The 137,367-nt window shown below is 33.5% G+C and overlaps 19 protein-coding genes, 1 long non-coding RNA gene, 3 other non-coding genes and 1 pseudogene across 29 annotated transcripts; 11 read left to right on the top strand and 13 right to left on the bottom strand.

Moving 5' to 3' along the window:
• Nucleotides 1-6,937: 6,937 nt before the first annotated feature.
• Nucleotides 6,938-9,301, bottom strand: LOC108825419 (jacalin-related lectin 14-like). The gene is made up of 5 exons (XM_056993835.1): nt 9,103-9,301; nt 8,556-8,993; nt 8,048-8,479; nt 7,266-7,715; nt 6,938-7,189 (listed from the first exon to the last, which is right to left on the bottom strand). Exons 1-5 carry the CDS (start codon nt 9,298-9,300, stop codon nt 6,938-6,940), a joined length of 1,770 nt encoding a protein of 589 aa, XP_056849815.1. The 5' UTR covers nt 9,301.
• Nucleotides 9,302-10,824: 1,523 nt separating this feature from the next.
• LOC108825400 (probable disease resistance protein At1g61300) lies at nt 10,825-14,904 on the bottom strand. Its single transcript, XM_056993389.1, is given in 6 exon segments — nt 10,825-11,076; nt 11,419-11,480; nt 11,645-13,345; nt 13,729-13,785; nt 13,787-13,888; nt 13,890-14,904. Coding segments are annotated over 5 exon segments (2,637 nt in total). The 5' UTR covers nt 14,652-14,904; the 3' UTR covers nt 10,825-11,076; nt 11,419-11,465.
• Nucleotides 14,905-16,257: 1,353 nt separating this feature from the next.
• Nucleotides 16,258-21,936, bottom strand: LOC108825402 ((E,E)-geranyllinalool synthase). The gene is made up of 12 exons (XM_056994236.1): nt 21,485-21,936; nt 20,144-20,342; nt 19,829-20,058; nt 19,567-19,690; nt 19,365-19,477; nt 19,053-19,246; nt 18,850-18,965; nt 18,663-18,761; nt 18,345-18,560; nt 18,090-18,219; nt 17,246-17,491; nt 16,258-16,961 (listed from the first exon to the last, which is right to left on the bottom strand). Exons 1-12 carry the CDS (start codon nt 21,870-21,872, stop codon nt 16,404-16,406), a joined length of 2,613 nt encoding a protein of 870 aa, XP_056850216.1. The 5' UTR covers nt 21,873-21,936; the 3' UTR covers nt 16,258-16,403.
• Nucleotides 21,937-32,236: 10,300 nt separating this feature from the next.
• LOC108825865 (NAC transcription factor 25) lies at nt 32,237-34,628 on the bottom strand. Its single transcript, XM_018599221.2, has 3 exons — nt 34,328-34,628; nt 33,874-34,181; nt 32,237-32,907 (listed from the first exon to the last, which is right to left on the bottom strand). Exons 1-3 carry the CDS (start codon nt 34,512-34,514, stop codon nt 32,428-32,430), a joined length of 975 nt encoding a protein of 324 aa, XP_018454723.1. The 5' UTR covers nt 34,515-34,628; the 3' UTR covers nt 32,237-32,427.
• A 3,273-nt stretch (nt 34,629-37,901) lies between these two features.
• On the top strand, nt 37,902-40,705 carry LOC108825399 (probable 2' cyclic ADP-D-ribose synthase BdTIR). The gene is made up of 2 exons (XM_056995026.1): nt 37,902-38,383; nt 40,591-40,705. The coding sequence occupies exons 1-2, from the start codon at nt 37,902-37,904 to the stop codon at nt 40,703-40,705; spliced, it is 597 nt and encodes a 198-aa protein (XP_056851006.1).
• Nucleotides 40,706-44,061: 3,356 nt separating this feature from the next.
• LOC108838647 (uncharacterized) lies at nt 44,062-45,507 on the top strand. The gene is made up of 3 exons (XR_001947551.2): nt 44,062-44,656; nt 44,756-44,829; nt 44,970-45,507. It is a non-coding gene; the product is annotated as an uncharacterized LOC108838647 (long non-coding RNA).
• Nucleotides 45,508-50,480: 4,973 nt separating this feature from the next.
• Nucleotides 50,481-54,543, top strand: LOC108827434 (uncharacterized protein At4g04980). The gene is made up of 8 exons (XM_018600831.2): nt 50,481-50,768; nt 51,053-51,418; nt 51,503-51,598; nt 51,686-51,809; nt 51,895-53,456; nt 53,541-53,705; nt 53,782-53,934; nt 54,023-54,543. Exons 1-8 carry the CDS (start codon nt 50,700-50,702, stop codon nt 54,218-54,220), a joined length of 2,733 nt encoding a protein of 910 aa, XP_018456333.1. The 5' UTR covers nt 50,481-50,699; the 3' UTR covers nt 54,221-54,543.
• A 1,134-nt stretch (nt 54,544-55,677) lies between these two features.
• LOC108826946 (uncharacterized) lies at nt 55,678-57,000 on the bottom strand. Its single transcript, XM_018600291.2, has one exon. The coding sequence runs from the start codon at nt 56,998-57,000 to the stop codon at nt 55,678-55,680; it is 1,323 nt and encodes a 440-aa protein (XP_018455793.2).
• A 1,872-nt stretch (nt 57,001-58,872) lies between these two features.
• LOC108834891 (coatomer subunit zeta-1) lies at nt 58,873-60,767 on the top strand. Its single transcript, XM_018608206.2, has 6 exons — nt 58,873-59,025; nt 59,685-59,844; nt 59,914-60,061; nt 60,142-60,219; nt 60,330-60,414; nt 60,530-60,767. Exons 1-6 carry the CDS (start codon nt 59,023-59,025, stop codon nt 60,587-60,589), a joined length of 534 nt encoding a protein of 177 aa, XP_018463708.2. The 5' UTR covers nt 58,873-59,022; the 3' UTR covers nt 60,590-60,767.
• Nucleotides 60,768-61,761: 994 nt separating this feature from the next.
• On the top strand, nt 61,762-63,872 carry LOC108834889 (fe(2+) transport protein 3, chloroplastic). Its single transcript, XM_056993410.1, has 3 exons — nt 61,762-62,119; nt 62,523-63,220; nt 63,320-63,872. Exons 2-3 carry the CDS (start codon nt 62,558-62,560, stop codon nt 63,773-63,775), a joined length of 1,119 nt encoding a protein of 372 aa, XP_056849390.1. The 5' UTR covers nt 61,762-62,119; nt 62,523-62,557; the 3' UTR covers nt 63,776-63,872.
• Nucleotides 63,873-65,096: 1,224 nt separating this feature from the next.
• Nucleotides 65,097-65,792, bottom strand: LOC108823792 (ferredoxin, leaf L-A-like). The gene has a single exon (XM_018597074.2). The coding sequence runs from the start codon at nt 65,787-65,789 to the stop codon at nt 65,265-65,267; it is 525 nt and encodes a 174-aa protein (XP_018452576.1). The 5' UTR covers nt 65,790-65,792; the 3' UTR covers nt 65,097-65,264.
• A 2,269-nt stretch (nt 65,793-68,061) lies between these two features.
• LOC108828459 (transmembrane 9 superfamily member 1) lies at nt 68,062-71,696 on the bottom strand. The gene is made up of 12 exons (XM_018602165.2): nt 71,518-71,696; nt 71,052-71,244; nt 70,849-70,953; nt 70,574-70,591; nt 70,385-70,482; nt 70,142-70,294; nt 69,893-70,027; nt 69,587-69,753; nt 69,363-69,457; nt 68,881-69,254; nt 68,535-68,808; nt 68,062-68,441 (listed from the first exon to the last, which is right to left on the bottom strand). The coding sequence occupies exons 1-12, from the start codon at nt 71,623-71,625 to the stop codon at nt 68,374-68,376; spliced, it is 1,788 nt and encodes a 595-aa protein (XP_018457667.2). The 5' UTR covers nt 71,626-71,696; the 3' UTR covers nt 68,062-68,373.
• A 2,370-nt stretch (nt 71,697-74,066) lies between these two features.
• Nucleotides 74,067-82,742, top strand: LOC108823929 (ATP-dependent DNA helicase Q-like 4B). The gene is made up of 27 exons (XM_018597243.2): nt 74,067-74,258; nt 75,089-75,256; nt 75,835-75,924; nt 76,038-76,211; nt 76,557-76,617; nt 76,808-77,209; nt 77,283-77,426; nt 77,515-77,645; nt 77,790-78,156; nt 78,239-78,370; nt 78,581-78,667; nt 78,767-78,894; nt 79,231-79,351; nt 79,455-79,606; nt 79,674-79,809; nt 79,899-80,022; nt 80,095-80,165; nt 80,258-80,326; nt 80,421-80,543; nt 80,629-80,787; nt 80,877-80,957; nt 81,121-81,282; nt 81,428-81,483; nt 81,797-81,908; nt 81,999-82,093; nt 82,171-82,248; nt 82,321-82,742. Exons 3-27 carry the CDS (start codon nt 75,845-75,847, stop codon nt 82,559-82,561), a joined length of 3,486 nt encoding a protein of 1,161 aa, XP_018452745.2. The 5' UTR covers nt 74,067-74,258; nt 75,089-75,256; nt 75,835-75,844; the 3' UTR covers nt 82,562-82,742.
• Nucleotides 82,743-83,235: 493 nt separating this feature from the next.
• Nucleotides 83,236-83,973, top strand: LOC108835145 (agamous-like MADS-box protein AGL97). Its single transcript, XM_018608433.2, has one exon. It carries the CDS (start codon nt 83,251-83,253, stop codon nt 83,971-83,973), a length of 723 nt encoding a protein of 240 aa, XP_018463935.1. The 5' UTR covers nt 83,236-83,250.
• A 4,827-nt stretch (nt 83,974-88,800) lies between these two features.
• On the top strand, nt 88,801-89,888 carry LOC130500252 (cytosolic sulfotransferase 18-like; annotated as a pseudogene).
• Nucleotides 89,889-90,216: 328 nt separating this feature from the next.
• Nucleotides 90,217-91,592, bottom strand: LOC108825397 (cytosolic sulfotransferase 18-like). The gene has a single exon (XM_018598691.2). The coding sequence runs from the start codon at nt 91,492-91,494 to the stop codon at nt 90,331-90,333; it is 1,164 nt and encodes a 387-aa protein (XP_018454193.2). The 5' UTR covers nt 91,495-91,592; the 3' UTR covers nt 90,217-90,330.
• Nucleotides 91,593-91,983: 391 nt separating this feature from the next.
• LOC130500561 (small nucleolar RNA snoR114) lies at nt 91,984-92,071 on the bottom strand. Its single transcript, XR_008939181.1, has one exon. It is a non-coding gene; the product is annotated as a small nucleolar RNA snoR114 (small nucleolar RNA).
• Nucleotides 92,072-92,073: 2 nt separating this feature from the next.
• TRNAG-GCC (transfer RNA glycine (anticodon GCC)) lies at nt 92,074-92,144 on the bottom strand. The gene has a single exon. It is a non-coding gene; the product is annotated as a tRNA-Gly (tRNA).
• Nucleotides 92,145-93,226: 1,082 nt separating this feature from the next.
• Nucleotides 93,227-96,561, bottom strand: LOC108823445 (splicing factor U2af large subunit B). 6 transcript variants are annotated; one of them, XM_018596652.1, is made up of 13 exons: nt 96,180-96,239; nt 95,948-96,027; nt 95,833-95,872; nt 95,597-95,705; nt 95,287-95,366; nt 95,139-95,186; nt 94,996-95,055; nt 94,841-94,901; nt 94,647-94,759; nt 94,095-94,541; nt 93,859-93,994; nt 93,680-93,747; nt 93,227-93,581 (listed from the first exon to the last, which is right to left on the bottom strand). In XM_018596652.1, exons 4-13 carry the CDS (start codon nt 95,598-95,600, stop codon nt 93,441-93,443), a joined length of 1,158 nt encoding a protein of 385 aa, XP_018452154.1. In that variant the 5' UTR covers nt 95,601-95,705; nt 95,833-95,872; nt 95,948-96,027; nt 96,180-96,239; the 3' UTR covers nt 93,227-93,440. The 6 variants fall into 6 exon arrangements, with proteins under 6 accessions (XP_018452154.1, XP_018452155.1, XP_018452149.1 ...); XM_018596653.1 differs by having other exon boundaries at nt 95,287-95,363; XM_018596647.2 differs by lacking the exons at nt 95,597-95,705; nt 95,833-95,872 and adding an exon at nt 96,442-96,561 and having other exon boundaries at nt 96,180-96,355.
• An 8,847-nt stretch (nt 96,562-105,408) lies between these two features.
• Nucleotides 105,409-109,845, top strand: LOC108828451 (phosphatidylinositol 4-phosphate 5-kinase 8). 2 transcript variants are annotated; one of them, XM_018602154.2, is made up of 10 exons: nt 105,409-105,621; nt 105,900-106,078; nt 106,166-107,221; nt 107,294-107,461; nt 107,613-107,778; nt 107,973-108,083; nt 108,171-108,358; nt 108,897-109,057; nt 109,149-109,314; nt 109,395-109,845. In XM_018602154.2, the coding sequence occupies exons 2-10, from the start codon at nt 106,068-106,070 to the stop codon at nt 109,672-109,674; spliced, it is 2,307 nt and encodes a 768-aa protein (XP_018457656.1). In that variant the 5' UTR covers nt 105,409-105,621; nt 105,900-106,067; the 3' UTR covers nt 109,675-109,845. The 2 variants fall into 2 exon arrangements, with proteins under 2 accessions (XP_018457656.1, XP_018457657.1); XM_018602155.2 differs by having other exon boundaries at nt 105,413-105,568.
• A 3,394-nt stretch (nt 109,846-113,239) lies between these two features.
• Nucleotides 113,240-113,881, bottom strand: LOC108825396 (agamous-like MADS-box protein AGL97). Its single transcript, XM_018598690.2, has one exon. The coding sequence runs from the start codon at nt 113,849-113,851 to the stop codon at nt 113,240-113,242; it is 612 nt and encodes a 203-aa protein (XP_018454192.1). The 5' UTR covers nt 113,852-113,881.
• A 3,786-nt stretch (nt 113,882-117,667) lies between these two features.
• On the top strand, nt 117,668-118,303 carry LOC108826740 (defensin-like protein 206). Its single transcript, XM_018600108.2, has 2 exons — nt 117,668-117,770; nt 117,873-118,303. The coding sequence occupies exons 1-2, from the start codon at nt 117,704-117,706 to the stop codon at nt 118,088-118,090; spliced, it is 285 nt and encodes a 94-aa protein (XP_018455610.1). The 5' UTR covers nt 117,668-117,703; the 3' UTR covers nt 118,091-118,303.
• A 5,734-nt stretch (nt 118,304-124,037) lies between these two features.
• LOC108826520 (defensin-like protein 206) lies at nt 124,038-124,618 on the top strand. Its single transcript, XM_018599890.2, has 2 exons — nt 124,038-124,146; nt 124,241-124,618. The coding sequence occupies exons 1-2, from the start codon at nt 124,080-124,082 to the stop codon at nt 124,456-124,458; spliced, it is 285 nt and encodes a 94-aa protein (XP_018455392.1). The 5' UTR covers nt 124,038-124,079; the 3' UTR covers nt 124,459-124,618.
• Nucleotides 124,619-128,239: 3,621 nt separating this feature from the next.
• LOC130500442 (small nucleolar RNA R71) lies at nt 128,240-128,346 on the bottom strand. Its single transcript, XR_008939067.1, has one exon. It is a non-coding gene; the product is annotated as a small nucleolar RNA R71 (small nucleolar RNA).
• Between the last annotated feature and the right edge of the window lie 9,021 nt (nt 128,347-137,367).

The following is a 137,367-nucleotide window of genomic DNA, read 5'->3' as shown; positions in this document are numbered from 1 at the left end:
TCAACACCCCGGCTATGTACAGTTGGGAGAACTCAAAAGCATCTTGTCTCCTGTTTCCAATACCATTTTCTAACTTCTGCCTTATGAACTCCAGCAGGAACGGAATCGGAAATCCTCTTGCTCGCTTCAGTGCGGAATTAATAGAGATTCAGCGATGTTGCTTGTTTTTATGTTGAACCTGTTCCCCTTACAATAAACCCTTGACCATAGCTTGGCGTCGGCCTTCTCCAAATACGTTGCAAGTTCCGGGGTTTGCACTCCGTATCTCAGCCATGTACCCGGTTAAAATCGTGAACGTGTGCGCATAAGCAGCCCCTTTCACCAAGTACATGAGATGTTTCCCTTTAAACTTTTTGACAATGTTATCTTGAAGGTGATAATAACATATTCCTCGGGTTGCCCAAGGAAACACCTTCTCACACGCACTTTTAATGGCCGCGTGCCGGTCAGAGACTATCACCAGAGGCTTGTCATGAGATATACAACTAGCCAATTTTGTGAAAAACCATTCCCAAGAAGGTTCATCTTCAGCATCCACGATCCCAAAAGCCAATGGGAATATCTGAAAATTGCCATCTTGTGCGGCTGCAACTAACATAACACCTCCATACTTTCCACTTAGGTGAGTTCCATCCACCACAATGACCCTTCTCTGATACTTAAAACCTTTGATAGAAGCTCCAAAAGAGAGAAATAGATACTTAAATCTTTTCTCAGAATCAAGTTCTATAGCCGTGATAGAATCAGGATTTGCAATGGAGATTTGCTCGAGATATGAAGGCAGACGCGAATACCCTTCTTCTGCTGATCCTCTCACCAATTTCTGTGCATATAACAGTGCTCTGTATGAAGTGGTGTAATCAAGCGTCATGCCAAACATGTTCTTCATTGCATCAGTGATATGCTGTGGAGTTATCCCATCAATGATCCCAACACGATCAATGAAAAGACTACCAACATACTTTGGAGTACAGTGTCTCCGCTGAGCGATTCGGTCTCCAATTGAGCATAAATGTTTTTCCACATACTTTGTTACCCAAAACGTGTTTGACCCATGTTTCACACTCGCTCTGATCTTCCATCCACAACCGCTAACCCGACATATTGCCACAAGGAGAGTTTTTGTTGATTTGTATATTCTGAAAGAAAACCTACCCCTCACTGCTGTCAACCGCAGCTCTGAAAGCAGTGCATTCTTGCTAACAAAACTCTGGTTGACATAGATGCTGGTACAATCCGATTTTCCTCCTTCAATAGCATTTGTCTTAGCATATGTCTTTTCAATTTCTTCAAAACAAATATTATCATCATCTTCCTCGTCCTCATCTAGAACCTTTCCATAAAGACTGTAATCCCCACCATTCTGATCCGTTTCACCAACAATAGTGTTATCAGCATCCTCCCCCATTTTCCTCCTCCCCATTTTCCTCCTCCCCATCTTGATTTTCATCTTCAACAGACTCATTATCACCAACATCTTCAAAACATTCATCAGCCTCATCATTATCACCAACATCTTCTTCCCATTCACCAGCTTCATCATTATCACCAACATCTTCTTCCCATTCACCAGCTTCATCATTATCACCAGCTTCTTCTCTTTTCTCTGAAACCGTTTCCACCTTGCTGCGGCTTGATACACAAAGACATACTCTATGCGTTTTGAGTATCTCGAGCAAGTTTCGAACTTGTCTATCACTTGTAACATGAATGGGAGGACTGCTTGGAGTCATCATCATTTCTGCTGGTAATGAGTAGCTAATCTCCACAGTCACTGATCTCATGTCCAGGTTATAATCTTCTTGAGCCATTGCAACAAGTTCAGCATGTGTTGAATCTTCATTCAATAAAAACAATCTTGCTCCTTTGAGATCATCAACCACAAAATCCCAACGGAAATCTCTCAACAACCATTCTCCATACACTGCATGTAACTTAAAAATCATCTGCAAATATTCAAAATAAAACACATTAGTAAACATAGAGAAAATGAAGAAGTTCAACAAACATTATCGCAGACGACTTAGATTTAAGTCGTCCAGAAGACTTAAAGGTAAGTCGTCTAAAGAGGTCACTTTTGCAATTGAAAATTAAAAGGGACGACTTAATTCTAAGTCGTCCGGCTTTGTTTGTTAAAAAAAAAATTCAGACGACTTATATATAAGTCGTCTACGAAAAACGGGCTAGTTTTGCATTTGACCGAATCGTGTCAGATCTTTGACTATTTCTGGACGACTTATAAATCAGTCGTCTCTGGAAAGTAAAAATTTCAATATTTTATTCAAACTAGACGACTTACACGTAAGTCGTCCCAGGTTAGTTTTGTAATTGAAAAATAAAACTTGAAATTTAACTTTCTCCAGACGACTTAACTAAAAGTCGTCCAGCTAGACGACTTAATTTAAGGTCGTCCGGGATAAGCAAGGTTTGGACGACTTAATTGGGAAAAATTCTGGACGACTTTGCTTTCCCCGGACGACTTTAAATTAAGTCTTCTGACGGGACGACTTTATATTATGTCGTCTGGTAAAAATTAAATTATGAAGTTTTATTTTTCAACTACAAAACTAACCTAAGACGACTTACACGTAAGTCGTCTAGTTTAATAAAATATTGAAATTTTAACTTTCCGAGAGACGACTGAATTATAAGTCGTCCAGAAATAGTCAAAGATCTGACACGATTCGGTCAAATGCAAAACTAGCCTGTTTCTCGTAGACGACTTATATATAAGTCGTCTGGACTGTTTTTTTTCACCAAACAAAGCTGGACGACTTAGTTTAAGTCGTCCGTTTGACCAGAAGACTCATCAGTAAGTCTTCTACATACAGATGACTTACTTGTAAGTCTTCTACGCGAACAGATTTTGAAAAAAATTCAAATTCGTACCTTCAACTAGGTGAGATGACTTTGTTTGCACACAGGGTCTTCTCCAACCACCCAGAACCTCAAACGAAAGCAACCGTAAGTCAAAACGAAAGAAATATGGCTCCAAACAATTTTGAATCAAAAGCTTCAGTTTTTTGGATGAATATGGAGAGAAAGTGAAAGAAATGTTGTTTTTAGTTCATAACAATTGAAACAGAGAGAGTGTAAAGAGATTTACGTGCATTAAAGGGCATTAAAAGCTCCAAACAGTTCGTACAAGGTTGTTCCCACTATTCATGGCAGTGGCAATATTGTAAATACTTGAAGAAAATGAGGTTGAGACAGTAAAGAAGCCATTTTCGAAAAAAAAAAAAAAAAAAGGGTTAATGGCATTTTCGTAGATAAAATGCAGATGTGGGGTTAAAAACTCAAAAAAAAATGAGTCAAAAGAAAAGGTTAGTTTTCTGTTTGAATTCAAGTTTTGAGTCACTTTTGCAATAAGCCCAAATTTGTTTATACCTTAAACCGGAGTAAACAATATTTAGCTTCTTATATTGGATTTAAGCTGTCTGAGTATCCGAATTACATGTTTGGATAATTAAAACTTCAAACACTATCTAAGAACCTAAGATCATATAAAACAAGGAGATCGTGGATTGCTCCATCTTTTTGTTGTCAACTCTTTACATAATCGACCTTGATGCTTTGAATGCATTTACCATCACCTCGTACGTAAATCTTTACACCATTATTGTTGGTTCCATCCACCCACTCCTTGCCTCCTTTGCTACCTATTGCTTACTATCTTGTTAGAGGAACATATGTGAAATATATTGATCCAAGTATGACTGGCAGAACATCCAGAGATCTGAAAAGACTGAACCGAAACCAAAATACCAAACCAAATTTGGATCAGGCGTAACTATTTTAGATAAATTTGGATAGTTTGGATACAAATATACCATAAACCATACCATATGCTTCATTGCTTTCATATAGAAATATCCAATCAAAACAATATCCAACAAATATTTTGGGTAAACAATATCCAACACATTTGAGTACCAAATATCCGAACTGAAACCTATTTATGGTTGATTTTAGGGAAATTGCATTATATAACATTCAATAAAATTATAATTCACTCCATGAACAAAAACTTTACATTTTCACTATATCAATGCACTTTATATCCTCTTTCTATTATTTGAGGAGACCATTTTAAAAGAAACGTTTAGTTCATGTGTTTATTACAAGTGTGTCATTTCCTATGTGGCAACACCATAATCATTTTCACACCCTTTTATTAAAAACCATCTTCTTACTAGACTAATTACATATAATGCCATTGATCATTAAATTGTAGCTTCACATAATATAATATATGCTTTCTAATTATTAGATAACAAAACTAAATGCTCCCTAATTACATATACATCCCGTCAACATAATATGATAAAACATATATTATAAATGATTTTGTTATTGTAATAAAACAGCATATATCCCATATAGTTTTCTTATAATTGTGTTTACAATAGAAAACCATTTTTTTGTTTATCACATATGTTCCAAGCATATTAATTTGAGACTTCATGATTACTTAGGTTCTGTGATGAACAAAATAACAAAGAAGAATGTGTTTCGGGTTTTTTTTTATTTTACTGCAACATTATTAGAGAACAAACATAAACGTCTTTGATATAATATTTTTTTGGAGTCAACATTAATAGAGAACGAAAAAAAAAATTGATTGTTTTGTGGAGTCAAAATTTTTAGAATATGTTTTCGTCATTGAAATAAATGTTTGTATATTCAAACATGAAATATATTTGTTGTTTTCTAAAAACTTTGCCTTCAGAAATCCATATGACCATATCTATGCCTATGTATATATTTTCTATATTACATACAAAACTATATCATATGTTTACATTTGGCCGTAAACAACAAATGATTGTTACATGGAGTCACAAATTTTGATTGATTAGTGGTTGATTGATTTTCTGAATCAATTTGAAATCTTGGTAATAAATTCAGGTATTAAATTGTGGAATCAATTTAGGTGTCAATTTCTGAATCAATTCATAATCTTCATTTATTGATTTTTAAATGTATCAAGTAAATTTTGTCAATTAGGTTCATATAAAAAGAAAGGTAGGTACATTGGGAATTTATTTAATTTATTAGAATTCGGTAGTTTAGGCAAGTTTTAGCCAAAAATTAGAGCACAAGTTATGTAATATTAATTTTGAAAAAAAAATTATGGCGATTTCACGAAGCTGATTAACCCTAAACTATCTTCCATGACGTATATAATCACGGTGCCGAAAGAGCATCTCCACACCACACTTTACTTCTCAAATCATTATTGAAATGGTTCTCATTGATTCTAATGTGAGTTTCTACAATTTTAGGTATGTTTAATGTAATATGCTTAGATGCATATGTTATACTATGTGTTACAATGCAAATTAATTAGAGAGTAGATAATGTATTATACTAATTTTAAATTAAAAGGTGTTGAAGCTGGTATTTGTTTTTTTTTTAGAAGACCTTTTTGAAAGAAACATTTTTTTTATCAAATAAAAGAAACATTTATTTCATGTGTTTATAACCAAATTTTCATTATTTACTTGGACATTAAAACAAGATAATGATTATAGTATATGTAACATTTGATATATACGGGTTTATAATTAAGGGTATTTGTTACATTATAACAAATGGTATCATTTTCATTACGATATGCAATTAGAAAATTTTGTTTTTGTTTTTTTTAACATTGAATGACTTAGAAAATTTTGTTACTTGATGGTTATATATATATATATTTCATTTTTCTAAACACATATATAATCTTATTTATACATGTTCTTTTTGTTAGTTGTTTTTTTGTCAGTATAATATTATATTAACATATATCATTTGTCTAAACATATAAATATAATTTTATAATATATGATAAAGTTAATATTTGTTACTATATTTTTAGTTTTCTAATATCTATAGAATAAAAGTTATAATTTTTATTAGTACATTCGCACCGTGCAGGGCGCGGGTATCACCTAGTAATATTGTTATATTACCCTCGTTTGTAACCGGAAAAACCTGCAAAGTAAAACAAATTAAATTATGTGTCTATCTGAAGTTCCACGTCATCTCTATTTCAACCAAATGTTTTTAGTTCACAAATATATTATTCTTTCCATTTTAGATAGTATAGTTTAATCGTATAAAATTAAGCTATTGTTTGGTTAACATATCATTTTAAATAAGTGTGTTTTTAGGAAATTTATGATTGGTTGATTAGCAGATGCATCAACACTTTAATTATAAATCAACAATATAAATTTATTATAAATAATAATAACATTATGTTTAATTTTTAAAAAAATAGTTTAGATGAACATTATATATTCTAATGAAGAAATTATTTATTTTATAAAATTAATATTAGATTTTTATAAAACGTTTGGGTTGATTAACATATATATGTATATAAACATGTTAGTGGAAAACAAAAATTTATTGGGAATATTTTAGTTTAAAGTTCTTATTAATACAAAATTATGATATGTGTTTGTATTTATAATATCTATATTTTAATTTTAATTTTAAATGAATTTCTTTAGATTTTTTATTTACTCATCTACAAACCGCAAACATTAAAGAAAACTACCTTTTGATTTTGAAATGTTTGGAGCGGTGAAATAATTTACAGTGTTTTGTGATTGTTGTAAAACACCATCATTTATTAACATGTAACTACATTTATTTGAAATAATTGAGGATTCAATTATATAAACATTTAAGTTAAACGATTTTAAATATCTTAACATATATTTTGTGTAAAATATTCATAAAATATTTTGAACCAGTATGAAGCGGATTGAATTTATATAGTTTAACTTTTACAGTAATTGATTACCAAATTAAATTATCATAAACTATTTTTAAACAATCATATGAGTACAACACAGGTCCAAACATATTTCTTTATTGAAATAGTTACAGGAGAGATGTTGCATAATCAAGATAATAATAAACATATGAGATCAGAAGTTGATTAATAAGTGAAGGGCAGAACATGGACCCCAAGTTGATTAATCATGTTACTTGACTTTCCATGGAATCCAACAATTTTAAAGCCATCTTTGTAGAGTAAAAAGCTCGAGGTAGATACGAATCCTACGGGAGTAGATGTTCGTTTGTTCGTTGTAAACCTAAGCATAGTTATAACTTCAACTTCACTTCCAATTACTTTGTCATAACAACCATCCACGGCTGTAACGTATTCACTTGGATATTCGAGCTCAAACTGCCAGAAAAAAACATGTCAATGTAAACATTATAAACCCCAAACCTTAAAAAAAAAGAAAAGAAAAAAACCTGACCTCTTTGACGTCAAGTGGTGTTGTGTTTCCATGATCTTCACCAATAATAATACGAGTGTCCCTCCCGTACACAACCTTAAGGAATGCAACACCATTATCACCTTGTCCAACGTATAACTTTCTAACACCATCGAAAACACCATCGTCCCATGATTCTCCTCGAAGACCACCTTGTGCTCGTAGTTTCTCTGCAGTAGGAGGAGGCATTGGAGAAAAATATGCTCCAATAGAAACAAGATCACGATCATCATGCCGTCCATGGAACCCAACCACAGCACAACCTTTTTTCTCTAACACAAATTTGGTACCATACACTACTCCAAATGTCGAAGAGGTTCTCCCTTCAGATGACTTGAAAATTAATGACGTAACCCTCGTCTTGCCAGGCCCAAATCTTTTGAAAGTCCCCTCTACATATGTAATCACTTCATTTGGATAGTCGAGCTCAAACTGCATGCATTAACCACATATACATTTCATAAAAGAATAATAAAAAAATGTACACACACAGATATATATATATATATATATATATAATTTCCTTTAGACACCAATTTTTTTGACCAAAAACAGACTTGCACTTTAAAAATGCGAATCAAAATCTACTGATATGTAAAAGTATGTAAAATAAAATGCACCATTTTCATATTTAAAAAACAAGTTCTCCCCGGAATTTTGCCAATATATAACCAAATTATGATCCCATTATTTAATGGTATTGCTCATATATATATAAATAAATTATACAGTCATGATGAATGTATCCCAGTTTTGAACATAACCTCTTCTTCTTCTAAATCATCTTGTATTGTCTGCCACCCATGTTGACGCTCTATAACTGTGCGGTTGTGGTAGTGAAACGTGATACTCTTTACGTTAGCGGTATCATAACTAACATACACTGTTCTTATGCTTTCGAAAACACCATCATCCCAATATATGCCTTCAGAACCACCATGGCGTTCCGATTTGGTAAGAGAAACCGTTGTAAAGTATGCTCCAAGAGAATTGAGATTCTTGTCAGCATATCCATGGAAGCCAATGATCTTTTTACCTTTCTCTGCTAGTAAAAACTTCTTACCCTTTTCATATCCTAAAACATCTGAAGTCTTGAGGTTCGTTGTGAATTGAAGTGCTTGAATTACACCGGATGCATCGTCGTAGTAACCCTCAACGTAAGCCAAATGTTCATCGTTGAAATGGTTTATCTCAAACTGCCAAACAAAGAATTGGTCACCAAAAAAAATTACAAATTAAGTAAATAGTGGAATGGGTGATTTTATTGTATACCGTCTGTGTGAAACCGCTACCCGAGATACCATGGATTGGTCCATCTTGGGTTTCTCCATTCTTGAGTACATAATCAAATTTGATATATTGAATGCCTTCAAAACCACCTCGTACATGAATCTTTGTTACACCGTCATGGTTAGCTCCATCATCCCACTGATGGCCTCCCTTGCCGCCTTTCACGTCCAATCTACTAGGAAGAATCGTAGTAAAGTAGGCTCCAAGGGAGACGATGTTTCTCTTCCTCATATATCCATGAAAGCCACTGATCTTTCTTCCCTTAACTTCAAGTGTAAACTTATTACCCTTTTCATATCCAATCAGTTCTGAAACCCTGAAATTGGTTTTGAACTGAAGTCCTTGAATGTAACCGGATTCATGATCATAGTAACCCTCTACAGATTCGAGATGTTCATTTTTGACATGGTTAATCTCAAACTGAAAAAATGTGAAAGCAAATATCATAAGTACACCAATAGAAACTGTTTCCAGTTATATATTATTCTAAGTCTCATCTCTGTGTTTTATACGTTAGACTCCTACATACCGTCTCTATGAAACCTCTATGACGGCGACCAACGAGTGATCCAAATTTAAGCTGTTCGCTCTTTACATATTCAAATTCCATGTAAAGAATTCCTTGAAGACCACCTCCAACATAAATCTTGGAAACACCGTCATGGTCAGATCCATCATCGAATGTAAAGCCATTTGTGCTACCTATGGCTTCCAGTTTTTGTGCCATCGCAACTGATTTTAATCTTGATACATGTAGAAAGAGTACTGAATCAGTTCTTTGCTCAATATATACTGCATTCTTTCGCACATGCATGTGTTTCTTTAATTATTTTGGGATTTTGATAGAGAGAAATACCCTTTCACGATAAAGTTTAAAACGGAGGAAACTATAATCAGCAACATTTCATCTTGTAAATGGAAATGTTCTTAAAAAACGCCCATTGCATTTACATATAACATTTCGGACTAGATTTCAGATTTAGTAAGATTTGCAGGGATAAAACCATATAGAGTTCTAAAATATTGGAAAGGAGTGAGAGAGAAAGAGAAGTAACCTTGGTGGCTGAGGAGAGAAGAAGACGTGATGATCAGAGATTATTGTGGTAAAGAATTGAACATGGTTAATCTATAGAGGGAGGCATGATCATGTCTTTATAAATGATATATACAAGTATTGATAAGGTCAGACGTCTATATTTCTGCGAAAGACCAGTGTATAATTTTTATTGTTTATGACTAATTCTAGTTGACAAAACAATAAGACTAGTTCACACGGGAAATTATTATACAGCATATTAAGACCATTATTATTGGCAGATTTGTAACCTACATTTTCTCAATTTGTTTTACTTTGAGCTAATACGTGTTAGAGAAGATATGTCATGAAGATAACAGAGGAACGGAAATTACCTCTCTTCTGCATGAAGATCAAACACAAACACTTCGTCGTGCCGAAACAGTTGATTGTGCAACTGTATCAAACACTGCTACAAGCTTCAAGCTCTGCATTTCCAAGGAGACGCTTACAGGCCCATACAACAAGATTTAAATGAAATGTGACTTTGCTGAAAGACATTGTTGCTTTCCTCTGTTGAATGAAACATGATCCTAAACTCAAAGCAAATCATAGTCTAAGGACTAATAGAATAAGATCATTTACCTTCCAGTCATGCTTCCCAATAGCCTGGGATGACAGGTACTAATTGTGAAAACATATCTAATGTTGAAATCTCATTTTTGTCTGTTAGAATATTGATCACATCTGCTTGAACCTGTTCCAGTTTAAGCGAGTCATATTTTTCTAGACATCTAAGCATTAAAAGGACAGAAAAAAATAATTTTCTTGGATACTTACAGAGTGATATGACAGCTTTTTAAAGTAGCTTATGAGCGGAGATGTTGAGTTCATACCTGAACTGCAATGATAGCAGTGTTCGTTTCATGATCGCTAAGTTTAGCGGCAGCAATAAAAAATTAAGCCTCTCATCACGATAACGCACAACACCGGTGAAACCACCTCTAACTTGTAATACTGATTGTTTCAATTTGGAGACAGCAACCACTGAGACAGGTTGTTTCAATTTGGGACAGATCTTGATTTGGTTCTTCAATTGCTCATGCATGGGAGATTGGTGAATAATAGAGGTGTTGAGTTGTGTTTAGATATTGAAGCGTGGATTTTTAGTAATACAAAATAAAAATCCTATTTAAAAGTTTCTTTTCCTAGAAGCCTAAACTATTGTTTGAAAAAGATACAATCCATCTTACGTAGAACAATAGGAAAATAGATAACATAATCCAAGTCAACAACACAACAAACTCCACAGAGATAAGTATGTAAAGAAAAAAAACAATGATAGAATACACTCCACATGTACGTAAGATGGAGTGAGGAATCCCAGTCCAGAGTAACAAATTGACAGCCAAACATCAGAAGAAGAAGAAGCGTGGATTCTCAATCTGACAGTAAGGAATCCCAGTTCAGAGTAATGGATGTTTAGTCCTAAGAGCATAATTATCCCTGATACCCATCTGGGGTTCTTTCTTTTTTTTTGTTATTTTGTTTTGTTTTTTTTTCCGTTTTTTAAAAAAAAGAAAAAAAATTTAAAACAAGCAAATCGCGGACCGCCACGTGTCGTGGGGCCCGCGAAACTGCCCAGAAAACGTATCCTCGCGAGACCACTTCTTCTCCTTTCTTCTTCTTGGTTCCCACCCTTTTTGTGGTCCCCCACCAAGATACCCCTCTAATATACCCCAATAAATATGCTCTAAAGAATACCAAAAAAATGTAAGCTTTAACAAGTCAGAGAAGAAGAGATGAACAAAAGGGTTTCTATAACTTAACCCGTTGCCTCGTTTATCTGTTCTGTGGGCTTCGAATGCTGTTGGGCCTCAAACCCATAGTCGCTAATAAAAAAAAACAGAAACATAAACAAAGTTAGTGACATTAATTAGAAAGGATTGAAATTTAAGGTACAACATATTCTGAAAGAAGATGGATCATATTAGTCTACTGATGATGCCTACATCATGCTAACCTAGAGCGGAAAGAGAATAAGAGAAACGGTTACCTTAAGGATTAGAGGCAAGAAACGATTTTTGGTATCTTCGTCCTCCCATTCAAGCTCAGTTTGCTGTTCTCGAGGATGAATTGATATTGAAAGCTTCTCAATTCGTGAAACACTTGTAGCCTTTAAGGGAAGCTTTCTCAGCTTTGGACAGTTTTCTATCTTTATTCGCTTCAAAAGTTGAAAGGGAAGAGGACTCCAGTAGATACTCTCCAGTCTAGGCAACTTGTCCAAGTATAACTCTTCTAGTTTCTCAAAGGGCTCAAAGGGTGAAAGACCTGTAAGCTTTGTTGCTTTCTCTTTGTTTATAACTTCTTCTACTTCAAATGAACTTTCAATGTTTAGTCTGATAAGTTTTGGAGCAAACAATAGCCAAGTCAGATCCTTAATTCTTCTGCAGCGAACTATATATACTTCGGAGAGGTTGGTAAAGCATGGACGTCTTGGATTGAGTAAATCAGACGAGTCTATCTCACTACCTTCCCACTTCGTATCAGAGCGAATACTCGTTAACCAGAACCCTCGAAGATTCTTCATGCTCACCAGCAACGACAGATTGAATGGCTTTTCTTGAAAATTGCGAGTACTCAGACGATAGATGCAGTTCACCAACCTTCGATCTCCTGATATTTGCTCCAAACCCAACTCTGTAGATACATTTATGGTTAGAACTTGTAGATGCTCCAAAAGCTGCAGCTCCTTCACTAAGTTAACATCCCCTTCAACGTTAGAACCAAATAGTTTCAAACTTCTTAAACTCGACAACTTTGATATCCCACTGATACTACAAAGTTCGTATGTACTAGTCAAATTCAGGTGAGTTAGCTTTTTCAACTCTTGAAAACCAACGGGAAGTTGCTCTAAAGGTGTATGGGACAAGTCAAGATACTGCAAGGAGGTCAGCTCCGATATCTGCTCTGGAAGTTCCTTGATGCTGTCATTATATGATAGATCCAAAACAAGTAGCTTCCGCATATATTGTATCACTTCACCTGAGAGGTTCTTCAAATCATTTTTCTGGAGGAGCAGAGTTGTAAGTTCAGAACACTTGGAACTGCAAGTCATCTCTTCAATCTCATTGCCCATTAATGACATCCTTCTCACAGCTCCCCAGTTTTTGACTCTTGGCACTTGACGTAATCCGACTCTTGCTTGCACAACAAAATTCTCTTTGTTTTTCCCCAAATCGGAAGCAATCCATAGAGCCATCTCACGAACTACGTCATGCATCACAACAGTTTCTGTGTCAACTTCCATCAGTAAATTTGCACAGGTAAGGGTGCCGAGTACCCCATAACCCTTATTAATTGCTATTCTTAAATCTTGGTACTCCCCCATGAATCCTTCGCATATCCAATACTCTATCAACCTTTCTTTTTTTATTAGATAATCTTCTGGAAACAGAGCACAATAGACGAAACATGACTTGATATGTTCATGTTTCAAGTTATCGTAGCTGAACTTCAGAATTGGAAGAATATCATTTTCCATGTCAGAAAACTCTCTAGCGGATCTAGTCAAAGTATCGATTGCATCCTCCCATTCTTGTACCGTAGTTTTAGATGCCATTGTCCCGCCAATAACACTGAGCGCTAGCGGCAGACCATGACATTTATCAGCTACCTTTCTAGCGAGCTCAACAGGGACTCTTCTTAATGTATTGTCTCCGATCTTGCCTTTAAACAATTCCCATGCTTGATCTTTATTAGAGTCCCACATCGGACAAGTCAAGTGTCCTTGGGCAATATATATATGTGTATGGGCAATCTTCCACTCTTGAGCTAGCTTTTGGGTGTGAGTTAGGCCCATCACTAATATGGTATCAGAGCCAGGTTAAAAGCCCAGCAGATGATTTCCCATATAAATAGTTGTCTACCTATGTAGCCTATAAAATGGCCCATCTTGCTGTGGTATGTCCGGTTTGGGCTGTTTCCGTTGGACCGTTTCCCACCCACATCTCGAGAGGGGCTATTAGAGTCCCACATCGGACAAGTCAAGTGTCCTTGGGCAATATATATGTGTATGGGCAATCCTCCACTTTTGAGCTAGTTTTTGGATGTGAGTTAGGCCCATCACTAATAATCTTCTTTCAAACACTTGACTTGCATCGGTTCATGATCCCCCATGCTCTTACCATACTCCCTCAGAACGGGTGGTGAATGCTACTTTGCATCCATTTTCTCTGGTCGGTTCCGGAACTCCGAGGGCTTCTAAATCCACTTTCTCCCATATATCATCTAGCATCAGCCACAAATCTCTTCTTTTTCAAACCACTGTATATCTCTGCGGCTCTATCACTTTGATTTTGCTTTGTCCATTCGTCGCCACAAAGGTGTAGCTTCTGTGCAATATCTTCTTGAACCTTTGTAATAGTTGCGCCTTGAGACACCACGACCCATATCACAGTGTCAAACTCTCCAGCTATTCCAGCGAACTTATTGTGGATTTTCTTGAAGAGGGTAGTTTTCCCTACGCCACCCATACCGTGAAGACCCATGATTCCGACATTTTCATCCATAAGTCGTGTCCATGCTCTCTCGAGCATTTCCTCCTGGCCAACCGTATGCCATGTAGGCCTCTCCATGACTTCAGGTGTCGGAGTCAACTCAGTAACCGTTTCAAATTTGCCATCATCTATGAGTTTCGTAACCTCTTCCAACAACAATAATACGCTTTCCATATAATTGTAGCTAGAACGTACATTTGTTGAGCATAAACCACAAAGATACAGATTTTGAAGCTGAGCGGTACTAGTACTAACCAGATTAGTAGACCGTGTATCGACCTCCTCCACACGTGCAAGCCATTCCCTGACAGTTGGACGCCTTTGTGTATGTGGTAGCCTTTCCTCCCTCGTAACTTTGTTCATCACCTCATCTTTAATTGCTGTGAGATATTTCATTTCCCTATCCAGATCATTGAGATTCTTCTTAAGGTTTCTGAATCTAAAGATACGATCCAGCGATTGACCAATATCACCAGAAAATTGGATAGACAAACAAGTCCCCATGGTGATAATAGATCGAGTGAAAATATTCAGTAAGCAACAGCAAAGCTAGAGATTGAAGTGTTTTAGAAGCAACAAAGTTTCATCACAAGAGAATTTGAAAAGACCCACAATTCCTCATGGTGATTGAAAGAGAGAAAAATATCAGTAAAAGCTGAGGCTGAGCTAGTGTTTTAGGCTAAAATATTGGAGATAACATAATGCTCCAATAAGACGAAAAAACATTAGCTGTTCTAGTTTCGGACCACTCAGTTACGATATGAAAGACTTGGATCATTCTTATTTCAGGTCCATACGACCATTACTGACAACAACTCTTTTGGACTTTAGTGTTATTGAAATAAGAAAAATCAACAGCCATCTGCAATAGTGAGGATAGATATTCAGTTCATTACATGTGGCTGCAAATGATAACTAAAATTGGAGATAAGAACTTAATGAAACAAAATATTACAAGTGGAAACCCAATTCTAAGGTTACACAAACTTTATTAGATCAGCCAGTTAAGTTCATAAACCGAGTAACATAATATAAGAGAAGAGATGGGACTGACTGAAAGGGCCAACAAGAACTGAATCTGAGCTGTATCATTTTCTCCTCGTGCTTGGCTTTGAGATTCAAAAATTTTGAAATATATGATGACCTGCAAAAGATGCAACTTTATCAGCCTGTGTGTTACTTAAAACCTGCTCAGTGATAAAAATCCAAAGAAAACCGTACCTGCCTATGCATATTGTTGAGTTCTACAACATCATGATCAATAAGTCTGAAACCATACCAACACGACAAGCTTCGAGATACAACAATGCAGGTGAACCAAAGCCCTCCACCTCAGATCACTAATACAGAAGACTTTCAAGAGATTCGATTGCCTTTAAAATAATACACACATAGAACAGAACGGGTCAAAATTTTTTGAGAAAGACAATAAATAGCAGAAGAAACAAGCAACCCAAATATCAAACAAAATGTAGATATTCACAGTCAACATACACTACATATTTTGTCTCGAAACTAAGCTCTAGGGTCGATATTGTAACAAATACAGTTAAACTACTCAAACCATTAATTCTATATATATGTCTCAGTGATACAAAAGTTACAAATTAATCAAACCAATCATAGGGGAAACAGAGGAAACCCAATACAAAGTTTCGATTTTTCAGCTCCATCACCACTAGCTAGAGAGGCACCGTACCCCCAGAAGCATGCACCATTGGAGTTAAGTTTCTCCGCAGTGCTATATCATATCGTCAACAGATCGGAGAGCTGAACCGTCCATCATTCTTTCACCAAAAAAAACCACCAGCCGTTCACATTTCACTGCTCCGTTTGAGCCGAGTTGGGATTCCACCGGCAAAGACAATTCGATACATCAAGTGGGCTTGGCTGGGTTTACATAGTTTGGGTGTGGGCCTAACCCGATTCGGAATTCGTTGTCATCATGTTTCAATGTCTTAGCTGTGTTTTATGTTGTAATGTTTTCTGATTGTAGAGTTGTAAACTCTCTTTCCTATTGTAGCTAGAAAAGTTTAAGTTATGAAATGAAAGTTGTGTTCAAAAAAAAAGAAAAAAAGCTAGCACAAATTAATTTGAAAACAGCTAGTTTCTTAATCTTTCACTATCACACACTTACAACTTCTTTAAAATTTAGACAAGTAGAGAACACTTTTACCTTTTAGACACGTGAAGATCATTTCACTAATCTATATAATATAACATAACATAACATACAGAGCTAATTAGAGATATTAATCAGTAGAAGCAAGGTGCGGATTTTGCTGGCATCACTGGTGCCACAATACGCTGCAAGGCAACGATCTTGAGAGGCTGTAAGGCAATAGCGCGTTTATGAGCACCAAAACTTCTTCTCAAGCACATGGATGTTTTCACCGCCCCGTATTCGTCCTTCCTCTTAAATTCAAGAATCTTTGGTGAAAGGTTCATCAGCAGAGGAAGTATCAGAAATTCATCACCATGTACCATCGGTGGCTTAGGCTCGATCTCTGAAAGTTCATTTACGTTCACGGGATCGTAGAAAGCCTTCTTAATGTCTTGAAGCATCTCTGTGTCGGAATCATAACGATTTTTCTTGTTGAAAAACATCTCAAAGACTTGGCAACAAGACATGTGAATCTCTTTGCACGGTTTCGGTAAATCACTTAGTCCATCCATTAGTACATGCTCCAGAAACTCTTTCCTGTTTGAATCGATTATCTTTTCGATATGAGCGATTGAGTTTTCGATCTTGAGACCTGAAGTATTCCTCATGTGGAGTAGCACGGAATTGATCTTCCCTTGTTCTTGTTCCCTCTGTGAATTTACGTTGCATGAACATGTTTGATCGTGTAAGTACAAGAGTATCATATCATATGTGAACAAGTTTTGATATAAATTTATTCTTTTCACGTTACATTTTGCCAAATTGCCGGATTAATATTCCTTGTTTATTTTTTAAAATTAATTTTTATACCCATAAATGGAAGCCGGCATGTAAATCGATCCTTGATCAGTTGATCTTGACCAATACGAAAATGATCATTAAAAGGGCTCTCTATATACGTAAATTCATTGAAAAAAAATCTAAAACGAATTACCTGATAACTTTGAAGATCATTCAAAAGTCGAGGTATGATCATGAGCAATGTGGTTAACGTATCGTATTTTCCTGGGCTGAGTTTCTGTTGGGGAAAACAAGGTTCCATGAGACACGAAACTGAAAGAGCCATGGTGTGTGCTGCGATTGAGATCATTCCACTATGAAGATATTCTTCCATCGACGGCATATGCCCCTTTTTACTCCATACGGCTTCACGTAGCCATGCCTCAAAAGTTTCAGCCCACTGCATATTACATTTTAAGAAAATGATGCAGAATTATTTAGGGCCCAATAATTTATATAATATTCGCAGAATAAATTGCTTAAAATTTGTTTCTTTTTTTTTGTAAACTAGACTTTATATTTTAAGATTTTGATAAAAAAATTTACTAAAAAAGATTGGCTATTTTTTTATGTTAGTAAGTCAGGCATAAAAATATGCAAGTAAATGTAAGTTTTTTAGAACGAAAGTAAATATAAGTTGATGAATGTAGAAATAACGAAAGGAAACAAATATACAATGTTGATAAATCATTTAAATTGGCGGTCAAATTTATGAAGAAGTTGTTGTTTTTTTGTTACATTTCTAAAATAAAACTCAGTGACCTTTAGTGTTATTAATTCATAAATAAGTATGTAGAGTGAAGGAAGCATAATCAAAATATATATAAGTCACCTCATAGTATATGATCAATAGCTAATTAGTTATTTTTCCAGTCCTAATTAGTTTTTTTGGTCTATATGTTAATCCTAATTAGTTCACTCTTATAATTTTATTTAAAAATCAATACTAAAACGGTGAATAAGTTAAATTGTTGAAAATATGCCAATTCGTTACATACGATGTCGCGAAGCTGATCTGTAATGTCGACTCCGTGTTGCTTACTGCAAGCCTCTGTAGTCTCTCTTACTATATCATCAAGTGCCCTAAATATGATCTTGCCGTAACCTTTAAGCTCGTCTCCATCCCATCTATATGAACAAATAATATTGGAATCATAATAGAGTCTATAAGCTTATGTCTATTTATATTATTTAATTATTATGCTTGTCTCTAATTACACCAGCATAACCAATATTTTAATAAATATATGTACCTTATAACGGCTTGAGTAAGAGCTTCCAAATCCTCCAAAGAACCTTCTTCATCAAACAAATCATCGGCAACTGTGACGAGGATGGCAGTCTTGGCTGTAAGCTTTCCAACTTTAATGGCAGATTCAAAGGGCAATGAAGTCGCGGTTGCAAAGTAACAATATGTTGTCTTCTCTCTACCAAAACCAATATCATTAAGACCCCATTTCTTTACCCACCTGTCACAAACCGCTATTATTAGACCAGAGACGTAATTTTGCCATAGCGAAATGCTTTTGTTTTCAAAATTACCACGTAGCGTAAACTAAAATCTAACTTACATTGTTAACTCGTCTAGCTCGCTTCTATATATGGCTTGTCGAAACAAGAAGTTTCTTGATGCAAGATGAGTCAGCTTGCTGATGTATGTACTGTGTAGTCTGATTCATAAATCATTAAAAAAAACAGAATTAGCTTGTGACTAAATTATTGGAAAGGTAATAGATGATTTGCATATATAGTATTTACCTTAAAAAGGAGGCTTTACCGACTGAGAGAACATTCGAGTCCTTGTCCTCAATCCACATCCTATGATCTAGGTGTTTAAGTCGAGCTATCCATGGAGTACTTAACTCATGCTTAATCTAAAACAGTCATTATTTATTTGAATCATTAAGCCACGCATTTGTAGTCACTTAAAAATAGTTCAACTTTTTAACTTTTTTTAATACCATTCGTTCATCGATGGACCGACTTTGCTCAAGTAGGTTCCGAGTATACTCTCTTGCTTCTTCAAGCTCTTGCTCTCCTGGAAACATGAGATCTGTGGCTCTGTAAACACTAAGGATGACCAGGAAGAAAGAGTCTGTGTTTCTTTCTAAGTGATCTCGAGTTTGCTGATCATTCAAAAACCAGCAAAAGCTTCCTGGAAAGTATTTATTCAAACAACTTTAAACTCGGCAAAGAAAGAACATATAATTTCTCTTTAGTTTGATTCAAAAATATAATAAATACTTCTAATCGAAATAAAAGGTAGTACTTACTAGGCGAAATGGTTTGACCTCGCATTCTTAACATCCGAAATGCAAGAGAGTCTTTGTGTAGTTTATCTGCTAAGTAACTGATGGGGACTCTGTCGACGTTTTCTTCCTCATTACTGCTTAGTTATACACAATAAAAAAACATTTCTTGGTAAATTATATATGGATAGGGATATGTAAAAATGGATTATGAATTTAGCCTCACGTATAAACTTGTTGAAGAACATGCTCAATCTCTCTACAAAAGAATTCTCCTAAACCAATATTCTCGATTACATTAACCATGGAGAGTTTTATGAGTTCTTCATTGAGAGGGTACTTTTGTGGCACTGGGACAAGAATTCATATATATCTTGTTAACAAATATTATAATGCAATAATATATTTCTTGGTAAATTATACACAATAATATATTATTATATTTAATTTTTCCGTAGCTATGGGATAACTAGAATGTTAAATTTAACCTCCATTGGGGCATCTTTGAACGACATTCTGAAGATATGCAAGACACTTTGAATTGCGAGTGATCATAAATGCTGATGCAGTTGCTGAAGGCGACTGAAATAAAGAGCCATCAATACTGTCGAGGCTCGTAACTATGATATCTTCACGGTTTTCGATATATATTGTCGATGGCAAGACCTCTAGATATGCCAGTAGCGGTATATGGTTACAATCATGCAACAACTCTTCTCTGGGAAACAAAGAAATCTCGTTATGTTTTATATAATTTAATGAGGAAAATACTTTGACCAAGATTTCTACTCATGTAACGTTACCTTTTTAGAATCTCTTGGCGTTGATAAAATACCTCATTGATCATTTCAATACAGCGACTAGAGAAAACAAAGTGCAAACCAAGTTGTTGAGCATGCTCAAGGATTCCTGTGAATTTGATAATGAACCAACGAGGATAAAATCCTTCTTCGTTATGTTTCTCAATTATTATCTCCGTTCTTCTTTCGATATATCTCTTCCCTAGTTAAAATTATTTAAAGCATATCATACGTTAGAATAGTAGGTTTATCTTTTCAATATAATAATTTTGTATTTTCAAAAAATAAATTGTAATTAACTGTTCTAATATCGATTGGCAGAAATATTTAATATCAACCAAAATAATATTAATGTATGATTGAATATATAATTTTACTTTATGCATAATGTTTCATATTAGAGAGATAACTTTTATTTTAAAATTATAGAAACTATTACCAATACACAAACTATTTGATTTTTTATTTTTATTCTGGTGTATTTGATTTACTAAAGAATATATATAAGAAAACATATGTTCTTAAGAAGTTTTTATTACGTTAACAAAGTATTTTTAATTTAAAATCTAGACAAACATGTTTAAAATAGTTTCAGTTTTATATTATTTTATTATTTTAGCTATTTAGTTAGATGCTACCAATAGCTGTATTTTTTATATTTTTCAAATCAGAAATATATCTTTATCTTTTCTATGTTTTTTATTTTACGAAAACTCGCAGTAATAATATTATAAAGAAAATAAAGAAATGTGCAATGGAACTATCTATTAAAATAAAATTAGAATATAAAAAATTAGAATATAAATTAAGCCTCAAAATTTGTTTTAGAATCTAGAGCGAAAAATTATTATTTTATGTTAATAGATTAAAGAAAAAGAATTCCCAAATAGTTTGATCTATGTTGACCTGGGCCTCTCTTTATGGATTTCAAGTAAACAATCATTCGTTATAGTTGTATAATTTTTTTTAGAAATGTTTTGTGTTCATTTCCAGGTACAACAATTGTTTATTATAAAAAATATGTTTAATACTTTCGCATGTTCATTATAAGTTATAACTCTAATCTAATTAGCAAAGACATGCCAAAAAGTCTACTTATTTTTCCGGAAACAGAAACATGCCAAAAATGCGACCAACAGTTATATGTTTTTTTTTGAGAACTGGCTTGCAAAACAGTTATATGTTTTATATTATTATATAGAACAAAACATATTTAATTGTATCGCACGTGAATAACGCAGTAGGCCATGCATGATGAATGTGATATGTATGTAGTAAGTCGAGTTTTACATTTACAGATAATTTTCTTAAAGGGCAACAGTAATGCGAAGTCAGTCAACGCACCTTTGTGAAGATGAAAACACCCAATGTTCCATTTGTGAAGAGCAAGAACACAGGCAAGAGTGGAAGTTAGAGTGTTCATTTCGTCTCTGTCTTCGTCTTCGGCGTCAGACATCGAAGTAACTAGACAGCCGGAGTTTCCCCAGTAACCTTCTCCGGCATTTTGATTACACAAAATCCAATCTAGAGAATCTTGGAACATAGGTTTAAGCTCACCATCATCATCTACGTTGTGGTCTTCTTCCACCATAGCTAACCAAGCCATATCGTAAGCAGAAGGAGAGACAAATGAGTAAGGATCAAAATTAATGGTGGACAACTGAATGTCACTCTTGATCTGATTGACCAAAGCTTGGAGATCATCATAAGAAGAACCGTAAGGGAACTTCATTGTCTCTTTCTCCTTTTTTTTCTTCTCAAGATGGTCTTTAGATTATGTGTGTTAATAAATGGCTCACTAATTCGGGTGTGTTTATATAGAGAAGAGAGTACGAATATCGATATTAAATAAAAAAATGTGAAAAATGTGAAAGATGTGGTTTGAGATGAGTAGTTTGAATGACATCGAATAGTCTACTCATATCTTAGTCGCCCAATAATAACAGAGAGAGATCCAACTAGTTATCGCTCAGAGCATTTCCAAAAGTATTTTCTATTTTAGAGTTTGCAAAACTCTAAATTTGAAGTTTCAATGAATTCTTCTCCAAAAGAAAAACTTTAAACTTAACTTCAAAATTATTTGTATTTTACACTATGATCCCTATATTTGTTATAATTAATATAAATCTATAAAACTTATAAATAACTAACACATATATAAAAATATCACATTAATATTAATTAATAAAATCTTATAGTAAATATATAAATTATAAATATAAATACATAAGTAAATATTAAACTACAAAAAAACACACTATATTTTGAAGCTTGCAAAACTTCATATTGAAGTTTAAAGATGTTTTTAAACTTCATATTTGAAGTCTAAAGATGTTTTTTAAACCTTAAAACTTTTTATGTTAAACTTTATATTTAGTTTTATGTGTAAAACTAAAATTTATGAAAACAAATATGAAATATTATAACATATGATTTTTTTAAAGATTAAAATGATAAACAACAAAGTATCTGAGAATCATAAAATGTATAATATGTAATTGTAAAGATCAAAATGCAAATAAAAATATGAAACTTCAAATTTGAAGTTTTGAGTAGTGACACTATATATTTGAAGTTTTACTAGTAAAAGTTTCAAATTTAAAATTTTGAAGTTTCTTTTTGGAAAATAAAAAATTTCAAATATGAAATTATAGAATGTCCTTTTGTAGGTGTTTTTATATTGTTAAATATTCCCATGTTATCATAATGAGTCAGTTTTCTTGAAGAAATAAATAATAATGACTCATTTTCTTAAGCACTGTGAGTCACTAGCTACAAAATAAAATTATGTTATAGTCCCAACGTCTTTTGTTCTCTAAACAAAATTATCATAATTATGAATTTCTCCAAAAGAAATCATGAAAATAATATTTCTATACTTGTATCTCCACATATCTGAAACTGTTAACTTTTTACCTTTAAAAGTTTTCAACATCAGTTTCAAAAAAAAAAAAAAAAAGGTTTTCAACACGAGTTCATGTATCCGTTTCTTTTAATAATGTATCTGAACACAGAAACATCTCTATAAAAAAAATATTATGCCAAGTTAAGAAACAAGAAAAAAAAACTATCTTTGTTACTGAAAAGTCATAATGGCTGAAACATCATAGAAAACGGCAATTCTTGTATGCGTGAGACACACAATACAAGTTTAAAAGAATCTCCGTAACCTTAAATGGATACACGCAAATTTCTATTGACTTTTTTCATAACCTTAAAAGAACTAAATTTTTTTGAAAAAAAAAAGAACTAAATTTTAACAAAAGTTTGGGGATTATTCTCTCTTTGAATTTTCAATACCGCGTCGTACATGAATTAGCGTATTCAATAAAAACAGATTTTAACAAAAGTTGAGGGACTATTTTTATTAAGGTGTTCTCAAATACAGGCTAATGCAGTTCTATATTACATGAAAACTAAAGTGGGTATTAAAAACAGAAACATATAGAAATACATAAGTGAATTGTTTTAAATAATTAGGAAACAGATAAGTGTTGGAATCATATGTCCATATAATTTTTTTTATAAAGTTTAATAAAATTTAAGACTAAAATTATATGATTTTAATTTAAAATAAAGCAATTATTCATTTATAATAATTTTGAAATGATTTTATATTAGAACTATGAAAATACACATAAATTAAGTTTAAAATAAATTATGATATTAATTATTTTTAGTACTGCATAAATTTATTGACACAATATATTTGAATATATGCTGAATCTTTAATAAAAACCTCAATGCATAAAGATAAAGATAATTTGTAGTATTAGTTTTAATATTTGTATATTTTGTTTTCTCTATTTCATTACTATTAAAATTTGGAATTCGTATAAATTAAAAACTATGTTTTTATATTTTTATTGATTTATGAAATTGTATTAAAAAAAAGGAAAACGAGAATCCAAAATGGAATCATAAGTTTCCAACATGTTTTTAAAAATAATATTTTAGAAGCATTTTGAAAACGAGATTTTGTAAGTTTCCAGAAGGTTTTGATTTTGATTTCTGTTCCGAAATGGGAAACGGACGTCCGTTGAAGCTTCCATGTAATCTAGATACGGCCATATACAAGTACGTAGTAGAAACAAAATTAAGTAAAATTTTTTGGTGCAAGTTTGAGTATTAGAATTGTTAGTGAGAAATGTTGAATGTTTGAATTGCCTGTATCTCAATATTAAAAATGCGATCACTTTCAATATTAAAAAATGTGATTTTTCCGTAGTTGAAATGATTAATACTAAAAATAGGAAAATAATAGGTATATAATAGAAAAATACAATCAGTTGCGCAAGAGAAGAAGAGAAATACTATCATATAATTCTATTCAGTTATTATAATTATAATTTGGGAAAATTCCATAAAAATACCCGAACTAAATTTTGTTAAGCTTTTTAATACCCAAACTTTTTCACTACCCAGTTTAATACCCCAACTAATTATTTTGCTCATTTTAATATCCAAACTTTTTAAAATGTGCCCATTTTAATACCCGAACTTTATTTATTTTAATAAAAATACTAATAAGTTTCAAATAAAATTTTTAAAAATCTCTAAAATTTACAAAATAAACTCAGAAAATTCTAAATTTTTTTGGTGTTTGAGAAACAAAAATAACTAAATAGTGTAAAATATTAAATTTTGTAATAAAATTTCTAAGTTTTAAATATTCTATTTAGTTTGTTTTCTGAAATAAAAAACGAAATTTATTTTTATCATTCAAATTCATTTATTTTTTGAAAAAATAAATTTTCCATGGTTTATCTACCTTCTTTTCTAAATCTTAAAATAAAATTAGAATTTTTAATATTTTTATTAGATTTTTGAGATTTTATTAAGTTTTGTTTGAAACTTATTAGTATTTTTATTTGAATAAATAAAATTTGGGTATTAAAGTGGGTACAGTGTTAAAAGTTTGGGTATTAAAATGAGCAAAATAATTAGTTGGGGTATTAAACTGGGTAGTGAAAAAGTTTGGGTATTAAAAAGCTTAACAAAATTTAGTTCGGGTATTTTAATGGAATTTTCCCATATACAAGTACGTAGTAGAAACAAAATTAAGTAAAATTTTTTGGTGCAAGTTTGAGTATTAGAATTGTTAGTGAGAAATGTTGAATGTTTGAATTGCCTGTATCTCAATATTAAAAATGCGATCACTTTCAATATTAAAAAATGTGATTTTTCCGTAGTTGAAATGATTAATACTAAAAATAGGAAAATAATAGGTATATAATAGAAAAATACAATCAGTTGCGCAAGAGAAGAAGAGAAATACTATCATATAATTCTATTCAGTTATTATAATTATAATTTTCTATCAATATATGTGATAGATTCTCTAGTTTTTGTTATCTGTGAAAAAGACTGATCGAGTACACGCGGAATCTCTCTGGTTTAAAAATTACGGAAATGAAGATGCAATATTCATTTTAGAAAATAGAAGTACGACTGGAAAATTATTTTTGTCTTTGCCTTTGATTTCTGTGGTGTGGAGTAGAACAAGGGTGGCCATATACACGACATAGCCAAGTGATTCAAAGGCCACAGGGACTTCAAATTGGGATAATTAAAATTTAAAAACTCTTTAGAAACGTATAATTATTATTTTGACAGCACCATTATCTCATTAATCAGTCATCTGATATAGTTCCGATAAACATCCAGTTAAAATTCTGGGATGAACTTGTAAATTTGTATGAAAAGAAAACCTTCGAAGTCTTTTACTTTGAGCAACGTACGTAAAAAATAGATGTTAGTGAAAATAATATGTAAAGCATGTAAGTAGCATAGTTTTATCAAAATATATTTTAAACTTGGTAGAATTGTGGAAATTTCTTTGCCATTAGTCAATTTAAAGGATTTACTAGATTCTGACCCGCCCTTAAAAGGGCGGGTATATTTTTGTTTTAATTTTTTTGAGAAATTTAATTTTTAATTTTATGCTTTTATAATTATATTTGTAATTAATATTAATTTAATTTAATATAATTTTGGTGACTATATTAAATATGTCAAATGCATAACTATACACTTATGACATATGCATTTCAAAAATTATTTTAAACTTTATTTCTAAAGTTTACAAAATATTATATTTTTTAGTAGTTACCAAAAATAATTTGTCAAGACTATTCATTAAAAAACCTGACCCGGAATCGATCCGAAAATTAAATTCTAATATTCAGTATTTTGAAACCCGACTCGGATCCAAGATTGAACCGATAAACTCGGTGATTCAAGATAAATCCGGTTTGAGTTTTGTAAAAAATAATATTTTAAAAGTCAAAAATCACTAAGATTTGGAACACAGTTACGTGAACTACTGGTTGAACAAATAGATAACTTCTACTTTTTATTTTAGTTTTTAATTATGTTTTTAAAATCTGTGTATAACTTTTAGTAAAGAAATTAGGTTTTTAAATTTTGTCATCAACCATTTATTAATAATATTTTAATTTTGTTAGAAATAGAATATATTTTGTATAATGTATTGTTGGTATATTTTGAGGTTTTTCTATTTTGTGGGTGCATTGGCATTTATAAATTATATATGCACGTTCTTTCATTTGGTTGATGCCTAATCTAATCGTGGATGGGGTAAATTATATATTTAGTTGTTGTATTTTTAATGTAGGTTCCGACTAATATTAGTTGAATTAGTTAGTATATAATTAGGGGAGATAAATATAACTATAGGCATGTTATTAGGTAGCTATGGTTTTTTTTTTTATCCTTGATTTTTAGTTTTTAAAGCAAACTGATGGCACAAAAAATAGTATGCCAAAAAAAATTAAGGGCAAATCCATAAAAGAGATCCTGATTTGATTATATTGATTAGTATACCTATTGTCATTGTTTTAATATAAAAAACCAAGTTAGTAGTATAAAAATATATTTTGTGATTTAAAGTTAGAAAAGTACGTTTATTTAAGCTCATATGCTTCTTTAATTTCAGAATTGAAAATGTAAAGGAGCAATATGAGAGATCAAAACTTTGTCCTTTATAAAAGGTAAATTACTAATCGTAAACACATTAATTATTAGAATTAAGGTATACTTTAGAAAATCATACCTCTCTATCGGCCAATTCTTACAATTTAGAAATCGTAGAAGACATACTACTATGCCCTCTTCTGTTTCTTGGCAAGATATGTGAAAATTATCTGCAAACTTTCCCCATATGCAGCAAGCTAGCTTTCCTTTGATCACTTTATATATAAAGACATTTAAAATATCAGTATATGATTAAAAATATACGTATATGTACTCACAAATGAAAAAAAAAATATCAGTCGAACATAATTAACTTATAAACTGACGAAATGTCCCTACGTGTAATCTCAAGCTTCTTTTCGTTTTTGCCTCCGGTACATTGAATCGTTTCAAGGTCAGCCAAATCTATGACTTGGCTTATTACATCTGAAAACAAATGGATTATGATTAGTGTCTATACTATTGAAAATACTAAAGCAAAATATATCTATACTATTAAAAACAGATACCAATCAGAAAGAAAGATTTAAGTGTTCCACTTTGTATGGTTTAAATCCACCAGATTAAGAAACATATCTTCATTGCGGAAATAGAATCTGTGATGGTAATGTTTTAGACAAAAGACATTTTTGTAGGTATGATTTGTTGATCTGAACAAACCAGAGGCTGGATTTAGAGAAAAATTATCAATGTTTCGCCAAACTCCAACTGAACCTTCATGATCAACTCAACCATGTAAGTCTTCTTACATGAAGCATTGATTTTTGTTCCCTTCAAAAATAAATTTAATTGTGAAATTGTTTAGTAAATAATCGACAGCATATCAAAAAAGTTTAGAATTATAAAAAAATCGAAACTAAAACTTACATGAGCATCAGCTAGGATTAATTCCAATGATTAATTCCAATGATTCTCCAAAAATAGCAGTGAACTGTCTTTCAAAACTGCTTGTTGCATGTTGTTTGAGACATTTTTCACGATTTTGCTTGATTCAAGATTTGTGTGACTGAAGTTAATAACAGGAGGATAGAAGAGCATAATAGGTTACAGAAAATTTATGGAAGGTATTTTGTTTAAAAAATTTTGTTACAAAAGGACAATTCAAAAAAATATGCCATATTATCTTTTATAAATTTGATATAAATATGTAAAGAAAATCAATTTGGAATTAAACGAATCAGTTTAAAATTTTGATGCTAAATTCTCGCCTCAAATATATATAGTTTAGTAAATATATAATTTAATATCTCCGGTGTTTTTAAAATTAGATTAGTTTATGTTAAGTTTATTGCTTGAAATAAATTTGTAGACCACGAAACTAAAACAGTTTCTGTTATTGATTTACAAAATCATTTTATATAATATCTTCTTAACAAAATACAATATATCCCAAGAATATATTTCGACTATTCTTTTTAACACGAAATCTATACTATTAAATATAATTAAAGTAATTTAATCAAAGTAATTTAATCAAAGAAAAAGCTTTTTATTGTTTGTTGAATACGCACAAACCTTTTTTTAGGTATATACTGTTGAATTATCATCTTTCTGGAGTTGGGATCCTTTGCTTCATCATTTGTGACTGAAATTTTCTCCTTTGGTAAACAAAAACAAAACAATTTCACCATCAAATCATGTACAGGGATTAACTAAACTCTAAAAAAGAAAGGTCGTTAACAAAATTAGAATCATTAAATTTTACAAAAACAAAGGATACTGAGACTTGCAGAGTAGCCATCATGATATTTGATTGGATTTTGGCTTAAAGACATCGTCTATGATCTGAAGCAGCATGTTTATTTGACTCACTATTTTGACTCTTTTCAGTCAATTAAAACAAACGCTGGTTCACATCTTTTTCGTTGCTTGAATACTGGAAAGACACTGAGTAAGCATCGTTGCCGCAGGAACTCCATTTCACGATCTGCCCAATTAACTTACAACTGTTCTCGTCAAAAATAATTCTCTCGTGTAGTTGTCTAGATTGAGGGAGAGTGGGAGAGATTTAAGATAACCAAAATACGCTAAATATTTTTCTAACAAATTAAAGCAGAAATTCTTTAAGAAAACAAAAGCATTAAATAAAAAAGCATATGATTAAATTAAATCAGTGGCAAAAAATGGTAAATATTGTTGAAACAGGAGGGCACCTAAAAAAAGGGCCTTCTGTTTTAATAGTATTGATATAAGATGTAGTTTTGATTCCCATGATATTCAGTTTTATATTAAATAACGCAAAACATTCTCCGAGGTTCAAGAGTATTGGCTCAAATAGGCCTTTGGGGTATGATCTTGTAGCAATATAATAGGTTTTGGTCTTCCTTCGGTTTGCCAGTACAGTGGGCAGGGATAATTGCTGCACTAAGCTTATTTCTAATTATGTTGCGTCTTGGGCTCGACTATCATGCAGTGTGAGCTCCGAGTTGAAGATTTGGCTTTGAAATTAGCGATAGTTGTCTGGTGTTTAGTGTTTATTTTTCTATTGATTAAAATATAATTAAATATATAATTAATAATATTTTTATTTTAGAAATATATAAAATTAAATATTTTAATAATTTATGTGCACAAATCTAAAGCAATGTTAAAATGAGACGGGTATAATATATAACAGAAAATTATTTTCTACATAAAATTTGTGATTTCTACATAATATAATAAAATAATATAAAAATTATATTAGTTTAGCGTTTCAATATATGTTTTTTTGTAACACCTCAATATATGTTGTTTTATTTTCCAGAATGTCAATAATACTTGAAACTGAATCGGGGGTTATATATCAGCTGCCTTCAAAAATTTGAGTATATTCTTTCCGTTTTAACATATCATGTTTTAGAAAAAAGAAAATTGTTTCAGATTATATGTCATTTTTGCTTTTTAATGTAAATTTATTAATTTTAGTGCAATATAAATAAAACTCATTAATTTCTTCTGGATATAGAAAATTAGACAAAAAACCAAAGTTCATTATTTCTTTCTCAATTCTATCTACAATACATACTATTCCACATATATACAATTTAATTCCTAATTACAAATAGACATGTCAATTAGGATCGAAATCCACAGTTTAAACTTATCAACCTTAAAAATTATCGGGTTTTGGTTCAATTTCATAATCCCAAAAAGGGCATTTCGAGTTAATCCTATTTGAACTTTAGATATTTTTGGTCTAATTCTATTTAGGCTAAGATCGGTCTGAAAATACAAAACTTTATATTTTAGTTTAAATATTATGATTCTTGCAATTAGAACTTTTATTAATATTAACATATTCTTTTAATATTTTGATCCAAACTCTAATAAAACAAATATGAAAGTTGTTAATGCATTTTCTTATTTGATCATTACATGTGTCACATTTTAAATTTTGCAAATGCACCTTCTTCTTTTTATGTACAGCATTTCTTTTTTTTCAAAATACAAAGTATGATTGATCCTATTTATGTTCAATTTTTTATCTTATATATTTAGTTTTAATTTAGATTTGATTATTTAAATTTTATTAAATTTGGTTTTCTTATAATACATTTTTAAAACTTACGGAAAATTAATACACATTTGATAACAAAAAGTTGGAACTGATATTTTACGAAAATTCATATGTATTAAAACGATAGAAGTGACAGTGAAAAATTACTTTTCTAAAATCCTAAAAAATCCAAAAATCCTTAAAACTCTATAAAGACGAGCCGGGCTTTGAAATCTAAGCCAAAATATTTCTGGATTGGTTGGCCGGACTCAAATATTTACGGATTTAGCGGGTTTAGACCAGTCGGACCACACTCCTAACTATATGAAGCTATAAAAATAAAATTATATACTAAACACCAAAAAACTTTAAAATGCACATTTTCATAACTTATTTTATATTCAAATGTTGTTTTACAGGACGCAGATCAAAACTCTAGTACTAGTTAATTCTGCTTTTGCAAGGCGAAAAATAAACAGTCATGCCAAAAATTAAGTTTTGTCTGTCGTTCACAATTATTTGTTTGGTAGGCCCAAAATCAAGTTTTGTCTGTCGTTCACAATTATTTGTCTGGTACGCCCATTAGCGTTAAACACATCTTTGAAAACATCAAACACGCTACTACAATTTCATGTCAAACCATTCAAAGCGGGCTGGTTTTGATTCTTTGATCATTGTGACGAGTACTATGACCAGCATCAACATGATGTTATGCATAGTGTATATATATATATATATTTTTTTGGTAAACTGTTATTTGCATAGAATTTTTTTTAACACGGTGATGGTTGATTATACGAATACCGCTGAAGATGACAAACTACACCATTGATAGGGTCATTATGTTTCCAGGATCAATCAAAGCATCAACATAAAAGAAGTACAGTAAACAGTATTTACATATGATGTAGCAATTAAATACTTTGGTAAATAAACATTCATGTATATGTAGCAGTGTTCTAAAATACGGCTGATACGTCTGTATATACGCTGTTTAGTAGTATACTTCACTGTTTTTAGAGTACGGCAGAGTAATACAGTCATGGTTTGGGTGGGTGCATATGGCGTTCATACCGTATTTATAGGGACGTTTAGACGACCATAGTTTATACGCTACATTTTAAGGAAATTTTAGTATATGAAAATTAAATAAAAAAACCCTAACTTAAAAATTTTCTCATATAAATAACACGAGTGTTATATGTGAAAAGCAAAAAAGGAGCTAACATATACTTTAGCATGGATCTGGAGCCGAATCTGTATCTTCGGGTCGGTTTTGGTTTGGGTCTTTGGAATCCGGATAAAATATTGAGACTTAATATTTAGTGTTATGGTTGGAGATGAGAAAAAAAAAGTTTGACATCAAAACGCCAAATTCGGTGTAATATCAAAATCAAATTTGATGTCATGGTTAGAAATACCTTTACTATCACTGAGGGTATAACCGAATGAAAAAGTGTTGGATGTTAGTTTTATTATTACGTCAAAATGAATGTTAGTTTGGTAGTTTTACTTCTAAATTTTGTTAGACAGCAAATAAGCCCTTTAATTTATCTAAATTATTTTTCTAAGCAAAAAAGAATTATCTAACTGATTCTAGGAAGAAAATTACACTTTCGTAGTTGTAATTAATCTGCTTCTGTTATTAGTAAACATCTTGCAACCATGGAGTAGAAAGAGACGTATGACCTTTCTTGACGTAAACAGATACGTATACATATGTGAGATCACGTGTGTATATATGAATTTATCTATATATACTGTATAAACTATAATGTGTGTGCATAAATACATACATACATAGCTATGTAGATTATGGGTGCCAATTCATGTTAGGAAGCTGAAACGCCTGTCTTAAAACCCCATGATCAGCTAGAGTCGACGTCGTATCGATGACTCCATTTCCATGAAACCCCGAACTCTGAGGAATTTCACTAAGCATCGAGACAAATGAGACATTGTAGTTATCATTATTGAGATCACTCGTATGATGGAACCTCTTGCTCGATAAGAATGACCCGAAAGAAGATGATCCAGTGGCCTCATGACCTATACGATACTGACCACACAAGGAACGTTTGTCCGATGAAACGGCCATACCATCGAAAAAGTGTTCTTCATTGTTATTATTGTTGTTGTTGTTGTTGTTGTCTAAGACCGATGTGGAAGATGAATTAGCAGATGATTTTGAGAGCATTCCTTCCATGAGATCCTCTCTTAGTAATACTCTCTCCATTGTTGGTCTCTGTGAACTATTCTTCTTATAGATCCTACAAAGAACCCAATCGTCTAGCTGCAATTTTTGGATTCGCATTACATTAATAAATACACCAACTATATTACATATATGGTATATAATAATTAATATATGGTATATAATTTCTATTTTGAAGTTTTTAAAACTTCATATTTGAAGTTTTAAGTTAGTTTTCTCCAAAACCAAAACTTCAAAATTAACTTCAAAATATTTGTATTTATATTATGGTCTTTATATTTATGATATTTGATTTAAATTCATAATATTTTATAAATAAATAGCGCATATATAGAAATTAAATTAACAAAACGATACAGTAAAATATATAATTTTACATAAAATACATAATTAAATATAAAATTACAAGTTAAATACTGCATTATTCTATAAAACTATTTTCGTAATAGTTCCATATATGATCAATTAGTGCATTTTTAAGTTTCTTTTCTAATATTGTTTATCTAAATCTAGTTTTGAAAAAAACTTATTTTAAATTTTTTATTTAATTTTGTTTGTAAAAACTAAAGTTATAAAAGAAAATTTGAAATATTTATGAGTTATAAAGTTTTGAAGAATTGAAAAGATTAAATGACAAAATATTTAAGACTCATAAAGATAATATATAAATGTAAAGACTAAAATGCAATGAAAAATAAGAAATTCAAAATTTGAAGTTTTGAATAGTGACACTCTATATTTATTTAAAGTTTTACTATTAAAAACTTCAAATTTGAAGTGTAAAAAAAAATTGAGAGAAAAAAATTCAAATTTGAAATTATAGAGTGTTTTTTGGAAATGTTCTTAGTTGAGACTATCGTGAATTATACCCAAAAAAATATTTTTGCTCGAGTTTCCCACGTGAAACAATGTTGTAGACTAACAAGATATAATAGATAGATAATTTTCCACGTGGTGACGGTATGAGGACCTTATTATATATCTTAGAATCTATATAAGGCGATGACCAAAATTTGTTAGTAGATGTTAGACCATTTCGCATACCCGTAGTGAGTTTTTCCTTGACGTGGTTGAGTCAGGTGGCTTAGCAGCGGTGTTAAGATTACCATCAGTGAGGCGATATTCATGCATGATCCAATCAGTTTTAATCCCTTTAGGAGGTTTTCCACCATAGAATACAAGCGCTTTCTTGACCCCAACCTTGTGACTATTGCACGTAAATATTGGTTTATCGGTTCCCGTGGCTTTCCAGTAACCAGAAGTTGCTGCCCGATTCGGCCTAACGCCATTGGGATACTTCCGATCTCTAGGACTAAAGAAGTACCACTCTTGTTCTCCAAAACTTGCCTTGCCTAAATTATTCAAAATACCGTACGTTAACCAAGTGATCATCATCCATCACTAGAAGAAAATACGTCAGTGTCATAATCTAACTAACTATACACTTTAATCGAAACAACAACAACGAATTAGGAAATATATAGGAAAGTATATATACTTGGAAGCTCCCAAGGATCAAACTTGTAAAGATCAATCTCGGCGATGATTGAGACCGGAAGTGGAATAGAAGCAGCTTTCTTCTTGAGGTAATGAACTACAAGTTCTTCGTCGGTCGGATGAAACCGAAACCCGGGAGGGAGATGCGGATGACCCGGCCCTATGGTCGAATCCCCCATGTTTTCCATCAACTAGCTATCTTCAAATGAGTTATTCTACGAAGACAGTCTCATGATACTCAAGGGAGAATATGTAGGAAGAGGATTTGATATTTTGGAGAGTGAAGGTGTATGATATAAGATGGAAGAAGAAATAGGTGTTAGGTTTGTGTGTGCATACGAGTACCGAACTGGGTCCCTTGATAAGAAAATGACACGTGGCTAATCGTGGGGCCCAGAATAAGCGGCCAATGTGCATTAAATGTTGGAGAAAAGGCAGGTTTTTTCGAACTGCCTTATGTCATGCCTTTCTTATGCTACACATCACGCACATACCTCATTTTGGGTTTTTGGCAAAACATTTATATATAAGAATATAAATGTCGAATATTTCATGAGCATTGTGTTTTTTTTTGTTTGCAAAACTTTAACTAATTACGATAATAGAAAAAAAAATCAAAAACTGGGCCATAACTGATACATTTAACAAATGGTTTTGATTGACCTTTTTCTGTAAATTTTAAAGCCTTTGTGTGGTTTCAATTTAAATTATTATTTTTTTGTCCGCAGAATTTAAATTATTTATTACCTTATCATTTCTAACATTAAAAAAAAATATATATATATATATATAAGAAAATTGTAATGAAAAAAAATGAGGACATTAAATCTTTTATAGGACATAACTAAGAGCGTTAGCAGTGAGGATACCTCACCCAATCTCTCATCACTTAAAAATATTAAAAGCGTAATAAATGAAGAAAGATGAAGTAAGATAGAAGAGAAAAGAAGAATGACATCTCTCCTGAGAGAGACTTTCAACCAAAGGAGAGAAATTAATTCCACATGTGTCATGTATTTAGTGGTGAAATATTTTTAAAAGGTACTCCCTCCGTTCCCGAAAGTAAGATTTTCTAGATTTTATTCTTGTTCCATAAAGATAGATTTTCTATATTTTTAAGGTACTTTTGTATACTTTTGAGAAACATTAATTGTGAATATTTCAATTGATTAAATTTGATTGGTGAATAGTTATTGGAAATTGTATAGAAAAATAAATAGTAAACTAAAATTTAAATATTTATTAGATTCTTAATAAACGTGAAAACTCTAGAAAATCTTACTTTCGGGAACGGAGGGAGTACGTAAAACTTAATTTATTTTGCTAAAATATTAATATAATAAAGCAAGAGATGATGGTCGAGAAACTTCTCCAATGCTGGTGCTCTAATGTATCTGGTTCATAAGTTTTGATGTAAATTGTAAAGGTCGGATGCTTGGTCCAAAATAATTGTGGGCCATAATAACAAATCCTGCTAAATGTAAAGCCCAACTTGACCGTTTATTCTCTATTTAGTGAAATGTCATTGTTAATATCTGCGTTTTAATTCGGATCGACGTTTTTAGGTAGGATTTTTGGGTTCAGCATTTCCATTCAGATTTTATACATGTTTAGGTTTGGTTCGATTAAAAATACTTAGGATTTCAATTCATTTTCTAATATTGTTTAAGATCTGTTTTGTATTCAAACTCATTTCGGGTCAGTTCAAGTATCTATAGATATTATTATATCAAATTAAATATGAAATTGAATATTTGAGTTTGAATATTTATTCTAATATTTATATCTGTTTTTATGGTTTTCAGATTTTGAATGTTTCATGTTATCCGTTTAGATTTGGTTAATAAAAAAAGACAAGTACACTATACAATATACCATTTTACATGATCTATTATGATATTTTACAGTTTGGATCAAATACAAATTAAAAAACTATTATCAATATTGGTGAAAATCAAATTTGTTCTATATTACTTTAGAACAAAATGAATGAAAAAGAAAACTATTTCTTATAAGTAGTAAACAAATTAGGAAAATCAGAGAATGCATTATTCTCTTTCATTTTTGATCACTAGTCAAACTGTTGAAACTATTAAAATCTTTAAAAAAATTATAAATAATTAAGATAAATATTAAAATATTTAGAATATATTCAAATATCTCTCTTCATCAGTAATGCAATATTTCACGTCTGAGTCTGAGTCGTACGCCAATCAATTGAGTTAGAGCAAATTTTGGATATAGTTATGTCATTTACATTTTGCTGATTTTACGTAAGTAACCAGTAAACAAATATAATTTTATACTTATATAGATGCTCTTTTAAACCAACTTTTAATTATCCATTTGTTAATTTAGGGTCCGGCATAAGTAACATTCATCTAGCCATAGGATGGGAACAAAATTTGACTGGTTCAGTTACAAAAAAAAAAAAAAAAATTTGACTGGTCTACGAGACAAGCCTTCCAAAATAACAATCCTTCAATAAAAATAATTAAAATTTTGAACAGGCAAGCCAATTTTTCCTTCTGATTTACCCCATCATAATTTTAACGTCAAATAATGTAAACATTTGTCCCCAAAAAAGTAATGTAAACATTTTTATTAACCATTTGATATATATCTTATTAATAAGTTTTGTACTCATAGATATTTTGGATTTTCTAAAACAGGACATAACAAAGTTGTTGTCAATGTTATAATAAGAATTTCGTTGCACCAATAGGAAAAATAAAGTTAAATGTCCAACCATTAATCCGATCATGCTGTTTTTCTTACAAAATAATGATTTTGCTGTTTATATATATGAATTTATTTATCTTACAAAAATAAAACATTTGTCCCCAAAAAAACTAATGTACTATCAACGGTAAACGGTAAATCTGAGTTACAGAAATTAGATTTTTTATAATGTTGTGTTTGCTTAAGCAACCATATATATATTCATATATCATGTTATTGATTTGTTAGTATGAACTTTTTTAATTAATATGAACTTATTACTTTTATATGCTGATACAGCTTTTTAATTTAGTGCATTAACGTAGCATTCAGGAAGTACTATTTAAGTATTTTGCTTTTGGGATGGTGACCGTTTCAAAGAATGTTTTACTTCTTTTTCTTGATGGTTTAAAACAACGGAGAAGTAATTAGAATACTTTTGATATATAAGTAAATACGTCTTTGAAGGTTTTTTGTTTGTTCTCTCTTCAAACTACATGAAAGAAGACGCAAATGCTTGCAAGTCAAAGAGAGAGAAAAAGAAAACGTTTCAAAAATATTTGTTTCCCGAGCTTGGAAATCACACCAAGTGTTTTCTTGAAGTCCAAATGTTAGAAAATGAAAGGTTGAATTCTTCCTTGAATACCAGCGAGAGAAGAAGCACTATCAGCAAACCATAGCTAAAACCATTATAAATAAAGACACATATATCTATTTCTTCCCAATCTAAAACCAGTTCTTCTTACGATCCATCACTATTTCTTTTTCAAACAAGGTTAAATAAACTAGTTCTCTTAATCTTTAAATAATTCTTTTGATTTATTTCATTTTTCTCTTCAGTTCAAATTTGATCGATGCAACGTTTGTCAGCACCTTGTTCAAAACTCGCATACACACGATACTTAGCAAACCCAATCCTACGCAACCCAAACCCATGTGATATTTTCATCAACCATCGCGGGATCGATACCAAGAAGACTATTTCAGGCCTATTATATGATCGACTCACTAGACTTGGTTTGAATTCTTTTTTGGATAGCAAGAATTTAAAGCCTGGGGATAAACTTTTCGTGGAGATCAACGCAGCAATCGAAGAATGCAGTGCTGGTATTGCGGTTTTCTCTCCTCGTTACTGCGACTCTTACTTCTGTCTCCATGAACTCACAATGCTCATGGAGAGCAAGAAAAGAGTTATCCCAATCTTTTGCGATGTCAAGCCATCGGAACTATGCGTTAAGGACGACAGGACACGTCCAGCTGCCGAGATTAGGAGGTTCCGGTTGGCTCTCGAGGAAGCAAAATACACCGTAGGACTCACGTTTGATACATCTAATGGGTATGATCTTAGGGTTCATTTTTATATGCAATGCATAGTCTCATTGTTTTTATGCCAAAAAAAATTTCATTGTTTAAATTATGTTAATATAATTTTCGGTAACCTTAAGAGAATAAACATAATTAACACTTTAAATGGCTTTATAAAACATTTTCGTATATGTATTTATATATATCCAGAATTATAAATATAAATCAAATAATGATTGTGTTGACGTTTTTGAATATATAGGGTACACAAAGAAAGTTCATTCAAACACTGGAAATATGCACTCATGTAGTACTGAGTATTGTTTTTGTCTAGCAAACACAACTTTTGAAACAGTCAAACATTTATTATTTAGTTCATAACTAATTAACGAATACGTATGCGCTTATCTACTTATAGAAGCTTTAAATAGTAAGAAAACCTCCATGTCAGCTTAGAATGATCTTTGGTTATAAGAAAAAACTTATTCTCTCTCATTGATTATTTCTCTTTTTTTTTATCATTGATTATTAATTATTTACTAGATTTTGACCCGCGCTTCGAAAGCGCGGGTATTATTTTTTACTTTTATGAAATATATTATTTGTTTGTAATTATTGAACATATTTATTTTAGTAAAATTTTCTTTATAATAAATTTGACACACATAGTGTCTCTGGTAAACTATGTGTTTCTCTGACTTTGTTTTATTCCCTCTCCAATCAACATATCGAAGCGCGGATATTATTTTTTACTTTTATGAAATATATTATTTGTTTGTAATTATTGAATGTATTTATCTTAGTAAAAATTTTTTTATAATAAATTTGACATATAGAGTGTCTCTGGTAAACTATGTATTTATCTGGCTTTATTTTATTCTTTCTCCAATCAACATATTTATTTGGCTTGTTGTTAAAATAAATGATTTTAGAACGCAACTGTTTACTTTGATATTTTGTTTAAACAATGTGACATATTTCTGTATTAATTGTGTTCAATTAAATATTTACATTGTAATTTAAATTTGTATACAAATCAACATATTTGTGTAGTTTGTTATTAAAAAATGATTTGAATCCAAATGTAAGTACTATTATAGTGATTTTTTCAGTTCATATAATTTTTTAAAATATATTTATTTCAACTGAACCAATTAATATTTTGTTAAATTGGCCCGTGAAATATATTTTTATACATCGATATTCAAAAGATCTGGTAACTAACGATACTCAAAAGATCTGGACCGAATCAGGTTATATGGTTATTTTTGTTACAAATATCCGAACCCGTTTTAGATACATTGGTTATTTAAATATTTTTAGGTTCCTATACATCAGAACCGAATTCATCCAGATCTAGAATGATCCAACTCAAAATCCACACATAAGGTTATAATATTCAAGCGGGACTTGGTTACCAAAAAAAAAAGGATACCCGAAAAGAACAACATGTACCTAAATAGACAGATAATGTTCATGTCTAAATGATTATATAAATTAATAAAAAACTGTTTTATGTGTTTTGCTAAATTAAGTGAAATAGAAAGAGTTTTTTTATCAAGTAAAATAATTATATGGAGTGGAAAATTAAGTGACAATAAATGTAGGACATTTTAAGTATTTTGATTTAAGTTATTATTTTATTCACAAAACATATTTTTGAACTATGTTTTTGGGTACGTAATTTTCCACCGATTGTAACTAAAATAAAAATATTTTAGTAAAATAAAATAAACCAAATGTTTAATCATATGTAAAACCTAATTATTTAGCATTTTTGATTTTATAATTGGCACAAAGTTAATATTGATTAACTAATAAATAAAAATATGCACTATTATTATTATGGTAATATAATTAATGATGTAATTTATTATTAAGGTAATATAATTAATTAAATTGTTAAACTAAGTGAAATATGGAAACACAATTAATAGATACTACTATTCAAGTTTCCAAACACCCCATTTTTTATAGCTATAACCAAACAAACCAACTTTTTTTAATACTCTTATCCAAGTATCCAAACACACCGAATTTGTACTTCAGCTTTAATAAGATAGATGTAGTAGAAAAATCGGTATATGATCAGGAAGGAATTTTACTGTAACTTCTGATGCTTGTAGTAAACGCTATACAAATATAAGCTTGATAAAACATAACAAGCTTGTATAAGTTCTTAATCGGTGTTTTGAATGAGACTTCTAAAATTAATTTATGCGTTAAACTATTGTATAGAGACTGGTCAGAGTTCTTGGCCAAGGCATCGGATGCAGTCACGACGAACTTGTTAGACGTTGAAGAGGGGAGACTACAGAGCATCAACCCTACGTACAAGCACATATCTGCGTAGGTCAATCAATAACAATAATAAATGAGACATAACAAAGCGTGTTTTTTTCTGTTTATTTAACTTAATTTGACAGTAGAAAATTCTTTTGATATTTTAATTTCTGAACTTCAATCATGTAAGAAGTTGATTAGTTGTATTTATCGTTATTAATTTTGTAAACTGACGATCACATTAAATATGACAGATTGAATCAATATATTATTCTGTTAAAAATGTAACTTTTTACAATACATGTGTCATATGTTATGGTAGGACATGCTTGTTGTATGGCATATTAAATCAATACTAACCAAGTACCCCTAAGCTCTTATGGTACGAGACGACATGTTTGTGGTATGACATATTGAATCAATGTTAATCAAGGGTCCTATATGACATGTTTGTCTCAACACAAGCTTTTTATTTTGTAACTCTGAAGCTCAATGCTTATATTAGTTGAATGTTATACAAAAGAGTGCGTATTTTATATGGTACATCCCGATTTATAGAAAACATAAAAAATATTTTATTGCAACCAAGGTAGTATTTTATTGCAATTTCGGTGATATTATATAAATTTGATGTTAGGTACTTGGGATTAAGCAGCAACTGGGCAAATTAAAAAGAAAGAAGAAAAAATGCAATAAGAATCGACGAAACCATAATCCAAAAATCATGTATACATTCAGGTACATTTAAGAAAAAACATGCAAACTCTGGAACGGATGAAATAGCAGGTACACAAGGGAGACGAGAATGAAGAAATACATGTGGATTCAAATAATGATGTTTCAGATTTAGATAATCATGCCGATGAGTTTGTTGACAAAGAGCAAGATGAAGTTGTCGTTGAGAAGATCAGAAGTGTACAGAATGAAAAACTTCCCACAAATGCTTCTGATCCAAGTAATCGGAAAAATTGATATGACACTAAAGGCCTGACTGGTTCAGACGCAGCGGTTATAGATACGGACGTTTGCGAATGCGGGTGATTTCGGTTCCAAATGTTATTTAGCGTTTTGAATGACTGTATAACGTTTGAAAATTATTGCGTTTGCAAGATATTTGTGAATGATTAACTATGAGATATTACAACGGTTTAATAATAAATTACAAATATAAATATATTATAACATTATAAAATTATTAAAACATACTATTGCGATAAAAAATAATTATTATTCTATAATATTATTAATAATAATAATATGTTTATTTATTTAGTTTTTAGTTAGTTGAAAGTTATAGTTTTAATATTCTTTTTCTGAAGATTTATATTAAAATTTTTAAAAAGAAAATTTTGTTTCATTTTATATATGTGCATATATTTATACATGTATGTATATTAATTTTTTCAAAATCTAATGAATAACTAGTTTAAAGTTTTTATAAAACAAACTATGATATTGCTTGTGAATTTAAACTAATATATATAATGTGTATATATTTTTATTTATAATATTTTCATTTTTAATGTTTAATTTTAAATTTTAAAATAATTTTAAAAAATAATTTTATATTTTTTTTATCCACCTGCAACCGTCCGCAACTGCAAATACTAGTTGAAATCAGCTTTTGATTTTAAGAGGTCTTCAGCGGTTTGAAGCGATTTGTAGGAGATTGTATAATTGTTTTGAAACTACCAACCAATAGTCTTTCTCAAAGAAAATATATCAACCAATAGCTTGGTGATAAGATATTTTTTAAACAAGTTGTTGTTCTATGTTCGAGTCTAGCATAAAGTAAATACTATTGTTTGACCAAACAAATATAGAGTCATAACTTACGTATAAAATATTGGACCGGATTAGTCATCAGTATGGTCTCGTTGGAGATTAGTTGAATATTGGTCCATATACCACGGTCAATTCCAAGAAACCATCAGTAAAATATTTCTTCTTTTTCAAAAAAATGTGCTTTTAACATTTTTTCTTTTAACATAAAAAGTTATTTTAGAATTCTAATATAATATATACTTACTCTAAATTCGAAATTGATTAAAATACATTATTTTATAAATTATTTTATGTATTTCAAATATTATTAATTGAATATTTATAATTAATAAAACATAAATGTATTTTAATCATTTTTTAGTTTGCGTGAAAAGTGTCAAATAACAATTTCGTAGAAGGAATATAAAATTTGCTAAACATATAATCATAAGACTAGATGTACTTTATATCCAAAAAAGGACTAGATGTACTTTATCAGTCGGCAACATTTGACAAGCTTAAATTCATCTTTTCCTGTCACCGTAAGCTTTGAATCCAAATCAACACAACATATAAAAACTCAAGTTAACATGTCTCCTTCACCGTCTTCTCCTTTATCATAAGCAGACGAAGGAGACTTTACTGTTTGACTCTCTCCTCTGAAACCGTAGATTCAAGAACTATCCTCGATGCTAGGTTCCTCAGGGATCACCCTCAACAATGAAGGTGCTGCTCTTTCACTAAATTGGACAGATTTATCTGAAACCAAAGCTAGCTTGTAGTATTGATTTCAGACACTCATGTAAATGACAGTTTCTGAAGTGAAAATGTTTTTTGTCAGGATGAAAAGTCAGTTACTTTGGATCAGCACGCGCCTCTTGTTCCAAACTTTCAACCACCAACGGGATGGCCAAACCATATACCTCAGTATTACTACCCGCCTGCAGCCAATGCCAAGTCAAAACAAGGAAATATGTCATGGCCTTCGAAAGCCAAAGCTTCCAAGAAGAAAGGGAAAGAGGAGGCGTCTAGTGAATCTGACTCTGAAAGCAATGATGTTTCTGTTTCCTCTTTTGGAAGATCAAGGTAAAGGCATTCTCTTCGGTCGTCATAAGTTATGTTTGAATTTTATACTCTATGTTTCAAAGAAAAAATCTATGTTTTAGAATTTTTACACAAATTAAAATATATTAAATTTTGATTATCGATATATTACTTCTTGTAATTAACTATATCCAACCACCTTAAACTAATAGTATTTCATTGAATATAATTATTTTTATTATTCACGATTTAACATTAAATAATACAACTAGATTAGGACCCGCCCTAAAGGGCGGAAATTGATTTGTCAAATTTCAATTAATAATATATGGTATATATAATATGTGTATATAATATTATATATATTTTGTGTAACATTTATATATATATATATATATATATATACATATTAGACATATATAATATTTTATTAAATATATATAGAATTTAATAGTGTTATAATTTGTGTTGTACTTGTTATTAGTTTGTATTTAATCTTCTTTCATTTTTAGTATAATAATTTGCCTTATCACACTTTTTACCTTTTAACTTATACACATAGTTATGTTTTTTTCAAAAAAAAAAAAAACTTATACACATAGTCTCGTAAAATCTATTTATATAAAGAAGGGTTTTAATCCCTCCTAGACTATCCACATAGGATGCCATGTCACAAACTCATTTATTCAGAAGCCGCCACGTGTCTGTTCATCTAAAACGCAGCGCCTTTATTCCTTTCTTCGTGAGTTATGCGATGAGTCGGCGTCGTCCTGTATTCCTCCCTTTTGAATCCTCATCTTCCGATCGAAAAAAATCTGGAAACGTTACGGAGTTAGGCTGAGTTAAAGCGTCGTCTTTAACGCACTCATTAGCCATCCCTTTATTTTTTTTCTCAGATTTTTCCACTATAAAAAGGTGTGCTTTACCCCCAAAAAAATTCATCATTCTAATCTGAGCTTCCTAAAATAATAGTCAGGTGTATCCTTCATTCTAATCTGAGCTTCCTATAAAAAGGTTGGTCTTTGATTTCAACCTCAAAGAACAAAGATTTATCATCTTCCTTTGATTTTCTTTTTTCTACTATCAGTGATTTCCATTCCTCCTCATTTGTTAGCAAATTTATGATTTTCCGTAGTCCATTATTGGCTTTTTATATTGGCTTTTTCGTAGCCCCTCATACCTTCTATAGTGTGAATCTGCAATCTATAAATATGTGAGTTTCTTTTGTTCAAATTCATCAGTTATTTCCTTTTTTTTTTTCTTAAAACTTCTCGAAAAAGGAAAACTGATAGATTTCTGGTTCAATTTGCAGTCCAACTTACGGTGGGTTTGTGGCGAATGTAAAAAGTTCTTAGGAGTCTGATGTCGCAAGATAAATTAATGCAGGTAAGCATACAAATCTCTCTCTTTTCAATTAGAGTTACTTGATTGTCTATAAAATTTGTGTGGATTTGAATGCATGATTGTTTTGTGTGCGTGGTTTCATATCTATTTTGGGAAATTTTGTTCTGGTGTTGATGTCACAGATCTTAATATGTGTGTATGCGGATGTGATGGAATTTGTTGTTGTACGCGGAATGGTGAGAATTGCGGAGAGTCTGATATGGCGGAGCATTGGAGTCGTATCGAGGAGACGAGCAAGAAGCAGAGAGAGGGGAAGAGTATTGGCGGAGTTATAGTGGATGAGTGAAGAAACAGCGTGTACGTGGATGATCCGTACCAGAGTGCATGGGGGAAGGAGTAGATGAGAAGGAAGGCGTTTGAGCTGGTGGATAGGAAGGTTGGGTACGAGTTGGAGTCGGAATAGATGAAGGTCGTTGGATCTTAAAATATTTTATAAATCTAGCATTCCCAATGATTCTGTTGATAATTGATGTAAGTGGAAATATACATCTGAGATGAATTATGAAACGTGATTAGCAGCAAAGTTAGGAACAGAGACAGTTCATGATTAGGCATGCAATGGCACCTCAATTTTGGATAGTTTGAAGTTATCGAAGATGGATTTGGATGTAAGAATGTGTAATGGTAATGGGCTCAAAGAAGTTTCAGTTGGGTTGGCAAGTAGTATGATTTATGCTCCTACACACAAGAAGGATTATGTTGGGATGAGTAGGTATGAGAAACAATGGAAGTCAGGAAATTTCTAATCTTTTACATATTGGTTTATGTTGCTGTACTTTCTTAAAATTTACACCGTTTCAGATATTTTAAAGTGAAAGAATTATAAATTCCTGCTACAGCATCCTTATCTTTTCCCTAACTAAGCATCATAACATATTAAGAAATAAGCAAAATATGGTTTCATAACATCTGTATATTAATGAAATTGACATGGTACTCAGAATTAAAACTTTACGAGAACTAAATAGACACGAAGCATTGTGGTTAGTCAATTGTTAATACTTTATAGTTATGCAGATAAAGTTTCTTTTTGCTTAAAATATGCAGAGAAAAGTTTATATGCTCAAATCAATATGAAACAAATATATAACTAAGAGAAAATAACTCTATTCTACTTACTGTAATTGTAAATAACTTTATTCTACTTACTGTAATTGTAAGTTTAAAAATCTATGTGCCTTAAACATTGATAGAAAGTTAATAATTATATTTTAAATTTTTTACTATAACTAGACAAAGTTTATAATTTATAGAATGAAGAATAAAATACATAAATAAAACTGCTGTAAAAGAATTATGAACTTTAATTCTATTTAAGTTAAAATTAAAATAAATTTTAAAGTAAATTTGTCATATTAATTTTATTCGTCTGTCCGCCCGTAGGGCGGGTTTACCCTAGTGTAATATATAAAAAACATATTTAAAAAATCTACTGACCATATGCCACCATTATTTGGTTGTTTGAACAAAAAAAAATTATGTTCTTGCAGAACTGTGTATGTTGTGATATGATGTAGGTAAAGAGTAAATATATGGAAGTAAAGTTAGTGATACGAACATGAGCCTATGTTGATCTATGCCACAATTATTTGGTTTTTGGAAGATCAATGAGCATAAGCATATACGGTCTTTGTATACTTACGTTGTAAATGAGTCGGATATTTTTTCTCTTATGTCTGGAATGATATGGAACTCGTTGATTTAAAAGTGGTTCAGTTTTATATGATCTGATTATATTAAAAGATTAACCAAAAATATTATAAAAGTGTTACTGGTTAGGTTTAACTAATCTATATTGGTTAAGATTTGGTTTAATTTAAGTTAGTAGGTTGCATTGTATAGGAAGCATGATATATTCTAGCAACAACTATGAAAGAGTCCAAAATTTAAATGAGAACTTCAAATAGTAGATAATCCCTAAATTAATAGATTAGATGAACACATTAAAAATGTATTTTGTGGGAAAAGAATTTTAAAACATGAATCTTTTCAAAAGGAAAGAGATTTTTTTTTTTCATTCGGGTTGGTTCGAAACGTATCGGATTTAGCTCTGTTCTGGTAATCTGTTTAGGATCGGATATATATCTCAATATCATTGAGTTTGGTTCCGATCCAAAGTATTCATTAACCCAAATTTCAAAAAAAAAATTGGGATTGTAAATAGAAAAGACGTGGAAGAGAATAGAAAATCTTGTTTTGTAAAGGCAGAGAAGAATTGCTGAAAGATCAGCTGCAAGTGCATCACGAAAAGCCTCAAACCGAACTGAGCAACACAAGAAGGTGAAGTAAAAAAATACGGAAGAATACCAACGCTGAGTTGGTTTAATGGTAATTGGGTTGCGGTATAACTTCCGCCACCTGGATTCAATTCACATTGGAAAGAACTATTTACAATGTTTGAGTTTCCAACAAAGAGGTGAAACTATTTTTTTTTTACCAAAAAAGAAATACGGAAGAAAGAGCAACACAACACAAGAAGGTGAAGTAAAAAAAAATAATGTTGGGTTTTAAACCGTTGGAGACAAAACCCGTCGTTTTACTGCGTCAAATAACAGACTCGGAAACGCTTTGTTTGGTTGTCACGTCAAAATGTTTTTGATACTTGTTGGTTTTGCTTGTGTAACTATTATTTATTTGTTAATTTGTTTTTTCTCAGAATGTTTTTGTAATTTTATTGAGTTATCTGTGAGATTTAAATTTTTATAATACTGGATTATAGTCTCCAGTAGCAAACTAAAATAATAAATATGTTCTCAATGTCACCGTCCATTTGAAAAAAAATTAAAATTATCAAGTTCACAACTCTAAATTATTTAGTTATTCATCGTGTTTTACCGACTAGCCACAACGCGCATAACGATTTGAATGGTCCACCTGAGGAAGTTTAAATACTTTTCTTATGAATAAAAGTTGGATGCATAAATTATATCTTGGGCCATTTCTTCTATTTGTAAACTTTGACTAGAATTAAGCATGAACGCTTCTATTTTTTTATAAAAAAAATTAGATATTATCAAATTACTGGTTGACAAATGTTATGCTTTTTCGCAAATATATATAATCAAAGATTTATAGCTAAACAAACATGTCATTAAGATGGAATCAACATACAAAACATAGGCTATGTCTTAGCATGCTTTTCAAAAAAAAAATCATGAGGTGGAGAAAATTTAAAAATATATAATTTTAGAAATGATAATGTGTATAACCGTAGAAGGATACGAATAACAAATTCTTTTAAGCATTTTTGTTTTCTTTAAAGTTTGCATTTTGATGGGTTTAAAATTTTGTACTAGATTTTTACCCGCACGTTCGAACGTGCTGATATTTTTTCATTTCATAAATGTATTTTTATTGTTACAAATATTTTAAATATATAATTTCTATTTTAGTACTATATATTGTGTAACTCTATAGTATATATATTTTTTATTCGGTATTATTAATATATAGTGGTTTTAATACATTTTACTTTGTATTGATTTTTATTACTTACGAATATATTTTTAAGTTAGATACAATAAAATAACAATATAAAATAATCAAATAAATAACCTTCTTCAAAATATGTTATTTAGTTTATACATTTTGCTATAATACATTTTTAAAATTTATTTATTTATATTATAGAAAATAAATATGTTTAAGATAATTTATATTTACATGTTGTGTGTTAAAAATATACTTAAACATATATCATTTTAGTATTATATGAGTTTTATAATTAACAACAATGTTTTGTTTAAAATAATATAGCATTATTATTTTACATAGTAGCATCTATCATATTAATTTAAAAAAAATTATTCATGTAGGATATTTTGGATGTTATGATATTAAGTTTTTTTTATTTAAGATTTCAAAATATTCTTTATTATCTATGATTTTATCTTTTATAAATTGAAATTTTTTTAATTTTGATTTTGAATAATAAAAATATTTTGAGTTTGAATATTTATGATAATAAAAAAATAAAATTCAAATTTATAGTTGGTTTATTATTAATTTAAATAATCAAATATGTCATATTAACAATATTTTAAGTTGTACTACTATGATTTGTTAGTGGTAGATAAAAATAAGACTCTAAATTAATAGATTAGAAATAACGAAGACACTAGTACAATTTACAAAGCACTTATCATATGTTATAATCGATGATATATTATGTTTTCAGAATTTAAGCTACTATTTAGATCTCACTTTGTATATCTTATATTTTATGTCAAAAAATTTGGAAATTATTATAGGTTAATTGCAGTATTTAATTTTTAAAACCGGATTGGACCGGCCGGTCGAACCGATCTGACTATGACTTGTTGAAGAAACTGAGTCCGGTTTGGTTTAAAATCCAGATTTGATAAAACCAGGTCCCTGTTCAACTTTAAAACTTGATTCTAAAAAATTATCATATAATTAGTATAGTTAATGTGTTTTCAACGGTTATTAAAATTTTAAATTTTATAATCAATCTTTAGCTATCACTATTTAATTAGTTTTCCTTTTAATTATTTTTAAAGAAATAATGCAAAAATTTATTTTGACTTTCATATTTTATTCTTATTTTGCCATATTCATAAAATTTTAAAAAATTTAGTTCTAAGAATAAATAAATACGTAACTTAAACAGTCAATCATTTCGTTTTTATAAGTTTCAGTTTACATAGGAGTATTCACTTGTGAACTGTATATATAACTAAATTTATAGTTATTGTTTATTTTTCTCATTAATAAAATAGAACATAGCACGTATCATATGTAGAACTACATTTTAGGTACATATAGTGTAAATATATAATTATATATTTATTTATTTTTTAAATAGAAAATCCGATTTGACTGATTCAATCGATCTAATCAGTCAACCATTAGCTGTACTGAATCAGTATCTGATCCGGTTTTCAAAACATTGGTTAATTGTTTCAGTCCACAAACTTCATGACTCAGATAGTTTTTACATTTTATAGCATCTAAACCAAAAGGAAACAATTTCATACGTTACATTTACAACTGGATGTACAATGTATGGTGATGTATTTGATTTATAGTTAGATTTTTTACCTCTTGTACATTCATACTATATATGTTTTGTGAGCGGAAATGAGTTTGATATATTAGCATTTTTGATAGAAAAAAATAATATATATCTTAGGGATAGTGATTATAGTTTGTAATCAAGAAGCTCACCGTCACTATAGCTGCAATTGCAAATCGTGTTGAGAGGTATGTGATATTGTTTAATGTCCTACCTGTACAATAAATAATATGTCTGCTAACAAAATCTTTTTATTTTTTTTATTTATTGAAGCACCAATTGTGCAGATCATTCATTGGTTTGTTTTCTTTTTGTGTTACTTGAAACAAGATAAATTTTGTTTTCTGTTACAATTTCATCAGAATAGAAAAAGATTTAGTCTCGTTTCTCCAGAAAAACAGAATGGCAACAGGAATTCAATCGTTTTTAACTACCTTTTCGATAAATTATATAATTAGTAAACACACAGATAAGAAAAAAAACAGAACAAAACAAATTTAAAAAAGGACATAGGTTTAGGAAGGGGTTAGAGAACATTTTGCCCTTAAATAAGACAGATTCAACATATGTTTTCCTTTGGCTCTCTCTTTGAGAAAGTTCCATAAGTCCCACAACCAACAAGTCTCTCTCTTGAATTGAATCTCAAACCCTAATTAAACCTGCCCTGCACGATTCTGATCTTATTCTATATTAATTTCTTCAGCTGTAAGGCTTTGAATAAGTCTGTAAATAATCATATTTTATTTTGAAAGTTTCAACAGAAAGCCCAAAAATATATTTTTTTGTTACATTATAAAGTTGGAGTAGCCGGCAAGTTATGACAGCCGGAGGCTGTTTGGACATCCAAACAATGTTGTTCGGTCGCAAATCATCGAGCAAGTTACAGGTAAAATTGCTCTTGTTTTCTTGATTGATTTTATGCTAATGCTCTCTTTATTGATTTTGATTATTCATATGCACAAAATCCTTTCATGTATTCAGGAAATATAAATGATTCATAGAAAAGTCTTGGATTAATAAGTTTCTCGTCTCTTGACTTATTATGTATACCAGATTTTACAAACATTCGTCTTGTCCATGTTATATCATCAGATTGTATCTTTTTTTTTGTAACATGATGATGAATATTAAAGGAACTAATTAAAAGTTTTTCATAATAACAATTTTCAGCCAGTAAAAAGCCAAGCATCACCTAAAGTTAGCAAGGTTAAGAAGCAGGATGATAAATCTTCTTCTTCTTCTTCTTCACCTAAACCTTCTTCTTCTCCTAAACCTTCTTCACCTATACCGATTAGATCATCTAAGACAATATTATCCGGGAGCCAACTATCATCATCATCATCATCAAGACGTGTTTCTTCGCCTATGGGCATCCTAAAGAATGTTTCTATTAGAGAAGCGAAGAGCCCAAAGACAACCAGCTCACCTAAATGGACAGGAAACTTTATTCTTATGGTCGAGCTTCGCAGGAAGATCGTTACCTTTAGAGACATCATTGACCTTTCTCCTCTCGAGGGTTCTCCTTCAGTAACCGATGTGAGTACACCACAAAGTTAGTCATCCTTCTTGATTAATCGTTAATATGTTTTTTTTACTCACTTGTTTTTTTTTGTTGACTAGATGGTTATGCATACAATGAAAGATCTCCAAAATCTTTGTCCTGAGATTATCCACAGCTCACATATATCTGAAATTAGACGCGCAAATGTCGACAAGGTATTCAAAACATGATCTCAATATATATGTCTTTCTCTGTCCTGAGTTCAGATAACTTGAATATGATCAAATGTTTATCCCCCATAGGTTCTTGACCATTTCTTCAATGCTTTGAAATCTATTGGGGATTCATGGATCGATAACCCGGAATGGATAGCTAAGTCTAAGTATTGGAGTAGCAGCGTCGGCAAGAATCAGTCTGATCGACTAGGTAACTAGAAATGTTACCTACACATGAAAATCATTTCACCATCTTGAAAGTTCGAACTCTTTAAAATATTATGTTTCATATGCAGTGGAAAAGGTGTTAGCAGCATTAGATGGACTGATCAAGATGTCGAAAGAGAGGTTTGATATGATGGAGATTGATGAAGTGGAAGAGAAGAAAGAGTTGATTAGTCCAAGGACTGCCAAAACATCGAGCAGTCGAGTTCTATCTCCATCTGATTCATTCTCCGACAGCAGAAGCTCGTTTTGCGGCTCACCAATCACTCCAAGATCGGTCCTTCCAGAACCGATGATGATGGGTTCGCCTGGTAAACTTGGAGACTTTGCAAACTCTGCATCACATCTTCTGTGGAATATGAGAGTTCAAGCACTTGAGAAGCTTAGTCCTATCGATGTTAAGCGACTCGCTATTCACATTTTGTCACAGAAAGAAGCTCAGGAACCAAACCAAAGCAATGGAGAAGAAGTGGTTAATGTTGTTGAAGAGAACATTCAGAAGACGAGTGACATTGATGTGAAGATGGAGATAGAAGAATCTGTTGTTCTTGATGAGCAAGAAGATACAATCATGAAAGTCTCTCCACTGGATTCATCATCTGAATCAAAACTCAATGTTACAGTGAAAACTGAACTTGCACCAGCATCTTTGCCACTACCACCACCACCACCACCTCCTCCTCCTCTATCCCCTACAAAATCTGTATCTGTAGCTTCTCAACCGCCGCCGCCACCACCTCCTCCTCCGTCACCACCGCTGATTGCAAAGGCTAATGTAGTGTCCATATCATCAATCCCACCTCCTCCTCCACTGCCACCATCTCCAACTTCCATTGTGCCTTTACAAGGATCTATTCCACCACCACCACCACCTCCTCCTCCAGGAGCTGTGGCGGCCCCACAACCGCCGCCTTCACCTCCAAGAACTGCAGTGGCTCCACCACCGCCTCCCCCACCTCCAGGGACTGCAGCAGCGCCACCACCACCACCTCCTCCACCGATGCAAAACAGAGCACCGCCACCTCCACCAATGCCTATGTCAAATAGACCAGGCGGTGGACCACCGCCTCCACCACCACCACCTCCTATGCCTCAAGCTAATGGATCAGCACCTCCTCCACCACCTCCTCCTATGGCAAAGGGAGCAGCACCTCCTCCGCCACCACCTCCTATGGCAAACGGAGCAGCACCGCCTCCTCCACCACCTCGAATGGGTATGGCAAACGGAGCAGCTGGTCCACCGCCACCTCCAGGAGCAGCAAGAAGCTTGCGACCCAAGAAAGCAGCTACTAAACTGAAAAGATCCTCCCAGCTAGGGAACCTATACAGAATCCTTAAAGGGAAAGTAGAAGGTCGTGATCCCGAAGCGAAGAAAGGTGGCGGAAGCGGAAGAAAAGGCGGAGCCGGAAGCGCACCGGCCGGTGGGAAGCAAGGAATGGCTGATGCTCTTGCTGAGATCACAAAGAAGTCTGCATATTTCCAACAGATACAAGAAGATGTTGCCAAATACATGAAATCAATCAATGAGCTTAAGGTTGAGATCACTAAGTTCCAGACTAAAGACATGACTGAGCTTCTTAGCTTCCACCGCCGTGTCGAGTCAGTTCTTGAAAAGCTAACAGATGAGACACAGGTCAGTAACATCTTATTACCAGCACACTTCTATATCCTCTGTTTTTTGTGATTCTTGATTCTGAAAATGTTTTGAAACTATTAGGTTCTTGCGCGATGCGAAGGGTTTCCTCAGAAGAAACTTGAAGCAATAAGAATGGCTACTGCATTGTACTCTAAGTTGCATGGAGTGATCACCGAGCTACAGAACTGGAAGATTGAACCTCCTTTGGTTCAGCTTCTTGATAAAGTAGAACGTTACTTCACAAAGGTAACTAGTCGTTTACATAATTTCAAAACCGTTTTAACAACATATGTTAACTAAAAGATCCAAAAAAAATAAACAGATCAAAGGAGACATCGACACGCTTGATCGCACTAAAGATGAAGAAGCTAAGAAATTCCAGAGCCACAACATCCACTTTGACTTCAACATACTTCTTCAGATCAAGGAGACAATGGTTGATATCTCATCAAACTGCATGGAACTCGCATTGAAGGTAATTTAACAGCTAAAAATATGAGCATTTTATTTTCAAAGTATTTTTAAAACCAAAAGTTCTTATCTGATCAGCCTAAAATTCACAGGAAAAGAGAGATGAAAAGCTTGTGTCACCTGATGCAAAGCCGAGTTTGAAGAAGACAGTAGGATGTGCTAAAATGATGTGGAGGTCATTTCAGTTTGCATTCAAAGTCTACACATTTGCTGGAGGACACGACGATCGAGCTGATTCTTTAACCAGAGAGTTGGCTCATGAGATCCAAACTGATACTCAGAACCCATGATGATTCCCGTCGTAAAGATCATCCAGTTTCCAAACTACTACTCCTTTTTGCCTTTTCTAAACACCTAAAAATATTCCAAAATGTTTGATATGGAATGATAAAAAAAAGTATATGTATAAGATTTTAACCTATTGTTTTGGCTTTTGAGTTTGTAATTTTTCAAGCCCACCCAAAAAGACTAGGATTTAGAGGTTTCATGGGAGCTCAGAGGTGCAGAGTTTTTTTTAGTGAAAACCTATAAAAACCTTTTTAGTCAAGGAAGACCTTTGTGTTGCCACAGTATGTAATATGGTTTTGTTGTTATAAACTTTTTCTTTCTTTAATTCTAATTGTAAGGTACAAGTCGATATTTGTGATGACAAAACCTGGCAAAAGAAATGATACTAACCGAATTTAGCGAGAGCTTGAGATTCACCTAGTCTCTTCGGTAAGCTGTGTTGGGTTTAAAGCTAAGTGTTCTTGTTTCAGCGCCAAATCAAGTCAGATAGGACTCCGTACTTTCAGTGTCGTCTACGTTTCTAGAGCTTCTCACCTTAAGCTCTGGCCAGTCAACAACACAAGGTGTATCAACGTCGTTTTCGACTATCAATTGTTCTTAGGAACAATCGCCATGGGATCAAAAGTGGAGCTTCCTTTCGGGTTTCTTCATTTCGCTGAGCATGACTCGCCCCTAGATGGTTTTATCTTTAGTTGTTTTGTAATGTCTTTTAGCTTCGTTAGACCGTCGAGCATGGCTCCGGAATCTTTTACTTCAGTTGTAACCGATGATGCTCCTTGAACCTTTTATAATATAAGCTGTGTTACAAAAAAAAAAAAAAAAGCGAGAAGTTGATGATAACGAGGTTATAGGAATCACAACCTACTTGCAGCATTTAAACATGATGAAGATATCATCTTAGATTTCAATATTTAACTCATTACTCTAAGTTGGTATGCGAATAGAATGGAACTGGATGAAACCAGCATGCTATAGACATATGGAGATTTGAATAGCTATTTTTTTGTCCATTTGAATCACTCAGACTCACCATAGGTTTACTGTGTCTATTGTTGATTGTTTAGTGGCTTACAATGGCAGAATTGTTAGTCAATTCAAACGGTGGTATCTTGTTGTGACCTTTGCTGCTTTTTGCAGGGTCTTCTCCTTCATAGCAGAAGTGTGTTTACTTGCTGGATATGTGTGAAACGCATACCATACAACGTACTATGTGTTGCGTTTGTGATCAGCAAAATGTAAAAAGACGGATTACCCCTAACATTTTCCATAAATAACTAGAAACCAGGCTTCTGATCTACACACTACGCATAACACATTGCCTGTTTTGTAGGGCTCCTCAGAAGTGGCAGATAGAACAGCAAATCTGTATGTTCACATCATGCAGATAGATTTGTCTTTTGTCTCTATCTCTCTCTCTCTCTCTTTTAGAAAATTTACTTTACATGTTATTTTTTTTTAACTAATGTAAAAATGAAGAGTTACAGAAGATACAAGAATCAGACATGAGTTGTTGAATGATGCTTCCTTCTTCAATCCTAAGCTTCTTACTCTCTCTGTTCCAAAGATGAACAGCTAAGCTACGTTTACGTAAATGCATAAGTCTCTTCCTTGACCAATCTGTTTCTCTCTCACTCACAGACGCTCTGTAAAATCCACTGATTCTAGTCCAGTCCACCGGATAAAACGCAGACGGTGGAAGAACAGAGAATCCCAAATCCGAGGAAGAGGAAGAAACGTTGAATCTTGCAACCACTCTTGACACTAAGTATGGACCGTTGTGACCCCATTTGTTACCGTTGAAGGTTCTTGAGAACTCGTCGATGAAGCTTTTAAGCAATGGATGGTTCCTGTCGAAGATGAGCACCGCGTTGTTGAGCCTGCTCCATCTTCTTGTAACTGGATCAGCTGTTTGTGCACCGATCGCGTTGTGGAGATTTGTGAGAGGTTTGAGGATTATAACATCTGTGTCTAAGTAGATTCCGCCGAACTTGTAGAGCAAGACTAGTCTCAGAAGGTTTGAGAGGTTCTGCTCTAACGGAATCACTCCTGGACTGAACATTCGTCTCTTCAGTCTTTCAAACCATTTCTCTGCTGACGTGTCCTTGAAAATGTAAGTGAAGTCGGGTTTGATGGCAAGCAGTTTAAGCCCTTTCTCTGTGAAGGGTTTCAAGATTTGTGTTCCTCTCTCACAGTCAAGTGAGTTTGAGACCAGGATCAGACAGCTATTTGGGTGAGATTTGAAGAGACTCTCTATTGTGAACCGTTCTCTTTCACCAAAAGATTCTATGGAGGAGATCCAGATCATGAAGAACAGAGACTGGCATGAGGATTTGGACAAGAATGACTTGATCCTCGTCTTGAATATCTGTCTTGATTTGCCCTGTGGCTTCTTTTTCATCTCGGGTGTTAACTGGTTTCTTCTCTTATGTCTCCTCGTCCTTCTTTCTATCTTTTCCGGCGAAACGTTCTGCTTTTGTACGAACCCTAAAGAGGTTTCTTTCACCGCAAGCAACAATGAAGAATCTGGCTTAGACGATGATGTTGATGATAATGATGGATGATGATGATGAAGAAACTGGTGGTGGTGATCAGGTGTAAGAGTGGATTTAATTGGTGGGATTGGATCAAGATGGAGAGAGAAGACATATAAGCTGTTGTAGATTATGAGAAGCATGAGAAGAAGACCTAGAAGAGACAATGGAAGACAACAAACGAAAGAGACGATCAATCTTTTCAAGCTCTGCAGCAACACAACTTGTTCTGTTCTTGTGCTCTCTTCCATCTTTGTTCTCTTCAAACAAATATTGCAAAGACAGAGATTTGTTTTGAAAAAGACAAATATTACTTAGAAGTAGATTCATTTAATTATTTCAGTGGTATTATGTTGTAAATATTTAGCAAATGTAACAGTTAATTTTAAAGTGTACTTTTATTTTAATAAGATAGAATCACGAAGTGACGTCCAAAAAAAAGAATCATAAAAGTGATATTTCTGTCCATAAGGAGCCATATATGCATACACTCTCTTCTAATTAATTGCGTACATTTCACTTCTAAATAAAAATGTGGACATGTTCGGTTTTACAAAAAAAGAAATAGAATGAATTTTCTGAATGACTAGGATGTTTTAGATTTTTAGGCTCGCATCTTTTGGAATGTAAACCTTTCCCAACAAACTTGAACTTTTGATTTCTTGTGCTAAGATGAACTTTTGATTTCTTTTTGCTACGACGAAAAAGCTTTTCAGTCCACTAAAACCTCTTTACTAAACCTTCTTCTTTAAATAAGATGTTTACCAATCTTCTGGTGGATTGTGCTTTTCAGTGCACTTCCAAAAAGCTTGAAATTTTGTGAATCAGAGAAAGTGTTACAGAATAAAATGAAGGTGTTAGATTCGGTTATGAGATTGTGATATGGCATCTATCCATTGGTGGAAGAATATTTGTGTTGCTAACAAATAACAAGATTTGGTGTTATCACAACATATTGAAAACAAAGTATTGTATAACACTCGGATATATATATATATATATATATAAACAGCATGCTAGGGTTGAAATAGATTTTGAGAGAAAAGAAAAAGAATAGCTTTACTTGTGAGTGCAGCTGCTCACCTATTGTGTGTTTGGGGAGATTGAGAATTGGTCCGTCTCTAGTGTCTAACTGAAAATAATTCAGATTAAATAGATTTGAAAAGATTTTTAATAAATTTATAATATACAAAAAACGTGTTCTTGAATTAGTGTAAGAAATATTAGAATGAGTTATTTCTTTCAACTCATCAGTTTAGTTCTCGTTCCAACTTTTCATGAAATAACTGAATTTAGCTTATTTATTATATGAATTTTAATATATAAAAATATGAATTCAGATCATCTTAACAATAAGTTAAATAAGTTAGCAATTGATCTATTAAAATAAATATAATAATACTGTATCATAAAATATTATAAGAAATTTTAAAGCATTACCTAAAATCTAAATATTAAAATAATTTTAAAATGTGAAAGATAACCTATTTTGGAATCAGTGATTCTGTGGAACGATAACCTAATATGTGTTTATATATATAAAAAGATTCACATAAACTCTAATGTGATACTGTGTATTTTTCTTGCAAAAGGCTTAGATAATTAAAGAAGATAAGTTATATTTTACTTATGTTCGTTTATTATAGTTAAAATGTAAAATAAAATATTTTTGATTTATATAATATATAATTTTAGGTTTAAAAATATCAATCTCTTTGATATCTCATTCATTAAAACTCACTCATATAATTCGTTATATATAATTAAAAAACTCGTCGTGTATATATAATTTTTACTTTAAAAATATCGCATTGATATCTCATGTTCACTAAAACTCACTTTCATATAACTCGTGAGTTAAATTAAGTTCGAACATTAAATTTCTTTAATAAATGAGCCTAGAAATTCAGCTCATGAGTTCACGCTCTCATTTTACACCCCTAGAAAATGAAGCTTTGTTTTTCTGCCAATGTACTCACTCAGTTTGTAAATCATTTTCGATTTTGTACCACGGCTCTAGAAAACGCCCAATTATCGGTCTAATAACTGGTTCACGATCCGGTTTAGAGAAAACTGGGTGAGTGTGACGTGTGGAAGTAGCACTCTGGATGATTCTATGAGTCATCATAGCTCAAAGTGGACAAAAAACAATATTTTGTAACGTATCAGAGAATTTCCTCTTCAGTACTTTTACTTAGAGAAAGAGATCTTCTCTTTCAAGTTTCAAGTTTCAAGTTCTAGAGCTGTCTCCACCGATTTCATCCCCTTTAGCCATGGTAATTAAAAAAAAAAAACTATTTTCAGTCTTTTTTTTTCTTTTTTTGCCTACATATTTCACTGTTTCTCTGGATTCTCTGCTAATTCTGGATTGTGGTATGGCTTTTTCGTTGTCTAGGAATATCGACGGAAACAAAAGAAAACTGAAATGCATGCGATATGTTAGATAATTTGTAATTGATTTTTCGTTAGAGTTCATAATTAAAAAGAAATTAACAGTAGTTTCAAGTATGTGGTCAAAACCAAATAGATTTATGTAAAGCTTGCATGTGAAAGTTTCAATTTCAATTTGTTCATGATGATCTTGATAGCGTAGAAAATCAGGAATTTTAGCTTTAAAGGTCATAGGAGGAGGATATTGTTAAAGTTGAGTTGAATGTTAAAGTTTAACTGATCACAAAAATACTAGAACTTTTTATGTTCATTGATTTTAAAGTTTAGTTTTTAATAAGGTTGGAATAGAAGCAGATGGTGAAGATATTGTTTAGCAGTTTGACTTCCCTGGATCCATAGGAAAAAACGATAATTAAGCTTCTCTTAATGTATAATTGAGAATTTTAAGTTGTTCTTAAATGTTGTTTTATCATTAGATCATCCTTTTATGTTTTGCAATATCTCACAATCTTTAAGCTCTCTTGTGTTTTATTTGTTCACATAGGAGTTATCCCCAAAAGTGAAGAACATTTTGCTTCTTGATTCTGAAGGAAAGCGCATAGCGGCTAAGTACTACTCTGACGACTGGCCAACAAATACGGCTAAAGAAGCATACGAAAAAGCTGTCTTCTCAAAGACTAAGAAAACAAATGCTCGCACCGAAGGTAAGTATATTTTTTTCCTAGTGAATTATGTTTTGTATTTGTCTTGATTGATATTTCTTGATAATGCAGTGGAAGTAACGGCACTAGAGAACAACATCATTGTATACAAATTTGTGCAAGATCTTCATTTCTTTGTTACGGGAGGTGAAGAAGAAAACGAGCTCATCTTAGCCAGTGTGCTTCAAGGTCTCTTCGATGCAGTGAATCTCCTCCTCAGGTCTTGCTTTATCATAGCTTCAGTTCCCATATTACCTCAAGTTTTTAGAGTTTCCTTTCTTTCTAAACACAAAATTACAGAGGGAATGTTGACAAGAGAGAGGCATTGGACAATCTTGATCTCATCTTTCTATGCTTTGACGAAATAATAGATGGCGGGTATAAAACTTTGTCCTCCTTGCAACATTTCCGTTAGATAAATGAATCGTATCATAGGCTACTTTACTTGTATACTCTAAAATACTACTACTCTTATTATATCTGATCAGTATTGTCCTGGAGACGGATGCAAATGTGATAGCAGAAAAGGCAGGAATCAATAGCATTGACCCTAACGCTCTTCTATCCGAGCAGGTGTTTTCTTGTTCAAAATGTGATATTTTTCTTCTTAAAATTGGTACTATCAAGTGACAAATAACTAATGAACTTGTTACATTTCTATGTGTGTATGTTTTCGGTTTGGCTTCAGACGATAAGTCAGGCACTGGCGACTGCAAGAGAGCATTTGACAAGGTCACTTCTGAAATGATGTGCGTGTGTTACTTTCTGGTTGATGTTGGTTCGTTGTTATATAAGTATGAACTGAAAAACATGAATGTGTGCAAGTTTGATTGTCTCTGTTGGTTCACTCGTAGTTACAACGAATTAGATTTAAAAAATAAATCAATGTTTATATTTGTTTGTTTTATACAAAAGTAAATTACAAAACATAGATCTGGTGCAAAAAAAACCATTTTCATCTTTGATTTTACGCTGAGATACTATAACAAATTACTCTTTTTCTTGAACTTTCACTAGTTACTTATTAATATGACGTTTTATTATAGTTTAATTGTGCAATAAATAAAATAAAAATAAATCAATTATGAAAAAGTAATAGTGACAATTCCATTCTTGCAAATTATGATTGCAAATTATGATGTTATCTGTGTATATGGAGGATGACTGGAAAATGATATGTAGCTTTATATTTTTTGCTGTAGATTTGAAAATATTTAATGATTTATATATAAATTTTCTAAAGCCAAAAATAAATATTCTAGATTTTTTGCTTTCTACAACTAAAAATAAACAAAAAGGAAAGAAAAATCTATAGCTTTAAAAAATCTTGTATGATTAGTCAAATTTATACCTTAACAATAACTTGGACTATAGAAAGATTTTACAGCTGTTGACCAGAAAAAACGAGAAAAAAAATTGTAATTTCTAATGTAATTGTCAATCAACCTCATGAGGTGTAATTTCTCTATATCCATCTCCTATCCTCTCTTTAATGCAATCAACTTTATTTTTATTCCTAGACAGTTTAATGATAGACCAGACCTTGTAGCCAAACAAGCTCTATATCCTTTGAACAACATGTTTTAATCGTTTGAATGAAAAGTAATGTTTCACAAAAAAAAAAAACGACATGGTGCAAGCTGCACCTGAATATTTCACCAAAAGTATCTTTAGCAAAAAAACAGTTAGGTACGACGTTGAAGAATACTATGATCTATGCTAATGAGTTGAGAATCTTTAATTAGATGATGACAATTTGCAATATTTTTCTAATCCACTAATCGTTTATATTATTTAAGAAAAATAAAATCAACGAAATAATAATTCAAAAAAAAAAAGAAGAAGATTACGCAAAAATGTCGACATACTTGGCGTGTGCTTACCACATTCTAGAGAATTTATTACAAAATGTCTCTCTTCTCTCAATAAACCCGTTGCCGAAACTGCAAACTATGTCGACATTACTTGTTCCTTTCTCCAACTTAATACTTTTATTATTCTATAACTAAACTATCGAGATTCTCGTACTTACCTCCCCCCCACTCGTTCATGTTGTTGGATGTCTCCTAGATATTCTCTTACCCAAATCTCTTCACGTTCTTTTTCATGATCCAATGTTCTTTCGTCAATCTTAGATTCCCTTCTTTTTTTTTTTGAAAGAATCTTAGATTTCCCTTCTATCCTTCCAATTGCAATTTGTGTTATTAAAATTGAAAAAGAAAAACTGATTCTGGGTTTTATTGGTTAGGTTCTTTGGAACTTGTTTCCTCTCTCTCAGGTATTTCATCGTCAACAAAATCTCCATTGAAGTAATGATTCATACTTTTTTTTTTCTTCTCAATTTAAAGTCTCTGCATGTAATTTGAAGTTTTATTTGTGAAGATTTTCGCAATCTCACATTGATTTTTAAGCATATTACACGAACTTATCTGTTTAAAGATTCATACTTTTGTATTTTCAAAAAAAAAAAGATTCATACTTTTGTTCTGTTTTTTTTGTTTCTCTGTTATGTTTGGTTCTATTTTGTTCTGTTTTATCTGTTTAGAGATTAATACTTTTTGATAAAAAGAAAAGATTAATACTTTTGGTTTTGTCCTGTTCTGTTTTATCTGTTTAAAGATTAATAAGATTAATATTTTGTTCTGATATGTTTGGTTCTGTTCTGTACTAAAAATAAACAGCAAGAGAGTCCATTTTGCTGTTAGTTCCGGATACAATGGCTGCATCATCATCAAACATCCTCTGCAATGCCTCAGAGTCAGACCCTTGTCGTGACGATTCCGCTGCGTTTCTACTGAAACTAGTAGCCATCGCTTCGATCCTCTTGTCTGGTGCAGCAGGTGTATCTGTACCACTCATAGGCAGGAACCGCCGGTTCCTTCAAACCGACGGCAGCCTCTTTGTAACCGCTAAAGCCTTTGCAGCAGGTGTGATCCTCGCCACAGGGTTTGTTCACATGTTAGCCGGCGGCACGGAGGCTCTGAAGAACCCCTGCTTGCCGGAGTTCCCTTGGTCTAAGTTTCCTTTCCCGGGGTTCTTTGCGATGGTTGCTGCTTTGATCACTCTGCTTGTGGATTTCATGGGGACTCAGTACTATGAGAGGAAGCAAGAGAGGGAAGCTAGTACTGATGAACAGTCTCAGAGTATTGTTGTTCCCTTGGTTGCTGAAGGAGGGTGTAACGATGAGAAAGTGTTTGGAGAAGAAGATAGTGGTGGGATTCACATTGTTGGCATTCATGCTCATGCTGCTCACCATAGACATAGTCACTCTCAAGGTCATGGTTCTTGTGATGGACATAGTAAAATCGACATTGGTCATGGACATGAACATGGTGGTTTGGAGCTTGGAAGTGGAGCAAGGCATGTTGTTGTTTCTCAGGTACAAACTCTCTGTTTCTTGATTCTTGATTCTTGAATCTTGATTCTTGTACAGCTTCAAATGTCCAAAAATGAATCTGATCTTATTGTTATTGGTTAGGTTTTGGAGCTTGGGATCGTGTCACACTCCATTATCATCGGCATATCACTTGGAGTATCTCAATCTCCATGCACAATCCGGCCACTCATCGCAGCACTATCGTTCCACCAGTTCTTTGAAGGGTTTGCGCTCGGTGGATGCATCTCCCAAGCGCAGTTCAGGAACAAGTCAGCGACCATAATGGCATGCTTTTTCGCCCTCACCACACCGATAGGGATAGGGATTGGGACTGCAGTGGCGTCGTCTTTCAACTCTCACAGCGTTGGAGCGTTGGTCACGGAGGGTATCTTGGATTCTCTGTCGGCAGGGATACTTGTGTACATGGCTTTGGTGGATCTTATAGCTGCTGATTTCTTGAGTAAGAGGATGAGCTGTAACTTTAGGCTTCAGATTGTTTCTTATTTGATGTTGTTCCTTGGAGCTGGACTCATGTCTTCTCTTGCTATTTGGGCTTAGATTTTAAGTTTTTTTTTTTAAATTCTGTTACAAGCTAATAGACAAACAATGTGTACAGATTTAGTTTAGAATAATCAAAATCCCGGTTTGTGTTTTCTTGATTCGTTGAACTCGGGACTTCATTGGCAACCGCAGTTGATGTTGAGATTGGGGAATGCATTGTTTCAAATACAATATAGTATGTGATTATATACTTACTTCTGTATTAAACTGAAAATATCCCTTTTTGATCAAAAAGTATTCTTCTTTCAAGCTATTTTTTTTTGGCATCCAACACAAAACGATCTGAGGGCATTTTTAGTTTTATAGATACAAAAGGTAAACCAAGAGAGATGTTTAAAAAGTTCCAAAGCACAAAGGTGTTAAAATTGATTCTGTTTTTTTTATTCAATCTGAAAATTTTAAATATTCTTAACTTTATAAACTAAATACTAAACTAACTATTTAATTTAATTTAAAACTTTTATTTTATATAATATTATAGTTTTCACTAATTTTTAATACTATTTATTTAATTCTATGGAGCAAATTGAATATCCAACTAAAAGATAAATTTTAATCAGATATAGCTGACACTAAATAAATATGAACTTTTCATGAATCTACTTTGTAATCAAAACAAATATAAATCATAAAACTTCTGATTCAAAAAAAAAATAGAATAGATTACAAAACACCTTTATAATAATACCTATATATCCAAGTATTAATCATTTTTAAAAACATAGTCCTCATTTGTTTTGTTTTATAATTCTTTTTTTAATGAATGCATTAGATTTAACATTTTGGACGAAAATTTTAATTGTTAAATAAAATATGAACTTATATGTTGCTTATAAAATTTTTAAAATTTTAAATATATTATAATTTGGGTATTTTATAGTATGCAAAGTGTATATAATATAATACTAACTCACTGTTTTAAAAAAACTATTTCAAAAACTATATTTACAATTTTTATTTATTTTATTATTTAATAATGATCATTATAAATTTTAACATAAAAATAAATTATTATTTTGATTTATGGAATATGTTAATCATAAAATAATGTTTTATCATTAAATTCTATTTTAAAAATCTGTAACAATTTTTATATATAAAATTAAAATCTACTAATTTGAAAAGAGTCTGTCCAATGTTCAAAGATAATATTTGAGTTAAAAATAAAATAATTTATAAAATAAAAGGAAGATAATGTTAGATTTTCGTCAAAGGTACACCACTCAATAGTCTTCAAAGGAACTGTATTACTATTTCCAATGTTTAAAGATAACGTTTAGATTCTCATCAAAAGCTCTTCAGAATTTGCCTTACCATAAAGTTTAAAACAGTTATCTATTGATCTTACCAAAAGATGTTCCAAACCAAGAACAATTACAGCAGACAACAATAGATTATACTAAAGTAAACAACAAACTCAACTCAAAATGTAAAGACATGAATGATTACGAAACCATCAAAAGCAGCATGTTACGGAGCTTTTGTCTTAAACCATGTCTTCTTCTTTGTGGGTCTCAATGGTAACATCAGAAGTAGGATAAGCCGCACAAGTCAGGACAAACCCTTCAGCAATCTGGTCATCATCGAGGAAACTCTGGTCAGACTGGTCAACGGTACCAGACACAACTTTACCTGCGCAGCTCGAGCAAGAACCGGCACGGCAAGAGTAAGGCAAGTCGATCCCTGCTTCCTCCGCAGCGTCGAGGACGTAAACGTCGTCGTCGCACTCAACCTCTTGCTCTCCTTCTGGAGTGATGAACTTGACCTTGTATGTGGCCATGGCAGTGACGCGTCCGCCGCGTGCGGTTCCTGACTTGAGACCGAAGATGGTCTGAGTGTTGGCTAAGGGGAGGGAACGGAGGCTGATGGGAGATGTTTGACGGCGGATGAAGGATGTTCCGACGATGGCGCTTGAGAGAGCTGTGGAAGCCATTTCTTTTGTTTTTTTAGAGAATCTGAGGATTTTTCTTGGTTTCTCTGTGTGTTGTGTTATGGCTTGTGGAGATGGCATGGAGAGTGTGAAGGAGATTAAAAGGTGGGATTGCTGTGGAATCCTATCTTCCACGTGGCGTTTATTGTGTGGATTGATGGATTATCGTCTTTTTTGTTTTGGTGAATTGTGATTTCTTTCCTTTTTGTGTGTGATTGTGTTTGACACACTTTACACTATCTTGTTGAGGTGAGCTACGTGGTCTAACTTGGGACAACTCACACACTTCGGCGAACCGAACCGATTTATTTGGATTTTGGTTTAGGTCCGGTTATAAGTTCTGAACCAAACAGTAGATTTTACAAAAAAAAAAGTTAACAGTTTACTAGTTTAGTAGTCAATTTACTTGTTTTTCATTAAAAGATTCATACCGACTTATATAAAATTAAACCAGAGTTATATATAAAGTTTGTAATCAAAACTTAACCAAACTAATAAACTTGATTTTAATTAAATTAAACAGTAATCAAAACAGAAAGAGTAAGTTACATAAAAAGACACATTGTGACTTTTCTTTTCACTAAAGAACACATTGTTTAGTTGACACACTTTGTGTGGACAGCTGTCTTATTTTGGACATAAATGACTTTGCTTTTGTGCAAGTGAAAGAACGTTTGTTTTAGGTAAGCAACGATCAGCTAACTAAGTTTGCTTTTTGTTGCAATCAATGCAATAGTTATTACGAGAAAATGTTAGGTATATTGGTTTATGTGAGTTGTTTTTAGGCGTAGGATTTTTTTCACAACAAAAAAATCTAACGGTTGTGAAATGAGTAGTTATAAGTAGATTGTCCAATTAATCTGTTCATTTTTTATTCATTTTTGAGATATGATTTAGATTATTTTGTTTCTTAAGTGCAGATGGATGAGATGTATATAACTGGTGATATGTACATAATGAGTATGTGGTTCCAGAGGTAAATGTGTTGTAGACAAGAAAAAGATGCATGGACGGAAGATGTGTGGTTGAGCGATGCGTGGATGGGAGACGCGTGGACATGAGATGCATGGACGGGAGACGTGTAGAGCCACTTACACCACCGTTTCCTCCACCATTTCCTCCACTCGAGTAGCCACCTCCACCAACCACAACCATTGTATCCACATTCACGTCTTCCACCATTGTCTCCATAACCACCACCGTCTCTCGCTGCAGTATCCACCACTGTATCCACCACCATCTCCTCCACTCAAGTAGCCACTTCCACCAACCACCACCATTGTATCCACATTCACGGCTTCCACCACCGCCTCTCACTGCGATATCCACTGCTTCCTCCACTGCATCCACCTCCATCTCCTCCACTCAAGTAGCCACCTTCACCAATCACCACCACTGTATCCATGCTCACGTCTTCCACCTTTGCCTCCATAACCACCACCGCCTCCATTGCGATATCCACCGCTTTCTCAACCACGACCTCTATCGCAACCGCCATCGTTTCCACGGGGCTGAGCTTTGTTATAGTGGAGATTGAGATTGAGGAATAAAGATCGAGATTCCGAGATCGAGAAATAGATATTGAGATCGAGAAGTAGAGATTGAGATTCTGAGGTCGGGATATAGATATCGAGAAAGGAGAAAGGGGAAAGTGAGAAAAGGTATTAGGGATAGTTTCTGATGGAGAAGATTAGGGTTCAATCTCTTTAACATCTCATGTCTGAGTTTGATATATGGATCTAGAAGATGTGAAGGGATAAAGTGAGAAAGGGTATTAGGGATAGTTTCTGATGGAGAAGATTAGGGTTCAATCTCTTTAACATCTCATGTCTGAGTTTGATATATGGATCTCGAAGATGTGAAGGGATAAAGAGTTTTCACGATTTTGTATAAAGTGAAGAGATAAAATTTGATTATTAGTTAGAGAAAAAAAATATTTTATTTGTTTTAAAAGGTAAATAAGTAGATCAATTTGATTAGTTAGAAGAAAAGGTAACGAGATGCATCATCTCTCTTAGTTTAGTTGGAGGTTATCTCGGTAAATTTGCAATGAAAAAGTGTGTTAAAGACTCAATGTGTCTTTTAGTGAAATTAGAAATTCAACTTGTGTCTCCAAACGTAAATTTCTCAAACAGAAATCACTAAATTTCGGTTCATTTTTGGATTTGAACAAAACTTTTAATAAGAAAATATTCCGGTTATTCAGTTTTTGAGTATTTACAAATGATAATTTAAAATTATTTGACTATTTTAAAACTAGATATAGTTAATATTTATAAATAGATAAACTATATTATATCCAAATACCCACTAGGATAATTAAAAGACTCTAAACTCAAACTCAAACTCAAACTGAACATGATCTTCGGTTCTTAATAAATGTGCGGAAGCCTAAACAAGAGTATCTTTGAGAGTCCTAAACTAAAGAAAAGTTGATTATATTTTACCAGAAAGGGGAGAAAAAGCCTCACCCTAGCAAAAAAAAGTAGAATATAAATTGGATCCTCAAATCACTACACAACCTCTTCCATTCATTTCAGACTTTCCCTTGTTTTGTAATAATCTAAACCCGTAAGACGCTTCTTTCTAACAGACTTTAATAACTGCCACCCAGAACATTCATCTTTCCCGCTTTTCCTTTACGCTTTTGATTCACTAAATCTCTCTAGTCGCACTTGATGTTTCTGTAGATCCTCCTAACAAACAGATTCGATCCTAAGAACCCAACAGCTCCTGCACATTCATTTACCCAAACAATCTTCATACCAAAACCAAATGCCACTTTTCAAACTGAGACCAGAGAGTGAATTAAAAGAAAAAACTAACCGCAAAGGATTCCGAGGCCAAGACAGAACATCAAGGTGTATCCGAAGTAGAAGCTGGTCTGGAAAAACCCAAACATCTTGGTCTTTACGTAGTAGTAATAGATGGAGTATAAGTAGACATAAACCGCGGTCGAAGCAGCTGAGAAGAACGAAGTCCATTGCCAGTGATAGTTTTCCGCGTTCAGTAAGAAGTATGTTCCCACGATCGTCACACAGACCGTCACCACCACAAGAATCAAAAACACCAGTAGCATGAACCCGTACACATAGTATACCTGTCATTAGACCCAAATGTAGGTAAGTTTTTCTCTTTTTTTATTGTTGTAAGTTCTAAGAGATCTTTTTACCTTGTAGTTCCAGAAGGATGTGAAGACGAAGTACATTTCAATGAAGATGCTGCCAAAGGGTAAGAGACCTCCCATAAGAGAGATTACTGATGGAGTCAAGTACCACTTTTTCTCAGGGATTGGACGTGGGATTGTCTTTACACGGCACGGGTTGTTAGGAGCCCCACTCCAGTTTCTACCAACGACTGTCCCCAGGAGGGCGAGAGGGAACGAAATGAAACCCCAGATTACGAACACAACCACCAATGTTCCAAAGGGAATAGCGGCAAGAGATCCGTAGAATATGGCGATTGTGTTTAGGATGAATCCGATCCCAAAGCACAAGAATGGGAAGAGGGAAGCCGTGAGGATCATGCACTTGATCCAATGTTTTCCTGAACAAAAGCGGTATGAAGAGAAATTTTAGAATGAGTCGAAGGAAGGTATATTACTGGAGAGCTTGCTTGCTGCTTTAACAAAGAAGGATATAACATGAGACATACCCCCACTTCTTGAGTACATTCCACCGCTCACATAACCAGAGATAAATGACGTTAGAGCATAGCAAACTATGAAAGTTGTGACGATCGCTCCTCTCCTGAATAAGATTAAACCATAATACGAAATTTTCATTGCAAGAATGGAATTCAGACAAAAGCCAAAGTCTTATACCCTAAGAAATAACAGCATGAGAAGTTGATTGAAAGAAAAAGAGTGTAATACATACCCAACATAAAGTGTCCCAATGATTGCCATTAAGATGACAAGAAGAACAAGCAAAGCCAACTGTGCACCTGTACCAACAACAGCTGAGAGAAGAACCAGACCACGTGGTGGTCGGAACACATCTCCGTGCACGAGTTTCCATCCGGATTCGTCATTTACATCCCGTTCCTGTTCTCAATATATACCAATTGTCAGAAGTTGCTTCACACTCTTGCACTAACGATGAAGATAAAATTGGCAACATTGTAGTAACACTAAGAGAACTTCTGCAGCTATTATTCCAGATAAGAGATTGAGGAAACATCACCAGGCTCTCCAGGTCGTCATCTTCTCGAGCATATTTGGCATAATCATTTCTGAGAGTCCTCATTAATATCATTGAGACCAAACCAGTGAGGAAGATAACCATCATGAACGAGTTAAAGATGGAGAACCAATGGATCTGCATGATTAACAAATCCATTAAACGAGCATTAGGTGTAATAGGTCAAGTAAATGAAATAATGTCAGATAGCAGAAGAATGAAAACAGTAAAACATAACATGCCATGATTTACCTGGTGTTCGAAGAACGGATAGTCTAGATAAACATCAAAACGACGAGCAAATGTGATATCGGTTGGGATCCAATTCACAGAATATGTCAAATCCACCGTCCTCCCTGCTTCTAAAGGCATTGGGTTGTCTTGTGTGAGATTCACATGAATAATCTATGCAAATAACAAACAAACAAAAAATCAGATCGCAGAAAAGTTCAAATGGGATCACTAATACTGCTTAATGGCAAAGAAACAACCCACCTGGTCTTTGTTGTACTTGACATTAATACTCTTATGAGTATAAAGAACATGCTTGCCGTTTTCACCATTTTTTCCAGGTGCCAACTCGCCCACAAAGCCTATAACAACAATGAGACAGTTAAAGTTTATGTCAACAACTAAAATCGAGATTTTGGTTGTTCAAAGTGAATATAAGACAAAAAATCATACCCCACAAAGGCAGATCATCTGAACTTGCATCCACGTACGCCATAAACATCAATTGTGACAAAAAAAAAAGAGGTAAGACAAAAGATTCGCAAACTAAGGACGTTAAAATCAAACCAGAATACTGGATATATGATGATACCGTAGCCCTAGCTCATTTTAAACAAATGTTCATTGCAGACCAAGTTAGGGGAAATCTTATACAACCGAGTGAATCAACTTTTTATCTTTGATATTTTCTTAATCAGTAAAATTGTACAAGTAAATGTGATACATACCCATAAATAATTCAAACCAGTAGCTATTTTCGATGGCATCTTTGAAATGCTTGACCTTAGCTTCATCAAGTTCCAAATGACAGATCACGCTTCTGTCAACATTTTCTGGAAGTAAAAAAAAAAAAGACAAGAAGGAAATATAAATGTTGTGCAATCAAGAAAACAATTTTGAAACCAAAAAAAAAAAAAAAAAACTAACGTACTCAAGAACTTTATGTCAATCTGGCTGTCGATGAGCTCATTTCCACCAAGAACCTCACCAAGACCACCCCATTTGTGAATGCTGTTTTCATTTTTGCGGCAAAACGGGAGGCTATAGTAGTTATATGTCTCTTGTGGATTGTTATATGGGCCTACTTTGTTCACCCACAGAGTTACCTGCTCATCAGCTTGATACTGGAAAAAAAATAATTATGACAAAAAACAAAAACAAGTTAGACCTACTGGACTTTACCAACTCAATTAAACGAAAATTAGAAACCATATCAATATCCTCATAATGCTGGTAAAAACAATAAACCTACAAGACAGTGTAGAACGAGCCTCCCGAAACAACAGATCCAAGCCAAAAAAAAACAAAAAAAAAACAAACATGCAGCAGGAGGAGCGAGATCTACGAGCAAAGAGCTCAAATCGAGCTACAAGCTAAGAGAGAAAGACAAATCTAACCTTGTGATCTGACTCGGAGGCCGAAGCCGGGGAGAGAATAAGGAAGACGCATGCGACGGCGGAGTAAATGGAGAAGAGATATTTGACGGCGGAGGAGGAGGACGTCATATCGGAACCCGGCGGAGGCTCAGATCTGAGATGGAGAGTCTGATGTGTTACCCAATTTTATTTTCGTTTTCAATAAAATTTGATCTTCGATTCGAAACAAAATTGCCTCAAAAGTATTTACAATAAAAGCCCAAATAGTTCGATATTTACTAAAATGAATATCACAAACCTAGATATCTACGAAATTAATTCATAAATTTTGGTATCTCCCAAAATTAGGGCCAATCAATATGGTAAAACCAAACCGAAAACAATATGGTTTAGTTTTGTTATATACCATATAAACCGATTTTATGCTCTATGATTTGGATATGATTTGGTTTATAACTGATTAAACGGAATAAAACCGATTAACAATAGAAACATTTGTTTCGTAAATATGGTTTAGTTTTGTTATATACCATATAAACATTTTCTAAAGATTTCGGAGTAGTCTAGCGGATTGTGTCCGTTAAGTGGGCGAGCAAAGTTAGACTTGTAATATTTGAATAGAAAACTTTGGGTTGAACCAAACTTGTAATTGAAACTGAATTCTGATCTAACCGGTTAATTTTTATTTTAAAGTATCGACTGTTAAACAAATATAGCCATATGCTATTGGGGTTTTGACTGAGTTTAACAAAACCATGCTTGACTTTAGAACTCAAGATCCTCCTCCTCAGTCCTTATGATGGGGACATATTGGGTTTAGTATTCGCGTGTGACCCTTTTTAACATTTAAATTTAAAACGATCTATATAACAAAATGAATATCATGATTTTGATTACTGAATCATGTTAAAACATGATGACTTAGTGAACAATATTATTACATAAGATCTTGATATAGTTAATATTAAATAACTATTTTATAAATATTTTAAAACTTCAACAAGTAGGGTAAGGTACACCACATTTCGTGAAGACAATTTTAGCATTTTTAATAAATTGACCAAATAACGGATTTTGTAAGTAACCACATATACACGACTGTTGTTCTTTCAGCTTTCCGCAACATTCTGCTGATGGCGGATTAAAAATAAATGCTGGTTCGAAACATGAGATAAGTTGTGTTATGTCACATGCCACTTTTATCTCTTCTTCCACGGCTGCACTGGTCAGACCCAAAGACGACACCAGGGCTATGACAAGTGCGATGCATATTGCTCCTATTAACTTCATGTTTTATAACTTTAGTGAATTTTTTTAAACTAGTTCTAATTAATTTTTCTCAAAATTGTTGGAGATGTTGATTTTAAGGTTTTGATGGTGAAGCTATTATATAGATGAGACTGGAATAAAGTTTGCAATAGTAGGCTGCATTTTAGGTAGTGTATTTTGTCCTTTTTGATAATTGATTAGATATTAGATATTAACAACAGCTAAGAACCAGATTTGGTCAAAAGAACAGCTAAGAATCAGATTTGGTCTAAAGATCAACTAAGATCACAAATTCTTATTAGAAGCTAAAAATAAAAGGTAAATTTCCCATAATTTATAGGATATTGACATATGTATACACATATTTACATAATCTTAAACGTTAGCAGTTTCTAGATATTAATTAAAAATGTTTAATTGAGGTAAAATGTAATGTATCTTATATATTATGAAATTAAAACCATCAATGCACATGAATATATTAGATTTGCGATACTATTTTCATAGAAATTTATATGAAAAATGAACTATAATGATAATGTTGAAATATTACTTATAGATATTTTTTTAGAAATTTCTTATTTTAAATATATACATATCAAGAGATTTTGTTCACAAATAGAAAAGAAATCCACTAGATATTATTTGCAAAGTGATTTGATATATGTTCTTTTTACAATCATTTTTACTAAAAGTTATGACATAATATACTATAAATGATGGCATAGTTTATAAATATGCATAGATAATTACATAGAATATGATAATAATTCATATATCATCATTAAAATAAATATACTTAAATACAATACTAAATAATATAAAGATGGAAATATAAACTTTCTTGCGAAATCAGCCGGAGACGAAGAGAGAAGACACGCCTCCGGCTCAGATCCGGTCGAGAGCGTTTTGTGAACCAAAAATAAAAATAAAAAATTAAAAGGCTTTTTTTTTGGACAGTGGGATATGGCTGTGTATCTTATAGATGAGCCTGAATTTTTTGGGCTTTCATTTTATTTCCGCTTGACAAAATTCTTGCTCACAAGAATTGGTATGCAAAGAAAATAACTATGCTCTAGATAATATTTTATATATTATTATTAATAAACTTATCAAAATAACGAGATAAAGTAATTAAAGTCTATGTCGCATTTTCCTTCAAAAACAAAAGAATCCCTAGTTTGTTAGGTTCGGCGGCCGGTTGCGCAAGAACCACCGTTGGAGCCTCCTCCTCTTCCCTTCCTTTTTTCTCTATCCATCTCTCTCCTCCTTGCCATCGAAATGTTAGGATTTGTGGTTGGAGTCTCACCGGCGGTCCTCTAATTCTGTTCCGGAAAGTCTTAGATTCGTGGTCAGTTGCCTCTTTTCTGGAGACTCAGCGAGGTTGTGCGAGTTCGTGGGTGGCTAGAGTCGATTTTTAGAGTGAGATCTCGGTGGATCTACTTTTCTCTCTTTAGACATGTTCGTCGTTCTCGGAGCTTGAGGCGCGTGAGGTTGTGACTTACTCTCTTCACCTGTTTTATAGAGTTAGAAATTTACAAATTAACATTTTTTGAAATTTATGTTTTAATATCATAGATTTTTCATTAAATATGAAAATATTAATAAATCTCATCAAAATATATTAAGTCTTAACAAATGTAATTATAATTCCATATTGAATGTATAATCATGTAAAATGTATATACATATAAATTATTAAATATTTTTTTTTTTAAATGGGGACATATATTTGCATAAAATTTATACAACTTTATCTTATTATTCATAGATTTATGTCATATTTTAAACCGGTCAATCTTATGTCCGGAAAAATAAAATTATTTTACTAATTTTATTGATATTTTATCTATATTTTTATACTCTATGTTATCATAATCCCTATAAAATATTTTTAAAAAATTTGATAACATAATCCCAATTTACACTTCACCAGAAAATAAAAATTATTTATGTACATGTAAAATTATTCATTATTTAAAAATTCAAAGGAATAGAAATCATGATTTACCTTGACTTTAAAACTAATAAATAAATGATCATCTTTTTTTGATCGAAAAAAATAAATAAATGATCATCTATACTATTAAAGTAGTTGTGTTCTATTTAACATACAAATATAGAAATATAACATCTATACAACCCAAACGTACATAGTTTCAGATAATATTATACGAAAAGTTACGATATGCACGTTTCGGAAGTGCAAATCAAAATCTAGTTATAATATTAAACCACCATTAAGATATAAAGAAAATAGAGACGTTATATCTGAAAATTTTCTACGCATTCGAAAATTAAATTTCTTTTCGTTGTCTGTAAGGGGGAGAGAGAGAGAGAGAGAGAAAGCTATTAACGAGATCCGCCCGCCATTCGAAAACCATAGAGTAACCAACCTCGTGCTCTTTCTCCTCTCGCCGCCTCGAGATCTCACCGGAAGAGTTTCGCCGCAGAAAGCAAGAGAATCTTATCGATTTGAAGAAAAAAAAATGTAAGTCTCAGCTTCCCGTTTCCCACTCAATTCCTAGGGCTTTACTTTCGCTCTTTTTTTTTCTCACACCGATTTTGATCTGCTTGCGATTACTATTACTGCTTAGGATAAGTTGTGTGAAGAGAATCTCCGTTAGTCATAGCGAATCGCTCTGAGAACTTGTTAGCTTCTGCACGACGTTCGTATTGGTTTGATCCTTTGTTAATCGAAAGAGGAATCGAATCATATGCGGATTACGATATCTAATCGCGAGATTCGTTCTAGTGTCGATTGTATTTTGTCAAAGTGGTTTTGAATCAGCTTGCGATTGTGATTGCTGCTCATAAGTTGCGTAAAAGAGAATCTTCGTTAGTCATCGCTTTGAGAACTTGTTTATGTTCGTATTGCTTAATCCTTTCTTCATTGAAAGATAGAACCATATGCAGATTATGATCTCAAACGCGAGATTCGCTCTAATACTATCGTATATGTCAAAAGTAAATAGTGTGATTACAGCTTAAGTTGGGAACAATTGTATCAGTTTCTGCTGCATTATCATCAGCTTCACTAATCAGTAATCCCATTTCTTTGCTCTCAAGTGCACTAGAAATGGTGTTGGTAACAAGGGAAGATAGACTTGCTGGAGCTCTTCCGCATGTTCAACCTATGATCGCTGCTAATAAAATGTGGTAATATTGATCTTTCCTCTGCACTTTTTGTTTTTTGTTTTTTTTTGTTTTTGTAGATAACTGTTTTCCGGATCTTTGGTTTTAATTTTCTTGATTGATCTTGATGAATGCAGTGGGAGCCATCTCCATGAAGCTGAAAAATCCAGAGTTCACTTACCTCAAACGAATTGGTCGAAACATGCCAACGTTTTTGAGTGTATACCGTCCTCAAATAACTTTCTAAGCTCCAATATTCTTTACTCTCTAGAAAGTCAAAAGCCTAGAAGAAATAGAGGAACGGCTTCAAGGTAATTGCAATATTTTCTTTCCTTTTCGTATCACTGGGTGGGTCCTGTTCTGTCACTTGTTTGGTTACTATTGAGGATCACCTACAACTAATTGCACTATTCCTGTGACTCTTGTTTTTCCCAGCATAATGTGAATCTTTGTGTCATCACTTGTTCTCATTCTGCATATAGGTAGCTCAGGCTATATGAAATCATGTCATATCTATGGATCCGTTCTTCAGTGACCTCCAACACCCCTAATGAAAACTGAGCTAGATGTCCATGATTACGTCTTTTGATGGAAACTCTAGTTAGTCTTATATAGCTGAAGTGATCTGAAGAACTTGTTCCTGCCTCTCTTTCTAGGCCAATTTACAACATCATCCCTGTAGATGTGCAGACTTTGGCGCACCAACATATTTCAAAGGTACAACAATAGGGAAACTTGTGATGGTAATAGAATTTTTTTTACTGATCCAAACCCCTCAGCATGTATCTGAGTAAACACTTAGGTCGCTGTAGCTACTGGATTCTGTTTTCCAATTGATCTTCCCCTGGCAGGGAAGCCTCTTATCATTCATTAACATATTACTTACCCTGTTATTCTATGCTGCCAGGCTTGGTGTGCTCTTACGAATCTCTCAATAAATAATACATACCTGAGACCTGGCATCACTCCTGCAATTGATTATATCAACACTAATTGCTCATTTTCTACGGGAGGAAGATCCACTGCTAAAGTTACATCCAACACGGATGGATCTTTCTATGCACACAATCATCAAGAGGATAGTCAAAAGAGTATAAGAGGAACTGCAACATCTTTTGACCGTTTCTCCTCCTCTTCCCCAGGTGATGGTAAATTAACTTCTGGCAAGGTTCCATGGGTAAATAACGAGGTTAGAGATTCAGTAACCAGTTGTATAAATGGTATTATGGAGGTACCACCAATTAGAAACTTCGCACACCCAGCTAGACAGGTGGAAGTTATTGAGATTGACGATGATGACATGCTCGAGGTAACATTCTTGATGCTACCTGTGCCGAATTGAAAAATTAGAAATTCCAACATGTGCTTACTTTGGAGCGCAGAGTATTGACGTAGAGAAAATTATTATGGAACACTACCATTCAACGTGTACCCATCAACCATCTGTTAATATATTTGCTTCCAGAGGAAACGAAGAGCCCTGCTTGCCTCCTGAGTTATGTTCCAACTGTAGTCATGGAGTAAAGGTGTGGCTGCCATTTCTCCCACTTTCTTAATGGTTATTTCACAAAACCAATTGGTTTTCTCATCTTGTTTGCTTTAATATCAACACAGCTAGGGCTCTGTCTTCAAGCTTCCAGCCATGTGGAACAAATGAAGGACGCGCTGCTTGCAGTATCAAATGAACTACTTGACGATTCTACAAACCTGAGCCCTGGTCATTTTGAACAGCTTTGCCAAGAGAGGTTTGCATTCTAATCAGTTATATTCCCTTTTTAGTTGCTTTGTTGTATTCAGAAGATAATATGAAGCTAATACAGCGAGAAGAAATTAGCTTATAGAGAAAATGATAACGTTTCTGTTTTTTATTGCATCAAAATTGTTTGTAGGTTACTGTTGAAAAAGCAAATTCAGCAGCTTGAGATCCTTATCCAAGATAAAGAAAGGAAAAACTCTGAGTGTTTGGCATCTAGGCGTACTCATAATATTCAGTATGAGACACCTCAAACAACAAATCATAAGGCGGATTATGCGCAGGCAGAATCTCGAGCTCATGTAAAAGAACAAGGCAGATATGTAAGTGATAACTGGAATATGCCACGAGACTATTTATGTTCTGAGGATAGGTCTGGTCTTTCATCTGGTCCTATAGAGAGGGAACGATGTGTTCCTGATATTATAGATATCACTTATACTGATGGTTCAAATGACAAAAAGTGGAGCAGTCGTGACTTTCCTTGGACTAAAAATCTGGAGGTGATTGATTGATTATCAGTCTTTAGCTGTTCTTTTATTTACTTCGCTCACATGTACTCATGTGCTCCACTGCAATGGTTAGGTTAATAACAAAAGAGTATTTGGAAACCACTCGTTTCGACCTAACCAAAGAGAGATCATTAATGCGACAATGAGTGGTTGTGATGTTTTTGTTTTGATGCCAACGGGAGGAGGGAAAAGCTTGACATATCAGGTAATTACATCGTAATTGTTACTTTTATATGCCGTTGTTATCCTAGAATCTATTTGTTGCTTTTATTCTATAACAAAGAGATGACAGTTTTCAAGTTGTGTTATACAGTGAAAATGTGTTTGCCCTGGTGGAGGATATACGTCAGTGTTAGAAGAGTTGCTCTGTGTTTAGGACCCTCTAAACTCCTTCGTAACATATTTTTCTCTGCAGCTCCCCGCTCTGATCTGTGCAGGAATAACATTAGTCATTTCTCCACTTGTTTCACTCATTCAAGACCAGATAATGAACTTATTACAGGTGACCTGGAGATGTTGTTTCTGCCTTCTATTTCATTAATATGTTGTACTCAGAAATTATGTCCCAATTTACACTTTGGTTTCTGAATCATGGTTACAGGCCAATATACATGCCGCTTCCTTAAGTGCTGGAATGGATTGGACCGAACAACTAGAGATACTTCGGGAGCTGAGCTCAGAGAATTCTAAATACAGGCTACTGTATGTCACACCGGAAAAAGTGGCAAAGTGAGTCATTATTTTCTTCTGTTGTTGCTTCTGAAAAAAATTAAAGTATTTGAAAATCCCACAGCGGATAGGACTATAGGAGTGACCTAAGAGCATCCAAACGTACAAAGCTAGCTTTCATAGCGAGTATAACCTAAGAGTGTGATTTATTTGGGTCCAACTTCTATCAGATTTCCTCTTGTTATTTGTTGTGGACTATATTAGCTGGTGATGAAATTTATAATTAGACACTTGCAATAGTTTTCGATAGATTTGGACCACAGTCTTACCTCTTATAATTGTGAAAGATACTACCAGTAACCATCCAGCTGAGAAGCTTCTCTTTCTTGACTGCAGAAGTGATTCCCTTTTGAGGCACCTTGAAAGCTTAAACTCCCACAGTTTGCTTGCTCGATTTGTTATTGATGAAGCTCATTGTGTGAGTCAGTGGGGGCATGACTTTCGACCAGATTACCAGGTTAGCCATCTTAAAGCTTGAGACAGACACTCCTTTTACATTTCTGTTTTTAAGAAATATAACCTTCCTATTTTTACTCCAAAAACAATGCTTAAATAAGCAGGGACTTGGTGTTCTGAAGAAGAAGTTTCCTAAAATTCCCATGTTGGCTTTGACGGCTACTGCAACAGCCAGCGTAAAAGAAGATGTTGTGCAAGCTCTTGGCCTGGTTAACCCTGTTGTGTTCAGGCAAAGTTTTAATCGCCCAAATCTGTGGTAATGTACTGAAATAGCTTAAGCGATTCTGTTTTCAGAATGCTGCTTACCCAAAAAAATTATGCAGGTACTCTGTGGTTCCCAAGACAAATAAGTGCTTGGAAGATATTGACCAGTTTATCAAGAAAAACCATTTTGATGAGTGTGGCATCATTTACTGTCTTTCTAGAATGGACTGCGAAAAAGTCACTGAAACGTTGCGGGTTGGTTGTTTGTTTGCTTTCCTCGTATCACTTATTTGGAGCGTAATGCGTGTATTATTTTCCAATTTGGAAATGCATATTATTTACAGAAGTTTGGACACAAAGCAGCCTTCTACCATGGTAGTATGGATCCTGGTAAACGTGCGTTTGTACAGAAAAAATGGAGCAAAGATGAAATCAATATAATATGTGCTACGGTGGCATTTGGAATGGGTAATGAATGGTCTCTGCTATAGCCACTTAGGTTGATTGAAGTTTGCTGCTTGCTAATGTTTGGTATTTCAGGAATAAATAAGCCTGATGTTCGCTTTGTAATTCATCACTCTCTCCCTAAGTCCATAGAAGGCTATTATCAGGTGTTTTACTGAACATTTGATTATGAATATTCAATTGAGAATAAGCTAGTAACACCTAGAAACTCACTTAAGCTAATTTTGTTTCATGCAAGGAATGTGGTCGTGCTGGTAGGGACGGCCAGAGGTCATCATGTGTTTTGTATTACTGTTATAGTGATTATGTAAGTTGTTTCATCTGAAACTTTATCTAGTTACTACTCTAAACGAATATCTATGCTCTTGGTCATGTTTGTGATTACATAATATACTTTGCAGATTCGAGTGAAGCATATGGTTAGCCAAGGAGGACCTGGCCAAAGCACCATGACAACGGGATACAATCGTATAGCCAGTTCAGGGAGGACACTGGAATCGAATACGGACAATCTTCTCCGCATGGTAATTATTGGCAAGATTCCTTGTCTTTGCTTACAAAGTTCTAAATCTACTCGCTGAGATACATTTCAAAATTTTGCTGCTTCAGGTTAGTTACTGTGAAAATGAGGTGGACTGTCGACGTTTCTTGCAGTTAGTTCATTTGGGAGAAAATTTTGATTCGACGAACTGCAAAAACACATGTGATAATTGCTCCAGCAGCAAAACTTTGATTGACAAAGATGTAACTTTAATTGCAAGGCAACTGGTACAGGAATCATCTGATTAAGTTCACCATGTACTTTACTTGCTGGATGTTGTATGAGTGACGTACCACAATCTTTGGTTGCTGGATAGGTTGAACTGGTGAAGCTAACAGGAGAAAGGTTTTCTTCAGCTCATATTGTTGAACTCTACAGGGGATCCTTAAACCAGACGGTATGCACAACTAAAAGTACATTTATTTTCCTTCTATTACCAGAACCTGTTATTTCGAACCATTTCTGTATCATAAACCATGTTAACTCGGTTTTCCTAACGCCCATGAATCCTATCAGTGTCACTGAACTGCTTGCAAGTAATTGTTTTTTTTGGCTTATAGGTCAAGAAACACAGACATGAGACTTTGCACCTCCACGGAGCAGGAAAGCATTTATCTAAAAGTGAAGCCTCTCGTATCTTGCACCATCTTGTGACAAAAGACATTCTCGCAGAGTATGTTAAAAAGAGTGAACTGTATGGATCTGTATCGTCGTTGCTGAAGGTACAAATAATTCAATTTTTCGCTTTTATTCTCTGGTTGATGTCATAAAAAGTTAATCTTTGTGAATATCTATCATTGTCACTGTACTTTTTCTGTGTACTCTGTCTATAAACGTAACATCCGTTTATATATCTTTTCTATATAGGTGAATAGATCAAAGGCTGACTCAATCTTATCTGGAGGCCAGACTCTAAATATGAGGTATACTGACTTCACACTTGAAATTTATCTTTCTGTAACGCTCTTATGTAATACTTGCAACTAAAGTTAGGCAGTAGCTCAAACATAAGGAAATAATTTTGGACCTATGTAAAACTGAAATGCCACACAATCTGAGTTAATTTTGGAGCTAACTAAAATGCCACAATCTGAGTTAATTTGGGAGCTATGTACTTTAGTTGCTTGTCTGCTCTTACTGAAATGCCATCGTTGCTACCTATTGTCAGGGGTTACCTGCCAGTTAAAGGTTGATAATCGTTAGTTTTAATTGAGATTTTTGAATATAATGTTGCAGGTTTCCTTCAGCTGTAAAAGTAGTAAAGCCGAGCAAAAACGGACCAACCCCAGCAAGAGTTGCACTAAAGCAAACTACTCTTCCAATGGCACCTGCTCCCCCACAAGACTCGGTATATCTTCTTGTATCCTTCTCTTCCTTACCACCACCTTCTTTGTATCCATTTGGTTGATGATGGTGCATTTGTATCAATGCTGGCTAGGTTCTCTCTGACACCTTGTTCAAAGCCTTGAAAAAGCTTCGTAGTGATATTGTCAAGGAATCCTCAGATGCAGTAATGTCATACCATATATTTGGGTATGTTCAAAACTTTCCTGTCTCTTTCTCAGAGGTCATAAGTAAATATAAACGCTCCATTGTGTGTGTGTTTGTAGCAATCCGACGCTTCAACAGATAAGTAAACGACTTCCCAGAACCAAAGAGGAACTTCTTGATATCCATGGTCTTGGAAAGTAAGTATCTATAAACTCTACTTTATCATAAGGGGAAAAGGTGATGTTTATCTTTTGAAACTCTTAAAACAGAGCCAAGGTGAGCAAGTACGGGGATCGTTTACTGGAAACTATAGAATCAACCATCAACGACCACTACGGAACCAATAAGAATGAGGGTACGGGGTCAGGGAAGAGGAGAAGAGACGAAAACACTGATCCAGTTGTAGTAGACAATGATGATGATGATGATCCTGATTGGACTCCTAGCCAACAGTCGAAGAAAAAGGCTTACGCAGTTCACGGCCAAATGTTTGGAGAAGCTACATGTTGATTTTAGAGACGATGGAATTAGAGTGTTATGAACTTGGTACATATTGGTAAATGAAACTGTGTGAAAAGGCTACACAATATTATTCTATATCGTTATAGTACTTAAATGTACTTGTGTGTAACAAACTTTGAATTGGGAAAGGACTGAATACAAGAAAGGAAAAAAAAAGAATAGCTAGAATACATAGCCGAAGGAAATATAGAAACTATCTTTTTAAAAGTTACCCAAAAACATAAGACTACACATGATATAGTCAATAATCGATCTGAACCTTGATGTATTTAATAAAGAAATGACTTCTTTTTCTTTATAAAAAATTGACACTCAACAAACAGAGAAGCAAGGAGACAATAGGTTCTTGCTTCTTGCGCAAGAATAATCGACCAAAATTTATGGTAAACGAAAAAAGAAATCAATCTTTAATCCGATAACTAAACAAAAATTGTTTATATGTTGCCTCTTTCACCGGCTTTGAATTTTCAAAAAAAAAAGGAAATAAATCAATCCACTAAAAGGAAAAAAGACTTTTACAATTTTTTTCTGAAGTAATAAAAATAGCAATTCAGAACTCATCCTATTTTGGAAAGTTTCAGAATAGGAAACAACCGATGAGAAGAGAGCAGTATAAGTCGAAAGAAATATGAATGCGCACACAAACGACGCTTGCTTTCTTACAATAATCATTCATTATGGGAGGCCTAAAGCGTAAAATAGAGATTAAGTTTATCGAAGGCAAAGCAGTAAGATCAGTTACGTTTACCAAACGACGTAACGGTCTCTTCCGCAAAGCTGCTGAGCTCTGTCTTCTCTCTCCCGCCACTCAAATAGCAATCTTAGCCACTCCTCCTGCCACCAATTCTCACGCTGATTTCTACTCCTTTGGCCATTCCTCGGTCGACCACGTTGTCTCTTCTCTACTCCACGACCAGTCTCCTGGTGATCCGACAAACCAAGTAGAGAACAGAAGGTTAGGTTTCTGGTGGGAAGATGAAGCCTTGGAGAGATTGGAGAACGTCGACGAGTTGAGAGACGCGACCGATGCGGTTTCCAGGATGTTGAACAATTTAAGGTTACGATTAGATGCCGTGAGGAGTAATCAAAGAGATGGAGCTTTAGTGATCCATCAAGAGGAAGCTCCTAAGATTCGTTACACCAACAAAGAAAAAACGAATCAAATTACAAATTCTGAAGGTTCTTCTGGTTTAGTGATCCATCAAGATGAGGTTCCTCAGCTTTGTAATACCAACACGAACAACAAAAACGAAGAGACGACGACTCAAATTGCTAATTCTGAAGGTGCCTCTGGTTCTGGGAGTTTGGTACAAAAAGAGGAGGATGTTCTGCATATTGATGGCTTGGGTACTGATGATTTTTTCACTGATTTCAAGTTTGATCCGTTATTTAAATTTTGATGAACTTTTATATGCATTACTAGATTCTGACCCGGCCTTCAGAGGGCGGGTATATTTTTTGTTGAAAAAATTAATTTTATGTCATGAATATTTTTATCTTTGATAAATTATATTTTGTTAAGAATTTTATGAAATTTATCTAAAATTATTGTATGAATTATTTTTGTTATTTTAAATATGACCAAAATTTTGAAGACTCCAAATAATTCTAACCCGTATTATGATTTTTGTTTATTAACCTGCTGTTAAACTTGTGAATTATTTCACAGTGATTTTATTTTTAGTATTTTAATTTAAATAAAAAGTTTAATATTTTTAAACTATTGTTTTTTGTCCTAGACCCGTTATGTATTGATAAAATCTATTTTTGTGTATTTTAAAAAGTTTATATGATTTTTTATTTTAAATGAAACTATTTTTTTAAATATTTGAGAACATTCGGATCTTCAGAATCTAGATTCTGACCCGCCCTTTCAAAAAGACATGTATATTTTTTTGTTTAACTTTTTCTAGATATTTAATTGTAATACTTGTGTTTTTTTCTTAATCATATTTTTTTATAGTCATATATGTGTATGGGTCCGCATTCTTCGGTTCCTGAAAATTTAGATCCATATAGATATCTATAGTTTTTCAGGTCTACTCGGCCTGGATCTTGTCGAACTCTTGTCGGTTCAGGTATATAATTCTAATATCCGTAAAACACTCGTAATTTTAGTTTTATTTCGGATTCGGGTTGATTTGGGTATATAGGACCCCAAAAAGATCTGACATATCCAAGCTGAATTTGAAAACTCGAAAAGTATCTGCAAATCCTAAAAATACCTTGAAAAATATATCTGAAACTTACCCAAAATCAGATCCGAAAACCCGAAAGGTATCTCAAATTTTACCCGAACACCCAAATTATATTTTTGGAGATCTAAAATTTACCCGAAACCTGAAATTATACCTAAAACCTGAACTCGAAACTTAAAAAATATCTGAAACATCCAAAATACACACAATCATCCAAATTTACCTAATATATAATAATTTTGAGTATTTCGAATACCCGATTGGGTCTTCTTGTAGGACGTAGATCCAAACCGAGACTCGTGGGTCCCCATAAAAAAGATCCAATAAATATTTTAGCATAGACTCGGATCTGAACCTGTATTTTCGGATCTGTTCTAGTTTGGTTTTTCGGGTCCGGTAAAATGTTAGACCTATATTAGATCTTGATCTGTGCTTGAAGCGCATATATAGTGTTGTTTTGTATTTTTTTTTGTAAATATTAGGAGTAAATATGTCTGAAAATAATTATTACTATTTTATTATTAAATTTCTAATCATAAATTTATGAATACAAATTGAAGATTTATTTTAAAATTTAAATATACTAATTTTTAGTTTATTAAAAATATTGCAATACAAACTATAAATAATATACATATATATATACACATACAGTTATGCTAAATTATAACACATACCATAAAACCATAATTTTATATAAGAATTGTAATAGCATATTTTTAGTAAAATAGTCTAAACTGGCCTAACTATATAATCCTAACAACCGTTAGTTATTTTATAAAGTTAAAGTTACATATGTATGCAGTTAGTTACATACGTATGCAGTTATCGGCATGGTTGGTTCTGTGGGGAAGAAGAGGTGGTTATGTTGATATATAAAATGTAAAAAAAGAGAAATGATTAAAGGAAAGTATCATGGATTTAGATAGATGGACATAACTTCATATCAATTGGTCATGCTGCTGAAGAATTAATAGAATAGATGTCCGATTTACATTTGCATATGTAATCTAGTGGTGCATTTTTTTTTGTTTTGGTTTGGGAATAATGCTAGCAGACTAAACCCAAAAGTTTTGTTTGGTCCAGTTGGGTTTGATTTACAAGTTTTGGTTTCTTTTAATTAAGTTTTGGCTCATGCTCAGGTCACATGCACGGTGATGCACCTTGCTTTGAACTTCTTAATATACATAAACATACTATTTGATGTTTTAGTTTATAATAAATACATCAAAAATGGTTAAAGTAGTTAAAAATTATTGATTGACAAATATTTTATATAACATATCAGTCTGATTGGTTTAAAATCCAACCACAATATGACCAACAAACAAATTAAATTACAGACAATTCAAAACCGTCATCTATAATCAAAAATAAAGATCTATACGGGCGCATGTCTATATAATCATTGCATTCTTATATTGTGAAGAATTTCCTATATTTATTTTATTAAAATGAACACTCGAGTGTACTGATCAAACTCTAGTAGTTTTAAAGTTCTATTTAACAATCAGTGATTTGAAGAAAAAGTAATATCTGTTAATAATAACAGGAAGCTGGACCATACTTCAACATTCTGATTTATGGTATATGATAGTTTTAAGATAATTGATTTGGTTATTTATGTCATCAAAATACGTTTACTTATTCGAGGACATATCTATTTAAAACTATAGAATTAATCGTGCATAGATTAGAATAGTGAAAGATAGATGATCTATTGAGAAGTGATTCGTAATACCGTGCGAGTGAGTTCAAAATATTAAAAAAAGGTCATGTGGTTATTACAGGATCAGTAAATAAGACTAATGAACCTTCAAAAAGATTAACGTACCACATGTCGCTCAGAGTGGAACCCACAGGCCGAGTGAGCGGACATGTAAGACACATTAGCCATAGGTGGTCGGACCGTTATAAGTGATATCAGAGCTAATTAGCCATCTCAATTCTGGTCCGAGAGGCATCTTGAGATATGTTGTTCTGCACAATAGGAGTGTTGCGCTCTGTGAGTGGGGGTGAATTGTACCATCTCGATTTTTGATATATGATGAAAAGCTTAAAATAATTGATATAGATATCTATGTGTGCTTACCTTTTCGTGCACTCATTTATTTAGAACTTTAAAATTAAACGTGTTTGGATTAGAGTAGTAAAAGGATGGATGATCAATCGGAAATTGATTCACGATATCGTACGAATAAAGCTAAAATAAAAAGAAATGTCATGTGATAATTGTAGAATCAGTTAACAATACTAGCTTCCGGAATATTAACGTTGCGCCCATCGCACGGAATAAAATCCATAGGTCAAATAAACATGTGTAAAAACCCATTATCCGTAGACAAGAGGCGGAGGGAGTAAAAAAGTAGTGGAATCAGCTGATTCCATTATTTTAAAAAATATTTTTGTTTTTATTTAAAGAAAAATTATTGATCCCATTAAAATATAAAATTTGACCCCAAAAAATATAATCCCACTAAAATAATTACAAAACATTAAAAGTTAAGTTATAATTTGTAGTTTTGATGGTTTATAATTATGTTTTTGAAAAAGATAATTCTGATATCGGTACACAAAATTTCTGGCTCCACTACTTGCCAAGTTGCCATACACTGTAGAGGCGCTGCACATACGAACCCCTGTTTTTTGGTTTTCTTCCATGCTCTTGTTGGTCAACACCTAACCACAACGAATCAAATTGGTCAACTTTGTAACATCTCTCGTTCTCCTTAATGGCTTGATCTATTGCTCATATCGATGGGGTTGTATGGTCTTATAAAGATTACATATCTGCTCTCTTATTCTTTGTAGCAAACTCCATCCATCAATTGTTATATATCAGTTTTATGTTTGTATCATCATCTAAGACTAGTGTAATTGTTTAGCTTTTTCAGTTGACCAAAAAAAGATTTTTCCATACGACATAAATAGTGTTTTATAACTTTTACTTCAGGTAGTAGAGTGGAAGGTTCTAGACTATAGTGTTATATGTTGTAAAAGATTTTGTTGGATGGTATAAGAGTAGGGTTCTATCATTGACATTCGAAAATGTATAAAAATATATATGGGCGTTTGTATATATTAATATTAATATTTAATTGTGGGATTATTAATTTTAATGGAAGTTCAATCTAAAGTCTCTTAAGACTATATATATATATATATATATATATATATATATATATATAGAATTTCAATGGTAGATATTTTTATTGGAGGTGCTCTAATCTTTGGTTGATTCGACTGGTAGGAATTTTGCTTCCAAATATTCATGCCATTATATTGATAATTTTTGTTGTCAATGAAGAACTTACAGATCATTACTTTTTTATTAAAAGGCTTTTTCCTGATAACACTAAAGTTTTGTGAACCTAATATATTTCATATATAGGCATTGGAACAATAATTAGTAGTTTTATCTGGATGAAATATTATTATCCACTCAGAAAAAACAACAGAAGTCTGTATTACTACGTTTGATATATATATTATTATGTTCTTTCATACATTTATATAATACATTTATATATTTTTGTAAATTTTGGGTAATTATATTAAAATAGTGTATTTACTTGGTTTGTTACAAATACAAATTGTAACTTCTTTTGGATCTGTATCTGCTATTGAATATTACAAGATTTTGCCATTTGGCGAAGCTTCCCTTGTTCAGAGATCCTCTTCTATTTTACATATGCCACATATTATATATTTTTTATACATGCAATATCATTCATGCATGCATTGACTAAATCCAGTCCTGATTTTTTGTTCTATTATTTTCCATAATGACTCGATAAAGAAACGGTAATGTTTTATATATTTGCCAATTTGTTTTCTATTTTGACAATTTTTTTATATATCAAAATCTCATTTACAGTTGGCAAGTGCCACGATTACAAGATATCATCTTATCTTTTGGTTACTGTTTCGAGTTTAAAATGTAAATACGTGTATAAATAGCTTCATATATGCATGACTAAACACACCATTATTCAGAAACACACAATATAACCCACCTCTCACAGTCCTCACATCCTCTTCCTTGATCTCCCATGGATTCAAAAACCGTTACCAATGCTCCCCTACTGAACCACCAAGATGAGACCGAGAGAGAGTTTGAAAAGAATCATGAACGGTACCAAGAGCTAATCACCTCGTTTCCTCAGACCCAAGGCTGGAGACCAAAAGCTCCACTGATCAAGTACGGTGGTCACTGGATAGTGAAGCCTCTCCTTGAACGTTGGCTTCACGCAATAGACGTCTTCCAAGCACGTCCCGTTGACTTCTTCGTTTGTAGCTACCCAAAGTCAGGTACCACTTGGCTCAAAGCTCTAACTTTCGCCATCGCAAATCGGTCTGCCTCTGACCCTGACCAATCCTCAAACCCTCTCCTGAAATGTAACCCTCACGAGCTTGTTCCTTTCATTGAGGGTGAACTCTCTTTGTTCCAACAAAAGGATGCTGTCGAGGACAAAGGAAACACTCTGTTCTCGACTCATATCCCGTATGGGTTATTACCGGAGTCAATCTCAAAAGCCGGCTGTAAGATGGTTTACATCTGGAGAGACCCAAAGGACACATTTGTCTCCATGTGGAACTTCTTCCAGAAGGAGAGATCAGACAATGGTCCTCTCAACAGTCTTGAGGAGTCTTTTGATATGTTCTGTCAAGGTCATTCTTTGTACGGTCCTTATCTAGATCATGTCATGTCGTATTGGAAAGCCTACCAAGAGACTCCGGATCAGGTTTTTTTTCCTCAAGTACGAGACCATCAGAGCTGATCCTTTGCCCTATGTGAAGAGATTGGCTGAGTTTATGGGTTATGGATTCACAGCTGAGGAAGAGGAGAAAGGGGTTGTTGAAAAAGTGGTGAACCTCTGCAGTTTCGAGTCGTTGAAGAATGTTGAAGCCAACAAAGGAGAGAAAGACAAAGAGGACGTCAAAGGTAAGGTAAGCGGAGAGGATGTTCCTTCTAAGTTTTATCCGAAAGCGCTTATTTCAGGAAGGGAAAGGTCGGAGACTGGAGCAACTACCTGACTCCGGAGATGGCAGCTCGTATCGATGGATTGATGGAAGAGAAATTCAAGGGCACAGGTCTTTTTGAACATGGTTATTAAATGACCGGTTCTTGTTCTTAGTTTACTTACAGCACAAGTTTTATTCTACAATGTAATATGTTATCATTTGCTTGGTAGAGTAAATCTTATTTATGCTTCTTTTTTTTCAAATGTAATGTTTCTACAAAATGTAATTGGGTTTGTAGCCCATACGCCAGCGACCTTTTTATCTTTCTTCAGTGTTATGCTTTGTGTTAATTTCTCCATTTTTTGTTTGTTTTTTTCATCGCCGGTCACTGTTGCTACACATCTCATTGATTTGCACAAATCAGCCAAATATGCATACTACGAAGCAAATTAATTTTTTTATATAGAATACATTTGCATGAAAACAGAAACAACATTTATTCCTCTAGTTATAACTTATTACATTGTATAAGAAAACTTGTGTTGTAAGTAAACATAGCATACAAGGATCAGGCATGCCCTAAACACAAAGTGATCATTTGAAGTGTTCAAGCAATCCGGTGCCCTTGAATTTCTCTTCCATCAACCCGTCGATCCGAGCTGCCATCTCCGGAGTCAGATAAGTCTGCCAGTCTCCGACCTTTCCCTTCCTGAAATAGGCGCTGTTCTGATAAGCACTAACAGGAATGTCCTCTCTATATTTCTCTCCTTTGTTGGCTTCAAGATTCCTCAACGTCTCGAAGCTGCAAAGTTCCACAACTTTCTCAACAACCCCTTTCTCCTCTTCCTCGGTTGTGAATCCATAACCCATAAACTCAGCTAATCTTCTCACATACGGCAGAGGATCACCTCTCATGGTCTCGTACTTGAGGAACAAAACCTTTTCTGGATTCTCTTTGTAAGCTTTCCAATACGACATGACATGATCTAGATAAGGACCGTACCCCGAGAAACCTCGACAGAACATGTCAAAACACTCCTCGAGACTATTGAGAGGACCGTTTCCAAATTTTTGCTTTTGGAAGAAAGTCCACATGGAGATGAAAGTGTCCTTGGGGTCTCTCCAGATGTAAACCATCTTACAACCCGATTTCGAAACCGATTCGGGTAGTAACCCGTGCGGCATGTGAGTCGAAAAGAGAGTGTTCCCTTCGTCTTTGAGAACATCAAGTTGAGGAAAGAAAGAGAATTCGATCTCAATGAAGGGAACGAGCTCGTGAGGGTTACGTTTTAGGAGAGGGTTGGAGGAATCGTCTTCGAAGCGAGATCGGTTGACGATAGAGAAAGCTAGGGCTTTGAGCCAAGTGGTACCTGACTTCGGGTAGCTACAAATGAAAAAGTCAACAGGCCGCGCTTGGAAGAAGTCTTGCGCGTGAAGGCAACCTGCAAGGAGAGTCTCTATGATCCAGTGACCACCGTACCCGATGAACGGAGCCTTCTCAAACCAGCCTTTCGCGTGAGGCAGCGTGACGATTAGGTCTCGGTACCGTTTCTGAATGTTCTCGAACTCTGCTGACGCTATCTTGGCCTCGTTTTGGTGGCTCGGTATGGTCTTGTCGGTTAGGGCTTCTAGTTCATGTATAGATTGAGAAGGAGGATTTGAGGACTCTTCTTGTGTTCGACGGAAGATTTGTTGTTCAGATGCCATTTTGAAGGTGTGGTGAATAAGTTTCATTGCCACCAAAAAAAAGTAATGCATTTGAATTTATATTACATTCAGGCCTACGTACAGAGGATATGAACAAAGATGCGTATACAAACAATATTTAACACACAATATAGATTTGAGTATATCTCTTTACAGAGTGATGGTCTGTGTCCGGACAAAGATTTGGATTTAGTTCTGTTGAAGCTAGTACTTATACCCACGTGTTAATATCTCCGAACTCAAATGCCACCTATCCTTCTTAGTGTCAGAACCTGGGTCACTAGATCACATGGACTCTTCAGAACGGTTAATGTGAAAGATCAAGATGACCGACGTGAACCAAAGTAAAATTAATCAATTTTTTGGTTGCTACGACATATTGACATGTGAATACTAAATCATGGCTACTGAATAGTGATTCGACAATACAGTAGCCATTTCATTCTGGATAGGTGTTCCATCCAAAATTGATAAACATTTCTCCAACTATCACCTACTCGTACTGTTTAGAAACGCCAGAAAAAAGGGAAAAAAAAAACAGAGCTCAGTGTATGGCTAGTAAGACATCCGAGATATCAGACAGATGCGATGGACCCAACCATCGCTGAAGCCTAAATCTTCACTGCTCAATGCACCAGCCGGGAATCGAACCCGGGTCTGTACCGTGGCAGGGTACTATTCTACCACTAGACCACTGGTGCTAGTTATTTTATGTTGTCATTCATTTATTATAGACGATAGTTAAAAAAAAATTATAACTGCTAAAAGCATGTTGGTGTTATCTATATTATTAAAAGAGAATTATACGTATAAAATGCCCCTTAGTTTTCAGTGTTATTTACACTTCCATGCCACTGATATTAAATAATACTTCCTATTTTAATGCTGTATTTTCACTTTAATTAATGTGTTTTCTTAAATTAAATTTGAATTAAATACACAATTAAATAATATTTCCTATTTTAATGCTTTGTCTTTTCCACTTACATTAATGTGTTCTAAAATTAAATTTGAATTAAATACACTTCATTAACTTCTCAATTAAAATAATGTCGAATTCAAAAAATACATTTTTATTAGACAAACAATTCATGAAAATTATAATATCAACTATTCATTGAACAAATATGAACGAAAAGTATTACCAAATTTGAACCGAAACTAGATAATATCCAAACGGATTTACCATTTTGGTATCTAGAGAACCATAACTAAACCTTATCCGAACGAAATATTTCGGATATCCGAATGTATTTAAATCATATTTATATACTTCAATATGTTAGCTATTTTTCGAGTTAATATCTAACTATTTTAAGTTGATTTAAAATATAAAAAATAATCAAAAGTAAACATCTAAAGTAGATAAACAATAATCAAAACACCAAAAATACTTAAAATATATATATATATATATTTATTCTTCATCTAAATATTTAAGTTAAATTTGTTTTAATTTTTAATTTAGGTACTTTAGCTTACATTTTACTCAAATTTACATGTTATATTTTTTAGATTTAAGGATATTTAAAGATATATAAATTTTTAAAATTTAAAAATAATTTAAACGGGTTATCAAACCCGCAAAGATATAAATCAAACCGGAACCAAAGTTTATAAATACCCGAATAGAGTTAGAATCTTTAAACTCGAAAATCTCAAACCCGAATAAATTTTAACCGAATTCGAATGGATATCCAAATATTTATCCCTAGCTTAATCAATATAAAAAGATCAAATATTATAAATATAATATTTAGTATAAATAAATAAAAATTAAAAATGAAAATTAATACCCGTGCGGCATGATCTAGTAAATATGTTCGAAGAAGTTACCATACAGTTTTTTCCAGGCAGGAAAGCGAAAAGTATATGTAGTTTTAGGTTACTAATATACAGTCATAATCTCAACACACCAATATATCTCCATGCATAAAACAAAAGCAAAAGGATTCAAACTTGTTGCTAAGAAGAGGTCCAAATAAAGTAAAGAAAGATCAGCAGCCTTCGTAGTCGCCTTGCGCATACTTGTTTTCAGGGTAATACAAAGCCACCACTTGGTTTCCTCCAAACTTTCTTCCATTCATCCCCGATCTTGCCTTTGCTGCGCCATCCAAGTCCGCATACTCTAAGAACACCTGCATTGATATTAAATATAATAAAAAATATCATTAAGAGGGATGTGTTTGTGTGAATGAAATAGTAAGAAACTGCTTCTCTGAGCTGAAAACCGAACCTTCCCAACTCCTGGTGTTGCATCACGATCCGGATTGGGCCTCGGAATCACTACATTCACCAAGTTACCTGCACACATGAATGATTTATCAAAAGTTCCAACCATGTAAGAAGAGCTTGAATGCGTGTATAAATGCCATTACGTCAGGAACATAAACTCAAAAAACTGAAATTGCTTACCGAATTTTCCACCTTCCTGTCTCATGTCCTCCATTATGTCTTCATATTCTTGATCGTCGCCAAGATCATTAGCTGTAACTACTTGAGTCAAACAGACAATCTTGGTGGGCGTGCCTCCTGGTTGTAGCATACGCCTCTGTTACACAAGTTCGATACAACACTTAAATTAGTGATATTCAGAACGTTTAGATATATTAGTAGTAAAAGGACAAAGCATGAAGTAATCAAACACTCACCTGTAAAGCAATCTGCTGTTGAGCATGAAGTAATATATCTTCTTGCTCAGGCTTAGGTTGAACCGCACCTTGGACTGCACGCCTCACTGTAAGTGTTTTATTGCCCATCTTAATCCCGTTTAGAGCAGCACATGCAATATCTGTGACTGAAGGATCCTGGAATACACAGAATGCGTATCCCATCGAGTTTCCAGTTTCCCTGTCTTTAACCAAGTTGAAACCTCTTAGCGGCCCAAAGGACTCCAAGAGCTCCCTGATCTGATCCTCTGTCAAGTAATAGGGAAGCCCACCAACAAATAAGCGGTCCGGAACCTCAAGCCCACCAGTAGACACCGAAGACAATCCAACAGCCGCCAAGTTGAGATTGGGATTAGGCTGGCTCGGACCAAGAGCTGCGGCAAGGGATGGATTATAGTCAGTAGGCCTCTTCACCTTTACAGGAACCCCCTGGAGATGAGCAAAAGCTAACATGTTAATACTGACAATACACATTGTAATTAACAAAGAAGAATAAGACTGTACATCTAAACTGAGTAAGAGATAATGAACCACCTCTAATATGATTCCGTCTAATGCCATTGCATTACTAGCCTCTTCAACAGATCTCATCTCTACAAAAGCGAACTTCTTTTCATGGTTTATGTAAACATTCACCACCGCATCGCCTATGAATGAAAAGAGAGAATGATTTATTGTCTAGGGCTTGTCAAAGGTATAAGACCAAAAAAAAATGAAAATTTTGATACCTGGCCCAGCAGTGTTTCCCCCAACGGCTGACATCACTTGGCTAAAGAAAGCTGCCACCGACTACAATATGCAAATCGATTCTCAGTAGTAGTCTTACAATGACATTGCTAAAATTTAAAATGATTAAAATAGACAAAAAAAAAAGTAACAAAACCTGCTCATTTGCAGTGGGTGGAAGGCCACCAACATAGACTCGTCTAGCGTGCCTAGTTGCCTGCGATCGTAACAAAGTATTAGGAATGGAATCTTGACAAAAGGTGAAGAACCATAAGATAAAATAGAATTGATATTTCTTACCTGCTGAGTCATTGCCTGAACTGGCAATAAAGGAAGCGCTCCCAGTTGCTAGGTGAGAAGAAATCATGAGACGTTATAAGTACGTCTGCATAAAAAACAAGAAAAAAAAAAACTTAAAAGAGACGCAAGTAACAGTACGGATCTATACCTGATTAGGGATCATTGCAAGCGCGTTGGGGAACATCCCTGGAATATTAAAGGTAGCTGGCACACTAGGAACCTGGGCTGCTAGAACAAGAGAAATCATCAGAAATTATTACTTTCCGGATGAGCAGAGACCAACCAAACAACAAGTACAAAGCTACATAGAACACCCTTCCTACCAACTAAACCCGCTGATTACAGAACAAACCAACATCTTATGAACTTTAAAATATGGAAAAGCATAAATGCAAATGTCAAAATTTGTTTAAGGCTAGAAAACAGCCATATAGCTGCCAGTTGAAGATGAAGAATACCCATGACAACCGTTGCAAATCACTGATTGCTCCTTGTACTATTAAAAGCTAGAGAGGTCGGCTCATTGTCCGCACACGTTGGGGAAACTAACCCAACATAGCCTTCTTACTACAAAAAGATAAGACACAAAACAAACACCACCAAAAAAAAAGACAAAAAAAGGTCTCTCAGTTCCAGAACCACTTCACCAGAGAGCATGGATTTAAAGTGGTGTGCAATTAAAAATGCAGCTTACCAAAGTCAGACCGTGTAATTGACTATGATCTTTTCCAAAACTACGTACAATCAAAAACAACAAGGCAGTTAAGGAATAAAATAACGTTTTGAGTAGATGATGAAGGACGATATACCTGCTGCTGCAGCAACGGCCGTAGTAGGAGCTAACATTGCAGAAGCAGGGGGCCGTATATCGAATCCACTTACCCTCTTCCTGAAAAGCGGTCAGACATCAGTAGAAACATCAGTTAGGAACAGACATTAAATAAACATCAAAGATCACACTAAATCCTTTGTGTTCATACATTCACAAAGAATAAACCTCAAGCCATGTAAATATAGAATATAACAGAGAAGCCAAGGTACCTCTTGGAGCGTGTCCTTGACCTTGAACGTGATCTATGTTCTGACCTTCGACATCTGTGATGATGATGATCATCATCATCTCTCTCACTACGGTCTCTATGATGGCGGCCTCGCTCCCTATCTCTGTCTCTTCTCTTCTCTCTTTCACGGTCCTTGACTCTGCTTCTTGAAGATTCCTGCGCAACACAAAGGAAAACAAAAAAAAAGTCACATAATCGAACAAAGAAGATGTGGTGAAGATCAAGTGCACTGCAGCACATACTCGAAATTTGGTGTCTTCGTTCTCCAGAGCTATGTGGTTCTCGTTTTTGTTGTTGCTTTCATCATCGGCGATTCTATTCATCTTCTCCAATGATTTGTTGATTAATGGAGAGTGGATTTGTCTAAGTTTATACTTTTTATAGGTTAAGGGTACTATGGTAAAAATTGATTGGAGTGGCTTTCTGTTTAACCCGTTTTAACCGGCCTACTACACCAAACCGTAGATGCGTTTCAGTAGGTCCAAATTCATCAATCATGGGCCCTTATTATTAACGGGTCTACTATATTTGAGCTTTTTCATATTTGATCTTTCCTGTCTTTAACAAAAATAAAATATTTTGCCACAATTAGTAGTATACACAGTACTAAAATCATATTATACTGTTTCAGTTGACATAGTGAAATGAATGAAATACAACTTCATATATAGCCATATAGGTAGAACTTGGAAAATTTATTTTTAAAACTTGCTTCCACCCCTTGCAAGTCTAGGACCGACTCCGTATATAGGTAGAACTTGGAAAATTTATTTTTAAAACTTGATTAGCAGAGCATTAACATAAGCATTATCAATACCATTAAAACATGACCATTCCTGAATTATACCCTTAATGAATATTTTAAATTTTCCAAAAATGTTTTTAATTATATGAACAAACTAAAAAATTCATTAATGGCATTATGGTCTTTCGATTTTGTGGGCCTATTTCAACATTTAGATGGGTTTGCTAACTAATTAAATGGGTTATGTTTTTATATAATCAAATTCAAATTCCATAAACTTTTTAATATCAATACTACAAATTAAAGTCTTAATAATTTTAATAAGTTGATATTAGAGATTGAAATTCTACATGAGGATGAGACTTAATCAAAAATATTATTGGCCAGTTTATATGTTTAGCAATATTTTATATAAATTATAAATCTTTAAAATTATATAATAGCCCAAGTAAGTATTTCGGATAAAACCAATGTTTTGAAAACCGACCCGAACACTGAACCGGACGATTTACCGGGTTACTGAGTCATTGAGTCGACTGCAGGTAAACCGCGGATGAACCGCAGATTAATAAATAAATTAGTTTTATTATATAATAATATATTAGCTAATAAAATATAAAAAAATAAAAAATATATAAAACTAAAGTTACTACTTTCTAAATATCTTTAAAACATAAAATAATAATTTGGATATGTATATATTTTATGTTTAATAAATATTTAGAATACTTAACTTAACTTTTTATATTTTTATTTTCATTTGATATACAACTAAAAAAATTATCTACTGGTTCAACCGGTACCGGGTTTTGGGTTTTAGTTGGTTTGAGTGGGTTTTTGCGGGTTTTTAAATTTTGGGTTTTTTACAAAACCCAACCCGAATTTTTTTTCGGTCACCAGGTTTTCTGGTTCAACCGCGGGTCCGGGTCGGATTTTAAAACACTGGATAAAACCATTATTTAATTTATTTACAAACATAAAATGGTTGTGACGCATTTTAAATTTCGTCATACTGTCACTGTAACAAAACCGCATAATTGAGACTTGATCATGTCACAGTTTATATAATTAAAACAAAGAATTATCAATCTTTATATTGAAAAAATAACAAAAAAATACCCGCCTTTTTAAAAGCGGGTCAGAATCTAGTGTTCATTATTATCCAATCAATATTTATTATAAAAACATAATTTAAGTAAACAGACATGATTCTAATTGATCTCTTAGTTGATAAAAGGTTTGTAAACAGTATTTTCTAGCAGCTCCAATTCCTGTTATTGAAACATCCATTGTTGGCATTTAATTTGTTATAAATATAATAGCTCAAAACAATTCGTTAAAAGCGTATCAATTGTCACCATCGTAATCCCCAACAACTTGCAAAGGATCTTCATTCAAAATTTGAAGCCGACATAGCATACTTATCATTAACATTAAAAAACTCGATATATAGTTTCTTAGTTGGACGCGCTAATCATTGTCAAATTGATACTAATACATTAATCCCTCGAAAATAATGGTTGGTAGTGTAAGGTTAGGCGCCAGTTATATGTATATAAGAAATTGGGCATCGTGGATAGGATCGACCCATCGTTTGGTGGGTGGGGAACGAATCAGATTCACATTAGAGACTTGCTTATTTGAAATCTAATCTATTAATTTAGGGATTATCTATTATTTGAAGTTTTCATTTAAATTTTGGACTCTTTCATAGTTGTTGCTAAAATATATCATGCCTCATATACAATGCAACCTACCAACTTAAATTAAACCAAAACTTAACCACCATAGATTAGTTAAAGAAACCTAACCAGTAACACTTTTATAATATTTTTGGTTAATCTCTTAATATAATTAGATCATATAAAACTGAACCATTTTTAAATCAACGAGTTCCATATCATTCCAGACATAAGAAAAAAAATATCCGACTCATTTACAACGTAAGTATACAAAGACCTTGTATGCTTATGCTCATTGATCTTCCAAAAACCAAATAATTGTGGCATAGACCAACATAGGCTCATGTTCGTATCACTAACTTTACTTCCATATATTTACTCTTCACCTACATCATATCACAACATACACAGTTCTGCAAGAACATGATTTTTTTTGTTCAAACAACCAAATAATGGTGGCATATGGTCAGTAGATTTTTTAAATATGTTTTTTATATATTACATTTTACGAGACTATGTGCATAACTATGTGTATAAGTTAAAAGGTAAAAAGTGTGACAAGACAAATTATTATACTAAAAATGAAAGAAGATTAAATACAAACTAATAACAAGTACAACACAAATTATAACACTATTAAATTCTATATATATTTAATAAAATATTATATATATGTCTAATATGTATATATATATATAAATGTTACACAAAATATATATAATATTATATACACATATTATAAATACCATATATTATTAATTGAAATTTGACAAATCAATTTCCGCCCTTTAGGGCGGGTCCTAATCTAGTTTGATATTAAATTAGTGATTATCATATTATAATAAGATACTTAAAGAATGTAAGATCTTGATACTTAGCAACTAGGAGTACGGCAAGGAGAGGGACAAATTAAAGGCAGAGACCGAAGCGGGCCATTCTCTTTTCTTTTGTCTCGATGCGTTACGTGACAACAACATCTTTTTATTTTATTTAATTTAATGTTACATATGCTTTCTATACAATCACATGCTACTCTTGTGTTTTCAATTAATTATTTCGTCCTTTTCATTTCGAACAACTCTTTCTGTTCTTTATAAAAACCTGAATAGAATTTTTAAAGCAAACAGAAGTTAAATGATTGTTTTTTTCAGAAGAAAAGACAGAAATAGTGATATGCATTTACTGCTTACCGTTTACTTTTGAAGTTTTCTTCTTGTTCATAGATGCGTCGACCAATAAAAACACTGTGTAAAGAATTTCGTACGCATCTCATCGCAAACTTTGAAAAAGGAATTTTGACAGAGAAAAATTTGCACATACAATATATTTTTATGAATGACGTAAAGATAGTAGAGATATTAACTTTCAGCAGATCTTTCAATCGTGATATAAGATCTTACCTTTCTATGATCTTCGAGGATATTCGATAACAGAGAGAATGCAACTTATATTCGATAAAGCCATGTTACAAAAAAAATGACAGAAAAATTATGCAAAACTGGGAGAAAAATAAATACAAATATTTTTTTAAAGGTATAGAATTAACCGGTTAAAATCAGTCTCTAACCAATATGGAACCGTCGGCCGGTCACTATAAATACATTTTTTCATAATTTTGTTTGACTTTTTAATTTTGTGGGTGATTGGTTGAGTTATACAAACTTTCTTTAACTTTAATTTATATATACAATTTTTAAAACTATCAGTTGTAGAAAAATATATGGCTGTAAAAATATATTCATATTATTTTATTTTTATTTTTTTACCGTTACAGTGCATAGACTACGGTAAAAATTTACATACTAATTTTGTATCAAAAGTTTTAAAGCTACATTCCAACTAACCACTTTATTTGATTTGTTTTATTCCATATATTACTCCAATTTTTATTTTAAATGGAATAAGTTTTACTCTAAATCATATTCCAATTTATAATAAAAACAGAGTAATCAAAAATAAAATAAATATATTACTACTTTTATAGATTTAATTTTTTTATTCCAAAATAAAATAGGGTCATATCATTTTTACTTCCATACTATGGTAATGAAGTCGATGCTCTTAGTCTACGTATAGAGTCAACAAACCCAAACATTCAAAACCGAACAGACATGTCCAAATTTACAATTCACTCGAAAATATCCTAAAACAAAAAGAATATGAGATACAACAAAAAACAGTCGAATATTGTGGTCTCGAATTGAAACGATATGTAAACTTTCTTGTACGTTTTGGTTACCAAAACTAGATGGGTTTTTTACCCAAAAAAATTTAGATGGGTTCTATTTAAATTAAATAAGTAAATTGTGTTCTATTGTGTTATACATGCAATGAAAAACGTGGTATTTCAGGTATTTTTTTGACAGCTACATCTTTTTTTTATGACAGCTACATCTTTTTGTCACTAATGTATATATGATTTTTAATGTCAATTTTGGTGTGCTTTGTAGCTATATATACGATGACGATGAAAGACCACAACGATGAATTTCGGTTTTGTGACTGTAGTATAGTTTCCCATACGCAATGATGACTCACGCTTATAATTTATATAAATTACAATTGTATTCTGGAAAATTTGTTCATTGGATGCTTTGAACGTTGAACTAAAATTAAGACACTAGTATTTTCGTAAGGATAGATCGATGTTGTCTTCTTGTGTTTGGTCATGTTCGGGTGGATCCAGATATTTAAAATACATATGCATGCATACCATCCACTCCACCTCTATATTTTAAGATATTCGTAGCAAATTTTGAATTCACGTTCGTATGAAAACAATCGCATTAATGGCAGATTCGCCGTAAACACGTAAATAATTAAACGGTCACGTTCATGTAGTGTTTCTAGTCTAGTAATTGTCGAAGATTTTGGATCTTACTCATACCAAAGTTTGGCTATTAGCAATAATTAAAAACTGACATCGTCTAAGTTTGACCTTTTCTTTCATGAAGAGTTGAACTGAGACCTAAAATGAGTTTCCATTGGTGAATTATGTCTTCGTTGAGTTTTGAATATACTATAGCTGCGAAAGTAAGATATTAGGTATTAATTTTTTCTTACTTTAAATATTTTAATAACTAGAATGTTATAAGTTTATATATCCATACATTTCCAGAACAACGTTTAGAAATAAAGTTCCAACCATTGAAATTTTTTCTGGGATAGCAGATTTTTTTTTTGAAAAAAACAAACCTACAATTATTTAGATTTCTATTACTCAATCTAAAAGTTTTAGCGAGAAATAGATAATTTACGCGTTGGCTGTTTATGATAAAAGGACACGTTCAGAAATATGGCGAATTCGACAAACCATGCATATAGATCAACATAGTTTTTTTTTGAACTAACAGATCAACATATAGATCAACCCAAATTTTTACTTGTTTATTGATTATGTTTTTTTTCTTCCGTAAACTAGAAAGTATCTGCGCTTTCTATCCAAATAATCCATTCAGGTCAGGAACTAGTCCGCACTAATATCCATAACATAATGTAAAGCATCCCTTCCAATAAAAATCAAATTAGGAGTGCAATGAAATCTACTATGATCACTAAACTTCTAGTCAAACGAACCATTGTTTATTGAATATGTTGGACGATATTCAATCCGTTTTCTAATATTCATACGATCTACTTTGGCCAAAAAAACAAAGTATCTGATACAATTTTAGATTATTCAACATATAAGATTTAATCAGATGCGAAGAATCATTTTTAAAAAGAGTAGCTTTACCAAATAAAAAATATATGTTTTCACCGTCCATTATCTAAAATGAGTCTGATGTACATTTTTGACAACATGTTTGGCTAAACGCCTAGAAAACCACCGATTCAGAAAGTCAAATCAGAAGTAGTGAATTAACATATAACATAGTTGAAAGTGAATTCATCGCACCACGTGCAAACTTATCCGTCACTGTATTTTATGCTTTTTGAACATATCTGATCTTGAAATTAGAGAAAAAAATTTTACTATGGCAAAATTCCTCTATGTGTGTAGTAAACAGTGATCATTCTTTAGAGGATGATACCATCTTCACCAGTTGAAAACAATTCGTTACAAATACTACGTTTGAGAACTGTAAGGTCTTCATGCATTTTATAGCCCAAATCAAAATTTCATATTTCGCATGTAAAAGTGATAGACTTCGTCGAAGATTCATAGCCCCATTATAACATCATTCATATCTGTTCGTTGACAGTACCAACCCTGTCTGATATACATCTTTATCGATAAATATAATCAAATGAGATTCTAAGCATTGATAATTATCAATGGATATATTATGATTAAATAAATGAAAAATAAGAAAAGGAGAAGAAAAATAATATAACTTTTCATTTGATTTTCTAAAAAAATTTGTAACATACTTTAATTTAATTTTAACATATGCTTTTATATCAACAATTATTTTTTCTTTTTTTTCTTCAAAATTTAATAACTAAAAATGGAATATTAATACAAATGAGATACTTAAAGTTTTTTTTTTGATAACCACGGTGTGTTTTTAAATGATTTCTAGATCTAAATACTAATCGACATGAGGCTTTGCATCTTCATACACTTGAAACTATTAATTCCATTTAAAACGCAACTAGGTGGTCAGTGCAAATCAAACCTAGATTGTAGTAGTTTCAACCGAACCCTTTCACTACTCTTGACCAACGCGTCCTAGTTAGAATTTTCGCTAATAAAAAATGCTCTTAGGCGGTTCTTGAAGACTCAAAAAGACATAAAATCATTAGAATCTCCAGTGGAATGGTACTCTATGTATGATGCAGTTCGTAGTAAAATCAACATAAATATCTACATTAACCTAAGTATTAGAAATTTTTCTATTATAAATATTAGACAAGTCTTAAACAAACTTTTTCAACCAATTATTGATCTAATGAGTTAAATAAAGTAATCTAATGAGACAAACACAATAGTGAACGTCTCAGTTTAACTGTAGTGGATTTTTTCTTTTACTTATTATAATATATTCGTAGGAAGATTCGGGATCAAAAGTCCAAAACTTGTTACTCCCAAATTGACAAATCTGGCCTACTTAACACTAACCATTGTTCATCACCTTATGTGCAAACAAAAAGTTCACAATCCTTAATTCATTTTTAAACCTTGGGTGGATGGAAATGTTTTCTTTTATTTTTACAACCATATATCCTTAACCAAATAAAAAAATGTTATCTTTTAAATTAAGCATTTAGAATGGCAAACCATAATTGATTTTGAGTTATACGCATGTTTAAAAATATATATTTTGAATATGTATAACATTTTCTTAAATGTGAGAAAATATTGCAAATATGTATAAAATCTTTTACAAGTTAGAAAAACATTAATAAATGTGTATTTAAGATAACGTTCTTGAATGTATATTTAGAAATACCATTATACATGTGTATTTATGAAGAATTTTCTAAAATTTAAATTATTGAATATTGAGGAAGACATTTCTGAATATGTATAACATTCTTCTAAATTAAGAAAATAATGTTAAATATGTATAACATGTTTAAAAATGTAAGTAAAATTTTATAAAAGTGCATTTAAGAAAACATTTTTGAATGTACATTTTGGAATACCTTAAGATTTTTTTTTAAGTATTCAAAAATTTCTATACAAATTATTTTCTGAAAAACTGTTTTGTTCGTTTATTTTATCATGACACAAATGTTATTAGTGACTTTTTCATTGAATGCTATTTTAGAAATACGATAATTAAAATGCTATTTGTAGATTTGACCTTATAAAGACAACTTTTTTTTACATTACCTTATAAATACAATTTCAATATAAAATTTCATCCAGCTTTACATGATTCCATGATAATCTAATTAACTATATTACACTATAACAAAGAATTATACCATATTAGAAATTTTTTAAAACTTTGTTTTCACTAATCTATTCAGAAACCACATCTTCTAAAAATCTAACCCATAGTTTAAAAATATTTATGAACCATAAAATTCATATTTTAATCACTAAGAAAACAATATTTACTAGAGAAATACTATATGATAATATTAAAACATATTTTTGTTTTGATATAGCATATACGAAGAAAAATTGTTAAAATACTCCCTCCATTTCTTTTTATATAATGTTTTGAAAAATGTTTTTGTTTCAATTTGTTGTATGATATTTAAAAAAAAATTAGGTAAAATATTAAAATATTAGTTAAAATATTAAAAAGTAATGTGTCATTTTTGTCTTATTCTAAAGAATAGTAATGATTAGTTATTTTTAGTTACTTTTTGTTGAAATCAATTGGTTTTAACAAAAGTAGATTTTTTTCTTAATTTGTATGTTTATCCTCAAATATCATATAAAAAGAAACAGAGAGAGAGAGTAGCATTTATTAAAAGTTAAAAAGTCTTTTTCACTTTATTTCAATTTAAAAGGTGGTATCAAGTTTATTGAAAATTTAGAATTCCCTAGAACAATTTAATCATTTTATTCTTAAAATATATTATTTTGAAGATTATTCTCTTCACAGACTACTTTTTTAGAATTTCTATTTCATGTTATCAGATACATTTGCGCTAGTATTTATTAGGGGAAGTTAGAACACAAATTGACTAATGATTGTACCAGTCTATACTCTATAGCAGCCCTATACTAGTTTTTTTAACCTTATTAGGTCTTCGGTTTGAACCGTACAATCCCAAACAAAAAAAATCGAAAAACCGACCTTGTGGTGGGAGGCCACAGAACAGAAAAAATAATAAAAACTTTTCAAATATTTAAAAATAAAACAAAAACCAGATCGGAAAATTCAATTAAGAAAAACAAAAAAAAAAAACTCCAAAGACTGAGAGAGAGAGAAAGGAGAAGAGCTTCGTGCATGGGCAACAACACATTTAGACAAGAAGAGAGTCTCCGATTGAAGCAACAACAACGAAGACTAATCATCCTTTCTTCAATCTAAGGTTTCCTTCTCCTTCTTCCTCTGCTTCTCCTTCTCAGCTTCAAGGGACTGGTGGTGAGTATTCGATGATTATCGGATTGCTATCATTTTGAATCTGGCTCTCTCTCTGTTCCTCGATTATCTCATCGTCTTACTAGCTCGTAAAGTCATTTTCCGCGTGATTCCTTAGTTACTGCTCAGTATTTTTACTTCAACGATGGTGTTCTCTCTCTTTCTTTTTTTTTTTTGGTCTATTTACTTCTAAAATTACTTAAAAAATCGGATTGAAGACTATGTGCTTTGAGCTGTTTGAACCTTAGTTTTGGTTTAAAACTGAATGGATGCTTTGACAGGGATGCATCATTGGTGAATGCCAGCTAGTTAATGGTGGAAGAAGTAATGATTGGTATGATTTGCATCTGATTATAAACTCAAAAGAGTTAAGAATGATCCACAATTATTGAGTACTATATAAAATGTTGTAAGAATCGAATCACCAAAGTGAGTGCTTGCTTGTCAAGATGGAAACAAGGTGTGTGATTAATTTTTCCCTTCCTTCCATTTTTTTTTGGTTGTTCAGATCTGAGGTATGATTTTTTTTTTTGGTATTTCACCTCAGGCCTGAAGAGAGAGAGTTCTCAAACGGTGACGTTTACTCTGGTCAACTCAGAGGAACACTTCCTCACGGGAAAGGCAAGTACGCGTGGTCTGATGGAATCACCTACGAAGGTGATTGGGAAGAAGGCAAAATCTCAGGGAAAGGAAAGATTCAATGGCTATCCGGAGCCAAATACGAAGGTGACTTCTCTGGAGGTTACCTTCACGGCTTCGGCACGTTGACATCCCCCGACGGATCCGTCTACAGCGGATCCTGGAGGATGAACGTGCGCCACGGGCTAGGCAGGAAAGAGTATCCCAACTCGGACTCGTACGATGGGTCTTGGAGAGAAGGGTTGCAAGATGGGAGTGGCAGTTACACTTGGAGTAACGGAAACAGGTTCATTGGGAACTGGAAAAAAGGTAAAATGTCTGGGAGAGGGGTTATGAGCTGGGGGAACGGTGATCTCTTCAACGGGTTTTGGTTGAACGGTCTTAGACATGGCTCTGGGGTTTATAAGTACGCTGATGGAGGTTTCTATTTCGGAACCTGGTCGCGTGGGCTGAAAGATGGGACGGGTGTTTACTATCCTGCCGGGAGTAAACACCCGTCTTTAAAGAAGTGGCATCGGCATTTCGGTTATAACGACACCGGGAACTTTATCCTCTCTCATGAATCGTCGTTAAACCTCGAGGAGATACGGAGTTCGAAAGCTGTGTCGAGGACTGTTTCTGAGATAACCACAAGAAACTCGGGGAGAATGTCTGAGAGGTTCCATGATGAGAACTGGAGTACGAGTGATCCTCCGAGAGATTATATGGGTCATGGGCCGTTGTCCAAGTCTGCGCGGTCTGGTGACTCTGGTCAAAGCGAGGGGCGCGGGAAGAACCCTATAGTGTTTGAAAGGGAGTACATGCAAGGAGTTTTGATTAAAGAGCGGATTATGAGTTCTATTGACATGTCACGCAAGGCTAGACCTCTGGATGGGCCTAAAGAGGTTACGATTAGCGCCTGTGTGTCCTTTCTAGGGGGGAAATGGAACTATTATCTGATGCTTAATCTCCAACTCGGTATAAGGTAAACCAAGGCTAGACCTTTTGTACTAGTTGTTCCTCTTACGCAGTATAACTTTTGAAGTTGCTTGCACAGGTATACTGTTGGGAAAATCACGCCGGTGCCTCGGAGGGAAGTTCGTGCTTCTGACTTTGGCGAAAGAGCTAGAATCACTATGTTCTTCCCCAGAGATGGTTCCCAGTATACGCCTTCACATAAGTCCATTGATTTCGATTGGAAAGACTATTGCCCTATGGTTTTCAGGTTAACATGTTTTCTTCCTCCATTATACCAAAAACGCTTTAGACTCAAGGAACAGTTGCATTAAAAGTTTCCATCAATAAGTCTACTGTATTCAAGATTACTATGTTCCTCAGATTATTTACTGTGCATGTTTTTCAATGGCATGTCATAGGAATTTGAGGGAGATGTTCAAACTAGATGCTGCAGACTACATGATGTCTATCTGTGGTGATGATGGTCTGAGGGAAATTTCCTCACCTGGGAAAAGTGGCAGTATCTTCTACCTCTCTCACGATGACAGATTTGTGATCAAGACATTAAAAAGATCTGAGTTAAAGGTTTTATATAGTATAACTTAAACCAAGCTATTACCTTTATTTTTGGTTGTGGGGCCTGATTCTTGGTCCTTTTGTTTCTTTTTCTTGCTCCCTTTTAGTCTTTTAGACAATGCCTATGGAGTCTAGTCTTTGTCTTTAAACATCGCAGGATCTTATTTAATTTATGACTGAAAGCATCTTTTTTTTTCCTGTAGGTTCTACTTAGGATGTTACCGAGGTACTATGAACATGTAGGGGACCATGAAAACACGCTCATAACGAAGTTTTTTGGAGTACACAGATTAAAACTCAAGTGGGGAAAAAAGGTAAGGACATGTTTGATCTATCTTATATATCTTAAGAGTCATTATATTCCGTTTCTTTTAGAATAAATCGTTGTGCGGCTCTGATAGGTACGCTTTGTGGTCATGGGGAATATGTTTTGCACAGAGTTGAAGATTCATCGCCGCTATGACCTTAAGGGCTCTACTCAGGGGAGATTTACAGAAAAGAGCAAAATCAGAGAAAAGACTACCATGAAAGATCTTGATCTAGCTTATGAATTTCATATGGACAAGCTTCTACGAGAGTCTCTCTTCAAGTGAGTTCTCTACTCAAATCCTTTAATAATGGTTTTTGGCTTCAGTAAAAAAAATAGGCTGTACATGTCACTTGAATGATAATATTTTCTCGTTTTTGCTACCAACTCTTTAGGTTTATGTGTCATGTGAGTTTCCATATAAGCCTGCTTTCTGTTTCTGGGAACATCTTGTGATCATATCTCACTCGTCAAGCAGTTTTTTTCGTATGATTTTGTAAATGTTTTTATAATAATGTAATTAAGATGATAGAAAAATCTGGTGGAGAGGAGAGGTTACACCAAGTGTCTTTGGTTTCACTGCTGTCTCATACATACGTTTTAGAAATAAGATGCTTGCTATTCTCTCTGCCTGTCCTTAAGCTTAGTTCCACTAGTGATTTTTCGTTTGATGCTTTTCTTGGATTTTCCATCATCTTTAAATTATCAATGCACCTAATCATCTAAATTGCAGTGCTCTAAGCACAATGAAATTGTTTTAGTTTTGCATTCTTGTGTGTGTCTAATCTTTTGTGGAACCTCTTTGTTTCGAAAATGGCAGGCAAATTTTGTTAGACTGCTCGTTCTTGGAATCTCTGCAAATCATAGATTACAGTCTTCTGTTGGGATTACATTTTAGAGCTCCTGATCAACTTAATGATATCCTAGAGCCTCCCCATGAAATGTCAGATCAAGAAACTGATAGTGTTGCTTCTGTTGAAGGTAGGCCTCACCTCGAATTAATGTTCATTTAATTTAAGTTTATATCTTCCGTCCAGCGTAGATAAATATGCTTTCTGTTGTGCTTCTTCAGTCGGTTTGCCTCGAGAACCATCCATTCCTCCAAAAGGACTGTTATTGGTTACTCACGAACCTAGTTCCGTTAATACTGCCCCGGGTCCTCACATCAGAGGAAGTACACTACGAGCATTCGCTGCTGGGGAGAAAGAAGTTGATCTCATTCTACCTGGAACTGCAAGGTCAGTCACTTCCCATTCTCTTGCAAGTTAATCTTTTGTTCACTAGATATAACACTCAACCATCTGGAATTGAACTTCAGGCTCCGGGTACAGCTAGGAGTAAACATGCCAGCTCAAGCCCACCACAAACTCCGTCAAGACGAGGAGGAATCTGGAACGGTGGAGCTCTTTGAAGTATATGATGTGGTTATTTACATGGGCATCATCGACATCCTGCAAGCCTACAACATGAAAAAGAGAATGGAACATACTTGCAAGTCAATGCAGTATGATCCAATGTCAATTTCAGCCATCGAGCCTACACTTTACGCTAAACGGTTCACTGATTTTCTCCTCAAGGTTTTCCCAGAAACAGCATAAAGAGAGAGATCAAATGGTTTCATATGATTTGACCCGGTCGATATTATTTCTTACTGTTGATAAGCCATAAAGTACTGAGGGATTTGGCTCGTAATGTTATTTCAGTCTATTTATGTACACTAACATTTAGGATCTTATACCCTAAAATAAAATTTTCTAGTATTGAGTATATTTGTACTCGGAGGTCAGGCACATCTAATACAAAAAATTGATTTTCTTGTGTTTCCTCAACATCAACTACCTCATGGGTATGCTTCTTCATGGCTAAACCAAGATCCATTATTCTAAGGCTTCAAGAGATTGTGAGGCTTAAGATCTCTGTTATGACACAAGGACAAGTAGTTAGATCAGAGAATTATTTTGTGGGGTTATTTTCTCAAATAATATTCAGTATACATGTGGAATACCTCTATAATAGAAGTACAATATGCTTTGATATATTCCTCTAAAATAGTAATCTCTAAATATAGAGAAAAAAATAGAAGAATGCATTTTTTTCCTCTATAAATAGAAAAAGAAATAGAAATCTATCTTATTAAAGCTGAAGTACAATTTCGGTGTGTTTGGAAACATGAATTGCAGTTTAAAAAGAAAGTTTGATTGGAAACATGGATAACAATATTAAATGAGAATTGTTTGGAAACATGGATAGCAGTATATTTACTTTCTTTTATTTACATATTTAGTCATTGCATTTATAAAAAAAAAGATATTTCCTTTTCGTAATTTTTTTATTTACAGATTTTACCACTACATTTAAAATCAATTTAAATTAATTAATTGTAATTCCAAACTTATCTAAACAAATTGATGTCTCCATATATTGATCATTATTAATATGTAAAATTACTATTAAAAAAATATTTCACATATTTTAGTCAAACACATAAAAATATATATTTTTTTTATTTTTTTACAAAATCAGTTAGGCATAAACATTCGGATCATTTAGGTACGAGTCGTTTTTTTCGGGTATAGATTTTTTTGGGTTTTGAAATTTCTTTTCAGTACTTCCTTTTTGTGTTTTTTATTTATAGATTCTACCACTGCATTTCAAATCAATTTAAATCTATCTTATTAAAGGTGAAGTACAAATTCGGTGCGTTTGGATACTTGGATAAGATTAATAAAAAAATTTGGTGTGTTTGGTTATAGCTATAAAAAATGGAGTGTTTGGAAACTTGAATAGTAGTATCTATTAATTGTGTTTCCATATTTCACTTAGTTTAACAATTAAATTAATTATATTACCTTAATAATAAATTACATCATTAATTATATTACCATAATAATAATAGTGCATATTTTTATTTATTAGTTAATCAATATTAACTTTGTGCCAATTATAAAATCAAAAATGCTAAATAATTAGGTTTTACATATAATTAAACATTTGGTTTATTTTATTTTACTAAAATATTTTTATTTTAGTTACAATCGGTGGAAAATTACGTACCCAAAAACATAGTTCAAAAAATATGTTTTGTGAATAAAATAATAACTTAAATCAAAATACTTAAAATGTCCTACATTTATTGTCACTTAATTTTCCACTCCATATAATTATTTTACTTGATAAAAAAAACTCTTTCTATTTCAATTAATTTAGCAAACACACATAAAACAATTTTTTTATTAATTTATATAATCATTTAGACATGAACATTATCCGTCTATTTAGGTACATGTTGTTCTTTTCGGGTATCCTTTTTTTTTGGTAACCAAGTCCCGCTTGAATATTATAAACTTATGTGTGGATTTTGAGTTGGATCATTCTAGATCTGGATGAATTCGGTTCTGATGTATAGGAACCTAAAAATATCTAAATAACCAATGTATCTAAAACGGGTTCGGATATTTGTAACAAAAATAACCATATAACCTGATTCGGTCCAGATCTTTTGAGTATCGTTAGTTACCAGATCTTTTGAATATCGATGTATAAAAATATATTTCACGGGCCAATTTAACAAAATATTAATTGGTTCAGTTGAAATAAATATATTTTAAAAAATTATATGAACTGAAAAAATCACTATAAGAGTACTTACATTTGGATTCAAATCATTTTCTTAATAACAAACTACACAAATATGTTGATTTGTATACAAATTTAAATTACAATGTAAATATTTGATTGAACACAATTAATACAGAAATATGTCACATTGTTTAAACAAAATATCAAAGTAAACAGTTGCGTTCTAAAATCATTTATTTTAACAACAAGCCAAATAAATATGTTGATTGGAGAGGGAATAAAATAAAGCCAGAGAAATACATAGTTTACCAGAGGTCAAATTTATTATAAAAATTTTTTTACTAAGATAAATACATTCAATAATTACAAACAAATAATATATTTCATAAAAGTAAAAAATAATATCCGCGCTTCGATATGTTGATTGGAGAGGGAATAAAACAAAGTCAGAGAAACACATAGTTTACCAGAGACACTATGTGTGTCAAATTTATTATAAAGAAAATTTTACTAAAATAAATATGTTCAATAATTACAAACAAATAATATATTTCATAAAAGTAAAAAATAATACCCGCGCTTTCGAAGCGCGGGTCAAAATCTAGTTTCTATTATAGAGTAAAAAATAGAAGTGGATTGAAGTAATTTCATCTCTAAATGCTATTATAATTTATAGAGGAGCAATGAATTGGAGATGCTTTTAAATGTTTTTCATTATTTTTATTCCATCAAAAGTTATCAATTGTCTTTACTCTATTTCAATATGGAAGAATCTATTACTTGACCAGTGTAGGTTTAAATTTCAATCCATGTGGTTTACATGATGCTCGTAATAGATGATCGGTCTATCTCCAGAAATCGGGTTTGAAACTCTTGCCTTACCAAGGAGTCGATAGGCGAAACGGCAAACTGATCACTTGCATGTGTTAAGCATTAAAAACCTATTTGATGTGCCGACATCGGCCACAGTCATTGACGGGTCTTTCTTATCAAGAGCAGAAGCAATCCTATGAAATCGACTGTCATTAGTCGAAAGACATACTAAACTTAGATCAGACAGTATTGTATAGTCCATTCTGTATCATTAAGTGTGTTCTTCACCATGTCGACCTATTTGATGTGCCGACGGGGGCTGCGGTCATTGCCAGGTCCTTTTTCTACAAAGTAAAAGCAATCCTATGAAAATCGACTGTCATTAATCAGAACACATTCTAAACTCGAATCAAACAGTATTGTATAGTCCACTTTGTATCATTAAGTGCTTTTCTCACCATGTCGACCAGATCAGCCGATATAATTTATTTTTAAAAAAAAGAATCACTGTAAATTTTGGGTCTCTCTGATTTTGACCCTTACAATTTTACAACTTCTTGATATGCGCTTACACTAATTATAAGGTATAAAACTCTGTATAAATTGTTAAATTGTATTGCATTATTATCTTTCTCGACAAACCAAACCCAAAGCTTTTCACAAAGCCTAATCAAATAAGTCAAAAGCACAAACTAGATAAATAAATAAATACACGGCTAGATTAGTTAGTTATAAACCTAAACGAGACATGATGCGTAAAAGAACATCGTATCAAAATTGATCAATCCTGGCATCACTAAAAAATTCCTCATGATGAGGCAGATCATTATCCTCCACATTCTCAACCAAACAACTTCCAGAACCAGAAGCTCCTTCAAGTCTAGTAATTTGATTCGTCATCTCTTCGTTGTTGTTCCTCTCGGTGTCACAAAGCTGAAGAACCTCCTCTTCATGGATCACTACATCTCCATCACTTTGATTACTCTTCAAAGCATCTAATCGTAGCCTCAAATTGTTCAACATCCTGGAAACCGCATCAGTAGCTTCTTTCAGTTCATCTATGTTCTCCGATCTTTCAAAGCCTTCGTCTTCCCACCAAAACCCTAATCCTGACTTGTTCTCTTGTTCTGTCGGAAGAGGACACCTACCGTTGAGCAGAGAGGAAACAACGTGGTCGACAGAGGAGTGGCCAAAGGAGTAGAAAGCAGCGTGAGAATTGGTAGAAGGAGGAGTCGCTAAGATTGCGATTTGAGTAGAGGAAGAGAGAAGACAGAGCTCAGCAGCTTTGCGGAAGAGACCGTTACGTCGTTTCGTGAAAGCAACCGATTTCACTGTCTTCTTTTCGATCTCCTCAATCTTTATTTTACGCTTTGTGCCTCCCATATTGATGTTGTAACAAAGAAAACGAATTATGCAGATTCTTTGCATGCATCTTCATCTCCTTATACTAGTATATTCGTATTGATTCGATTCTTTATTTAGAAATATTACATAATGGGTATGTTCTGAATTACCATTTTTACTACTTAAGTAAGTCTTCCTTTTAAATGCAATGATTATTCCTTTCTTGGACATTCGAATCCGTAAAAAAAAGTAAAACTACACAAGATTGAATATTTACCATGAATGGAATATACTACTCTGAGGAAGTCTGATTTTTTCCATATGTCAAAACCCTAACCTTGGAGATGGTTCCGTGCAAGAGAAGTAAACACCTAATAACGTCTCTTATGCTTCTGTTGAGTGCTGCAGCTACGAGGTGATGGCGGAGAGAGATGCTTCACAGGAAATATAAGTCGAACTGGCTTTTGAAGGAAAGAAGAGTGATGACAACGGTTGTGATCGTGAAGATAATGAGATGATCTAATAAATATTAGAGTTTCCAATTATAGAATGTATGCACGTTACTTGGGCATGGGTAACATAATTAAAAAGGGTAAGTTGACACGTATGGTCTTATGAAAAAGGATAATTTGAACTGTGGATGTGGAATATCCTACATTATATATTCCCACATCTGTTGGTTATCATGTCGATCAAGGGTTTATAAACAGTTGCATCTTATAAATGATTGTCAATTGGTGGGAGTTCATGACTCAAATTCGTGGAGATCGTACCCAGAAGATCGAAAGATTAAGGCTCCATCTCTATCGGATGAGATGGACCAACCTGTTCTCTTACCGGTTGACATTTTTGAATTAATTGTTAATATATTATAGGAAATTAATAAAGCTCATGGGAGTCTGGGACATGTGGCTTAAGCCTAAAAGTTTTGATTAACCAGAATAGCTAAATCACATCCTAGAGCCTGTATTGGTCCAAAGCCGGTCTTGGGATAAAACTTATGACACATTTGATTTACACAATTACACTTCACATGATTCTTTGAATGGTCGGTCAATTGTAAAGTTATCCTTCATGTTTTTTTTTGAAACACCAGTTATCCTCAATGCTTAGATTGTTATATTTAGGTGTCATTACTAAAACTTATTTTATCTTTTTGTTAAATAATTTTTAGTTAGGTCTTTATTTTTCTTTTTTCTTTCAAATTCACATAAATAATAATGAGGAAATATCATTACATATATATGGAGTATATACATAAATTTTACGGATATAATGTATTTAATTTATTTTTTATTTATATAATTTTCCAAAAATATTAAAAGTTAAATTTTGATTTTGAAATATTTTATTTTTTATTTTCTAATTATTTTTATAATTTTTACTATTTACGTCTGATCGTGAGTTAGTTTATTTAACTCATGATCCAGATGATCTGAGTTCGAGTTTGCATATTAAAACTCATATAATAAATGAACTAAGCTGATATAGCTCATGAAAGATCCGAACTCGCTCACCATGAACTGAGCTAAGTTGAGTGAGCTAACTTATTTTCACACCCCTAGAAATAGTTCGGTGGGCGAGAAGTAAATACCCTAAACCTCTCTGAGGCTACGACATGATATCAAAGAGAGATGCTTCGCGAAAACTGATAAGTTGAAGTCGACACTAGGTTAGAGTATTGAGACTTGAGTAGTGACGAACATTAGGATTTCCGATTTTAGAATGTTTGCACGTGACTTGGGCATGGGGTAACTTAATTAAAACTAGATTTTGACCCGCCCTGAAGGGCGGAAATTGATTTGTCAAATTTTAATTTTAATATATGTGTATATAATATTATTTATATTTTTGTATACTATTTATATATATATATAAATATTATTTATATTTTTGTATAATATTTATATATATATATATATATATATATATATCTGACATATATATATTTTATTAAATGTATATTTAATTGAATGGTGTTATAATTTGTGAGTCAGACATTTTTTTCTCTTATGTTTGGAATGATTTGGAACTTGTTGATTTAAGAGTGGTTAAATTTTGTATGATCTAATAATATTAAGAGATAACCAAAAATATTTTAAAGATGTTATTGGTTAAGTTCAATTTATCTATGTCGGTTAAGATTTGGTTTAATTTAAGTTGGTAGGTTTCATTTTATAGGAGGCTTGATATATTCTAGTAACAACTATGAAAGAGCCCAAATCTAAATGACAATTATAAGTAGTAGATAAAAACCAATCCCTAAATTAATAGATTATAAGGCTAATCTGACACGTATAGTCTAATGAAAAAGGATTATTTGAAGTTTGAACCGTAGGATATCATCAACACTACATTCCCACATCGGTTGGTTATCATGTCGATCAAGGGTTTATAAACAGTTGCATATTATAAATGATTGTCAATTGGTGGGAGGTCGGATCTAGTTCATGATTCAGATTCGTGGAGATGGCGCCCGAAGATCAAAGGGATTAAGGCCCCATCTCTATTGGATGACACGGACCAACTTGTTCTCTTACCGATTGACCTTTTTGAATTAACTGTTAAAATATCATCGAAATCAATAAATCGCATGGGACACATGTACTTAAGCGTAATAATTCTATGATGATGTAATTGTTTTTTTTTTATCAAAATGATGATGTAATTGGTTAGCCAGTGTTAAAAACAAAAAAAAAAAGCTCTTTACAGTTGATAAAAGCTAGTTAACTCACTGCCACTGGGAAGATAGAACATGAAAGATCATGTACTGCCCGGCGTCTAATTACATTCGGATGGAGACATTCCACGATAACAGATGTTGAACCCACGATCCAAATAATTAGCGGAGTTTCATTAACCAGTGTTACATCATTTCGATGTGTTAAACGGTTATTTTAAACTTAAGAAAATATGGATATTTTAGTAACATGAAAGAAATATGGAATAAAATAAGTTTAAACGACAAAGACAACGACGACCTTCCATTGGTTAATATATATTCTTTTTCGACCGCAACTTTAGTTAATTATCTAAGGTAAGAGGATCATTAAAAACAATTGACTTGAAAAATAAATTATAAATAAAATATTAGGCAATGCACAATTGTGTCGACATTATGAACTTGAGTAAACCAGATAGAAAAGCGGAGAGATTAAACAATTACTAGATTTTGACACGATGAAAAATTTCACTAATAATATAACAAATATTTTGGTAATTTTAAAGAGTGTATTTAGAATATTTTTGCATTTAAATCAGTGTTTTTTAATTCAACCCGATTGTGATTATACCGGTTAATCCGGAGATCTGAAAATTCAATTTAGATTTTTAAAATATTCATATTAAAAAAAATTCATTAAAATCTGAGACTAACCGATTGAACTGTTGGATGACCGATATGTAATCTAATTTGATTTGAATTATAATAGTTTCATAATTTGTAATCTTATAATCCAAATTTTAAAGTTTATTATTTTGCAATTTATGAAATTATGATGTTTCTACAAAATTTTAAAGAGAAAATGATAGATATAAATAACTAAGATTAATTATTGTATTGTTTGAAAACGTTGATAGTATTATAAAAAATATATTGTTTGGAAACATTGATAGTAGTATAAATAAATAAGTATATTGTTTGGAAATATGGATAATAGTATAAAGAAAGGAACATTAATGATTTAATGTAGGTTTAACTATAAAGTATAAAGATGTATTTAATTTAAAAACTTACAAAATAAATGTTAGGTCCACAGAATGTTTCTGTTTTAATAAGATAGATAACAAAGCTACGATAATTTAACTATAAATAGATCACCACACATGGATATGTCTCACAAAATTAAGTTTACTGATACAGAAAAGAAGAGCAAAGCAAAAACAAAAGAAATGGCGAAGAACTGTAGCTCCGTTACCTTCAGCGTTCTCTTGATTGTCCTCTTGATGGCTTCGACCGGTATTAACTTATTTACTTAATGATGTTCTCTATTATATATATTTTGCAGTTGTCTTTTGAATATCTTGCGCTGAAGAACTTGATGAATATGTCAACATGTAGAAATCCTCAAAATTGAGGCTATGAACGTCAAGGCCAGATGCCTTCCACAGGGATGCAAAAATCCTACATTCTCTGAAGAGTGCGGCCTGGAGCCGTTCACAGGTACAAACAATGATTGCTGTCATTGTTGCGTAGCTAAATACGGGAGGCAAGCAGTCTGTAAAGGAGTTGTTGAGGGACCAGACAAACACTGTCATTGCTACAAAGAACGTGTTTGAAACAACCACATACAATTACCAAGTGTAAGTGTGTAACTTGTGTGTTTCATTTGGTGTGAGGACATTACATGTTTGTATGTTTATGCTCAACTTTCTGTTGCTTCCAAATAAAAATCATGTGTGAAATTTTGCTTCTGTCTGCATATTCAACTTTTTGTGTTTATCATTTCATTGTTGTTCTGGAAAATAATGGATATGAAATTAGTATCTGAATTTTCCGTTTTAAGAATTTATACTCTTATAAATAATAAAATATTCAAAGTTCGACAAAAAATTTCATATTTCTCAAATGTTATTTAATTTATATGGAACGCCCTTCGCAAAAATGAATCCTAGTGGAATTACACCTCAAGTGAGGCTCAACCATACTTTAATGGGCCTCAAATTTGTAATCGATATGTATATGTTTTGAGTTTAACTTATAAACATGTTTAGTCTTGCTCATCTACTAAAAACAAATCATCATACAATGTGGATTAGCTAAACATCTGTGCATTCCTACTCATGCTACAATTACACGAATAATAATGGACTGGCTGTCCTCTCATGTAACTTAAAAATCTAGTCGTAGTTTGTTGGTTCGGTAATTCTCCTTATTTTCTTCGCAAAAAAAAAAAAAACAGAAATAAAAGACTATTCAATGTCGAGCTATTAGACTATTTCCAATAGTCCATCATTTTGAGAGAAAACATAAAAAAATGAGGGAAATTATTCTCCAATAGTAAATCATTTTGAAAGAAAATGAGATTGTGAATAGTGTTTCCTCAAATTTGAAGGAACACTATTTATAATCTTAGTTTGATGTTATTCTTTTTATTTGCAATCTGATCTTTAAACTTTTCTAGAGTTTTACTATGTATTTAAAAAATATTTGTATTTTTACACTTTAACAAGCATCCAGCAAATTTAATCCCAAAAATCTGGTCAAAATGGCAGATATTCACAAAATATATAACAAATTTCTGTGAGACAATGTGGCCCTACAATGTTTTTATTATTTAAAATTACCTATAAAATTATCTAAAACTTGCAATGGTTATATTTTTCTTTTTATATTATGTGCTCTGAAGCCAAAGATTCACCTGCTTTAAAAGAGGGACGGATCTGTGTAGGGTTAGACACAAATCGGATATTCAGATTTTTAGAGGTATTCGTGAATCGTAACCCTATCAATTTCGTCTGAATAATTAATTATCTGATCTGATTCGAGCTGTAACCATCCAGATATTTGGCATCCTAGATATCCGAGTTTTTTTTAGATTTTTAATAAGATATCTGATTCGAATCATCCGTCTAGATAATATCTTCCTTGTTCACTAATAAATAAACTAGTTTAACTCGTGTTTCTGTAATCAATTTGATCCCCTGATCCGACGAAAAGATCGCTTGAATTTAGTAAAAACCGCTTAAATTTATTCATATTTTTTCCTTACCTCTAAAATTCTATTTTGATCGGATCAAAATAAAAACGATTTCTATTTCTATATAAGATAGAGTTTCTATATAGAATTAAGAATATAGGATTTGATTTCTTTCTATTATTTTATTTGTCTATATATATATATATGTATTAATACGTAGATACTCTCATTATTCATGTTCTTAAAATAGAATTTAACATACAAGGATTTAATTTTATCTATTTTTTGATTTTCCCATGGACTGTATATTTGTAACAAAGGGTGAGAATTTTCTCAATTTCAATCGACTAGGAGTGTTATACCAATTTTGTTTGACTAATATATCTGGAAACCGTAAGACTAAACAAAAATAGAAAATAAATTATTTTTTTTGAAAATAATATAAAATAATAATATTTTATTAAAAATAAAAATATTATTTACTTTAAAAAATCTAATAATTAAATAAATTGATAAATATAGTACATCAAAATATGGTAAAACTTATATATAATATAATATTATATAGCATATATATAATTCTTTAAATGTATGTTATATATGTATATAGCAGATCATGCATATCGGATATCGTTCTTAAAAAATATTAGTATTTATGATATGTTTCGTTTCTTATAGATATTGTATACGTATATCTGAATTTATCAGTTATAATCGAAATGAATAACAAATCAAATTATCAAAATTTACAAAGATTTTGTTCAGCTATAAGTCTAGATACAATCTTTCGGGGACAAGACACTGGCAAAAAATAATGTTTCATTTAGAAGACGTGCAAGGTAAAGGTGGATACATACATAAGTAGCAATTGAGATGAATAAATACATGATGTATTGTGTGTTCATAATGTTTCATAAAACATGTTCATAATGTTTCATAAAACATGTTAGAGTTCGTCTTAGTCCACCGCACGTTAAAATTTATTATGGCAACTTGGATTTTGAACAATTTTCATTCATTGAACGGGCCTTGTGGTCAAGTGGCAGTGGACGGGCCTGGGACGCCAACACGTTTCAGGTTCGATCCTCCTGCTATGCGAAACTAAGTCACATTGTTCTGTTCACCTAACGCGGATATGGGTCCATGCTTTAGGACCCATTTGAATGCCCAGGAGAAGGAGTCCATCCGCGGGCTTGCGACTCCCCCGGGGGTTAAGTCTGGTTCCAATAGTGACCCGGGTTTAACCCTTTTTTTTGTCAAAAAAAAAAAAAAAAAAAAAACAATTTTCATTCAACATTCCGGGAGTGTATCACTTCTTATGTTGGGAAATGAGTTTTGTGTAACCGTTGACTCGTTAAATTTATGCAAATCGTTTTTTTTCCTTTAACAATTTTTTTTAAAAATAAAATGTTTTTTTCTTTCATAGTTTAGTTCCATACTAAAAACATGAATTAAAAAATTTAACTGAAACAAATTGAGCATAAAATATTTCCTTTTAAAATTAAAATTCATAATAATATAAATCAAGAAAATATAATTAAGGAGAAAAGTTTTCAACATACTTAAAACCATAAGCTAGCTTCCCTAGCTAGTCGCTAAATTGATTTTTCTTTTAGGGCTATTACTCGTTAATAGATAAAGTTTTAGGACAAAAACTTACTCCATTCTGGTTACTTTGGAAACTTTGGAAATCAAGGAATAATCTGATTTTCAATCAGCATGTGACAAATCCTCAGCGAGACGCAAATTATGTTACTGCTGAAGTACGGGATTGGTTAACAAAGACGGCAAAGGGTGGTCCAACACCTCGGTCATGTTTGGTCAGGAGCAGTTTATGGCGCCCACCATCGCATTCACATCTCAAATGTAACTTCGATACAGCTTATGATATTCAATCTCGAAACCTCTGCTGGTTGGGTTATTGGGGATCAATACGGTGTGGTTAACCGTAGGATAGCCCATTTATTTATAAATCAATATGACTAAAATAGGGTTAATACTTAATTAATACTAAAATATGATGGGTTTATATCATTTAGGGTTGGCCCAGGCTAAAACTTTTCATTTAACATCCCTAATCCTGATGATAAAGAGGTGTCATTTAAGAAACGAAACATATTCAATCTATTTAACTAACGTCCGCACAGTTGATTATCTAAAGGTTAGTGGATTATTAAAATAAATATTGAGTTTTGGAAATTATAAACTTAACTAGAATTTGACCCGCCCTTAAAAGGACGGGTATATTTTTTCTTTTAAATTTAACTTTTGATATTTGTTTTTTCTTTCTGATTATATTAGTATTTTTTTAAATCATATCTGTGTATAAATTTTAATCAAAATATATTTTATTAAATAATATCAATTTAAAAATTAATCTCGTATACGCACGGTTAAGGTTGGATTGCGGGTTGAACTCGTCCCGCTGACCCCTAACCCACGGATTTTCAATTTTGTTTTGGTTAAAAAATATGACCCGCACAACCCGCAAACATATAATTTTGTACCCGCATCCGCTCCGCTTAATTTTGTGGTTATCCTTGGATTATATATTTATTTTAAAAGTCTTTATTTAATTTAATTACTATAAAAGTATATTTATAATAAAAAATTATACATGATTTAAATTTTAAATTATTATTTTTCAATTCCTGTATTTTAAAATAGCTGTACCAAAAATAATTAGTTAGTGAAAGGGGCCAACAACTTTTTAAGCAGATTTTTTGGTAATAATTCCCTTTTAATAGTATAGATATAGTTTGTTTAGATACATATTTGAAAGAAAATGAATCTATTTTCAAAATTTTGTTAGATTGTTTGTGTAGATATTTGAAGAATTAATTTTTAAAAATTAATATTCGAAATTTTATTTATTTAGTTTTATAATATACTTTCAGTATCAGCGGCGGGTATACTATTTTAAACTGAATAAAATGTTTTAACTTAATTTAATTTTGTTTTTGTATAATAGTTTTGGTAACGTATGCTTTCAAATAAAAAACACGTACATAAATTGTATGCAGTATTATTGGATGTTGAGATATAATCTAAATTATAAAAAGCTAATAATTTCCATATTATATAGTATTAAGCTTGATACAAAATATATTATATAGTTTTGTAACAATTATAGTATCAATACATCGATAATATTGTAAAAGCTATTAGTGTTTTTTTTGTCGTTCATATTAATATTAATATTTAAATCCTAAATAGGTCAGCATATACATATATACAATTAAAATACAATCCAAAGTCTAGTAAAAGAAAAAATATAAGCAGTATCAACTAAAACTACACACATGTATTCCATGAATTGATACTGGATTGTATTAACATAAACCAACTGGACTTAACATAATTAGTCAAGAATATTCATACTAAAAATACCTGACTTAGAATCAACCCAAAAATCAAAGTCTCATAGTCAGTATTTTGAAAACTGATACGGACCCACGGTTGAAATAATAAATCCGGTGATCCAAGATAAATACGGTTTGGGTTTTGTAAAAAAAACTAATATTTAAAAACCTAATAAAACCCGCAGAAACTCGCTAAAACCCATAAACCGATTATCGTTGAACTGTTGGTTGAACTAATAGATAACTTTTACTTTTACTTTTTTCTTTTAGTTTTTAATATGTTTTTAAAATCTATTTTGTATATTTTTCATAAATAAGTTAGGTTTTTCAGTTTTGTTTTAGTTAATTTATTAATAATGTTTTACTTTTGGTTTACTTTGAATTTGAAGTTTATTTATTATTCACATTACACTTATAAATATTTATGAACTTTTAAGTTTTGATATTATTTATTAGATGTCATAAATCTTAATTTGTTTCAAAAATAATTTAAATACTCTAAACTATTTTTAATATTTTGTATGTCAAATGAAAAAAAAATATGTAAAAACTAAAGTAATTAATTTGGATGGAATACTGACAAAAAGAAAATGTAACCGAATACATGATAATATCACAGTGATATTATAAAAAAGTAACATAGATTATCAATTACGATTTGGATAAACCTAAAAGGAAGAAATACAATTGTTATTTTATATATTGGTTTGTCGGTTAATATATGTAAAAGAAAGAAATGGTGCCGAAAATATTGGACTATTGGACTGGAAGTTATGACATAGTATTGATTAATAAAAGGTAATTATAGTTGTATTTTTTTTTTAAATTGAACCTGACCTTTATCAACTGGTTATGCTGAAGAATTAATAGAATATATGAAATGTACATCAGTGCACAGTTGTGGCGACATTATGAAACTTAAGAAAAATGGATTTATATAAAGTTAACTAAAAATTGAATATATAAAATGATAACAGAGAAAGTCAATAACGACCTTCCTTTTGATTATTTTAATCGATCAACAAAAATTATTTGGAAAGAAAAATTAAATACAACTTACGGCAAGCACAATTGTGTCGACATTATGAACTTGGGTAACTAGACATAAAAGCAGAGAGATTAAACAATAATAACACATTTACGAAATGTTGCCTATAAATAGGTAACAAAAGAAAAACATTGACCCGGGTTTAACCCTTTTTTTGTCAAAAAAAAAAAAACAAAAGAAAAACAAGATTAAGAAAAAGCAAAGCAAAACCAAAAGAAATGGCGAAGAACCTTAGCTCCGCCACCTTCACCGTTCTCTTGCTTGTCCTCTTGATGGCTTCGACCGGTATTAGTTAACTTAATCAAGTTCTCTAATATACTTTGCAGTTGTCTTTTGAATATCTTATGCTGATGATTTTGATGAATATGTCAACATGTAGAAATCCTCAAAATTGAGGCTATGAACATCAAGGCTAGATGCCTTCCACAGGGATGCAAAAATCCTACATTTTCCGAGGAGTGCGGCGTGGAGCCATTCCCAGGTTCAAATAACGATTGCTGTCACTGTTGCGTAGCCAAATACGGGAGGAAAGCAGTCTGTAAAGGAGTTGTTGAGGGACCAGACAAACACTGTCATTGCTACAAAGAACGTGTTTGAAATAACCTCATACAATTACCAAGTGTGATATATGTATAACTTGTGTGTTTCATTTGGTGTGCGGACATTACATGTGTGTATGTTTATGTTCGAGATTCGTTTGTTTCCCAATAAAACATCAAGGGCAAAGCATATCATTGCTTGCCCCGAAGTGTGAGCTCATGTCGTATGCAACTTTGTATTTTCTGAATATTCAAGTTTTTTTTTTTTGTTTGCGTTCGTCATTTCATCCCCGCCTCTTGCATTCAAATTTCTATCCCAAGAAATCATTAATATTGCCACATCTTGATAGACTTGGATTGGATAGTAAGATCAATTTTTAAGACGCATAAGCTCTGTTGACTTATACTATCCACTAACGAAAGGGGTTCTAGTTCTGGAATTCTAAATTGAAAACAAAAATATACATATATATATATGCGTGTATATAATTGCGAGATTTTATATTTTATGGAAAACCCAATTCAAAGTATCTGATTTTAGATACTTTGGATTAAATTTTCTGTAAAATATAGAATCTCGCAATTACATACAAGCATATATAAAAGGTTTACAGAAATTTCAAGGTATTTTTTTTTTAAGAAACATCAAACAGACTATGAAAACCAATTTCTAAATAACATCCTTTATTTTTTCGTCAACAAACATCCTCTAATTTTCATATCGAAAAGAGAACTCTTCCGATAAGTTTATTAAGAGCATCATTATCCCTAGCACTTTTAATGGAGTGCTTAATCATTTTTTTAGTAATAAATAGGTGTTAAATACTTTTTTTAAGCAACCTCTAATTTTTATCCTCCAATGCAAGTATCTTATTTAGAAATTCTTAAAAAAAATTAAACATTGTTTTATTTAAGATAAAATTTATTTATTAGATAAAACATATTAAAAGATCATAAAAAAATTAAGAAACACTTTGGTTTGTAAAATCTCTTGCCATCATCAGAAAGTAAGCCAACATTGTTTGAAACATCCTATAAGAATAAACCAAGAAGAAGAAGTTCAAGAGTAAACCAAGCTACACATACCTTTCATCCACAAATTTGGCATATACATTCTACACAACTTCAATTAAACCAAGAGGAAAAAAAAACTCCATTCCATACTTACTTTCGCTCGTTGTTACTCGGTTTGAGATCCCTGAAAATAATGCCACGATCCAAGCTCCTTGCAAGCTTGAGTTGTTTGTGCTCTGACGGATTAAACTTTCCAAGTTCTATATTCCAAACAGTGATGAGTTTGTTCCAGCAGTATGGTGGCCCTATAGTTCAATCTGGAATTAAGAAGAGAGCAATATGCCAATATGAAACATCAAAACGCTTCTACAAAGGTCATCACAACATCACAACAGAGACACAATGAAGGAAGGCAAAATCATGATAAGTATATATAGAAAAGAGAAGAAACCTTGTTGTCATGGGAAGACCAAAAGGAATTCCATCTATATACAATGCACACTCAACGTAAAGCTCTGCTCTTTTGTCCTCTATGAACATAAATCAAACCAGCAAAGTCAGAAATTAAGGACCAATAATCACATTAACTTCAATTTCGTTTGAAGAGATTTGATTCAAATCTACTTTCACGAGTGATATCTTGTGTTTTTAATAGGTTTTATCATTCATTTATCATGCATTTTGATCATCTAGGATAGCATTTAGACTTGTTTAGTTTGCATTGCATTGCATTTGTTCTTATCAGGTGATGGAGATGCCAAATGGTGACTTTGGAGCAATTGGAGGTGGATTGGAGGCAAGATTGGTGTTTTTCGAGTTCATGGTGTGATGACTAAGTGTCCCAGCGGCTTCATGTGACAGGCAGCGGCATTTTGACCTCGCAGGAAGCCGATGCACATCACCCAGCGGCCTAGCGTCACCCAGCGGCCTGGCGTCCTGACGAGAAGCCGGTGCAGAAGTTCTGCTGAAAATTCTAAGTGTTGGAGCGGCTTTTGGTGCAGCGGCTTCGCCTAGCCGCTGGGAAAAACCAGTGCTCCCTGCCCGACTTCGAGATGTTGCAGCGGCTTGGTGAACGTGACGAGAAGCCGGTGTGCATATCCCAGCGGGTTTCTGCACCCCCCAACGGCTTTTAGTCATCGCCAAAAGGCAGTTGCGACCATTTTCATAGTTAGCATTTGAGAGTTAATCAGACTTGTTTTTACTCTTTTATCCTTATGTTTCTAGCTACTATAAATACTTTGTAGACCTAATCTTTGTAATAATCTGAATTTCTCCTAAGAAACAAAAACCATTTTGGTGAAAGCTCTTTCCTTTAAAGAAAATCATCATCTTGTTCTTGTGTTTTTGAGTGATTTTAAGTTCCTTTCTTCCTTTCTTTACATGATTAAGCTTAAATCTCTCATGAGTTTAAGAGGAATCATGGTGATTAGTGAGTAGTCCACTTTTGGATTCATGGGTTAGGGAGACTAAGGGTGATTAAGCTAGATCTAAGGTGTTTAGGTATAGATCTTTCTATTTCCTTGCTTGTAGAGTGTCCTTAATGCATCTTTTGAGTTGGCCTCTCAAAAGTTGAGCTTTAGACATTTCCCACCCACAAGGTGTTTGATGAAATGTCTGAGCCAACTCTCCTAAGCTTTTAACACACTTTGCCAAAGAGATTTGTTGTTAAAGGTGTTAAGATGGCTAGTAGACTTGATTTTAATGATTGCTTTTATGACATTCAACCAAAGAGATTTGATGCTTGAGTCATCTTAGCAAATGAGCATCCTTCTAGAGATAGAGTTTGTTTAGGATTGTGTCTAGGCCTAAGGTTAATAGATTGATTGAAAGTTGCCACCTTTAGTTCAAAACTTGATCACCCAAGGTTTAATCCCTTATCCCATGAGTTCTCCCATCTCATAATCAAAGAAAGGTTATTGTTTTATTGCATTTCAGTATTGCTCTAGGTTAAAACTCGTTTCACTTTTGGTTTGCACTTAGATTAAGCATGGATTTGTATTCTCAGTGCGTTGAAATCACCTAGGATTGGTTCGATAATCTTTTATACTACTGCATTTGATAGGGACCCGAAAGGTCCTGTTATCAAATTGGCGCCGTTGCCAAGTTCTATTGTGATTTTGACATTGGGATTTAGTCATTTGCTTGAGACTAAGTCATTTTTCTTATTATTGTGATATTGGCTCTGCTTTTTCCTTTTTCTTTTTCATTTCAGGTGTATGAACTTGAGAAGTAGAGGGACTACAAACCTCACTCCTCTAGTACCAGACATCCGGGCTTTGGAAAGAGAGAATACAAGAAGAAGGAGAGAAGAGGAGCAACAGGCTCATTTCAACAGATTAGGTTTTGATATGGCTCACCATCAGAACCAGAATCAAGATGGGGAGATCCCTTTGGGAGCTGCCCAAGAGGGAAATGGTCAAGGAGCTGCCAACCTTCGACCACAACACCCACAGCGCCAAGCTCGCGCCATTGGAACCTATGATCGCCCTCACATTCATGGTCATAGGTTGGGAATCAGAGCACCACCTGTGGAGAACAACAACTTCGAGATCAAGTCAGGGCTACTCAACACCATTGAGCACAACAAGTTTCATGGCCTGGCAGCTGAAGATCCTATTGATCATTTGTACAAGTTTGATCAGTATTGTAGTTTGTCCAAGACAAATGGTGTCTCTGAAGATGCATTCAAGCTGAAGTTGTTTCCCTTCTCTTTGGGAGACAAGGCACATCAGTGGGAGAGGTCTGTCCCAAGTGACACTATCACCACTTGGGAGGGATGTAAGGAAGCCTTCTTGGAGAAATTCTTCTCTACCTCAAGGACAGCTAAGATAAGGAACGAGATTTCTGGTTTCCAGCAGAAGAATCTAGAGAGCTTCAATGAGGCATGGGAGAGATTCAAGGACTACCAAGCTCAGTGTCCTCATCATGGTTTCAGCAAGGAGAGCTTGCTTAGCACTTTCTACAGAGGAGTTCTCCCATCTTGCAGAAACAGGCTTGACACTGCTAGTAATGGTTTCTTCTTGGGCAGAACGGTGGAGGATGCAGAGGAACTGGTGGAGAACATGGCAAAGAGTGACTCAGTCTACAATGAGGAGTATGATAGAGCCAACAGAGGGGATGACCAGCAGACAAGGAGAGATATCAAGTCTTTGCAAGACAAGTTGGACTTGGTTCTTTCAAACCAATCCAAGAAGGAGCAGGTTAGCTTTGTTGGTGATCCTAGTCAAGAGGTTCCTCCTAAGGTGAATGAAGTTGATGGTTTAGAAGGGCAAGAAGAGCTTTGCTTCATCAACAACAATGGTACATGGTACAGAAAGGAGCCCAACTTTCAGTACAACAACTACCAGCAAAGACCTTATTCCAACAACCCACAAGGTGGTTACCAGCCTAGGAACAACCAACAAGGAAGCCATCAACCTCAGCAAAACCCTCCTCCTGGTTTCTCCAATAAAGGAAACCAGTCTACTCAAGCCCAAGGAAGTTCTTCTCAACCTAAGGCTCAAGACACAAGTGTGGAATCAATGTTCAAGCAACTACTTGAAGCTCAATCAAGAAATGAGAAGCAAATTGGTTATGAGTTGAAGAACATCCACTCAAAGATTGATGGGAGCTACAATGAGCTCAACAACAAGTTCAGAGCTTTGGAGAATCAGTTTGCCTCTATGAGTTCTAACTCCAATCGCCAACAAGGAACTCTTCCCGGAAAGCCTGAGCAAAACCCAAAGGAGACAATGAAAGCAATCACTCTAAGGAGTGGCAAAGAGTTGCCTTCAAGAGTTCTCACCAAGGATGATGAGAAACAAAGTGGGGAGGTGGCCATCAACATAGATGATGATGTGGTGATTGTAGATGAGAAGACCAATGATGAGATCTTGGAAAAGATAGTAGAAGCTAAGGGTAAAGGGAAGATTGGAGAAGAGAAGAAAACAGTGAAACACGGTGAAGTTGCTACTCCATCAAAAGAATCTTCTTTTATCCCTCCTCCTTATGAACCCAAGCTCCCATTTCCTGGAAGATTCAAGAGGCAACTGTTGGAGAAGTACAAGGCACTCTTTGAGAAACAAATGAGTGAAGTTCAGGTCACAATGCCTATCATTGATGCTTTCATGCTGGTTCCTCAATACAGCAAGTTCTTGAAAGATGCTGTAGCCGCAAAGAAGAAAGAAATGGAAGGCATGATGATCCTTACTCATGAGTGTAGTGCAATCATCCAGAGATTGAACATACCAAAGAAGCTAGAAGATCCAGGATGCTTCACACTCCCTTGTGCCATTGGTCCTATAGAGTTTGAGAAGTGTCTTTGCGATCTTGGGGCTAGTGTCAGTCTCATGCCTTTGTCAGTTGCGAAAAGACTTGGATTCACTCAGTACAAGAAGTGCAGACTTTCATTGGTATTGGCTGATCGATCAGTGAAGTTCCCTGTTGGTATCTTAGAAGATCTCCCAGTGATGGTTGGAAATTGTGAGATTCCTACAGACTTTGTGGTGCTTGAGATGGATGAGGAGGCTAGAGACCCTTTGATCCTTGGTAGACCATTCTTAGCTACAGCAGGAGCTATAGTGAATGTAAAAGAAGGAAAGATTGATCTCCATCTGGGCAAAGGGCATGTTCTCCACTTTGACATCAAGGAGATGATGAAGAAGCCAACTGTGCAAAACCAAGCCTTCTACATAGAGGAAATGGAAGCTCTAGCTGATGAACTTCTTGAGGAGTTGGGACTAGAAGATTCTCTACAACATGCTTTGACCATAGACAAAAAGGTCCAAGTAGTAGAGAACCAGGAGAGTGCAGCCTATGGGAGAATGTTGGATGCGCGCAAGGGGTTTGTGGATAGGGAGCAGTATGAGGAGCTACCACAAGCATCTTCAGCTACTCAACAAGAGGTCAGTCATCAAGATGACTGGAGTGAGCTCAAAGCCCCTAAGGTGGAGCTTAAACCCCTTCCCCATGGTGTAAGGTACGCCTTTCTTGGCCCTAATGAAACTTACCCTGTCATTGTGAGTAGTGAACTTACTGAACTTGAGCTATCTGAACTTTTAAATGCTCTTAAAAGATTTAGAAAAGCAATAGGGTACTCTCTTGATGACATCAAAGGGATATCACCTACTTTGTGCATGCATAGGATACATCTTGAGGATGAATCTATGACTTCTATAGAACATCAAAGAAGGTTGAATCCCAACTTGAAAGATGTTGTAAAGAAAGAGATTCTTAAACTCTTAGATGCTGGTGTGATCTACCCTATCTCAGATAGTAAGTGGGTATCTCCTGTGCATGTAGTCCCAAAGAAAGGTGGTATCACTGTGGTTAAGAATGAGAAGGATGAATTAATACCAACTAGGACCATAACTGGTCATAGGATGTGTATTGATTACCGAAAACTTAATTCAGCCTCTAGAAAAGATCATTTTCCATTGCCATTCATTGATCAAATGCTTGAGAGGCTTGCAAATCATCCTTTTTATTGCTTTCTTGATGGGTATTCAGGGTTCTTCCAAATCCCCATACATCCCAATGATCAAGAGAAGACAACATTCACATGCCCCTATGGCACCTTCGCTTATCGAAGGATGCCATTTAGGTTATGTAATGCTCCAGCTACCTTTCAAAGGTGCATGATGTCTATCTTCTCTGACCTCATTGAGGATGTTGTGGAGGTGTTTATGGATGACTTCTCTGTCTACGGATCCTCGTTTTCTGCTTGTTTGTCAAATTTGTGCAGGGTCCTACAGAGATGTGAAGACACCAACCTTGTGCTGAACTGGGAGAAGTGCCACTTCATGGTTAAGGAAGGGATTGTGCTTGGGCACAAGATTTCAGAGAAAGGCATTGAGGTGGACAAAGCCAAGATTGAAGTGATGGTTAAGCTGCCTCCACCTAAGACAGTAAAAGACATTAAAAGCTTTCTTGGTCATGCGGGATTCTACAGAAGGTTCATCAAAGACTTTTCCATGATCTCTAGACCAATGACCAAGCTGCTGTGCAAAGAAGCTTCCTTTAGCTTTGATGTAGAGTGTCTTGAAGCCTTCAAGAAGCTGAAAGGCGAGCTAGTGAGTGCACCTATTGTCCAGCCACCAGATTGGAACCTCCCCTTTGAGATTATGTGTGATGCTAGTGACTACGCTGTTGGAGCAGTCTTGGGGCAGAAGAAAGACAAGAAGACACATGTGATCTACTATGCTAGTAGAACCCTTAATGATGCCCAAGTGAAATACTCTACAACAGAGAAGGAGCTGTTAGCCATCGTCTTTGCCTTTGAGAAGTTCAGGAGCTACCTTGTGGGGTCTAAGGTGATTGTCTACACAGATCATGCAGCTTTGAGGCACCTCCTAGCCAAGAAAGATGCCAAGCCAAGACTGTTGAGATGGATTCTACTGCTTCAAGAGTTTGATCTTGAGATTAAAGACAGGCCTGGAGTTGAGAATGGTGTGGCTGATCACTTGTCTAGAATGAGAGTGGAGTGTGGTATCCCCATTGATGAAGGACTTCCAGAGGAACAGCTTATGGCTATTAGAGCAGTGGTTGCAGTTTGCGAGACCGGTAAGAAGATTGAGGAAGTCAAGGCAACAAATGAGAAGGAACCTTGGTATGCTGATTTTGTCAACTATCTTGTTACTGGGAAGGAGCCACTGGATCTTGAAGGCTATGCCAAGAAGAAGTTTTACAAGGAGTTGAAGAGGTACTATTGGGATGAGCCCTTTCTCTACATACTTTGCAAAGATCAACTCTATAGAAGGGTAGTGGCTGAAGAAGAAGTAGATGGGATCCTCACACACTGTCATGGATCATCATATGGAGGCCACTTTGCTACATTCAAGACAGTTGCTAAGGTGCTACAAGCTGGATTTTGGTGGCCCCACATGTTCAAAGACACACAAGACTTTGTTTCCAAGTGTGATTCTTGCCAAAGGAGAGGAAACATCTCTAGGAGAAATGAGATGCCTCAAAATCCAATACTTGAGGTGGAAGTGTTTGATGTATGGGGAATAGACTTCATGGGCCCTTTTCCTTCCTCTTATGGCAACAAGTACATCCTTGTAGCTGTTGACTATGTATCTAAATGGGTTGAAGCAGTGGCAAGCCCTACAAATGACTCAAGAGTAGTAGTCAAGATGTTCAAAAGCATAATATTCCCAAGGTTTGGAGTCCCTAGAGTGGTTATAAGTGATGGAGGATCACATTTCATCAATAAGTTGTTTGAAGGTCTCCTAAGAAAGAAGGGTGTTAAGCACAAGGTTGCCACACCATATCATCCTCAGACTAGTGGGCAAGTGGAGCTTTCAAACAGGGAAATCAAAAGCATATTGGAGAAGGTTGTGGGTACTAAGAGGAAAGACTGGTCAGACAAGCTTGATGATGCACTTTGGGCTTATAGGACAGCATACAAGACTCCCTTAGGCACTACACCCTTCAACCTTGTCTATGGGAAGGCTTGTCATCTTCCAGTTGAGCTTGAGTATAAGGCAATGTGGGCTGTGAAGCTGTTGAACTTTGATATCAAGAGTGCCAAGGAGAAGAGACTGTTTCAGCTACATGAGCTTGATGAGATAAGGATGGATGCTTTTGAGAGCTCAAGGATCTACAAAGAAAAGACCAAAGCCTTTCATGATAAGAGCATCTTGAAGAGAGAGTTCAAGGCTGGAGATCAAGTTCTTCTCTACAATTCTAGGCTGAAATTGTTTCCCGGAAAGCTAAGATCAAAATGGTCCGGACCTTTCAAGATCAAGGAAGTAAGGCCATATGGAGCAATTGTGCTATGGGATAAGAATGGAGGAAATTTCACAGTCAATGGACAAAGAGTGAAGCCATACATGGCTACTACACGAGAGGAAGATGGAATGTCAGTTCCACTTTCTGATCCTACCCCAGCTTAGTCCCAAGGGAAGCAAAGTCAAGCTAGAGACTTAAAACAAGCTCACTTGGGAGGAAGTCCCATGTTTATCCTTGTGCATATTTTTTAAATTTTATTTTTAGTATCTAGTATTGCTTTTGGGGATTTTTTTCTGTGTGTTTTCAGGTCATCAGGTCCCAGATGAGAAACTGAGTCAACAAACAAGATGTTTGGAGGTTCACAAGAGCTCACAGCGGCCACGAGGAACAGTTTCATTAAGCCGTTGCGACCTGATACGAAAAAAAAAAAAAAAAAAAAAAAAAAAAAAAAAAAAAAATGTTAAGTGTCGCAGCGGCTTTTTGCAGCGGTTACTCCATACCGCTGGGTAAAACAGTGCTCCCTGCCCGACTTCGGGTTCTTGCAGCGGCTTGGTGTCGAGGTGGACCGCTGGGACGACGCGCATCGGGTTCTTGCAGCGGCTACGCCATACCGCTGAGCCTTAACCGACGCGTACCGACTCTGATTCCCGGTTCAATTCAATTGAACCAGACCCAATCAACCAGAACCGGACGCGACCACTCTTCTTCTTCCCTAAATCGTGACTCTCTCTCTCCTCTGCCCCATTCTCACGTGAACAAGAGAAACCATTCTCTCTCAAGTATCAACACTCATAACTCTCTCAATTCTCATTCGTTTTTGCTGATTCCGGTTGCTAAATCCGTGATTTTGCTTCATCTTTCCATTTCTCCACTCTTGTTTCTCAGAAACAAGCTAAGGTATCGCGATTTAAACACTTGAAATTCGTTGGTGAAAATTTCCAACTTTTTCAAAGTTGATGCATTGTTGATTCCATGCCTAAAGCTTGTTGATTATGCCTCTATTAGCTTGTTTGAGAAGTGGGTTTTGAATTTCATGATAAATTTGCATAATTTGAGAATTTGAGAATTAGGGTTCTTGGTGTTCTTGAAATTTTCGAAAATTTTGGGGATTTTGGTTGTTGTTGCTGTGATTGATAGCACTGAAGTGTTCTAAGGCTGCTGCTAGTTTCTTTTCATTTAAATCGCATTTGCCTTTGATAAATTGTGCTAAGAAGAGTAGTTTTTAAAATGTGATTTTCTAAATGAAAGCTTTCTCCTCTTTTACTTAGAGCTTGAGTTTATTCTTGTCTAGCACTTGAAATGAAAAAGATTGCTTAGTTAAGATTGCCTTGAGTTAATTTGATCTTTCTTTTTAGAAGCTATCTTTGCTTTGCAAGTTTCTTTTTGCATTGTTCTTATATGATCTCAAGTGTTTGATTTCAGGTAGTAATGGTGAGAACTAAAGCCAGCGCGGAAACCAAACCCAAATAGATCAGAGTCTGATTTCTTCCAAGCTGTGGGAACTTCATCTCAAGCTGTGGGAACTTCTTCTCAAGCTATGGTAACTTCTTCTCAAGCTGGAACAAGAGCAAACCCACCAAGAGCAGGCAGGCCCCAGCCTCCAACTCAAGTCTACCGACGAAAACCTGTTCCACAGAAGAAGGAAAAGACACCCACTGAACAGGCAGCAATTGAAGCTGAGATTGAGGAAATGATAGAAGAAGGTCTTAGAGCTGAAACTGAAGATGAGGAAGAAGCACCAGCTCCAACTCCTGCAACAGTCAAGAAGGGACAGAGAGTACCGCCAGCCACCAGAAACCATTCTCCAGCACAGCTCTACGAGCGCCTTTCTGAGGATGTTGAATGGCGAGCTATGAAATTTCCAGATCGGGAGACTCTTGAGACGCTTGGACTGTATCAGGATGTGAGACAGATTCTTCAGAACATGGGCATGGAGTCACTGCTTAGTATGAGCTACGGGGTTCATGAGGAGCTTTCTTGTCAGTTCTTGTCTTCATTCGTTGCTACCTCCATCGCGCCCGGAACATAAAACTGACGGGTATGGGCGCATTTCCTTCACGATACATAGGAAGACCTACAAGGTCGGGTTCAAGAAGCTGAGTTCTATTTTCGGATTTCCAGACAGACCTTCACCCTTCACACCTAATAGATCAGCGATTGTTAAAGAGATATGGAATGAGATCTCCGGGAAAGCTCGTGTGGCTGGGGAGGATAAGAGCACAGATATCTCAAACCCTGCAGTGAGATTGACCCATAAGGTCCTTACTCACACCTTCTACTCGCGTAGTGAACCTGGCGGGTAGAGATGTCAATTGGGCGGGCCGGGCGGGTTTGGGCGCGTGTCCGAATGGGCTTCATTTTTTTGTTGGACATTTTTGGTCGAAGCCCAAATAGAACCATGTCCAAATGAGACCATAACCAAATAAGACCATGATTTGTTGGGCTGTCCATGGGACCCATACACCCATTTAATGTAAACAATATAATTTTCATTTTTTCGATTTTTGTGGGAAATTGTGTTTTTCTGTTTTGGAAAAAATTGCATTTTCGGTTTTTGCGAGAAATTGTATTTTTTCGGTTTTGGCGGAAAATTGCGTTTTTTCAATTTTGCAGAAAATTACGTTTTTAGTTTTGGCGAGAAATTACGTTTCTAGGTATTGACGGGAAATTGCGTTTTTGATTTTGACAGGAAATCGGTTTTTTCGGTTTTGGCAGAAATTGCATTTTTTTCGGTTTTGGCGGAAAATTGTATTTTTCGATCTTGGCAGGAAATTACATTTTTCCGGTTTTGGCGGGCAACTATGTTTTTTCCGATTTTAACGAAAATTTACGTTTTTTCGATTTTAACGAAAAATTACGTTTTTCAGTTTTAGCGGAAATTATGTTTTCCATAACAAAAATCACAAATAAACAGTTAAAAATCAAACTTTCAGGCTTCAGGAAGAAAAAATGTTGGAAAAAAAATATTGTGTTTTTTCTAATTTGCTAAACCTAGATATTTTAGATTTTTGGGCCGCCCATTGTCCAAGTGGTTAAACCCAATATTGTCCATGTTATAATTGGGTTCGTCCATGTGGACAAAATTTAGTTACTGGGTCAAAATGGGCATGTCCATTTCAGACCATATCAATTTGGACACGGGCCGCCCATTTATAGCCCGCCCATTTGACATCTCTACTGGCGGGGCAAATGACGAAGAGCTTAAGCTTCTTGCTCTAGGACTCCTTCCCATACTTGAAGATAAACTGATAGACACCACTCCTGAAGATTTTGAGGATATGGGAATAGTGGGATTGTTGATGAAGAGATTCACTTATTACAAAGAGTGGGTTTGGACTACTAAGATTGCAAAACCGAAGCTGTTCATCGGGAGCTTCATTACCCCTATCTTGGAAGCAGTGGGTATTCGCTTGGGAACTCCGGATCAAGCTCCAGCCTCAATGGACATCCCCTACTTGCAGAGGACTCAATTTCTCACAGGAAAAGACGGCAAACCGTTTGCTTTTCCCTTCTGGTCACGCGATTTCGACCCTGTGCCGTTACACATCCTCCTTCCATGTGAGAGGGAGACAACTCTAGCTGATCCTCAGCATGTTAGAATTCACTCCTCCAGAGCATGAGCTTGTTCCTCTGATTTGGTGAATTTGAGAAAATCACCAGACCTCGCAAAAAGAGAGCCAGGGCTAGTGCTTCTCAGTCTGCTCGTTCCTAGTGATGCTGATGATGAAGGGCCGATCACACCAGGACCTAAGTATGGGACAGAGCGGTACTACTTTGCGCCTTATCGCGGTCTCACAACGAGTGTTGCATTGCGCCATTCTCTCTCTCAGAATGCTAAGCTACAAAGATGGAACAAGATGCAGGATAGGACCCTTTACAAGCTCAAGGAGTCGGTCAAAGTGCTTAAAAGACAGATGAAGAAAGGTCACTTCAATGCTAGCTCGGACAAGCAATCGGCTCAGGCTGCCGAAGGGATGATATTATGACAGAAGCTGGCCCTTCAACCCTCCCTAGACCCTCCTTCTATGATTCTAGGTCAGCAGCCCCTGCACCAGCACGCTCTCCAGACCATGAGCTTCGTAGAAGGCGCAGAACCCTTCTCCACCAGCTCGTGTCTCCTCCAACGAGTCCCTTCTTTGCCACTGCTGATGACTGGGACACTGAGGACACTCCTTCTATCCTTAGTCAGGTATCTTCTCACCTCACCATTGTACATACCAGTTTTTCTTTTGCATTTAATTCT

The sequence above is a fragment of the Raphanus sativus genome, chromosome 9 (assembly GCF_000801105.2).
Source record: "Raphanus sativus cultivar WK10039 chromosome 9, ASM80110v3, whole genome shotgun sequence".
Taxonomy (NCBI): domain Eukaryota; kingdom Viridiplantae; phylum Streptophyta; class Magnoliopsida; order Brassicales; family Brassicaceae; genus Raphanus; species Raphanus sativus.
This window is presented reverse-complemented; position numbering and strand designations above follow the sequence as displayed.

Coding starts and splice junctions, on each gene's coding strand:
- LOC108825419 (XM_056993835.1), bottom strand. CDS start 9,300: ATGGCACAAAAACTGGAAGCCATAGGTAGCACAAATGGCTTTACATTC. Junction 8,994..9,102: donor ATAGAGGTTTCATAGAGACG/GTATGTAGGAGT, acceptor ACATTTTTTCAG/TTTGAGATTAACCATGTCAA. Junction 7,190..7,265: donor CACCACTTGACGTCAAAGAG/GTCAGGTTTTTT, acceptor TTTTTCTGGCAG/TTTGAGCTCGAATATCCAAG.
- LOC108825402 (XM_056994236.1), bottom strand. CDS start 21,872: ATGAAGTTCCCTTACGGTTCTTCTTATGATGATCTCCAAGCTTTGGTC. Junction 18,966..19,052: donor GGTCCATCGATGAACGAATG/GTATTAAAAAAA, acceptor TGACTGTTTTAG/ATTAAGCATGAGTTAAGTAC. Junction 18,220..18,344: donor CTTACTCAAGCCGTTATAAG/GTACATATATTT, acceptor TTGTTCATATAG/ATGGGATGGAGACGAGCTTA.
- LOC108825865 (XM_018599221.2), bottom strand. CDS start 34,514: ATGGAAAACATGGGGGATTCGACCATAGGGCCGGGTCATCCGCATCTC. Junction 34,182..34,327: donor TGATCCTTGGGAGCTTCCAA/GTATATATACTT, acceptor TGAATAATTTAG/GCAAGGCAAGTTTTGGAGAA. Junction 32,908..33,873: donor CAAGGAAAAACTCACTACGG/GTATGCGAAATG, acceptor CAAAAATTGCAG/CTAGACGATTGGGTTCTTTG.
- LOC108825399 (XM_056995026.1), top strand. CDS start 37,902: ATGCAACGTTTGTCAGCACCTTGTTCAAAACTCGCATACACACGATAC. Junction 38,384..40,590: donor ACGTTTGATACATCTAATGG/GTATGATCTTAG, acceptor ACTATTGTATAG/AGACTGGTCAGAGTTCTTGG.
- LOC108827434 (XM_018600831.2), top strand. CDS start 50,700: ATGACAGCCGGAGGCTGTTTGGACATCCAAACAATGTTGTTCGGTCGC. Junction 50,769..51,052: donor AATCATCGAGCAAGTTACAG/GTAAAATTGCTC, acceptor AACAATTTTCAG/CCAGTAAAAAGCCAAGCATC. Junction 51,810..51,894: donor GAATCAGTCTGATCGACTAG/GTAACTAGAAAT, acceptor TTTCATATGCAG/TGGAAAAGGTGTTAGCAGCA.
- LOC108826946 (XM_018600291.2), bottom strand. CDS start 57,000: ATGGAAGAGAGCACAAGAACAGAACAAGTTGTGTTGCTGCAGAGCTTG.
- LOC108834891 (XM_018608206.2), top strand. Junction 60,220..60,329: donor GACGAAATAATAGATGGCGG/GTATAAAACTTT, acceptor ATATCTGATCAG/TATTGTCCTGGAGACGGATG. Junction 60,415..60,529: donor ACGCTCTTCTATCCGAGCAG/GTGTTTTCTTGT, acceptor GTTTGGCTTCAG/ACGATAAGTCAGGCACTGGC.
- LOC108834889 (XM_056993410.1), top strand. CDS start 62,558: ATGGCTGCATCATCATCAAACATCCTCTGCAATGCCTCAGAGTCAGAC. Junction 63,221..63,319: donor GGCATGTTGTTGTTTCTCAG/GTACAAACTCTC, acceptor GTTATTGGTTAG/GTTTTGGAGCTTGGGATCGT.
- LOC108823792 (XM_018597074.2), bottom strand. CDS start 65,789: ATGCCATCTCCACAAGCCATAACACAACACACAGAGAAACCAAGAAAA.
- LOC108828459 (XM_018602165.2), bottom strand. CDS start 71,625: ATGACGTCCTCCTCCTCCGCCGTCAAATATCTCTTCTCCATTTACTCC. Junction 70,954..71,051: donor GATTGACATAAAGTTCTTGA/GTACGTTAGTTT, acceptor TTTTACTTCCAG/AAAATGTTGACAGAAGCGTG. Junction 68,442..68,534: donor TGGCCTCGGAATCCTTTGCG/GTTAGTTTTTTC, acceptor ATGAATGTGCAG/GAGCTGTTGGGTTCTTAGGA.
- LOC108823929 (XM_018597243.2), top strand. CDS start 75,845: ATGGTGTTGGTAACAAGGGAAGATAGACTTGCTGGAGCTCTTCCGCAT. Junction 76,212..76,556: donor AATAGAGGAACGGCTTCAAG/GTAATTGCAATA, acceptor CTCTCTTTCTAG/GCCAATTTACAACATCATCC. Junction 78,157..78,238: donor CTTGGACTAAAAATCTGGAG/GTGATTGATTGA, acceptor TGCAATGGTTAG/GTTAATAACAAAAGAGTATT.
- LOC108835145 (XM_018608433.2), top strand. CDS start 83,251: ATGGGAGGCCTAAAGCGTAAAATAGAGATTAAGTTTATCGAAGGCAAA.
- LOC108825397 (XM_018598691.2), bottom strand. CDS start 91,494: ATGCATTACTTTTTTTTGGTGGCAATGAAACTTATTCACCACACCTTC.
- LOC108823445 (XM_018596647.2), bottom strand. CDS start 96,522: ATGAATAGAATCGCCGATGATGAAAGCAACAACAAAAACGAGAACCAC. Junction 96,028..96,179: donor TCAAGGACACGCTCCAAGAG/GTACCTTGGCTT, acceptor ACCGCTTTTCAG/GAAGAGGGTAAGTGGATTCG. Junction 93,582..93,679: donor CAACACCAGGAGTTGGGAAG/GTTCGGTTTTCA, acceptor ATATCAATGCAG/GTGTTCTTAGAGTATGCGGA.
- LOC108828451 (XM_018602154.2), top strand. Junction 107,779..107,972: donor TAAAAAGATCTGAGTTAAAG/GTTTTATATAGT, acceptor TTTTTCCTGTAG/GTTCTACTTAGGATGTTACC. Junction 108,359..108,896: donor CTACGAGAGTCTCTCTTCAA/GTGAGTTCTCTA, acceptor CGAAAATGGCAG/GCAAATTTTGTTAGACTGCT.
- LOC108825396 (XM_018598690.2), bottom strand. CDS start 113,851: ATGGGAGGCACAAAGCGTAAAATAAAGATTGAGGAGATCGAAAAGAAG.
- LOC108826740 (XM_018600108.2), top strand. CDS start 117,704: ATGGCGAAGAACTGTAGCTCCGTTACCTTCAGCGTTCTCTTGATTGTC. Junction 117,771..117,872: donor CCTCTTGATGGCTTCGACCG/GTATTAACTTAT, acceptor GTCAACATGTAG/AAATCCTCAAAATTGAGGCT.
- LOC108826520 (XM_018599890.2), top strand. CDS start 124,080: ATGGCGAAGAACCTTAGCTCCGCCACCTTCACCGTTCTCTTGCTTGTC. Junction 124,147..124,240: donor CCTCTTGATGGCTTCGACCG/GTATTAGTTAAC, acceptor GTCAACATGTAG/AAATCCTCAAAATTGAGGCT.